Raw genomic sequence first — 144,179 nt, 5'->3', positions numbered from 1 at the left:
CCTTTTTATAATCCTTATGGACTTTGCCTAAGAAAGTCAATTCCACTAGATCGAGTAATATCCATCTCCCCCTCCCAAAAACACTGCGACCTGCCGATGATTCGGTTATAATTGACAATTTAGTCAGGGGTCTTCAGGTCACGGTAGATAAGTTAAATAGGTACTCCGCATGCATGGGTTTAAAAATCAATATTGCAAAAACTCATGTACTGTGTAATACTTCGTGCCTCGATGCTCAAAATTCCCTGACTGTCGAACCAAATTTTCGAAAGGGTGGAGAGTTTCAAATACCTGGGAGTATATGTTACAGAAAATGGCAGCTTTCAAAAGAACAGTATAAAGGCTGTCTATAGATCGGATATTTACTCAGTGAAAACCAAATGCCGCCTATATAACGCCTGCATAACACCTATTCTCCTCTACAGATGCAAATCGTATTACCTCACTAAGGCCCAAAACAGTAAAATTCCGAGATTTGAGAATAGGTGTCTAAGAAGAATCTTGGGTGTGCGGCGGTTTGACTTTGTGAGGAATGAGGTAATACGAGAACGGACGCAGCAAACTCCGGTGACAACTGTCGTCTAGCGGAGGCGATACGGTTGGCCAGGTCATATACTGCGAATGCCTCCTGAGAGCCTTAACCGCGCTTGCCTACTTTACAAGGCATCAGGTTCCCGACGTCCCGGACGTCCACTGCTGACAGTTCGTCGGCAGTTTATGCCAGAACTTCGCGACGAGAACCAGACTTGGGAGTGCGCAATGGAGTCGGCAGCCGATAGAGATGCATGGAGGCTCTCTGTGGATACCATATACTCAAACTAAGGAGTGGACATGGAATGGTTATTACATGCGTATTAACAATACATAAACAAAAACGATGGCAGATTCTAATCTTGTTCCAATGTGCAGGCTGTCATTTCACTTTTTTTTTTTTTGCTCGCTTAAAACACTATCTCAGACTTATCATATTATTCAACTTAATGTATAAAGGGACATGTTTACAAAATGTCGAGCAATGCACTGCCAGTGTTTTTGGTTATTTCGCTTTTAAAATAGAGCTCACACGTTTAACTTAAACAAATTGACCTATACTGCTTAAACAATTGTTTCTTGAACGATTTTTGTACACATATATCTTCTAAAGTGATAGGGGAATTATTAAAAAATGAAGACGTTAAGTGGTTTTTTTTATTTTTTTTTGTCTTAGTTTAAGATTATCAAACTAAACAAAAAAAAAAAAAATATGTAGCATATTATTATAAATATGAAGTTTTGAAATTTGGAATTACACCGACCACTACGTCACGAGTTCAAGTTCATACCAGTCAAAACATGCTAAACATGGCTACCCGAAAACTGCAAACCCATCGCAACAACGCCAAAATTGACTGTCACATGTTAACCTGAACTTGCAATGTTCCAAAGTAGTCTATTTTAAATATTTTTTTCTTACATTTTCAAGAAAGTTCCATGTATAATTACTCTAATTTTTACCGCATTTAAGAAAACATTTTTGTATCCGATTTCCCATAGCACTAAACTTCCTCATTGTCAATTGATCCATGAGGAAGTTCAGTGCTACGGGAAATTGGATACAATTTTTTTTCTCACATGTAAAAATTAGGGATTTTAATTGTACAGTCAAGTTTCCCAAAAATGTATTAAAAAATGGTTTTAATAAAAATAAACTACTTTCAATGACGTCACAAGTTCTTGTCAGTCAACTAATCAATGATAGTGTCGACATGTGCCGTGATAGATTTTCGGTTTCCGGGAAGCCATTTTGTTCATCATTTAGTATATTTTTTATATACTCGTATTTTATATAATTCTTTATGAATGTAAAAGCCTTATGGGCGTAAAAAAATAATAAAATAATATCAATATTTTGACAGTTACGGGGTTCTACCTTCAAATGTCAGGACAACTGACCAATGAGAACTCGTGATGTCACGGGCGGAGTAATTTATAAATTACAAAACTTAAAAATATCACGGCATTGAGAATCAGGTTGTGGTCCCGTGGCTAGTGTTGCGGACTCACGGATCAGAGGTCCGAGGTTCGAACCCCACTCTACCTCAACTTGATTTCCATTTTCTAAAAGTGAGTTATTTACAACTCTTTGAAAATGGTCACCAAAATTGAAATATTTAGGTAAATTATAAGAATGCTAATATTTCTTTTTTTTTTTAAATTTAAAAAAATATATAGAGTGGGGTTCGAACCTTGGACCTCTGATCCGTGAGTCCGCAACACTAGCCATGGGACCAGAACCCGATTAAACATATAAAAATAAAAATAAAATTTTGCTTAGTTTGAAAACAAATAAAATTATAAAAAAACCACTGAACTTCCTCATTAAACCCACCAATAACTGGTCATATACCCTGTAAATGACTTCCATCAACCCTTCCAAAAGAAAATATTTTTTCATGTCTGTTGAAAATTGTATTTAATTTAGTTTAAACGGAATCTTATGAAGAGAGATTTTATATTTGTAAATGAGTTTTTTTCATTTTAAGTAAAATTTTCATAAAACATACTAAAATTATTTATTGATTAATTTAAGAAATTATTTTTATGTATTTTTTTATAAAGCTTTTTTTACCAAATACTAATTTTAAGTTTATTGTATGCTTATATTTTAATCAAATATATATTTAAGAGCTTAAAACACATGTAGTTGCCATAAAAATAAATATTTATAATAAAAACATTCCTATTTTGAATTTAGTTTTTTTTTAATGAAAAATTTGAATATTGTTGACGATTCCGGAAATCAGTTTGTCGCCATAGAAGTTTTAAAAATGTAGATGTAGATCGTAGATCCATAGACAAAATCGAAGCAAAAATGGTTTACTCAGTGCCTACTTAAGCAAACAAAAAAAATACCTATAAATCACAGAAAAGTAATTTTTTAAGCAATGATTCTATCAAAATGTATTTTAAAAACATATTATGTAAATAATAATATAGATTTTGTAGGTATGATATTTTTAAAAAGTCAATTTATGTCTATGCAATAGTAGATTTGTAGGCAACGCACGTTTAATGTGGTTCGGTGTTTATTACGAATCGTGGCCGTTGCAATAATGTGCGATTTATAGGGTTGTATGAAACAAGCGCAACAATTAAGAGCGTTTAAATGTCATAAAAAAAAACAAAATGGCTACTATAAATATTGCATCCTATTTTAAAGTATTTAAGAAATTGTGTAATAAGATTTTTTTATTTGATTTTGACAATCTTAACAGTGAATCAATTTATTTGGTCTTTTTTGTAAAATAATTATTTAGTATACGAATATCACCTCCTAAATAATGAAGACTGCACTAATTATTTAAAAATGGCGGACATACAGTTATTTATTTTTGTTAAAATTTTATATCTTTTTTTTTTAATACAGTGTAGAGGACATCACCAACAAGCCGTGAAATTGACAGGGCCGAACACCACTTTGGCCCGCAACGCGTAATCCGATGCAATGTCAGCTCGGACAAGTTCGAAAGAATGTGCACATTTTATCTTGACTTTTTGCTACCCAACTACGTGGTTATTGAAAAAAAAAATATAGATTGTAAATTAAATGTTTAAAAGTGCAGATTTATAATTGTCTGGATTTGTATGGATGGGTGCGCGTAAATTGATTTGAGGTTAAATGAGAAAGATGGATTAAAAATTAAATTATTTATTGAGTAGATACACCCGAGTTCATCCTAATACCCGTATGCAGAGACAAAACTTAAGGTGAGGAAAGTACATTCTATTGTCTTCACCTTTGGGTTATTCTCCGCATTTGAGATTAGAATGTACTTTCCTCACCTTAAGTTTTGTCTCTGCATACGGGTATAACAATTTTATACAGAGGGAATTTATAATAGCAAAAACTGGCGAGGAGCTGGTGGACGGGCCACACGAAATCCCAAGATGAAATGTGCATATTCTTTCGATGCACGACGTTTAACAACTTGTCCGAGCTGACGTTGAATCGAATTACGCATTGCGGGCCAAAGCGGTGTTCGGCCCTGTCAACTTCACGGCTCGTTGGTGATGTCCTCCACAACAGTAAACAGTTTAGTATTTGAGCAATATTGTAAGAACCATACTTAATGTCTTAAATAAAAGACGCCGGTTGCGCCAAAAAAAGACATTTGCATTTTCGTGAAAACGTAAACAATGAGTTGCGTAAAAATTGAAATATAAGTGAGGAAGTTCAGTGGTTTTTTTGTGGTCATTGCATTATGAGCGCTATGATTTTTTAAAGTTTTGTATTTTTTAAGTTACTTCGTGTGTGATATCTTAAGCTCTCTTCCACTTCTTCTCTATGAGTTCTGCTAATTTGTCAGTCGACTCACCAGAAAACTCACCAGAAACAATCACAACTCCCATATCATTGGTTGGTTCGAAAGAACTAGTGATGTCATGCAAAGTAATTTGTTTTTATTGAAACCATTTTTAATATTTTTTTTGTACATTTTCAAGAAACTTCTTTGTACAATTTAATGCTCTAATTTTTACCGCGCGTAAGAATACTTTTTTATATCCAATTTCCCGTAGGGCTGAACTTCCTCATTATTTTGTCTGTTTTTACAAAATTGCAACCAATAAACTTGATTTTTTTTTAGCTTAATTTTTTGTTCTGCAACTGGCTCTTAATTGCTAAAAATGTTTTTTAAAAAGGGTCCTAGATCTCTTAACACAGCCCTGATACTCTGGTTGAGTGTTGCCCATCGTTGACGGAAACCCATCATCGCCTAAGACAAATTTGACCGCTTCAGAGGAGAGAGAAAAAAAGTTGTTTTTTAAACATTTTAATTGGCCTCTTGGTGTAGTAGTCAACGCGTTTGCCTATCATGGACGAGGTCTGAAGTTCGATTCCCGACATAGGAGACGTGAAATATTTATTTAAAACGTGTTTTACACTATAATATTTCATGGTCCCTGAAGTGTAAAATTGATCATCTTACTTTCATGTAACAAAATTATTATAGATTCGGTGCGATTGGTGTACCAATGCGGTGACCTATGCACCATTGACTGCTGAAAGGGAATGATAATGATGAAATCTTACTTTACAATTATGTGTTCTTTTATTTTTATTTAATATAAATAGTTACATAAAATGATACATAATTCTTTTTCTATTACATTCTACTTTTATGTATTTAGTTCATATCAAAACTGTAACTTTCCAAAAAAGAGACTAGCTCTTGTGCTTAGAGAGGGGCTTACACTGTCACAGTTATTTAGTAATTTTAAATTTAAAAAGTTATACGAAATAAAGAGAAAATCAGAAAATAATAATACAGTAATACTAATTAAAATAAAATGCTGTTTTTACTCGGGTTCAAAAAATTCTTGAAATTTAGTAACCCGAATGGCATAACTGGATGACTCAGGCGGCAATGTTGCAAACGCGGTGATGGATTTCCGCCGACAGCACTCACAGACTAATTTCAACAGAAAAACGTACCAAAATACAGCACGAACATTCATTTGAAAAATTATTTTTACACTATCTTGTTTAGTAGTCTATTCAAGCTCAAATTTTATTTCCCACTGTGAATTTTGTAATATTTAAGTTTGTCAAACTTAAATATGTACACGTTACATAAGTTTAAGTATGTTTTACAACAGTAACATAAGATATTTGATTTTTACATGTTTGCGGGACCATAAAGAAATCGCGCATTTTCAGCCAAATTTCCATTATATATATATATTGTTTAGATACGTTGTAAATGTGACTCTGCAGTTGACCATGGGGTTTCAAGTCTCTGCAATAAATCCTCAATAGTTAATTGAGGATCTGACTCAGCCGAGGATTTTAATATGTCATTTTAGTGTGTACATCTTTTAAATTTCGATTTAAACAATTGAAACCAAAATTGACATATACGTATACTGCGTACATATACTTAGCGATAATATAGATTTTATTACTCGTAAATAATGCAAAGCAATAGTTTAAAGCGAAAAAAATCACAGATGTGTTTACTAAAGTGAACCTTGTATCTGGACACAAACTGCACTCGAATGGCAGATCATAAAATACGCAATTTCTTAGTAATATAATTATAATTATTTTGACTAACTTTTCCGAAACAAATCTATTCCATTTATGAACCCATTGAGAGTACACGTTGAGACCAGCTCTTGTGGCAGCTTATTCTGACCATCACAACCCTTTTGCTCAGGAAATGCTTCCGTGGATCAAGATTGAATCTCGTTTTCTCCAGCCTGAGACTGGCCTCGAAGACGAGCATCTTATTAAAGCTTGAATGGGGATCCAAATTTGGGCACTTATAGTGACTGTTGATCTTATATATCTCTATCAGGTCACGCCTCGGTCATTCTCGCCGTTCCTGCAGAAACCGAGAATTTCCAGTCTCCACATATGGAAGCTGTTTCAGACTTTGTATAATATGGATTTTATTACTCGTAAATAATGCCAAGCAATTATTCAAAGCAACGGCAGGTCATGAAATACACTATTTCTTCATGGTCCTTTTTATTTATATATATATATTGTTCAATACTTAAAACCAATGTAATAATATGTATGTCCGAAACGTTTCTTTTTATCTGCGTTTAAAAATATTTTCATACGTAATTATGGGCCTAAAGATTGTATAAATAAAATTGGAATATAGCTCAATATGATGTAGAGATATTACATGTATAATACTTTAATTAATTATCGCAAAATGTACCTAACTTCCAATGTTTAGATGACCACTCTGCTTACATATATTTATGTATAAATTGTATGTAATCTACCGAGTGTTTCTCTTTGAAAGCATTATATTGAAACGGGCGGTTGAGGTCTCGAAATCGGCAAACAAAGTATATTGTGATAGTAATTACTGGCACATAGTAAAGTTTTGAATAAACTCAAAAGATTATCATCGTCGGTCTTCCAGGACGGCGTGAACCCGCAGGTTTAAAGAAGAGGCAACTTGGGCTTAGGTTCTTCCGAGGTATGCGCAGCACGTGTCCGAGCCACGTTCACCGCCGCATCCTCAAGACGCTCGTTATCAGAGGCTGCTGCGTCCGTTCTCGGACTTCAATATTAGTTATAAAATCGAACCACCTTATACCTAATATTCTTCTCAAGCACTTACTTTCAAGACTCGGAAGTTTGGTGTTTTGAGCTTTGGTAAGGTGCTAAGATTCGCACCCGTATAAGAGTACTGGCACTGTACAAGAATTGGGTAATTGGCATTTCGTTTTGACCAAGTGAGCTCCAGACAACACGCATCATGTTAAAAGTTGCTCCAGTAATTCCTAGGCGGATTGCGAGCTCTTTGTGCATGCTTCCATCCTTAGTTATGTGAACTTCCAAGTATTTAAAGCTGTCAACTTTCTCGATCCTCTGTCCATTATTATAGAGAGACTGATCAGGGTCAGTCTTTTTGTATTAATATTAAGACCCAGACGAGTTGAGTTTTCCTGAAGTTTGTCAGCAATTTCCTGAAAATCACCAACAAGTTGCACAACTTTAGGGGGAAGTTCACTTCTATGCCTCGATCAGGTGGTATTGATTTGCGTAAGATAAAATCTATCAGTATGATGAATAAGAACGGTGCAAGGACGCAGCTTTGCCTCACTTCATTATAGTCCTTAAAATATAGCTTGATTCGATTGACAGTTATCAGCAAAAGTGAGGACATAACTTTTTAGTAACTTCTAAGGAGTGATTTAAATTGACACACGAAAAATCATTCGTACCTGGCATGTTAATTTATTTTTTTAATACAATGCTTGACATATAAAATCAACATAAATATATAAAATCAGCTTTAAAACTAAAATAAACTTAATTATTAACGACGTTCTTACAAGGTTACATCATTTTGCAAAAACGTTAGAGATGGACAAATTGATTGAATAAAAAAATAATTCATTTGATGTGTTTATAAAAAAAAGTATAAATGTCTTAATTTTGGTGAATAGTTGTCTGAAATACACTATAATAGGCTTTTTTTTGCGTTTTTATATCAATTTTCAGAAACAGAGTTTTATGTTTGCATGAAAAAACTGATAAAACCTATTTGATCGGTACATGATCAGTGATCAGTGATCAGTAATTTCCCATCACTATTAACATTAGTTTGATAGCTGTTATTTTAATCAAGCTATATTTTAAGGACTATAGTGTATTGGATAGAGATTACCCAAATTCCACGTCAGCGATCGGCAATTGGCGGCCAGCGACGTGCTCCCTTCTGGCCCTTCGGCTTCCTGTTCAGGTCCTGAACGGACCACAGTAGCACATGCAGCCTGGCCGTCAACGATTTTGCTTTATTTTTTCATAAATTAAAATGTTCGGGGTAACGAGGGTTGCGGTGGGCATGTTTTGTATTAGATTTTAGTTTCAGATTGTATTTATTCATCACAGCAATTTTTAAATTCCACATTAGACACATTGTTTCAAGTCATTTGGTATTTGGCACGAGTGACGTCGACGCGACGGTCACACGGCTAAAATCAATTTGATAGTGAAGTTTCAAACTTCAAATGCTCATATTTCTGAACTGTGTTTTTTTTACTTAATACGCTCAAATTCCCTGGTGCGATATCTTCTACTGCCCCTTTAAATAAAATGCATTCAAATGGAAACCCCTGTATATAAAAAAATATATATAAATTTAAGAATAATATGTGACGCACATACAAATGATTTTCAAATGTTTTTGGGATTAAAAATTTCAAAAATTGATGAAATAATTCAGTCAGATGAATCTCACTTGCATCAATGAAGGTTTCAGCTCTTTAAATTCACAAAAATCAACATGTGGAAGAATCGGAGGAATATGGATGCTTAAACGTAGGCAGAATGCTGAATGTTACATAGTGTGTTAAGTAGCCGCTTAAACCACTCAGTGACGGGTTATGAGCCCTGTAAATTTATTTATTTATTTGACAATTTTAGTCTGCATTACTTTACGGGCTGTTTGACCCATCACGTAATGCAGACTGAAAATTTCAGTTAGAAGTTGATGAATAGAAAGCAGACAGCTGCTAAGCTGCCGATATGTACAGGAAAATAGATCCATATTATCTGCAGAAGCCGTACGCAGCAAGTAAATTGCCCTATTAATGGGTGAATTCTGCCTTGCATAAATGTGCGTGCTTCTGGGTGTGTAAAACAGTGCGTGAGATCTCGCTAGTATAATTATTGGGAACACACAAACTAATCTCTTTCAGTATATTCAGATTATATACGAGGTCTGATCAAAAAGTATCCGACTTGTATTAATAAAAACAACATTTATTGAGATATAATTAAATGACACTAATCCCCTTCAAAGTAGTCCCCTTGAGCTGCTACACACTTCTCCCAACGGCTCTGCCACTGCCAGAAGCAACGCTGGAAAGACTCTTGGTATGGCGCGCAGGTGGCCCGTTGCAATGTTCATAATGTCTTCCCTGGTCTGAAATCTGGTCCCTTTCAAAGGCATTTTCAGCTGGGGAAAAAGCTAGAAATCACAGAGAGCATCACAGTCTCCAGCATGTCCTGTGCGATCTCCACATGAAGTTGCTTCTGCTCAATTGTCAACAACTTTGGCACAAATTTTGCTGAGACCCTTATGAGGGCCAAATCTTCAGTTAAAATGTAATGAATGGATCCAACACTAATTCTCACTTCATCAGCAAGTTCTCTGATCGTTGTTCGACGAATCCTGCATGACCAGGGTCCTTACTTGATCAATGACAACATCAGTTTTATCCTGCTTCACTCTCCACTGATGAGCGACCATCTTTGAAGCGGCTTTACCACTCCTTTATCTGTGTGGTGCCCATTGCTTCGTCCCCAAACACTTTTAATTTTGCGGATAGTTTTCACTTGAGAATCCCCAAGCTTTAAACAAAATTTGATGCAGTAACGTTGTTCAACTTTTTCTGTCATTTTGTTAAAACTAAAATCCGACGACAATAGCGTACACATGCTCACTCTTCAACGGCGTGGCAGCGACTGAGTTGCGCTGTGGTAGTGAAAAAAATTAAGCGGTCATGTTCCGCCCTCAAAGCGTTATTTGTTTTGCCAATAAAAATTACGGTCGGATACTTATACTTCCAGAAATCAGCTTACAAAAATGTTTTCCGAGAATAAATTGACAACGAGATTCGAGATAATGATGTATACAAGATGTTACAATTATTATTTTCTTTGATATAAGAATTGCAAAAATCGCTTGAGAACTTTCTCTATTTCAATGGCTGGACTACCACATTCCTTTCTCGTAAATGTTATCCATCTCTGTTGTGATATGTGAATTGAAAGAAACTTGAATTTGTCTGAAAAGTATTTATTTTGATGAAGCTAATCTTTCCTACATAAATCCAATAGGACGCTTTTACCTCACCGTTTCCTATAAACAATTATCAAAGGTCTTTAGAACATATTGAAAATCTACAACGTAAGCTTAATATACGAAACATGATTATGTGTGTACGTTTTAGTTACCTGCATATAGAAATATTATTATAATACATATATTGAAATAATTAAGGTTATTAATTGTACTCTTAAGTTACAGTCAAAAATTCATAGGTGGAATCCGTGTTAAATATGCACTTTTACACATTTTATTATTTATGTTAAAATAAATGACAGTCAATGGTTCAGACATGACATTTTTATTAAGGTGATTCTAAACGAAAATATGAAACTAATTATTCATAGATTTTATCATTTTTTATTGAAAAAAATACATTTTTACGTTTATTTTCAATGGAAATTTTACAAAACTCAGTTTGCGGAAACTTTACACTATATTGATTGTAACAAATACCATAACAATATAATTTAGAACCTTTTCACGAAATGGTGTACAAAACAAAAAATAAAATAAGTTATTTTTAAGATAAGTTTCGTAAGTAAATAAACGTAAAATTGGCGTTATTTAATATAAAAGGGAAAAAGCGCTATCTATGAATAATTAGTTTTATATTTTCGTTTAGAACCACATTAATTAAAGACTAAGCAATTTGGACTGTCTCCTATTATTAATTTATTTAGTCCTAATTTTGAAAATGCTTATTATGTGTTTTATAATACTCTGGACCCTATCCAAAGAAATGGTAGTTTGGTATGCAATGGTGTTGGTCTATTTAATACAAATGTTTTTACGGTTTTAATAATTTTAGAAAAAAACCTAATATTTTTCATGATCTTTTTCTATACACGGTTTTCAGGGCCATACCACCTAACTTCAAAGGAGCATTTTTTTAAATGTACTTTCAAAAATATTCTAGTTATTTTTTTGTAAAATAGCCTTTTTTTCAAATTGAGATAAAAATGTATTTGGCCAATGAAGCAATATGCACCGAACGCAGACTACGAAACCGGCTCGGTAGCGGGGAGGAAAATGGGTTTGTGGAAAGGATGCTAGTCTGAGACTTTAAGGAATGTCTCCATTTTCAAATTTATTAATGTTTTTTTTTATTTTTATGTTTACCATGAGGAATGTTCCTCTGGAGTTTTGCAGTCTGGCCCAGAAACACACGGCATATAAAAAATAAATATATAATTTTGAATAATGCGACAATTTTTCGATAATGTCGGCCTCGGTGTAATGGTCAGCGCATTTGCCTACCATGCAAGAGGTCTCGCGTTTATTCCGACATGGATATGAAATATTTATTTAAAAGGGTGTTTTCACACCAGAATATTTCATAGTCCCTGAACTGGTACCTGAAGCGTAAGACTGATCATTTTACCTTCATGTAACAAAAAAAAACATGATCAAGATACGCTGCGATTGGTGTACCAATGCAGTGCCCTATGCACCATTCGGTGCGGGAAAGGAATGATTTTTAATAATTTCAAGAATATGAAATTTTAGATAAAATTTTGACTGTAACTTAAAAGTATAAAATGTCAATAAAAAGACTTGATATAATAAAATAAAATGTATTTAACCATAAAAATGTTTTTTTTATTTTTATTTTCTTTAAAAATATATCCTGTTATTTGTTTAAAATAATATAATCATGTAAAAAATGTTATATGATATGCTATGCAGATGACGCAGCTATAATAGCTGAATCCGAGGATGACATACCAAAAATGCTGCATAAGTTCTAACCAATTGTAATTATTGGCAATTTATCCTATGAAGGATGATTTCTGCCATTCACACAGACAAAAAAAAGGTTTTTTTAGTTTTATTTATTTACATACATTAGTTAATTGCACATTATTTGAATAAGTCCCAACTCCGTGGGACTTAAAGTCCTGTGTTGAGGTGGGATGAGCAATTAGTTGACACAGACACATGAGTATATCACCACAAATATAAGATCAGAAACAAAAAAAATTTTTTTTTTTAAACATATTTATGGCACATCAATATGATAAACAGGTGCCCAGTGTAATCCATCAATTCTTAATATATATTTCGAATCCATTTCCCTGTGTGCGTTTTTTGTTTATTTGTGAGGAATACAGCAATAATAGATATGAATAAGCTGCAGTGAGGCACTAAGTAAACGTACTTAGAGAAAAGTGGATTTCCTATCCTCAGATTGGAGATAGCACTGAACCTGAGATAAGATAAAAGTATTTATCACCGGCAAGTGTATTTCTGACTCAGATAACAATGTGTTCAAGTGCTGGTCTAACTGATTGAACAGAACAGGTGAGAAATCTACATAGTAAAAATTGATGAAAAATGTTCGCCAAGTTATTTATTAAACACTTAATATAATGAAGCTACCTAAGTAGGAAAAAAACTTTTTTTTTTCAAAAACCATTTATCTCTCAACATAGTCTCCTTTTATTTATTTATTTGTTCACACTCTTTATCAAAATACAATTCCATATTCACTTTGCCCAGCTAACAAGGGTACATACCCCGTTCCAAGCTAGGCAATTACATTTTAATATATTATAATACTTAACAAATTAATATAGAGCACAGACAAACAAAATATAAACTTATTCGGATACACATTTTGATTCATATACATACAGACATACACATATATACACACATGTATTTATAAATATACACATATATACACATGTACATACACACACACGTACATACACCCATGCGCATACACATACATACATTCATAAAAACATAGACAATTTATTTATGCGAAACTTCATGGTTGTCATCTATAAATATATATTTTTTAAATTATTCCTTATTTTTTATATTATATTTTTGACATCCAGTAAGGTTCTCCAATCCGTGGCATGCATCAACTTTTCTGAGTCCCTACGACCAATGTCATGAAAGAGCGAGTTCAACACCTTCCGTAACTTGACAACACTCCCGTCTTTCCACGATTCTGGCAAAAGTTTATGGACCTTTTTGCCTACGTTATAGTGTTGTCTCGATGCCAGAACAGTGTTGACCCCTTCACTTAGTATCAGATCCCTATTAGAGTATCTTGTATTATGGTTGTGGTTGACGCTTGGGTAAATGTCTCTCTTTATGTGTGTAACCACTACCGTTCTCAATATATACTGTTGAATAATATTCAGTACTCTGAATTCTTTGAAGAGCAAGTCACTTGGATAGCGAAATGTTTTTTTTAAGATGACTCGGATTAAAGATTTCTGTGCAATTGCTACAGGTTCAAGGGCGGTTTTTTTTTTTTACTTCGACACACTTAGTAAGGCGATATTCCAACTGTTTTATACCATCTAAATAATACGATTTTGGGAACCTCTCAAAATACGCATTAGTTTCGGTAATCACTTCTTCGTTTGAGCTGAATCTTTTTCCTGCGAGCCATTTTTTCAAGTTTGGAAACAGGAAAAAGTCACTAGGAGCTTAATATTTTTACATTTGAGAATAAACAATACAACTATCTCACGATATGAAACTGAACTATCAAATGCACGCAGTATACATATTTATATATTTTTTTTATATAAAAAAAATAATAAATTTAACTTTAATGTCTTACTTTATTTTATTTCATTTTTTTAAATTAATTCAGATAACAAATAGAAATACAATATTACAACTAAATACAATTTTTTTACATTAAATTAAATACGTTTCCCATTACGTAAATTCATTCTTTATTTCAATTCTTAACTTTTAATTACTCTTACAAATTTTCTTCATTTTTAATATTATTTCCATTTGTAAATACTCACTACAAACTACAAACTTTAAAATATATTTTTTTACTTAAATTATAATTTTTAAACAACTTTCATTTTTTTTCCTTCTCTTTTTTATACTTTCATAATTAACCTTACATATAATTGCTTTATAATATGGAAACTTCACTGGTCTATTAGAGTTAAGACTAATTGTGTAAAATATTAAACTTTGTAACTGTACTGTATGTTTCCTAAATAAAAGAAAATAAAAAATAAAAAGTAAAAGAAATAAACAATTCTTGTGTACATAATGGGGAGTGACGTCTTAAAATAGTTTATTTTATTTTAATTATCAATATTTTTAGGATAACATATATAAATTAAATTGCAAAAAAAATTATAAACTATATTTTAAATCAGTGTTATATATATATATATTAAACACCTAATATTATTATACATATAAGGGCGGGCATATTGCCTTAGGTCAATTTCTTCCTACCTACCCAAACTGTTCAGTTTGAGAAATTAAACAGTAGGTATATTTTTTATTTATTTTATTAACATATACGGCAAAATTGGTTTAATTATTTTTTGAAAAAACATACATTACTTTATACACAAGATTTAGAAACAAAAATTAAATCTAAAAATTATATAAGACATTCAGTACAAGTTTAAAACAATTAAAAATAAATGTAAAAATTAAATTAAATAAAATATGTTAAAGGATTTATATGACAAGGACATCATAAAATACTGTTTCATATAACAATTATACTAAAGGTTTAATTAACATTCACCATCTATAAAAAAGTTCAATATGTTTGATTCATAACAACAATACCCTACACTAAATATATCAGATACGTGGGAATAACTATTTACGAGTTCCTGGAGTCTATTTAATACAGCATTACAAGTGTATACTGTCCGTGAATTGTTGCTACAAAACGGTGGCACCTGTCTAGTCATTCTTCCAGGCACCCTGAAGTTGATGAGAGATAACAGTTCTAGCTATTCCAAAATTACAAATTAAACAAGCCTTTAATTTTTCTTCTATCGTTATTTTATGTTTTTAATAATTTTAAAAAGCGTAAATTAAAAATTCACGACAAATTCACTTATGACTTATGACTAATATGGACATATTCTAGGTATGTTAATATTTCTACACCTTTTTTATAGAATCAAAAGTTGACCAAAAATCTACACTATGAAGAGAGGAGAGTGAATAGGAAGGAAAGGAGGAGACAGGAAAACTCAAATTTTCAGGTAAAGACATTTCAATTTTGATTTAAATGACATTAGTGAGTAGATTATTCCACAATCGAGCAAGCTACTACTATGAAAGAGGAGTGATATTATAGATATAACTTTGATGGGGAAACATAAGAGTATAACTTCAATTTTGTCCATTTTGCGGTTTATATGTTCCTTGTGTATGCCTGCATCGATGGTATTAACAGTAAACTTATACGACTACTCAAAACTTAAATAAAGAACTTAGTGCATATTAAACTTTGGTTTTAATAAATTAAGTAAGCGCATTTGTTCCTCAAAATTTATAAAACATGTTCGTCCACTCCTGGAGTATGCCTATCAAATCTGGAGTCCCTATTTAAAAAAAGACATAGAGTTATTGGAGAAAGTCCAGAGAAGAGCAACTAAAATGGCAGTTTCTCTAAGGAATAAATCATACGAGGACCGCTTGAGGGAGCTCGGGTTAAGTTCACTGGAAGAGCGGAGGCAGCGTGGTGACTTGATCTTAACTGAGCAATATAATGTACCCAAGTTGAAATCCGCCATCTAGAGGTCATTCATTGAAACTCAACACTACCTCCTTCTCATCCAACTCGAGGAAGAACTTCCTGACAGACCGAGCTGTGGAGAAATGGAATGGCCTTCCCGAGAAAGTGATCGGTGCTAGTTCAGTGAATGTTAACTAGATGCACACAGCAATTTATAATGTTTAATAACCATGTACTTGTACACTTGATATACACGCATCAGCTTAATGGCTGCTAGTGTATTATTATTATTAATAATAAAAATGATAATTTGTGTCATATTTTCAGTGGCACAAATAGCACAAGGTGGTCTTAGTAATATGAGTAGACTCATTTATATCATTCATTGAGTGGTACAAATAGAATATGTTAGTTCTTGTAGTATAAGTTGATTCATTTATTTATTCATACAAAGATACATATTACAAAAAATAATAACGTATCCCTAAGTTGGGACACAACAAAATGGAAAGTGGAAGCATACATATTATTAAAGAATACCGAAATGAAAATTACATAAACGGCAATTTTAAGCAACAAATGGACCACACGATGATAGTATTAAACTAATTGTGGTCCCGTGGTTAGTGTTACGGACTCACGGATCAGAGATCTGAGGTTCGATCCTCACCCTAATCCAACTTGATTTCCATTTTCTAATTGTGAGTTTCTGATTTACAATTCGTTAAAAATGGCCACCAAAATTGAAATATTTGGGTTAGTGAAATCATCATCATCATTCCTTTTCCGTTGGTACACCAATCGCAGCGTATCTTGATCATTTTTGTGACATGAAGGTAAGGTTGATCAGTCTTACGCTTCAGTACCAGTCTAGGGAATGTCCGTATGAGAGGTACATTCATTTCCTAGTCTGTGTATACGCGGTATTGGTGAGTGGCAAAGATAGTTGATTTGAGAAGGGTGACAATAATATAGACTATGTTGTCTAGTTCTACATGTTGGTACATTAATATTTATTAAATCCAGGAGTTTGCAACAATCAAATTTAGAATTAATGATTTTATATAAAAAATACTAGGTCAGTTATTATCCTGCGATCCTCAAGGGTAGGTATTATTAAAAAAATTAACAAAGACAGGTAGTTAATTTGTTCTCTAGGAATATGCGGTTTGAAATTAATGAATCTTAAAAATTTTCCTTGGACTCTTTCAACATTGTTTATGTGAATTTTGTAAAAAGAGGACCATATAGTAGAGTTGTACTCTAATTGGCTTCTAACCAAGGATATATACAAGAGTTTCATTATTTTTACTGATTCAAAATCCTTTATGGTTCTAAGAATGAAACCCAAAGTTTTTATACTTTTAGAAGTAATGTGCGTGATGTGTCTTTTGAATCCAAGTTTTTTGTCAAATATAACTCCAAGATCTCGAATCTCTGTGACTTTTCGCAATTGGATATTGCTTATTCTTTTTCTAGACCCTTCAAAAACGTATACAAAGTCTTAATGTGTGTTTGTGCATAACATTGTTTTACATTGGCTGAATTTTTCACACACACTTCTAGGTACACATAATCAGTCAAATCACCAACACTTTAACACGGTTATCAACTATAATCTAACACAAATTTCTTCTATAAAACATTCATAAGTGTTTTTCCACCTGTAAAATACACGTCTGTGATATTTGCATCGTATTTAAAAACATCTGGTACATTTTGAAGTGTTTTTGATGTAAATTAATGCGTTACAAATTATGTTTGTAATGTACAAATTGCTTTACTAAAGTTACAGCGAGATGTGAGAAGGGTAAATTAAGTATCAAATAGTGACTTGTTCAAATATTGATTGGTGTATTAACATTTTTGCAGGTAAATGTGATAATTATTCATTCATTTATGATTTTATATGTTTACCTCTTATTAAAAAGGGATTAAAGTATGACTAATTGTGAAAAGAATTTGTGTATCTGGAAAGTATATATAATAGGGATGAAAATACAGAAAAATATGTTAAAAGGAGGGAGTGTCGAGAACAGGGTGACAAATCAAAATCAAACAGAATCCCAAAACTGTTTAATGCAACAATGGAATGAAAATGTACGATGATGTCTAAAATTACAAAGAGCGAAAATAATATATATGAATTTAAGAAGTGTTTACTGCAGTAATTTAGAAATGGGTAGTTTAATATATGTTTATTGTTTTGGTAACATTGAAAATGATTACGGCGCACCTTTGATTAATTTTAATAAAGAATCACTCCAAAAAAGGCGTCTTACATGTGATTTGATTTTTCTTTTCAAAATTCTAAATAATATGGTTTAAAATATATTGGTTTCCGTTGTCCTCTTCGCTACACCAGATTAAATTCTCCTTTTCATATACCAACTTGTAAAAACAACTATACCACGAATTCATTAATTAGACATACCTGTAGAAATTATAATGGACTCAGTGTTGATGTAGACATTTTTAACTGCACGTTGCATTTGTACAGAAAATTTCTTCATGGAGTCGATTATTTGGGATTGTTGCTGAATGTTGTGCTATGCACTCGTATATTATAAGCAAGGTAAAAAATAATGCAACTCCCATATAAAAAAAATGACATCACTAGTTCTCCAAAATCAACCAATACATAAAATATATACATATAATATATACATATATACACATATACATATATACATATAAAACATACACAAACATCTACATTACATGCGGTACATATACGAGGGCGGATTGAAAATGAAGCTACCTAAGTAGGTACTACTTCTTCGTTTGAGCTGAATCTTTTTCCTGCGAGCCATTTTTTCAAGTTTGGAAACAGGAAAAAGTCACTAGGAGCTAAATATTTTTACATTTGATGAAACTGAACTATGAAACTGAACTATCAAATGCACGCAGTATACATATTTATTTATTTTTTATATTAAAAAAAAAATAACTTTAATTTCTTAATTTTTTATTTTTTTTAAATTAATTCAGATAACAAATAGAAATACAATATTACAACTAAATACAATTTTTTACATTAAATTAAATACGTTTCCCATTACGTAAATTCATTCTTTATTTCAATTCTTAACTTTTAATTACTCTTACAAATTTTCTTCATTTTTAATATTATTTCCATTTGTAAATACTCACTACAAACTACAAACTTTAAAATATATTTTTTTACTTAAATTTTAATTTTTAAACAACTTTCTTTTTTTTTTCCTTCTCTTTTTTATACTTTCATAATTAACCTTACATATAATTGCTTTATAATATGGAAACTTCACTGGTCCATTAGAGTTAAGTCTAACTGTGTAAAATATTAAACTTTGTAACTGTACTGTATGTTTCCTAAATAAAAGAAAATAAAAAATAAAAAGTAAAAGAAATAAACAATTCTTGTGTACATAATGGGGAGTGACGTCTTAAAATAGTTTATTTTATTTTAATTATTAATATTTTTAGGATAACATACATAAATTAAATTGCAAAAAAAAATTATAAACTATATTTTAAATCAGTGTTATATATATATATATATATGATGATGATAATGATAATAATCAATCAATCTTATATTGACTTTTTCAATGTACAATAAAAAATTTAAAACTATAGAGTACACAAACATCACTCTGTCAGATTTAAAATTTACACTAAAAATGTATTATGTAACTTAGTAGACATTATAATAATAAATATGTACATCTCCCCTCCCCTCCTTATCCTCTCTTCAGGCATTTTTGTCCTTATCCCGCCCAATTTACAGTAACTTAATGTTATTAAAATAAATATTTAAAAAATCTTTGATTATTGAGTACATGAAAATAACATTTTTATATGTATAAATTGTGTGTATTTATTTGATATGTAATATATTTTCTTTACTAACTTTGTATACTATGTGGAAATCTGTTATTAGTTCTGAGTTTTTACACTATATCTGTTTGTTTACTAAAAATATGTATGTAGAACTGTTGATTTCCCAAATAAAATAAAATAAATAAATAAAACAATAAAATATCTGTCTAAAAATGGATCCAAATTAATAGATAATATTTAAACTCGTTTTATAATTCTTATCTAGTATAATCGCCGGTAAATTTTTTATTTTTTATACACATTTGTAACGTTTCTTGGAGAACACACCTCAGTTTATATCTAAAGATGGATTAATCATAGATAAACATAAATTATTCACCGATATTATAAATAATTTAGCGCTGAAATGCAGCAGTTTCCAAACTGTAAATTACTATGCCTTTTGATATATATTAAATAGACACATTCTCTTACCAGCCGCATTTTATGAAATAAATAAGAAATAATATGTTAAGCAAATACTTTTGAACTGCCTTAAGGCAACTGTAAAATAATTGTAAAATGATATTACAAATCCAAACAGAGATATTTGATGCATCAAGTTTATATTTCTGCGTAATTCGTTCCAATATCTACACTCAATGCCATCATCATTCCCTTTCCATACCAAATTATGCATAGGGCACTGTATCGGTACACCAATTGCAGCGTATCTTGATAATTTTTGTTACATAAAGGTAAGATAATCAGTCTTACGCTTCAGGTACCAGTCCAGAGACTATGAAACATCCTAGTGTAAAAACACCCTTTAAAATAAATATTTCATATCACCCATTTCGGGAATCAAAGTCGAGACCATGGTAGGCAAACACGCTGACCATTACACCACAGGGCCGACTTGCCATCAGAGTGATTAATTATGTGAATTATACTACAACAAAAAATGTTAAAAATATAAATAATTATTTATATTTTTTACGTTTTCCAAACACAATATATGAAAAATGAATCTGTTCTGCATTTTACATCTGCAGTGTAATTTAAGTCAATTTTTTTGAGAAATTACCATTTGGCAATAAAGTTGGCGAAACTTACATTTTATATTATGTACAAAAAGTTAAATAAATGAAAAAAAAATTTTGATGCTCGGTGTCTGTCTAAGAGACAGAATAAGAAATGAAGAAATTAGGCGCCGAACCGGAGTCGTAGTTATCATGGAATTGTACAGAATAATTACAATGACAAGACAAAATGATGACACTGTCGACACCCAGAATAATAAAGTGGAGGCCACGAGCAAACGAAAGAGGTGTTGGAAGGCCACAAAAAAGAAGGGGCGACGACATTGCCTTCAAGCTGGTCGAGCATAGATGAAAAAAGTTTTGGGGACAGATAGGAGTTGTAACGTTTGGAAAAGGTCTTTATCCAGCAGTGGAGAGAACAAGGCCGAAGAAGAAACTATTTATTTATTAATTTATACATGCATTTTTACAAAATGGCACAAAAAAACACTGGCAAATTCTGCTTGTACTAGGAGTAGACTCAGTATATGAAGGGTCGGCAAGCCAGAAATATTAGTATGCCTAATGTTGCAATCGGTTGCTATATGGGCAAATGCCTGTTCTAAGAAACCGATTTACTGCGGCAAATATGGTTAAGGCTGAGAAAGATATCGAAAGGAGGGTGAGCGCCGGGAACAGGGTGAACGGTGCAATCAAATCTACTTTGGCAAACAAATGTTTATCGCAGGAGGCTAAACTAGCAGTTCACAACGGAGTTCTAGTGCCAACTCTAATGTATGGGAGCGAAGTATGGAATTGGAAAAATGATGATGAAAGTAGGTTGAATGCTGTCGAAATGCGATCCCTCAGGCGAATGTGTGGTAAAACGATGTATGATAGGTGCACAAATGTCGAGATCCGTGAAGTGTGTAAGGCTGAGACATGCATTATTGACAGAATCAAGGGGTGCTGCGTTGGTTTGAACATGTAGAGCGAATGGACAGCGAAAGAACAGCTAAAAGGATCCACGATGCGAATGTTGATGGATGCAGAAAACGAGGAAGGCCGAGAAAGACATGGCACGATCAAGTCCATCAAATACTTGAAGATGGACATGTCAAAAGTAGGAATAATCGGCGTGCGTGCATGGGAAGATGTATGAATGTAGAGGAAGCGAGGTCTGTATGCCAAGATAGAGTGTTATGGTGTTCTATCCTCTCTGCCTACCCCTACGGAGAAACGGCGTGAAGGTTTGTTTGTTATATTGAAGAAATAGAAAAACAGTTATAGCCCAAAAGAGCAGAAAAAAAAGTACAGCTTACGTTAATGTAAAAATAAAATATAGTAATATTAATATATGTACTATGCGTCTCCCATTGCAATAGTCCGCGCCTCTTAGTTTAGAAAGCACTGCTGTAATGGAAGTACATTGGAAGTCCAAATAATCTATTTATCAGGGGTTTACTCATAAATGATTAATATTCAGTTTGATAAATTTATTTCCTGAATTCTCAAAATATTGCAATGTCCAATCATTAAATGCTTTTTTTTTAAATATTCATTCATCATCATCATAATCGGCCCATGTTAGTCCACAACACTTCCCCCGTCTCCTTCACTCCTCCTGGTTTTGTGCCGTCCTCAACCACTGTCTGAAAACCAAAACCAGTAAACCTTCGAATATCATCTGACCATAGGGTTACCAGACGTCCTTTATTTTAAAGGACGTCCTTTTTTTCAGACTCAAAAATGGATCTGGTCCCTTATTTTGAAATCGAGAATAAAGGACAGTACTTCTTCTTTTACTTTGGAAAAATGACAGCATACAGACGCCAAATAATCTATATTACCTTCTTCTATACTACCATCCATTCCTTGTCTACAAAAATTTGGACAAACTCAAGGTATTGTTGATAAATCCACCTGGTCCATGAAGACGTATAGAAATTGAAAAAATAACATTTTCAGGCGTTGCCTAGTATGCAGGTGAAATAATTCAATTAGATGAATCTCACCCGCATAAATAAAGGTTTTAGCTCATTAACTTCACAAACATCAACAGTTGAAAGAATGGAAGGAATATAGATGTTCAAATATGGGCAGAATGGTGAATGTTACACAGTGTGTAAAGTGGCCACTTAAACCAGCCATTGACAGGTCATAAGTCCTGTAGATGCCTAGACTTCTATATTACCTTCTCTTAAATGTTCTTCATCTCTGTTGTAATATGTTGTAATAATATTATGTTTGAAATGTGTCGGCGCTGCGGTTAAAAATAAAAAATATTACACGTCGGATATTTTGGAAGAAGCTGTGCGTCAACTTGAAGGCACAAATGTTCTTATGTGCGATGTATACAGAATTATGGATAGTTTGAAACGAAAGATATACCAACGAATTGAAGATGCCTTTTTTGTCTACTACTCGAGCTGAAAAATACACTGCTATATTTTTAGAGTGGTATCAAAATGTGCTGGCACACCTTGAATGGCGATTCGATTCGATTCAATTCGAAATATTGAAAAACTAAGTTAGTACTTTTTGTTGACCTAATTAACAATTGCTATTTGTTGCGTATTAAAATTGATATTTATTGTTATTAATGTTGCTACTGAAACCATAAAAGAAAGTAAATTGAAAAAGCCAAAATGGCCTTTTTTTTCATCCTTGGTCCTTTATTTTATCGTATCAAATCCACTAAATCACACAACGAGAGCTGGCAACCCTATCTGACCATCTCATGATGGGTGTCTTTGGAGCCTTGTATTCTTTGGTCTCCACTAAGGAACTTACCTTGCCCTCCTATCATCAGACATTCCAGCGATATGACCTGCCCATTTGTACTTCAATCAATCAATCCATTCCCAATCCTTTCTGTCTCATAATATTATTTCGAGCATAATTTGTTCCATATGAGAACTTTGCAACTTATAAGAATAATGCTTGGTCAGGGCATGGTTTCCACACTGTATTTTAGGATGGTGTTACAAAATCAGTGTCGCCAGGGATACTAAACCAGCGAAGCAGAAAGAAGGATAGGTCTCGCATGGGTGGTGTTTGGTAAATTAAATTCCACATTTCAATATTCCATTCCAGCCTCCCTAAATACCATATCCGATCTGTCTTAACTAATAATTCATTATCATGAAATTAAAGTGTAAAATATGAAAAGTGTGATCAACCACTTTTTAGCGGTTTGTTAATGAGTGATTTTCGAGAGTTTACAACCAGCGTAGGAATTACTGGAGCAATTTTTTATGTCTATTTTTTCTTTATTTGGATAACCAACAGCTATATTTATATTACATATAAAACAAAGCAAATTACAAATAAGCCAATTACAGGTCTTCACAAGTAGCATCACAGTAAGTTAAAAAATATTCTCGAACATAAAATGAACAGTAATCTAATGTAAATCAAAAAGAAAAGAAAAAACACTACAAATTATTTGGAAAGCAAACGCCGCACGTCATTATGATTGTTCGCAAATAAATCTATGTTTAATGATTTTGTTAGTACATTAAAACTATTAAAAGTTTGCCGTGAATATGAAATTTTGCCTATAATTAGTTGAAACAAGAGGTATATGAAGAAGATGGTTATTCCTTGGAACTTTGGAAGGAACATTAATAGAGAGTTTGCATAGTAGTTCAGGACAGTCAATTGAACCAGAGGCAATTTTTAGTAGATAAATTATATCAGCTATTTCAATAAGTGATGTTTTTTACATATTTGAATATATTGATCGGATTTAAACTCGAGTTTCAACCGGAAACACATGTACTAAACGAATTTCTTTTGAATATTTTCAATGCGTGATATCTGCACATTGTGCATAGGATTCCATATTTGTGATGCATATTCAAAGTTGCTTCGCACCAATGTGCAGTAAAGGATTTTGAGTGTCTTTGCCATGGTGAACGGCATAGAGCTACGCATGACAAAGCCAAAACATGATGCGTGCTGTTTGGAACCTAAGTCTAAACTCAGTCAAAATGAAACACCGATTAATTAACTCTCGTAAAATGCCAATATATGGGTGTGAATTTTAACGCCTTACCAAAACTAAACTTCTGAGAGTAAGTGCTTGAGGAGACTATTAGACATTCAGTGGTTCGATTTCATGATGAACATCGAACCGAGAATGGATGCAGCAGCCTCCGATAATGAGCGTTTTGAGGATACGGTGGTGGACTTGGTTTGGACAAGTGCCGCGCATGCCTCAGGAGAACCTAAACTCGAGTTGCCTCTTGGCTTCCACCAACCTGGAAGGCAGTCAATGACGATCTTTCAGCTTTATTCGACGGAACTAAGGGACGCGGAATTGACGTGGGAGGAGGCGAGTGCTGGCTGGCAATAGAGTCTCCTCGAGGCGTCGGTGATGTCTGCATGCTCCACCTAGAAGCAGACGTGGAAAATAAAAAAAAGGAGGAAGATTATTTTTAGCGTAAAAAAGGTTGTGAGTAAATTATTGGGACATAGATTTTAACAATTCTTTTATTTTTCAGGATTTTACAGAGCTTAAAAAATGGATAAAAATAAATTGGCAATAATTTTCTGCATTTTCTTGGGACTTGCCTTTGGACAAACTGCTGAAAAATCACCAGCAAAAACAGGTAAGTTTTTTTTATATCGTGTCTGGACGGATTAAAAATACAGTTCTGTGTATGAAATAGAACCTGAATCCTAGACGAGTCCTTTCAACTCGATGGTTACTTTCAGCTAAAAATTTTGAATAAGGAAATCGAGTGGATAATTCAGCCTCATAGTGTAGTGGTTGGTGCGTTTGCCTACCATATTCGGAGGACCCGGGTTCAATTCCTGGGAGGGTTGACATGAAATATTGATGACGAAATGCATGTTCCTGGACTGGCACCTAGAGCGTAAGGCTGATCACATAGCAACCTCCGTGGTGTAATGGCTAAGATACTTGACTAACACACGGAAGGCTTCTGGTTCGATGAGATAACATTTTTTTTTTTTTAAACTATTATTTAAGGCATAATATAACACAGATTTTTAGAAAAATTAAAATGCTTTTATTTTTTTTAAAAACCTTCCTGTTCAATTCTCAGTCTTTATACGAGTCTTAAGTCTTTATACCAGTCGGCCTCGTGGTGTAATGGTCAACGCGTTTTCCTGCCACGCAAAGAGGTTTCGGGTTTGATTCCTGACATGGTTCATGTGAAATATTCATTTAAAAGGGTGGTTTCACACTAGAATATTTCATAGTCCCCTGACTGGTACCTGAAGCGTAAGAATGATCATTTTACCTTCATGTAACAAAAATGATCAAGATACGCTGCGATTGGTGTACCAATGCAGTGCCCTATGCACCATTAGGTGCGGAAAGGGAATTATGAAGATTATACGAGTAGAACAATGAACCAAAGTTTAGTCTAAATTACAAGAGGCGTAATTTGCCTGTCAAAAAGTTATTAATTATATTTTGAAAAATAGAAGAACTTAGAAAATCACTGTTTTTTTCCGATGTTTATTTTTTTAAATGGCACGATTTTGTAAAAACAACATTTTAAAATGGCAAAATTGTATGATTTTTTTTTATATCAGACTACAGCCTTAATGGCCTTAGCCTGCTCCACAAATGTATTGCTTTTGTTATGTTTTTGTTCTTTCATTGTGCATTTTGTAATATAAATATTATAATAATTAATTATAAACATAAATACGTAGTGTTTGAAACTGTCTGAACATTTTGTTAATTATTTCTGTTTATTAAGTTAGTCTTCTTTGTTTATTTGCAAATGTAAAAATATTTTTAAAAAAGTAAACTGTTAAGTGTCCTCGGCACGGGTAATCCCAGTGAGGCCACATTATTTTTATTATTAATCATAGTTTATAATGGAAAAAATATGAATAAATAAAATAAATGTAAAGTTTCGTAACTAGACCTTGTAAATAACAACAGAAAAATCTAATTATTGATGAATGAAATCTTTCAGTGGCTGCGCCCAGCGGAAACACAACGGCTCCTCCCGTAGTTCCGACTGACGTTATATGCAAGACTTGTGATTGTAACAAATCCATCGTCAACTGTCAGGATAAAGGCATTGACAAATTCTTCACGATTGCAGATTGGACAGGTATGAATGAGAAAACAAGCAGTATAGCGAAATAATTCTAGATTTCAATTACAATTTATTTATTTTATAGACATTTATGTACATTACAAAATATTTCAATGCATACATAACACGAAAAAATTAATGCAAAAATTCAAATATACCAAGATGGTAAAATAAAAATATCCAGCAATTATAGAGAAAGAATGCTATCCTCTCTAAACTTTTTTTCACTAATATGAAAGATGTCGATATTCGAAGAGATACGGTTGAGTAAAGATATTGCTCTTCCTACTGGCATTACCATCGGCAGCAGGAAGATAAAACAGCTTAAGCTGTCTATGTCTAAGGTAGTCATTAGGAACATAAAGACAAATACTCTCCATTACACCTATGTTGATCGCAATACCACGGATTAATCGGAAAAAATACATAAGCAAGCATGCATTTCTTCTTTTCTCTAAACTATTGTAGCCAAGCATTTCCAGTATGGAGTCAGACGGGTACAACCACGGATAGCATCCGCATTTCCTTAAGTAAAGATACCTCAGAAATTTCTTCTGAACCATCTCCAGTATAAGAGAGTACTATCAGAGATCCACACTCAAGTCTGCTTCGCATCAATGAGTTATAAAGAAGCCTTAGAACACGAGTATTCAAGAACACCTTAGCTGTTCGAAGAACAAATCCCAACATTTTGCGCGCACTGTCACAGACAGTCCCTATGCGAGTATGAAATTTCAATGTGAAATCCTTCTTCGAATGTGTGGTGGAGCGATTCCGATGATTGGATATATCGGTGTTGGCTTGAGGCTTGTACTAAGTTATTCGTCTCAACTGAACACAAAACTTTTTCCCATGGAGTTGGGACCTGTGTCACAATCAATGTTAACAAAACAATTGTCTGTGAATGAATATTTGAAATGAAAATTGCAGGTTTGGTGAGCATAAAGCCAACCCACTTGGACATGAGCCTTAACAAGTTCACTGAAATAACTCCTTTTGCCGAGCTTCCGATAACTGCCCTGGATTTGTCACATGGAGCTATCGCCGCAATACAGAAAGGGAGCTTCAGGATGCTGCAGAGTATGGTCCGATTGGACCTAAGCCACAATAACATCAGCGCGGACGCTTTGAATCCGGATGTTTTCGAGGTAAGTTTTAACTCTTAAAGAACTGCTGAAAAACCACTCTGGAGACAATACATTTTTGATACAAATATTTAAATAAAAAATATAGACACTTTTTAAATTGAATTATTTTAATATTTAAAGCATTAACTTTGTGGTCAAACATTTTCCTAAATTTAATATATAAAAAATTAAATAGTTTTTAGGGTCTAAATAAAATACTTAAACTCATTAAAATAGCATTATATAAACTCATTAGTTGACCCGAATTTTTTTTGATAATGATCCTTAAGATAAAAATAACTTTGTTTAATTTACTTTCATATAATTTTGAATTATCTATCCTTACCTCTGTTTTGTATAAATACATTTATTTATTTGACACTTTATATACATACGCAATAAATATACATATAAGGGCGGGCATATTGCCTTAAAGCAATTTCTTCCTACCTACCCAGACCGTTCAGTTTGAGAAAATTATAAATACATGGACATATTGAATCTTACGTCGTGATAATAAATGTATTCCTCTTTCATTGATTTTTCATATTCTTAGGGTCTGTATATGCCCGAGGAGTACCTGCCCTTGAGGGCCATGCGCGTGCTTAAGTTATCCTACAACTCCCTTCACTCCTTGCACCAAGACGTGTTTGAGCACATGCCGCTGTTGGAAGAACTGCGACTCGATGGAAACCCACTCACAGTGCTAGACCATGTCACTGTAGTGGCCATCTCCAGCCTGGGTCAATTGAAGGTACGTAATATAAAATTATTTGCAACAATTTTAATTTATTTGACATAATCAGTGCTGTATATTTTCTCAATTTCTACTTTTCTCTTTTTGGTCTCACATAAATTCTATTATTAAAAAAGCTTACTAAATGCTGGGCTTCATTTCAAGAATTTCCAAACCCTTTAGAAAACCAAGCACTTTGAAAACTTTATACATTACTTTTGTACACAGTAACTTGGAGTTTGCATCCGTTGTGTGGAGCCCACAATACATAATAAACATAGAAAGGATTGAAAGTGTTCAACGGAAAAATTTTAAATACCTAGGTAATAATCTAGATTATAAAAAACAATAAAACGCTTCGCACTTACAGCAAATCTGCCAAACAATATGGATATTTTACCCTTGAAAATAGACGCACTATATCTTAATTATGCTATTTATATGAGTTATGAAATAATAAAGTAGACTCTTTTAACCTACTCTCCAAAATTAATCTGAATGCCCCCTTTCGCGCGACAAGAAATAAGTATTTACTCCATCTGCCAGTCTGTAGCACTAACTATGCACAACACTCTTTCCTCTATTGTTCTTGCTCTAACTATAATGCTTTTTTTTCATCTATAGATATTTTTAACACGCCCCTTTACTTATTTAAAAATAAATTAGGACTCATTTTTTTTGGCTGCGATACGATCCCACTTGCTATTTAATGATGCTCACACTTACACACACCTGGACACTTACTCCTACACAAATACACACAAACACATCACTACACTTACTCTCATACAAATACACATAAACACACCCTTTTGTTGTACCACAATTTAATATGGATGATTTTATTTAGAAACTTCGCTGGTCTGTCTTTAAACCATATTTTTTTAATGTTATTATATCATTATCAACTGTTTGTTTCTGTAAAATAAACAAATAAATAGATACTCTAAATGAGGAAGTTCAGTGGTTCTTTTATAAAAAAAATTGATAGATTATCAAACTATGTTAAAACCATATTTATGTATCGTATTATCAGCGCTATGATTTTTAAAAGGTCACAAATTCTCTTCAGTGAGGTCTGCTGATTGGTGAATTCATTTCACTCATCAATTATGATATTGTGTTTGAATTGTAAAAATTAACCAACGAACACCATTCGAGTGTTAGTAATTTCAGCTTACCAACTATTCTCCTGGGTGAATCTGTGAGAGATCTCGTAAAATGGTATGCATTTTTCTTCTTCTCCTTAACCTTCTCTTAAATGTTCTTCATCTCTGTTGTAATATGTTAATATAAATAGCTCCCTAGGGATTTGAATCCAGTCCTTGTCTGCAAAAATTTGGACAAACTCAAAATATTGTTTATTATTTTATTGGTTGGTTGGAAGAAATTGCCATTTGGCAATAAGCCCGCCAATATACAAATAACATTATGTACAAAAAGTTAAATAAAAAAAAATTAAAAAATCTCCACCAAAAAGGAAAAATTAGTCATTGATGCCAAAATAAACTATACATAAAAACCTACCTACCTAAATAATAGCGTAATTCAAAACCGTCTCTAAATCTTGCAAAAACAGATTTCAATGATACTACTTGACGCTGCAAACTTAGCATTCTCCATTGAGTTGGAATATATTGGATAATATATTGGAAATCTCACAATTCTTTTTCCAAAGTTTTTCGCAAATTTCTCAGTCTCTTCTAAGTTTTCTTCTAATAATAATGTCTCATTTCAGATACTGGACCTCAGTAACTGTCAACTAAAGGACCTTCCGGAAACTTCTCTCCACTCTCCGAGGAAGCTGGAATGGCTGGACCTGTCGGGGAACGCTTTTACTGTTGTTCCGTCAGCTCTGGAGGATGCCGTCACTCTCAAATATCTTTCCCTTTCGAAGAATCCAATTAAATACATTGAGAAAAATACTAATAGCAAGTAAGAATGAATTTTCGTTCTTTCTAACCAACCCTGCTTTTGAAGAATCTATCGAGTTGACCAAATATCTTCACATCTTCATTACATCTCTATACTTTCCATGTATGTACATACCATCTTTTGAGTGATTTTACGATAGTACTTAAAATATAGCTTGATTAGACTGACAATTGTCAGCAAAAGTGACGACATAACTTTGTAGTGACGTCTAAGGAGTGATTTATATTGACACACGAAAAATCATTCATATCTGGCAGGTTAATTTTATTTTCATTAATTTTTTTTTTGTTTTTTACAATAAACATAATAATAAAACAGAGTATTAAAAAAATAAAGCATAATTACATATCAATGAAATACATATTAATAGAAAAATAGTAAACAAAAAAATTCCACAAAGGCATGGCCTGTTCGTGGGTACACAAGAAAATGTAAATGAATTTTTGCTCCTATAGTAAATAATGGACAGTTATAATATTTTTGTATAACACAAGAAAGATAAAATAAAATATTCTGTAAAAGATAATGTTTTTTTAAATTTTTTATAGTAATTAAAAAAGGAAATAAAAATTAAAAAAAAAAAACACAAAAATATTCCTTATTATTAAAGGGCAACAAAATAAATCATAGAAAAAAAGAGTTCATATCTTTAGTTTGAATCCAGGAGAGTGCATGTTTTTAAAAGAAGGAAAATTTTGAAAGTTTGGAATCAATGAAATATTATCAGTAAAAAAAGAATAAAAAATTTTTGGGCCTATAAAATATGCATGTCTCTGTGCGAGCCTCGTTTTACAATGTGGTATTTCTAACACACAATTCCTTCTTTGACTTGATCTATTTGAAATACTTGTAAATAAATTTTGGTTCTTAAACATATATATTTAATACAATGCTTGACATATAATATAAATTCAACATAATTATATAAATTCAGCTTTAAAACTAAAAAAAAACTAAAATAAACCTAATTATTAACGACATTCTTACAAGGTTACATCATTTTGCAAAAACATTAGAGATGGGACAAATTAATCAATGTAAATTGATCGAATAAAAAAATAATTCATTTGATGTTGTTTGAGAAAAAGTATAAATGTCTTATTTTTGGTGAATAATTGTCTTAAACACACTATAATAGGCCTGTTTTTGCGTTTTTATATAAATTTTCGGAAACAGAGTTTCATGTTTGCATGAAAAAACTAATAAAATGTAAATAAATCTTAAATGTCAAAATGAAACAATCTAAAAAAAGGTTAAATTACGTTTTATCAACTATTTAAAATTAAAAGTGATATGTGATGTTATTTTATCGACTTTTTAGCTAAACTATTGTGTTATTATATATATTATCCCCTCATACCAGCACTTATGCTGATTGGGAATTTGTTTTTTTTTTTGTTTTTTTTTTTTTTTTTTTTTTTTTAAATTCTAAACAATTTTTTTAATTCCCGCCAAACTGCAAAAGCAGTTTTTTTGCAGGGATTTCTCTCTTTAAACATTTTTGTAACACAATATAATAATGTTTACATAAAATATTTTTTAAAAAATCTTAAAAATATCAATAAAATAAAAGTTTAAAAAAATTTAAATACAAGTAAATCAAGTCTTTTTTGATAACGAAATATATAAAAAATAATAAACCAACACTTTTTAAAACACTGTTTTAAATTGTTTGGTTTCCCCATTTTTTTATAATTTTTTTTTTTTTACACACTAAACTTAGAATATAAGAATAAGATTTTTGAAACCAATTTTACTTTGTTTTTATTCATATCACTATTCTTTATTGCGTCCGGGTTTCGTTGTTGCTTCAATTTCAAATAAAAAGATGGGAGTACATTGTTCAAATATTCTAAATTCTCTCATGAGCGTTGCCCACCTACGTGAGTACGTTCGATTCGACATCGAACAAAGTCTTGATGAAAGCTAAATGAATCTCATTATGTTCCAGACCGTTCCCTCGAATGGCCAGTCTGGAGGTGCTCCACCTCAGCCACATGCCCAAGCTGGCGTCCGTCAAGGGCCGCGCCATGGCGGGCCTGGAGAAGCTCGCAACGCTGCACATCAACTACAACCCGGCGCTCTCCTTCATCGACCCCGAGGCCTTCCAGAGGAAGGATTCCGAGGGAGAGGGGATAGACTGGCCGCCGATTACAGAGGTTCCCGTTTAAACATTCAATTGATGTTATTAAATTTATGTAAAAAAATCACGATGGAGGCAACGAAAGCCGTAGAGAGAAATTCAAATTTTTTAAAAGAGTAACTTGTTTAAATAGGTGCGAAGGTTTTCACGGTCACTGTTATCAATATTATGTATCTTTCTTGGGTGATACCGTGTATGTTGGATTTGATCCAACGTTTCGGCTACCATTGCAGGAGCCATCTTCAGGGAAAACTGTGTGTTTTATAGAGAAATGTATGTGTTTATGTACTAGTAATTTGTACCGTGTCACAGTCAGCAGTAGGCACATTTCTAGTTTTGTAGGAAAGAATAATTATGTTTATGTACTAGTAATTTGTACTGTGTCGCAGCCGGCATTAGGCACATTTCTATTCGTTTTTGTCATATGTAGTGCTGGGAACTGTATTAGTAACTTGTTTTAACTGATTTTTAGTATGAGCGAAACTTCTGAGTAATAATTTGCTCCCACTTATAGAGATGCTCTTTCTCTTCATTGCAGAGAGAAATGGCATTCCGAATTTTTAACATATTACAACAGAGATGAAGAACACTTTAGAGAAGGTAATATAGAAGTCTAGGCATTTACAGGGCTTATGACCTGTCATTGGCTGGTTTAAGTGGCCATTTTACACACTGTGTAACATTCACCATTCTGCCTATGTTTGAACATCCACATTTCCTCAACTTTTCCATCTGTTAACTTTTGTGAAGTAAAAGAGCTGAAACAAGTGAGATTCATCCGGCTGAACCAATTCACCTACTAAGCAACACCTGAAAACAATCTTCCCATTTTTATACTTCTTCTTTTACCAGGTAGTTAATTCAACAATGTTTTGAGTATGTCCAAATGCTTGCAGACTGGCTGGATTTTCTCCCTAGAGAGTTGTTCATATTTAAATTTGTTGCAACACTCAAACCAGCCAATGACAGGTCATAAGCCCTGTAAATGCCTAGACTCCCATATTCTCTTCTCAAAAGTGTTTTCCCTCTCTTTTCTCTGTTATTGGCTGGTTTAAGTGGCCACTTTACACACTGTGTAACATTCACCATTCTGCCCATGTTTGCTCTTTTACTTCACAAAAGTCAACCGATGGAAAAGTTGAGGAAATGTGGATGCTCAAACATGGGCAGAATGGTGAATGTTACACAGTGTGTAAAGTGGCCACTTAAACCAGCCAATGACAGGTCATAAGCCCTGCAAATGCCTAGACTTCCATATTCCCATCTCTGTTGAAATAAATTTAAATATGAATAACTCCCTAGGGAGGAAATCCAGCCAGTCTGCAAGCATTTGGACATACTCAAACATTGTTGAATTAAAAATTGAAATCACAATAACTAGAGCAGGCTAAACAATTAGTATTAAAGAGATCATCATAGATATTCTTTATAAATTCACAAATGTAAATAAACATCCAAATCTTTAAGGAATTAAAACTCATACTCATGTACATAAATGTACATCTACAAAAAAAATTAAATGTATGCAAACGCCTTTATCATATGTTTGTATTGCAGCTGTACATCGACCACAACAACTTGTCGGTGATCGACAGCTCCCTGGTCGGGCGCTGGGATCTGCTGAAGACCCTGGACATTCAAGAGAACCCGTATCTGTGTGACTGCAGTACGCAGTGGATGGTGGATACGCTGGCGGAGATCGTGCGCAGGACTACCTCCAACCTAACCTCCGACATAATGTAAGTTTTCATTGAGGTGTTTTTCTTCCATCATCTCGTTCAATTGCTGAGCGTCGCGGTCTTCGGGGATGTCAAACACAAGGTGTGCTGAGGAGTGGACGAGGTGTGCGGTTAGAACCTTTTTTCGAGATGTGTTGACCCTATGGACAACCTGGCCACGCCACACAGAGTTTATCATCGCCAGGCTGTCCACACTAACAAACTCAACACGCAAAAGTACATTCTAATCTAAAGTAATGGATAATGGACTTTGTCCGTAAATAAATAAATAAATAAATAAATAAAGTAATTTTAAAGAAACCCTTAACATTTAATACGGAAAGTCTATTTAAAATATTTAAGATTCATACAGTAGACACTCCTAATAAAATAAATTACATTATACAAATATATAAAAAAGAAAAAATAAAAGAATTTGAAATGAATAAGTCACTCAGATACCAACATAATATCAAAATTCCTAAATTCCATACAAGTCATGGTCAAAATAGCTTTGTCTTCAAAGGTGTAAAAAATTATAATAATCTTCCTAATGAACTAAAAACTATTAAAAATAATATATCAATAAATAAATTTAAAGTTAATCTAAAAAAATTTTTGAACTCGTGTTAAAACAACATTAAATTTTAATTAGCATGAATGTATTATCGTTTTATGTTTATTCTTTGTATATCCTATGTTTTTCTTTTTCTTTTCATGTACTCGTATTAAAATTATATAAACTCTTATAAATAAACAACTAAAACAGTGTAAGTCACTCTCCAAGCACAAGAGTTAGTCTCTTTTTTTGGAGAGTTACAGTGATAACATTCACTAGATGTGTAAAAGTAGTTATGTTTAGAATTTTACAAAAACTTGTACTTTTTATGAAATTTAAAATAAAAAATTTAAATCTCATATGCAGATAATATGAGGACGGTAGAATGTGCTTTGCTCAACTCGAGGTTGGTTTCTGAATACGACACAAATCAATAAAGTTTGTAAATATGTTTGTCGGCCTCGTGGTGTAATAGTCAGCGCGTAAGCCCGTCATGCAAGAGGTCTCAGGTTCGATTCCCGACATGGATGACATGAAATATTTATTTAAAAGGGTGTTTTCACACTAGAATATTTCATAGTACCTGGACTGGTACCCGAAGCGTAAGACTGATCATCTTACCTTCATGTAACAAAAATGATCGAGATACGCTGCGATTGGTGTACCAATGCAGTGCCCTATGCACCATTAGGTGCGGAAAGGGAATGATGATGAAATATGTTACGTATGTACTTACTATTAAGTATGATTTTAAGATTGAGAACGTAAGAAAGTACTCTAAATAATATATTATTATTTATATCTATTATATTATTTCTCTAAAATGCGACAAATGCAGGCCCATTTGACATTGCAGAACTACGCAAATAATGGTGACACGTATTCAAAAGGTCCATTTTTCGTATTATTTCTTCCAGTATTAGCTTTTATTTGCTAATTTCTGGTTTCTTATTTTCTCCGTAATGCGGCATCATCACTCGGGAGGAATTTAGGATTCAACCTACTCTACAAATAAAAGATTTTTAAAGATTCTCCCAGTGTTTATATAAACCCTTATAATGAATATTTTCATTCATTATTTTCGTTTCGAAAATAAGGTCTTTCGAAAACGATCGTTTCGTAAGTTGGTAATAAATTTTGTCACAGAAGTTCACGAGTAATGCATTCATTTTAATGTTGGTAATGCCACAGGCCACAGATAGAAATATAAGGAGAGTTTTCTATGCATATTATCTCAAGTCTCAAGCCCCCCTTACCCACTCCACACTCCAGTTCCAGGCACTGACAGATGAAAGTGAAAACGGATTACATCTTATATCTCGAATTTCTTTTGTTATTTTATGGTTTTCAATCTCTTCTAAATATTAATTCATTATGATAATGATAAATTGAATTATCAATTTATCATGAAAATTATAAATCACAACTCGTAATGTTTGATAAGTGACAGGACGCATAAATGTACGACAAACGACACAGAAAAAGGAAGCTATCTACAATGCTCTAAAAAATCCATAGACATTGATGAAAAAAAAAACGATGATGTCATAAAACATCCGAAGACGTCAACTTGATGACGTCATGAATCGTTTGTTTTTGGCACCATTCAATGACTAGAATTTAATCCTTTATATCTCCCTTATTTCTTAACAGATTTTAATAAGAATAGTACCGACCGGCTTGTGATTTTTCAGATAAATTTATTAGCTAATAAAAAAATTCCATGATAATTGCCCATTTGAGAGTGGTGTCGAAAAGTTTGAAAGAGTTGACCTTTTTTATTGATTATTAATTTTATGCAGGTGTCCGGTCTAAAATGTAACAAAAAAAAAATAATTATCTCTAGAGCCATTTTCGTAATACAATACCTCAAGGGCGCTTTACAAAGGGATTCACAAATATTAATTTTAATTCTAAAGATCAAAGAGTCGCTGTCTCCCTCCGCTGATATTTTGTGATTCTCATTATAATATTTTCAGCTGTCACGAACCAATAGAGATGAGAGGGAAGTCCCTGATTCACTTGGAAGACATCCACAGACACATGCGGTGTGTGGACCAGTACGGAGATCGGCCAGAAAGAGATGCTGCTATTCTTATAGGGACATTGATCGGTGAGTTATAAATATTTATGCCAGTGCTAAAAATTATTATTCCAATTATCATTGTTAACTCTCTCTTTCCGATGATGTGTGGCCAGTACACATTGCATCTAATAACTTTTATATCTCTGTAAATATAGTAAATACTGTGTTAGGATTTTCAGTATTCCTTTGTTATTTGAGAGATTTGAGATCTTAGATATAAGACAATTATATATATTTTTAGAATAATAATGTTTGTGAAAGCAAATTTTTCCCGGACCAGATACAATTAAATAAATTCGTAAAAAATTGGTTACTGGGTTTACGTAGAGAAAAATCGGAAAATTTAGCCAAAAACATTCTTAAATTATAAATGGTATAAATTAGTATTGTATAACTGAATAATACATTAACTAGTAGATAGTAATGTTATTGTTTATTTTGCATAAAAATGTCTGCCTTAAAACAGGTTGTACCTAGTTAGGCAGACTAGACATGATCCAGAGAAATCTCTTACCTAAGTGTGTATGTAGTAGATAATGAAATTGTTATTTTTGTTAATTATATATTTACGTATCGAATGAAATAATTTATTAAATAATAAATACTTATTGAGTACAAAAAGAGAGAGATAGAGTAATGTCACAGTGATGAAGTAAAAGAGTACCGAATATACGATTGTCTTAATCACTCTTTACGTCTCAATCTCGATGCTATTCACGCATGACACAGGCAAGCCTGCACGACTGCTGCAAAATGCTAGTTGCTCTCATTCGCTCTCGGAGCTCCATTAAGGGTAGTCTGTTTGCTCGCGCTGTGAGCGTTAGCAAATGGTTTTTTCACACCATTCAAGAGTTGACTCTTCCGTCTGTTGACTTTCGTGAAGGAAAAGAGCTAAAACCTTTATTGATGTGGGTGAGATTCACCTGGCTAAATCGAAAATACTTTTTAATTTTCATACTTCTTTACCAGCTAGTCGAATCAACAATATTCTGAGGGTTTTTAAATGTTTGTAGACAAGGTTGGATTTCACACCCTAGGGAGTTTGAGATTGAAATTTATCGCATTAGAGGGAAAACGTTAAAACGAAAAGGTAATAAAATAAATCAGCCAGATGAATCTCAGCTCTTTTACTTGGCAAAAGTCAACAGATGGCAGAGTGAAAGAACCATGGATGTTTAAACATAGGCAGAATGGAGAATTTTATCAGCCGATGACAGGTCATAAGCCTAGACTTCCATGTTTTCTCAAAAATGTTTTCCTTCTCAGCTCAGTTTGCAGCAGCAATTTTTTTTTTTAATAAGTCAATTTATATTGTTGAAATTTCTTCAGTATTGTTAACGGTATGTTATTTTTTCTAGGCGTTATGGTTACAATTCCTACAGTATTAGGACTACTCCTTCTCCACAAGAGAGGATACCTGGGGTGCACCGACGGGGGTCCAGCCGCATTCTCTAGAGCATTTTACAAGCGAGCGGGGACCGAAGAATTTATGTAAAACATTCAAACTTATCAATCATAAGGTCAAATCGTAAACATAGTTTCAATCACAGATCGCTGCCCCAGTTCTTGTATGTTCAATAGACCATTTTGCAAATTTTACAAGTGACATTTTTTGTTTTGTTTTTGACTCTCCCTTCCCAGTTATGTGTAGCAAGTACACATTGCATCTAATAATAATATTTCTATTGCCAATTTTTTAAACTTTCTTCATCGTAATTTATTGATGTAAAGACTTTATTCTTCCTAAACATGCGTCGAATGCATGTCACTGTTGAAAATTGACACAACCGAACATAAAATATATTTGAGCATGTCCAAATGTTAATGGTCAGACAGATCTAAATTTATTGAAACAGATATTAATATCATTTTTGACAAGGTGACGTGTAAGTCGGGCATTTACAGGGCTTCTACCTGTCATTGGCTGGTTTAAGTGGCCCTTTTACAGCCAACGACAGGTCATAAGCCGCGCGAATGCCTAGACTTATTGTGTAAACATTTATTTCTCTAAAACGTGTAGCGGCCACTTAAACCAGCCAACGGCAGGTCATATAGAGGATGAGATCTAGGCTTTTGTCTACAGACGTTTGGACAAACTCGAAATATTGTTAAAAGAACACTTTTACAATGTCTGATTTTTTTTATTTAAGAGAATATTAAAATTGTAAATATTATAATTATTTTAATATATGAAATAAAATTTTTACAAAAATTTAAGTATGTCTTTTATTCAACAAAATTTAAATGGCTTATGTTAACTGCTTCAGTAATGAATAAAAAATTATAATATATATATGAATTAAATTTATTTACTAAAAACGTTGTTTTCGGGAGTTAAATATGCCATTCGAAGCGTATAATTATGTTCTTTGAGAGGCAAATGTAGTTTTTTTTGTTTTTTTTTTTACTTATGTCCGAGCAATCAAAACTCTTTATTGCTCAAATGTTCGCCCTCTTCTAGAATATGCCTCCGTGGTCTAGTCTCCATTCTATGTGAATCGCATAAATCACATTGATTCAGTCCAACATCGCTCGCTTCAAAAAGAAGCGTGGATGCTTGGACTAGAGAGAGGTAACTATTCTTATACCAATATAGAGTCAATGTTAAATATTTCTAGTCTACAAAAACGTAGAACTAATACTGACTCCATATATATATTCGACATACTAAATGGTATAATCGATGTGCCATCATTACTGGGACTGGTAAAATTCCATATTCGGACTTGTAGGTAGAGAAACAACGAAGTACTGTTCATCGATCAGCATAGAACACACTATGGCCTTAATTCTCCAATGACCCGTCTTTGTCGTGTTGTTAACTCGAGACAAGATCTGGACTTTTTTGGTTTAAGTTTACAGCGATTTAAAAGAGCACTATATAAATAGTCAATGCTTTTAAAAATAAAAATAAATGTTTTTATCTCTTCTTATATTGTAATAAATTGTATAAATGGACATAATATTAATAAATAAATACCGTATTTGATTTTGATCTTACCAATGAATTTGTTTTATATCAGTGATTTCAGAGATTTTTTTTAAAAGAAAAAAGAGTAATACTACAGATCTTTTTTTTACTCAAATATTTAAATTTTCAGACCGTTTACTAAAAGTCGTAAATAACTTGTGCTTGAAAAATGGAAATCGAGTTGTGCTAGAGTGCGATTTGAACCTGAGACCTTTGGTTCGTGAGTCCACAACACTACCATAAGACCACAACACGGCTGTGGTCCTGTGGTAGGTAGCATTGCGATCATTTTGCTGTTTCTTTTACGTAATTGCATCGTCTTCAAGAACGCCATGGACTCGGGTTTATACAATTGAATCGGGTCGTGGTCCCGTGGCTAGTGTCTCGGACTCACAGCTCAAAGGTCTGTGGTTCAAATCCCCCTCGACCCCAACTCAATTCCCATTTTCTAATAGTGAGTTATTTACAACTCGTTGAAAATGCCCCTCATAATTAAATATTTGGGTCAATCATAAGAACGCAAATATTTAATTTGAATAAAAAATCATGTTTAACTTAAACCACTTTTAAATATAATTAGATGAAATTTGTCATTTTAGCACGCCATAGAGCTTTATTTATTTATTAAAGTAGAAAAACACAATGGTATATAGTAGACTTGGTGGGAGTAGAGGTGGGAGACAGGTGTTTATAATTTAATTTGATTCAGAGATCGTTTGAAAGAAGACAACTTGTTATCAAAGAAATCAAGACTGGTATGTTTGTTGGCAGACCTAAGAATTCTGGGCACAGGGGAATGCAAACCGTAGTTAGTTCTATGGTTATCGGTATGAAAAAGTAAGCTTTGTCTGAGGTTTCTAGTTGGGATATTTAATTTTATTGAGCCCAGTAGTTCAGGCGCATCAAAGAGTGAGTTGAGAATTTTAAACAGGACTAGGAAGTCGGATTTATTACGATGGTCTTGAAGAGAAGATATATTTAAGCTGTTTCTAACTCGTTATACGTATATTGGTCTCTGGATAAGCCCAACCTCCGGCCTATCTTTCTTAAAAATCAAAGTTGAACTGATTACTCACCGTAAACTGGGAGTCATTTATCCCGGGTTAAATAAAGTGGTTTCTGAAAATTCGACGGTCAAATCAACACGTGGGCGTATTTTTTGCATTAATTCACAAGTGTTGAAACCCTCAGACCCCTTAACTGTAAAATCACAGATTTTTCCGAATTGTGTAAGTTTTATAAACAATGCTAATAAACCTACTTGTTTCGGATTGCTCTTGAGAAGTTGACACTGAGCCACCACTCCTGGGGCAGCTTTGGTAAAGTGGTGGGTAATCGGTCGCTTGTCCTGACCATATATTTCTCCCGAGTTCGATTACTTGTCTTGTCCAAATAATTGTGAATAAAGTATGATGTGTTTTTAAAAATAAATTGAAATAAATAAATTTTACTAATATAACGAAGCATTTTTCATACATCAATTCAATTTAAAAATGGCAAAAATGGTATTAAATACTTACACCAACCCACATTGTGAAAAAATAATACGAATAAATTCAATTTTAAGTAGTTTTAACGCAATTAAACTTTTTTTTAGAACGTTTCATTTTGACATTTGAGATTTTATTTTTGAGTTTTTTTTTTTTTGATTTATGGCTGTCGAGTTTATGTGTTTTTTTTTTTTTTTTGACATACATTAGAGGGAGATAGTGCGAAAAGATAAGAAATAAAGTCAGAGAAAAAATATTTTCATACAATGAGTGTAATTTGTGGTCAGTTTATCTCGAAAATTCGATCGCGTAGCACGCGTGTAAAAATACTGTATTTTGCAAAGGTTTTAACAAAAAGTTGGTGATTTCGCGAATATTTTTTTTTTTTTAAATCCTTTAATAATAATAAACATCTGGTTGCTGATGTTCATTTAAAAAGTGGTGTACTGGGGTGGCAATTTTTCTCTTTAAAAATAAATTGTTCAAATTTTACTATTAAAATCCAGTGTAACAATCCTGTTTTAAAAATGTTTTTTTTTGTGTTAGTCAGTGAAGTGTGAAGTGTTGTGTTAGGCTGTTTTAAAGGATCGGGAATCGAACCCCGAATACACAAACGTGAATGAGGCATCGTCTTAGCCGTTAGACCACGTTATCCGCCAAATCGGCGATTTTGTTATTTTATTTATATACATAAGTATATTGTACATTATTTGAGACATAAGTCCCAACTCCATGAGACTAAAAGTCCTGTGTTGAGATGGGCCGCATTGGAACTTGTCCAATGTCGAAGTGTTAAAAAGTGTGTGTTCAATTAATAGTAAAACAAACTTAAATCGGTTTAATCAGTAAAAATAAAAATAATTGCCCCCTCGCGTTTTCTAAAACTGTGGTTTTAAAAATAAAGTACATTCATTTTCGGGAGCGTTTGTAAATGCTAACACCCAGGCTTTAGAGAATGTAATTGTGACCTGGCTGGAAATCGAACCCGAAAATTCAGTACGTTAAGCAAACGTCTTAGCCATTCACCACATGGCCTGCCAAAGATAATTCAGGCGTTTTTTAAAAAATATTTTTGCACAATAATAATTATTGTTAAATCTCGGGAGTGTTCAAAGTGAGTGTTCGTTTGATTTGATTGAAATTAAAAATCGTAATGTCGGTTAAATAAAATTGAAATTAAAAATAATTACCTTTTGCTATTTTTGATAAATTTGTGTTAAAAATAATTATTAATTTATTCCGGGCGCGATTTATTAAAAATAGTTACTAAAGAAAGTGAGTGTGTGCACCATCAGGGATGGCGAAATCCATTGGAATCAAGAAGAAGACAGCAGTATGTCAAAACTTTAAATTATTATTAGATTTAAGGGATTATTGATGTTTTTTGTGCTTTTCTTGTTTTTTTTATATTGTGAATATTTTAAACAGAAATCACACGTTTTTAATAAATGCTTCATTTGATTCAACAATATACATCGTAAATCACTGATTAATTTGTTTTTTTTCCATAGATTATTTATTATCAAAAATATTGAAAACTTGTAAAATAATTAATTTAGCAATATTTTAATTATATTCATAAATTAACTATAATATTAACTAACTATTTCACAACTCCGCGCAAGTATTTAATACCCATTTAAAAGCAAGTTTGGGGTAAAAGACCGCGTTTATTTTATTGCCACGATTATAAAAAAACTCATATCACAGCAACATGAATATTTGAACGCATTGAATATTCCAGGCAGAACTTACTTAAATATCAGAACCTAAATTAAGTTAAATAAATTTATTCAAGATTGCTAAGTTTATGATATATGTAATAAATAAAATTATTTAGTGCTACTGCACTAGTGATAATACAGGATAGTTTCATAAAAAAACAATGTCTTGTATGTTGATTGTGTTTGTGTATATATATTATTCTATACCATTATTTTATTGCCCTTGTTTGTCTTTGCTACATAATTTAATGTTATTTTGGTTCAGTTTCTTGTATGCATGTTTCTTCATGTAAGTATTGTAATCGGCCCAGGCCAAATACATAATATTTGTGGTGATATACTCGTATATCTGTGTTAACTAATTACTCGTCCCAACTCAACACAGCACTAACTTTTAGTCGCTCGGAGTTGGACCTATGTCTCAAATAAACTGTTACACATTTTTCGAGACAATAAATAAATAATAAAACTGCCCATGGATATGGCGGCCTCCGTGGTTAGTGGTCGAGACGCTTGACTCATACACGGAAGGTTCTGGGTTCGATTCCCGGTGAGAACGCAAAAATTAAATGTGATTTTTCTCAAACCTGGGTGTTCTGTGATGTAATTCACCAATGTAATTGGGCCCCTGGCCTGTTGTGGTGCAAAAAATAAAAATACATACTGTAGCTCAATCACAAATAACTATCGACGTGCTTAAAACATGCTAAGCATTTGAGCGATCACAAAATGAACAATGGTGAACATGCTTAAGTTATCGCAGTCATAAGTCAACGCTCGTGTCGGTTTGTTTTTTGTTTTCCTCGTAAATAAACACAGTCCATTGGCGAAAAATCGGCGTTTACTATAAAAAATAATGCAATATATATTGAATTTGCAAAATAGTGAGGAGTATCTAATACAAAAAAGTGAAAATTAAATTACAATTACTATGGCGACTGCTTTTCTTGACATTTGGCTTGCCAACCACCAGCTAAATGCAATAAATTGCATGGTTATTTAAATAGCAGTTTTGTAATATTTTCCATATTTACACCGGTGACATTCAAATATGTGACTGATCAGTAGGATTATATATACGTCGCGAAACGTAAATATTTTGACATTGAATATTAGATGTTCATAGATGTTCCATTGTGATCGCGAATACGATAAACAACCATGGAGAGAAATTTTTATCTTGTCGCTTATTAGCACGCCGATAGTTATTTGTGATCGAGCTGCATTATGTTTATGTTAATACTAAAAGAATTTATTTACTGGAATAATAATAATCGTTTATTTTTTATTCATTTATGTGTTAATTTTTTTTTTTACAAAGCATAAAATTACTAATGGTTTGTACATACATAATTAATAATATCGTTTCTACCTCTAATAGAGTGAAAACTCGTGTTTAGAAATGGAAAGTTCGTTTTACCTTTATTTTTATATATTATTATATTTAATTTTTACTTAAACAGGTTCCTTAAAATTAGATATTATATCCTAAAATAAAAGAGACAATTTTCTACTGAATTGATTTTGGGATAGGGCGAGTCTCATGTGGTTTTTTTTTATTTAGATTGAAATGATTTAATATTTCCTATTGATTTTAAGATTTCTGAAAGATTATTAAAGTTTTTTTTTTCTTTATTTTTCAACAAGAGCGTATATTGTGACGCGTTTTGTCTTGTTAGGACATTTTCAAACTAACTTAAACATTTACAAAGTTTCCTTATATACTATACCTAGTCCTTAAAATATAGCTTGATTAGAATGCCATTTGTTAGAAAAAGTGACGTTATAACTTTGTAGTAACGTCTAAGTAGTTATTTATATTGACACACGAAAAATCATTCGTATCTGGCGTGTTAATATTTTTTTTTGATACAATGCTTGACACATAAATCAACATAAATATATAAAATCAGCTTTAAAACTAAAAAAACTCAAATAAACCTAATTATTAACGACGTTCTAAGGTTACATCATTTTTCAAAAACGTTAGAGATGGGACAAATGGATCGAATAAAAAATAATTCATTTGAGGTTGTTCATGAAAAAAGTATAAATGTCTTATTTTTTTGGTGAATAATTGTGTTAAACACACTATAATAGGCTTATTTTTTCGTTTTTAAATTAATTTTTCGAGACAGAGTTTCATGTTTGCATGAAAAAACTGATAAAATCGATTCGATCAGCGATCAGTAATTTCCAATCACCAATAACATTAGTTTGACAGCTGTCAATTTAATAAAGCTATATTTTAAGGTCTATAAAAATAATTGCTGTTAATGATTGAGGATTTCTATACAAGCCAAGATCATATTTGTGACAATGTATGTAAATTTAGGCCAAAAATTATAGAATTTTTGGGAGAAGCGGACATTTAACTTTATTATTGTTATTATTATATAAATATATTTTTCATTTCGTTTCTTTTACATTTATTATATTGAACATAATTTAAATTATTGTATTAAGTGTAAACAATATTTTTGGTGTGTGCATGAGTTTCTCACACTAATATACAAAGAATTTGGCAATATATGTGTACATACTGTTTGTTTACCTAATAAAATAAATAAATAAATAAATATTTCATTTATTTTTATTTAAGAAGGTAAACATGAACAAAAAAATAAAAATAAGAAACCCACTAAAAAAACCAGCTTGTCAGCAGGTTTCTTATTTTTCCTTTACAAAGAAAAAGCCTCCTATTATTAAAAAATATTTATAAGGGTACGACTTTAAAATTAATATAATTATTATTGGTTGATTGATTTCATATTTACAGATTATTTTTTAAAAATAAATTATAGTTGAAACTCTATATTGGTGTTTTACACAGGTTTCATGATTTATTTATTTATTATCATATTATATTACATACACAAAATTATAATTTATACAAAGTTGCTTTGACTGCCTAACTAGGGTTATTTACCCTGTTCTAAGACAGTAAAAAAACAGTAATTAATATATAGAAACAGTTATAAAGATAGTGGACAAAGTGAAAAACAAAGTAAAAAATTAACTAAAAAACATGGTAAAACATTTAGTGAAAACATAGTAAAAATGTAGTTAAAAAAATGAAGCAAAAACATAGTAAAAACAAAGCAATAAATGTAGTGAAAACATAGTAAAAAAACAATAAAAATATATAAATATGTACATAAAAATATTTTAAAACTCAGTAATTGATCTGTCTTTCTTCTTCAAAATTTTAAACAATTTTATCGATAGTCCATATCTCTTGGAGCGTATTTCAATCAATTGTCCCGTAAAGTCAACACGATAAGTTCATTTTTTTATAATTCATTGCCCAAAAAAAATATGCTCAAAACTCGATTATTTATCGTAGCTGCTCCAAATTTAATTTACTTTGTCCCCATTTAGATATTTTTAATACAAAATTTTGTGACTTCAAAAAAAAACTTTTTGAAACACTGTAAAATGAAACATTTGTCAGTGTGTAATAAGTTAATGTTCCTTTAATTATGTTTATTTTATTATAATATCAAAACTTTGAATTGGTCAACTATATTATGAAAACCCCTCTCCTCCACTCCTCCACTCTATTTCCTCATCCCTTAACCTTCTTACGAGCTCTTTTTTTTCTCATGTCTTATATAATATATTATTTTTCTCTTTACTGTGTAACATGTGCTCTCATTATATTTGTGAAAAACTTTTAACTGGATGTATGTACTATTTCTTATATTTTGTATTCTTATATAACAACTGTTGTTTTTCGTTAATAAATAATAATAACTAAGATTTATAAAAAAAAAATCATCTTTTTAATTAAATTATTGGAAACATGACAAGTTTTTTTTCATATATATAGAGTAGTTATATAATAATACGTTTATTATACATAAAATAAAATTACAAAATTACAATGAGGAACTTCAGCCCTACGGGAAATTGGATACAAAAAATGTTTTCTTACGCGGGGTAAAAATTAGAGCATTAAATTGTGCGGCAAAGTTTCTTGAAAATGTACAGAAAAAATAATAAAAAATGTTTTGATAAAAACGCACTACTTTAAATGACGTCACTGGTTCATGTGAATCGACCTATGATCTGAGAGCTATGGAAGATTTCCGGTCTGCTTGTCGCTTCTGGACCAATGGGAAGAACTGAATGAGAAGAAGCGGAAATGAACCTCTGACGTCACACGCGGAGTTATTTCAGAAATACAAAACTTTAAAAAATCGTAGCGCCGATAATACGATATGTAAAAATTTAAAAAAATATTTTTTGACTTAGTTTAACAGTCTATTAACAAATAAAAAATTTGAAAAAAACCACTGAACTTCCTCATTATAAAATTACGATTACAAATAATGAAGTTTTTAATATTTTGAAAATATTAAGCAGAGGTGAATTGACTAGGTTGAACTGTTAAATAAAAAATTTCAGGCGTTGCCTAGTATGTAAGTGAAAAAATTCAATCACATGAATCTCACCCGCATAAATAAAGGTTTCAGCTCTTTAACTTCACAAACATCAACAGATGAGTGAATAGAAGGAATATAGATGTTAAAATATGGGCAGAATGGTGAATGTTACACAGTGTGTAAAGTGGCCACTCAAACCAGCCAATGACAGGTCATAAGCCCTGTAGATGCCTAGACTTCTATATTACCTTTTCTCAAATGTTTTTCATCTCTGTTGTAATATCTTATTATATTACAACAGAGATGAAGTATCTTATTAACTTCAAAATACCGAATCGTACGGAGTTGTTTGCAACTACGAGTACAAACGTAGGTCCTAACTATGCACGTAACTCTCCGATTCCGCGTTTACATTCCTTAGCCAACAAATTTACTTGTGATTCAGACATTTTAAAACCACAATTATTCATTTTAAAACGTTCTTAAATGCATTGTTTAAAACTAATTATTAAAGTCGTAATAAAACTTTATTTTTCATGCATTTTTTTCTCTGTTTTTGATGTGTATTATTATTATCTTATTTCTTTCTGAAACTAATTTATCAAATATTTTTGTGTATTATTATCTTATTTAAACTTACTGTAAACTAATTTTTATTATTTATTTTAAACATTAATTTGTTTATACCATTTTTTTGTTGAATTCTTTGCAAGTAATTTACAATTTGCTTTTTAATTCTAACATTTTTCTTATATCCATATTTTTATTTTTCCCTTTTTACTATGCGAAGTTTCACTTTTTATTTTGCATTGCAGCATACTTTTTTTGTTTCTACATGTTTACAAAAAAAAGGGTTGTTTATTTTTTAAACTATTACTTACTATGTTTGTACTTACCTGTATATGTTTTGTAAATGCCCCTTGGGCGTATTGTAAAATTAAATAAATAAAAAAATAAAAAATGTATTTGTTAATAATATCTATATTTATTTAACTTTTTGTAAATAATGTTTTTTGTACATTGGTGGGCTTATTGCCAAAAGGCAATTTCTTCCAACCAACCAATAAAATAAAAGTTATATTTTTATAATTCAAGTTACAGAACATATTGAATAGAAAAAATATTTAAAAGCTAAAGATATATTAAAATAGAAATAAACGTAATAAATTACCATAAATCAGAACTATAACTCAATGGGAAAAGTGAAAAAAAGAGGAAAGAGGAAAGGAGGAAAGATTAAGGAAGAGAAGTGAGATGTTTCTTCAGACGTGATTTAAACAGAGCTAATGTAGTAACATCTTTGATGGTGGATGGAGGATGATTCAACAGTCGAGCCGCATGTACACTATATGAGTTAGAGAAGAAAGAGGAATTGTGGATGGGTATTAAGAGAGTGCATTGAGAATTAGAACGAAGAGGTAAACCATGAACTGATAAGTATTGAAATTTTTCACGCAGGTATATAGGACCGTTAGGACTATGAAGTACATTGAACAGGAGTGAGAGGGAGTGATAGTCTCTCCGCTGTCTAATTTTGAGCCATTTCAGTTCTATACGCGGTTCGTCGAAATTATTTTGATTTTTAAAAACTCAATTCCGGTAAATTTTATCAAAGGTGAACGATATTCGCTTTTTTTATTCAACGGCACAAATGTACTACAAGAAATAATATTGCTGAGCGCAATAGGACAGATATAGATCGAAGAATATTTCTTTAAATACTGAATTTGTCGAGGAAACCGCAAGGTAAGCTTTTTTATTTAATACTGATATACATTAATTCCCGATATGACAAATAAATAAAAGGACACATAATAAAGTTACCGAGTAAGTACCTATGTATATTCTGAAACAAAAATAATACAAGAATCAATATTTTAAAGCAAGTAAAATGTAGATTTTTAAATATTATTTTTTACATTAAGATAACATACAGTAAAACACAGCCAGATACTCGAAAACCGTTTGAAAGACCATGGCTTTTTCGATCGGCTTTCCACATTTTAACACACAGTACATATAACAGAGTTATGCTTAAAAAAATGCGTTTAATAAATCGCGAATAATTAGTTACATTTGATTCAACTATTTACATATCCCACTAAACTGTCGATGAAGAAAATTGAACAAAGGGCTTATATATCAGATATTGTCATTCATTCTCAATTTTACCTGTATTAAATTCAGTTATGAAAATCTATTTACACTGTAGTTTTTTATACATTTATTAAAATAAATTTATGTAAACAAAACTCTAACGCGCTTCATATAAGTCACTGAATAATTGAATCCATAGTCATGCAATCAAAGCCGACATTAAGTGATGACTTTCTAAAATCGTTTAGCAGCAATTGACAGCAGATAGCCGATAGAGACGTCTTGAGGATGTTTGAGAAAGCCATATGTTCAAACTATGGATGTTTGTCGAATATTGTTGAGTTTGATTCCCAACAAGATATTTTATAATTGCAATGAACAGCAGATAGCCGATAGAAACGTCTTGAGACTGTTTGTAAAAGCCATATGCTCCAACTATAGATGTTTGTTGAATATTGTTGAGTTTGATTCCCAACAAGATATTTTATAATTGCAATAAATTGCAGATAGCCGATAGAGACGTCTTGAAGCTGTTTGTGAAAGCCATTTGCTCCAACTATTGATGTTTGTTGAATATTGTTGAGTTTGATTCCCAACAAGATGTTTTATAATTGCAATGAACTGCAGATAGCCGATAGAGACTTCTTGAAGCTGTGTGTGAAAGCCATATGCTCCAATTTAGGATCTTTGTTAAATATTGTTCGGTTCGATTCCCAAAAATATTTTTTTTTGATTGCATTGAACAGCCGATAGCCGATAGAGACGTCTTGAGGCTGTTTGTGAAAGCCATATGCTCCAACTATGGATGTTTGTTGAATATTGTTGAGTTCGATACCCAACAAGATTTTTTAAATTGCAATGAACTGCAGATAGCCGATAGAGACGTCTTGAAGCTGTGTGTGAAAGCCATATGGTCCAACTATGGATGTTTGTTGAGTATTGTTGAGTTTGATTCCCAACAAGATATTTTATAATTGCAATGAACAGCCGATAGAGACGTCTAGAGGCTGTTTGTGAAAGCCATATGCTCCAACTATGGATGTTTGTTGATAATTCTTCGGTTCGATTCCCAGCAAGACTTTCTTAAATCTCAATGAACACCAGATAGCCGATAGAGACGTCCAGAGGGCCTTTGTGAAAACCAATTGCTCCAACTATGGAAGTTTGTTGAATATTGTCGAGTTCGATTCCCAATAAGACTTTGTCTCGTCAGTAAAGCCTCGATATTATAAATATACATTTTATGTTAGCTACAGAAGGAAGCGTTTCTTTAATTTGTCGTTTTCTTAATTGTTTCAGAAACAATGCAACAATATCGCTGATTAAGATGTTCATAAAAACACATTTCAATTTCTATTGTCACTTAGTTTTTGTATGGAAAAAATCGGACTTTTTGTCGATTTAACACTATGATACAAGACGAATAGTATTGTTTTTTTTTGTACCAGAACAGAAACGATGAGGTGCAATCTGCTATTGTCAGTACTTTACTTTTTATTTATTTGAATCAAAATTTAATATTTGTGTTGTTTTGATTTACCCAATTATTTTGGGAGCCTTTTCTACGAGCTCGTAGCTCACAATCATAAAATGGGAATCAGGTTGTGGTAGAGCGGGGTTCAAACGTCGTGAGCCTGCGACGCTATCCTCATCTAGTTTTATTTATTTTTTTTATATGGGAGTTGCTTTATTATTTACCTTGCTTATGATAAACAAGGTTTACATTTCAAATAAGTGGATTTTTCTGAAATTCTTTTACTTTAAATTTAGCGAACTTTTGGGGATTAGGAAGGATGTACTAAAGAGAGGCAATCAGAAACTTCTCAGCATTTGCTCATGTGGAAAGGAAACCACTCAAAACTCTTCAGGAGAAGCCGGCCTGTTGGCAGCAGTCAACAGGCCTTCCGTTCCACTAGAGGAGTGTTCGGCATTTCTTTCCCTACTTTGGTTTATTTTACCAATTGCCTGCACTATCTTGACCATGTACGATACTACCTCTTGTGTGAGTTCTTTATTACCTATAGCCGATAGGATGTTGCATAGTTCTTCACCGAGGCTTTAGCATCGCGCCTCCAGCTTTTGTCTCTGAAAGCTGAAAAAGGAGCCATGCTTCAACAGGTGAGGGACTCTTGAGGAGTTTCATCGTCGCATGGGCAGCTGTCGATCTCGGAGAGCTTGAAGCGATGCAGGTAGCTCATAAACCCACCGTGACCCGTAAGAATCTGGGTGAGCTCGTAGCCAGCGTTCTGCATTTTCCTGAAATCATAGGCATGGAAAATGGCAGGGAAAAACATTTTAGTAATATGTCCGGTAGTTTTACTTAAATAACGATCGTTCCAGAGTTGAAGGGTTCTGCTTCTTATTTTCCTTTTGGCAAAGCTGAGCTGAGCTAAAAGCCTTTGAAATGTGGTGCTACAGGAGGATATTAAAAATCTCTTGGGTCGATAGAGTCCGAAACGATGATGTTCTCCGACGGATGGAAAAAGATAAAGGTACTGAATACCATAAAGATAAGAAATCTTGAGTACTTTGGGCATGTGATGAGAGGCGAAAAATATGAAATTTTACAAGTCATCATACAGGAAAGGATTGAAGGAAGACGAAGTGCAGGTAGAAGGCGCATCTCTCGGCTTAAGAACTTGCGCGACTGGTTCCATTGCAGCACTCGGTCCTTGGTCAGGGCAGCTGCCAACAAAGTAAGAATCGCAACGATGATTTCCAACCTCCATCGGGGAGAGGAACTATAAGAAGAAGAGCTGAGCTGGGAAATCGGTAAAATTGGGAGCTGTCTTTTCGAGCATAGCCTCCCGAGCCTGATTAGTTGACTTTTTACTTTTTTGACACTCCAGGGGATAAAAAGCTAAAACGCCACAGTCCGTGACCACTGCGTTTGAGAAAATTAGCAAAACAAATAGCGAAAGACTAAGGTGGGTGTTATAGTAATTGGACATGCTACAATAATTGAACGCCCTGAATGCAATCGTCACAAATAAGTAAACATAACATTGACTCCATATTTAGGTTTAATTTACTAAATGGCATAATCAATGCTACTGGAACAATTGGCAATCAATGTAGTAATTGGATGAGGAGGAGCCTATAATAAACATATTAAGCCTTTAGAAACCGTACAAAAACTAATTATTAAAATTATATCATAAAAGTTCAACTTTTTCCCCAACCGATTATTTCAGGAAGCTGAACTTTTCAAGCTACGAGAAATTTACTGGCAGGTCTCAAATATGTTTTCATGCGCTACTTTTATTTCCTAAAAATTTGAATAGATCTAGTCAAAGATTGAATAGTTTACTTGAAATCCTTTATTGTAAATCCAGACTCGGGTAAAGACATTCATTTTTCATAGCTCCAAAACTGTTTGATGCATTTCATAAGAACAATATTATTATTTATTTATTTTATTAAGTTCTATGATTAACATAGTCTAACATATATTTACAACACAATATTTACATCTATACTTATTCTAACATTATTTATCACTATTATACACTTAATATCCTAATTTATAATATTCACTGTTTCATATGTACATTTTCATTAATAATATTCACTATTTACACTATGATAGAGATTCATTATTTGAATATGTTTCAAGTTAAATTTTTTTTGAAGTTATAGATAAAAAAAACAGATTTTAATAGCTTCTTTTCTTAATGAATAGAATATAATTTTCTCATCTTTAGTGATATTTTTTCAATTTAAAATAAAATGTATACCCACACATAGGCTATGCCTTTGTGTTAATGTAATAGTTTTTGTTTGTAGTTGTAGCTTATTGTAAAATGCAAAGAAAAAATATAATAAGAGTTGACAGGAGAAATTGTGGAAGGTTTTATCGGAGTATGGAATGAATGGTAACCTGACAAGGGCTATTGCGTCACTGTACAAGGACAGCACAACATCTGCGAAGGTGAATGGGTCATTCACATCGTGGTTTAACATTCCTAAAGGAGTCAAACAGGGATGTGTAATGTCACCATGGTTGTTCAACATATACATCGATAACTGTATGAAAGAAATGAAAGATTAAATAATGGCAGCAAAAATTAGTGGTATAATTGTTTACTGTTTTCAGTATGCTGATGATGCCGTGCTTCTTGCTAGCAGCAAAGGAGACCCGCAATTTTTGGTTACAAAAGTCTACGATGTATGCAAGAAAAGCCATTTGCTTATGAATGTTGATAAATCCAAAGTGATGGTTTTTGAAAGGGATGAAAATATAACTAAATGTGAGATCAGTGAAAACGGAGATATTCTGAATCAGGTAGAAGAATTTGTATATCTGGGAAGTATGTTTACTAGGGATGGAAAGACCAAAAAAGATATCAAAAGGAGAGTGAGTGCCGGGAACAGGATGAACGGTGCACAAAAATCTACTTTGGCCAACAAATGTTCATCGCAGGAGGCTAAACTAGCAGTTCACAATGGAGTTCTAGTGCCAACTCTAATGTATGGGAGCGAAGTATGGAATTGGAAAAATAATAATGAAAGTAGGTTAAATGCTGTTGAAATGCGATCCCTCAGGCGAGTATGCGGTAAAACGATGTATGATAGGTGCACAAATGTCGAGATCTGTGAACTGTGTAAGGCTGAGACATGCATTATCGACAGGATCAAGACAGGGGTGCCGCGTTGATTTGGACATGCAGAGCGAATGGATAGCGAAAGAACGGCTAAAAGGATCTACAATGCGAATGTTGATGGATGCAGAAAACGAGGAAGACCGAAAAAGACATGGCACAATCAAGTCCATCAAATACTTGAAGATGTATCAAGAGTAGGAATGATCGGTGTGCGTGCATGAGAAGATGTATGAATGTAGAGGAAGCGAGGTCTGTTTACAAAGATAGTGATATGGCGTTGTATCCTCTCTGCCTACCGGAGAAACGGCATAATGATTTGTTTAAAAAAAAAAATGTTCCGATCCGTCGGTTGTCAAATAATAATGTACTATTCCTTGATCAGCAAAGCACAAACTATGGTGCCATAAAATCATAGCGCTGATAGTAAATACGTTACATAAAATCACCGAATTTCCTCATTCCCTTCTAAAAATGTACATATTTCATCTTCCTTGAACAACAAAGCTTATGGATTATGCCTCTAAAAGATGAAAAATAGTATCGGAATAAAACTCAGCAGATTTATCAATAATTTTATTTCTCATTTCATTTTCACATCAGAACATTTATAGTTAGCATCGAAGAATACAGGGGAAATGAAATTTATTACCCGGATTTGTTTTCACATTCAGGTAAGTGATATTTGGAAATTGTTTTTTTGAAAAATATATGTAGATCAAAAATGTAGTACTTTATACAGGGCTTTCCAATAAGAGGTTTCATTTTGGATAGCCCTCTAATTTAGGCAGCTGTCACTTTTGAAGCTGTTATCTTTTGACATTTGACAATTAAAAACTACGCCATTACTAAAAATGGAACAATACACGCTTCAACAACGCATTGAAATTGTTAAAATTCACTACAAAAATGGTGGAAATTTTGCAGTCACAGTTCGCAAAACAAAAGCACTTTGGGTCGTCGTGAAGCATCCTCTAGGCCGGCAATGGTGGAACCATAGAATTCACTACAACATTTGAAGATATTCAAAACACTGTTTATGTGTTTTATTGTGTTTTATACGTATTTGAGATTCTGATTTCATTATGTTTAATAAGGCTTTTTTCAAAATAATATTTAATGTCACCAAGGCCGGTTTGAGCACCACCACCCCAGGGCAGGATTTCTACGGCGTCCCCTATCTTTCACCCCTTTAAACCCATATGAAAAAAAGGCAAGGTTTATACTGAAATAACTGATTATTTAAAATAATGTAATGCAATCCGTTGAATGAACTGAGCGTTCCAATTCGTCAAAAATATCGCCAACTCAGTTTCTAACTTCAATGTAAAAAAAAAGATAGATCATGTGTTTTGTCTATGGTCGGGGATTCCCAGTAAAACGAACAGCAGACACTACGCGTTTTGAGACATTATGTGTTTTATTTTATTTTATTTTATTTGGGAAATCAACAGTTCTACATACATATTTATAGTAAACAAACAGATATCCACATAGTATACAAAGTTAGTAAAGAAAATATATTACATATCAAATAAATACACACAATTTATACATATGTATTTTTATATAAAAATGTTATTTTCATGTACTCAATAATCAAATAATTTTTCAATATTTATTTTAAGAACATTAAGTTACTGTAAATTGGGCGGGATTAGGACAAGAAAGCTTGAAGAGAGGATAAGGAGGGGAAGGGAGATGTACATATTTATTATTATAATGTGTACTAAGTTACATAATGCATTTTTAGTGTAAATTTTAAATATGACAGAGTGATGTTTGTGTAATCTATATTTTTTAATTTTGTATTGTACACTGAAAAAGTCCTACGAAAAAAAGCATTTTTTAACATACGATGTTTTACTTATTGGTACATGAAATAGGTGGTACCGTCTACAAATCCTGGCTGGCACATGTATTGTGTTGCTACTATAATGAGTCTGTTGCTCGATTTAGGAAATTTACGAGTAAGTTAGACTCGCTCAATGAGCGAGAAGATAAAATGGGGCGCCTGCAGCGCCCCTTTATATGTGGCGCCCGATGGTCCTTAAAATATAGCTTGATTAGAATGACAGCTGTCAATCTAATTTCATTAGTGATGGGAAATTACGGATCACCGATCAAATCTATTTTACCAGTTATTTCATGCAATCATGAAACTCTGTTTCTGAAAATTGATATAAAAAACGCAAAAACACGCCTATTATAGTGTGTTTAACACAATTATTCGCCAAAAAATGAGACATTTATACTTTTATCATGAACAACATCAAATGAATAATTTTTTTATTCAACCAATTCGTCCATCTCTAACGTTTTTGCAAAATGATGCAACCTTGTAAGAACGTCGTTAATAATTAGGTTTATTTTAGTTTTAAAGCTGATTTTATATATTAATGTTGATTTATGTTCCAAGCATTGTATTAAAAATAAATTAACACGCCAGATATAAATGATTTTTCGTGTGTCAAAATAAATAACTTTTTCGACGTTACTACAAAGTTTTGTCGTCACTTTTTCTGACAACTGTCATTCTAATCATGTTACATTTTAAGGACTACAGGCGGTCGCCCGACCGCGCACTACCCCAACGCCGCTACTGAATGTCACCCTCGGCATGGGACACCCAGTGTACATTTTTTACATTATCTTTAATAAATAAAATAATCAAATGACCACTTAGATTTTTATTTTAATTTCAGTTGTTGGTGCTTATATCTGCTGAAAATGACGAGGGAACTAAAGATATGGCATTCGTACCCGGAACGGAAAGGACAGGAGTCACTGGGGATGTTGCTAGTTTTAAATTGAAAAAACATGTGGAAGATGGTACGGAAGATTCCTTAGACACACTCATACGGGAGTTTTACAATGCGACACAAAAAGATTTTAAATTGATGTCCAATGAAACGCACAGTCGAAAATTTGATGCAGATGCGTCAAAATCAAATTTCAAACAAACGTCAAATGAAACGCAGCTGCGAAAATTTAGTAATGAAAACCAAGGGACATCGATGAAGAAAACGTGGAAACCTGAACGTGTTGTCAAGTCTCTGCAAGGGATATTGGCCTCTATGATCGGTAGTCAACTGAGCACAATTTTGTTTAACGTTTTAAGTGAAGTTGAAGCGTCTGACGAAAGTGTGACGGATATTTATGATGACGCCACTCTGACGACTGATTTCGATTTAAGCACGATTCGTAATGATTTTTATGTTACAGAATCGACAGAGTCATACGCTTTTGAATCGACTATAGGTTCTACGGCGTTTGAAGGTGTTTTTGATAGGTTTGGAGAAGAAAAAAATGATAATTTTGAGGCTAGGAATAATTTAAATAAAAAGCCCGATGTTAACCTCGTTGTTCTGGAGAGAAAAAATAATTATGGGTCGGAGATTGGTTATAATCCTTGTCAGAATGATTGGAAGAGTGGGAAATTAGATGTTGCGATTGCTTCTAGTACTACGGAGAGTTGCGGCCATTTCGTGACGACAGGTCGGCCATTTTGTGTGCAGGCGAACTGTCAAAATAACTACTATTGCGAAAAGCATGGCTATTACAGTTATTACTGGTGCCTTTACGCATATTTATTTGATATGGAAAAATATAAACAATACTGTGTAAATTATTAGTTTAAAAAATACATATTTGCATTCATGATTTGCTTACCTAAAATTTGAAAATATTTTTTGTACGTTCAAACCTTTGTAGATTAATGCTAGAATTTAACTTTCTTACAACTACATCTAGTCCAGCTACGTCACCTTAAGTATTATTGGGGATGTGAAAATCAAGGCATTTACTGGGCGTATGACCTGTAATCAATCGCTTTACACACGTAACTATCACTACTCTGTCTAACTTTTGAAATAGTTTTTTTTCCAATAGTATTTTATTTAATTTAAGTACTTTGGTGGACTTATTGTCAAAAGCAATATCTTCCAGCCAACCAAAAAACAGACTGGCCAAAAGAAGAGATTGGTCAAAATTTTGTACTAAAAAACCATAAATATATATTGAAAGACATACACATGTTAAAATAAAAAAAAGGTAATAATTTTAAACTAACAGCTGTTCTTTTATTGGGAGATAAGGCTTGCACATATTTACTTTAAAAAAGTACATTATGACATACATATTAAAGGGTGGGGAATGTGGAATTAAATAATGAGTTTGGAATGAGAGATAAACAGTAAAATACAAAGAGTTCAGGATTCTGGGGATACATAATAATGTTTCAGGCGTTTTTTGAAGGTGGCCAGGGTGCATTTTTTATATGAAGAGGTAGCTCATTCCAAAGTCTAGCGGCTTGAATAGAAAAGGAATGGCTGAAAAATGATGTGCTAAGTCGAGGAATGGAAAGTGTTCTTTCCTGAAAAAGACCATGATCAGAAAGGTGAATAAAATTCACAGCAATATATTTTGGAGCGCAAGAATTGTGAAGAATATTATAAAGAAGTGAGAGAGATTGAAAGAATTTTAATGTTAGACTATGTGCCCAAAGCAACTAAATGTGCCCTGTAGCCGCAAGACGTCTGGTAATCTAGCTTCCTTACGCAAATTTTATCAACTAATTAGGGAAAACTTAAGGATAAATTAAATGCATAGTGCAAATAAATAATGTTTTTGTAATATCAGAATATGTTAATATGGTTTTTGTTTTTATTTTTCTTTTCTTATCCATATCTTACCATTTAAATGCTATAAACTTTTTAATAATTTAAAAAGTCTTTGTGGGAATTTTTTCCAATTTATGTTATAGCTTAATTTTAAGATGTATTTTTCTAAAGTGTATTTTTGTAATTATATTTCTATGTAAATAATACATGTATGGAAAAATAAACAAATAAAAATTTTTAAAAAAGAAAATATTCCTGACATAATTAACATTAACAGTATTTTGAAAATAAAGATGCGTGTATAATATGTGCCTGTGTATAATATGTGCCTGTGTATAATATGTACCCGTGTATATAAATTTTGTGTTTTTATTTATTAGTGTTAAATTTTCTCAATTTTTAAAATTGTTTAATTTTTTTATTTATTGTATTATTTTGTTTTGTATTTTTTGTTTATTTTTTGTATTATTTTGTAAACTTGCCAAACACAAGAGCCAGACTCTTTTTTGGCAAGTTCAATCTTAAGTGTTCTATTTTTTTTACCGTATGTATATATAACTACATAACTTTTTGATCTGAGAGTCCGCTACACCAGCGCAAGACCACAGCCCGGTTCATTTTAATAAATAGATTTAATTCAAAATTGTGTTTTTTTTATTACTAACCCTTGCATATCTCTTCATGGAGAAAAAAACATGGACTTCTCATAAATCCAACAAAAACCCAAATTGTACTTGTTGGCAGTAAACAAATGTATTCAAAAGTGAATTTTTCCACACTTCCTCTTTTCAAAATAAATGACACAGAAATTCCATTCATGACTTCAGTCAAAAACTTAGGTGTTATCATTCATGAGCATTTAGGGTGGCACGATCAGGTTAACGAAGTTAGTCGTAAACTTTATAGCAGTTTGCACTCACTTAAAAGATTACAGAATTTCTTGCCAATTAATGCTAAGCAAACGATAGTCCAGAGCTTACTTCTTCCACTCCTTGACTATGCAGATGTATGTTATCCAGATGCTAACTCTGAATTACATGATAAGTTAGAACGATTGCAGAATATTTGTATTAGTTATATCTTTGATCTTCGCAAATTTGACCACATAACCGAGTATCGCACGCAACTACACTGGCTCAGTATCAGGCATAGAAGAAACATTCACATTCTATCACTTCTTGACAATATTTTAAATAATCCCACTTCGCCTGTTTATCTGAGAGAGCTCATCCAACCTCTTTCACAACACGGACTATCTCTTCGTTCTAGTAAAGAACCCTTTTAATACCTTGTCATAGCTCTAATTTTCTTGCCTCCTCTTTCACAGTAGTAGCCGCTCGATTGTGGAATAATCTACCCACTAATGTTAGAGACGCCCCTTCTTTATTTACATTTAAGTCAAGATTGAAATGTCACTATCTAAATATTTAAAATGTTCCTTTATCCTTCTTATTTCCTTTCCATCCCCTCTCCTCTCTTCATAGTATAGTGTATTTTTTTTTATTATATATTTTTATTTTGTTAATATTTGTTTTTAATTTTTGTATAAAATTGTAAGATTCAATATGTCCATGTATTTATAATTTTCTCAAACTGAACGGTTTAGGTAGGAAGAAATGGCCTTAAGGCAATATGCTCGCCCTTATATGTATATAAAGTATCAAATAAATAAAATAAACCCTTTATTATTTGTGTGTAAGATTTTGACTCCTGTATCTTTTTTAAAGTCATGATTAAAATTGATTAGGTGATTTGCAATTCGGAAAAATTTATAAAAGTCGCTTAGTGTTATATACAAATATTTAATAACATTTAGTATAATGTTTGACCACAAAGTTAATGCTTTAAATATGAATTTAAAAAAATTGTTTAAAATTTATGTGTCGTATTATATATATATTATCGCACTATGGCTTTTTTCAAGTTTTGTAATTACTCTGCTGGGGTGGCGATTATAATTTGCGTGTATATTATTTGATCGAATCAATTGATCCGTGTTAAAATATGCGGGGAAATAAGAGGATGCGTTGCGCAGAGATAGAAATGCGGAAAAGAACAGTATGCGGCCAAACAAACTTTAGCAGACAAAAATCCTACCTTTAGGAAGAGAGGAAAGGGAATCAGGGACAGGAATCCGGACGATATCTCCAAGTCCTGGCTTCTGGGTAGTTTTGTTCCTTTTTGGTGAACACGGCACTTTCACTATAGTTATTTGCAAAATATAAAGATGAATGTGGTGGAGCGGCGGTCAGATGATGTAAAGATGTTCAGATGCGGGCAGATGATTATAGGACGAGCAGATGCGGGCAGATAAAATTATATGCATGCGGTAATTGGCAGAAGTTATTAAGCCAAAAAAAAATGTGTGTTTGTTGATGTTGGTTGCTATGGATATAAAAAATTGTTCCCATAGCAGCCGTAGCTACCCATGGCCATAGAAACGAGGAGAATAACAAACATTGAAAGTTGGGAGATCACAGGACGGGTAGGATAGGTGGACCTTCGTCCACCGGCGGTCCATCCAGCCACAAACCATCAATCCCACCAACCACTCGCGCAACCACTGCCTGTAATGTCACAACTTCTCTTCGGTGAGTTCTGCTGATCGGTGAACTGGCTCCATGTAAACCGGAAATATATCACAACACTACCATTGGTTGATTGAAGTTGAAGCAGTTTATTTTTATTAAAATCATTTTTATTATTTTTTTCATACATTCTCAAGAAACTTTGCAGTACAATTTAAGGATCTTATTTTTACTGCACGCAAGAAAACATTTTTTACATCCTTCTTCTTCGTTTTTTCATGGCCTTTTCACATCTCAACTCGGGTGTTCTGGCCAATTTTTTACATCCAATTTTCCCTAACAATGAACTTCCTTATTTATAAACACAGCTCAGGTATTACCGTATTTTGCCGATGATAAGATGCATCGGACCATAAGACGCATCAGATCATAAGACGCATCGGACCATAAGACGCATCGGACCATAAGACGCATCGGACCATAAGACGCATCCCAATTTTTGGTTGAATTTTCAGAGCAAAAACGTGCATCTTTTGGCCCGAATACTACGGTAATCTTTTCATGGTGAAATGGCAAACAACACTCCACACAAAACAGCAGTCAAGTTTCACAGTGAGACTATATTGAAAAAAACACTCATTAACAATATGTGACCAGTTTTTCATAAATTTTTTTACTCTGTCAATTGTTTGACACAATAGTCATTCAATTTCTCCGTCGTTGCATCTGTGTGTAATCTTTTGACATGCGCCTTCAGATCGTTACTTTGCGTGTACGTGCGCTCGCAGTACTTGCACGCGTAGGGTCGGGCTTGCGTGTGAGTGAGACGATGGCGCATCAGGGCGTACCTACGGGAGAAGAGACGCAAGCAAATGTTGCACAGGTGTTGCTGCTCCCCTTTATGAGCTCGCATGTGTTCACGCAGGGTAGACGCGTAACCGAATCGCTTGGAACACTGTTCGCATTGAAATGGTTTGTCCTGAAATCCAATACATAACATTATACATATATTACAGAGTATTAATATTGTGGTAAAAAAGTAATGTTAACAAATATTAGTATTTATTTATACATTTAATTTTATTTAGAAAAACATAGTCATTCATATTTTATACCAAAAGATATATTTTTAAATATAAAAAGACCAATTAAGTTTTTGTAAAATGCCGGCTATAGGCCATCAAAACTGTGTCTCTTTTAAGGAAATGACTAACGAATAGGTAAAGAATATTTTACAATACGATGATATTTGTGTATTGATTATTAATTTTTAAAAAACACGGAATTTAGGAGAAAAAAAAATCAATATCAACATGAACATGATCACAATACCAGAAAAAAGGTAAAAATCGGACTCCCGTTTAGAAAAAAGGCAAAGTTACAAAATTCAATTTTTAGATATAAAAAATAATATATTATTTAGAGTACTTTCTTACGTTCTCAATCTTAAAATCATACTTTATAGTAAGTACATACGTAACATATTTCATCATCATCATCATCATTCCCTTTCCGCACCTAATGGTGCATAGGGCGCTGCATTGGTATGCCAATCGCAGTGTATCTTGATCATTTTTGTAACATGAAGGTAAGACAGGGGCGAACTGTCCATATAATCGATTATTCGCAGCTACCATTATATTTTACTACCAATAATAATGTTTTATAGTAGTTTTAATTACAGAAGAATAAATAAAATAATCTATATTTATTATAAATTAACTTCACTGTTCATATCTTCCTCAAAAAATAAATATAAGCTTCTAAATGCGCACCCAGCGCATTGCCCGGTTCAGATTATTGCAGCATATTTTTCAATACAAAATGTATACTGTATTTTAACATTCAAAAACCCAGTACGTTTATATTCCTTGCTGAGTTCATTCGCAGATTACAGATATTATTTAAAGCTTCTCTATTTGGAGAGTAGCATTTCGAGCATTTTTTCTTAAAGACCATTTTCGTTTGATAGTATTCTGTTGACATATGACGCCAGTTTTTTAGTCCGCGCGTTTTAGCTAGTGGCGCCTCGCTCGGTGTCGTCAATTTCTTGCATTATTCATTCTCAGTTTAGAAGGAAACGAAGCTGACAACTCGGCGCGGTGGTCACGACGGTGACATTTTTGATGCAATATTATTGCGAATATTTCTAATGAATGTTATTGTTATGTTATGTTATGTTATGTAATGTAATATGTAAAGTTAAATTTATGTATTTTGGCATAAATAAATTAATTTAAATCTAATCTTATTGTTTTTTTAAAAGTTTTTCTGAAAAAAATATATTACGTAAAAGAAAAAAATATTTTTTGTGTCCATAATGGGAGTGACATCTTACAACAAAATGTTTACTTTATTTTTAATTAGTAAATATTTGCAGTATAAAATGTAAACTACAAAAAAATATATGGTCATAAACAAAAAGGAATTTTGAATATACTTATTTTATTATCCATATTTTTAACATATTTAATTTTTCAAAACTTTTGCATACATGTACTGTATTAAAATAATGGAGAATATACCTACATATTTCGCAAAGTTATTAATTGTTGTTTATTTGTTGGGTTATTGGTTATAATTATTTTTATTAAAAATAAGTAGGTATTGCGTCTTCTGTTGCCAGCAGGTGAAACTGGAGCTGGAGAGATGAAGTTGTTTTTACACAAAACCATAGGAAAAGAATCCGTGTACCTGTATATACTTTTTTTTTGTACGCCTCCACTCATTTGCGAGATTACTTATATGTATGTATGTACATGCAGGTACAAATTATGAAAAAAATTAAAGCTTACCTATAAAAAAAGTCACCGTTCGCCACTGAGGTAAGACTAACTATGGCCAAGTATGAATAAAAATATAAAATTCACCGTTCACAGAACCTAATGATTGCATTTATTAAAAAAGTTATAGTTTCAAATATAGATAGGAAAATCGCTTTCCTGAACTAAAGTCCAAATGTGACTTCCGTAGTTTATCCTTTAAGGTACAGAAATACATTATACATTACCTCAAAATTTATAAAACATATGTTCGTCCATATGTTACGTTAGTCCAGAGAAGAGCAATTAAAATGGTAGTTTCTCTAAGAAATAAATCATATGATGACCGCTTACGGGAGCGTGGCTTAAGTTCACTGGAAGAGCGGAGGCAGCGTGGTGACTCGATTGAAACATTCAAAATCTACTGAGCGATATAATGTACCCAAGTTGAAATCAATGTTCACTATGAATGAAAACCGCCATCTCAGAGGTCAGCGGTCAGAGGTCACATCTGACCCCGGGAAGAACTTCCCGACTAACCGAGTCGTGGAGAAATGGAATGGCCTTCCCGAGAAAGTGATTGGTGCTAGTTCAGTTAATGTGTTCAAAAACCGCCTAGATGCACACATCAATTTAAAAACCATGTACACTTGATATACACACATCGGCTTAATAGCTGCTAGTATATTATTATTAATAATAATAACAATAATAATTAATAGTACAAAAGTTCATAATAATTGAGCTGTATTCTAACTTGAAATGTAAATAAATTCTAACCTTTCTGTGCCTTGCGGATATGTGTCTCTCCATATTACTCTGTTGTGTGAAGCCCTGTCCACAAACATTGCATGTAAATGGCCGATCACCTATATAAAATAAAAACAGTAAAATTATTATTATAATAGAAAAAAAATGACTTATCATTAAAACCTATATTATTTTTATTTCCCTATCCACGCATAGGGCACTGAATTTTTAAACAAAATGCACACTTGGATGGAGAAAAGAGGGAAGTGAATTCTTCAATATTAAAACACATCACAATAGAGGGTGGCATGTTTTTATATACCTGTGTGAGATCTTTTGTGCATGCGTAATCCATACGGGTCGTAAAAAGTGTTACCACACACGTCGCACATAAATTCCTTTGCTCGGGCAAACCTGAAAATATTTTTAAAATAAGTAAAATAATTGCCATTTAAATTTGGTAATATATCCAAAATAAAACACGTTTATTGGGTTTCGAGAATCGGAGGAATATAGATGTTCAAATATAGGCAGAATAGTGAATGTTACACAGTGTGTAAAGTGGCCACTTAAACCAGCAAATTCCAATTTAATTATTCATATATTTGTACATTACAAAATGGAATATCTTAATTCATACATACAGAAAAAATTAAAATAATAAGGTAAAATTAGGTATATAAAAATAACACATAATTATACATAATATCCAAAGGATAATGTGTTGAAAAATTAAGAGAATCTTATAACGAAAAACTCCCTCAGAGGCGTGAAAAATGTCAATGTCTAAAGTAATATTTTTCAACATAGAGATAGCCCTTCCAACGGGCATAACCATTGGCAGGTTGGTTCTGTTTATTGGAATGTGAAACAGTCTATGCTGACGCTGTCTAAGGTAATTATCCGGAACATAAAAGCTAATGCTCCGCATAGTTTCAGGGTTGTCAATAATACCAGTTGACAGGTACCAATGACAGGTCGTAAGCCCTGTAGATGCCTAGACTTCTATATTACCTTCTCTAAAATGTTCTTCATCTCTGTTGTAATATGTTAATATTAACAGCTCACGAGGGAGTTGAATTCAGTCCTTGTCTTCAAAAATTTGGACAAACACAAAATATTGACAATAAATCTGTGAAAAAATTAAGTTAGAAACATCCATGTGGATTGACAGCGTTCGGCATTTTTCACTTCAAATTATTTTCATGCTTAAAAATGTTTCGGAAAAAAATCAACCCCTCAAAATACTGTTTAATCATATTAGATTTTAGTGGACGATTTCAATATTTCTTTTCTCGCTGTCTTAAAACTAGCAATTTTGAGACGTCTGTGTAATCATCCGAACAGTGGACTTGTCTTTGCCGTGGAAAGACAAAATTTCGAAAAATACTTACTTTGTGATTTGATGTTTTACTCTCATGTGTTTTTGGAACAAACTTCTGTGCCTATAAACCTCGTTACACAGTGTACAATCATAAGTTTGCCTTTTCCTGGCGTTTAAATTACCCAATCTTTTATCGAGCTTTTTCATAAGTAGTTTCTCCGCGCCATATTCTATCAACATAACTTCATCGTCACAATTCGACGGTTCTTCTTTGAATTCCACACAATCGTCAATTGCTTCGTTTAATTCGTCGCCTTCGTTTTCATTATCGTTAGCATCGACCCATTCGTTTTCATTATCGTTTTCTATTTTAACGTTTGACATATCTACTGACAGATTTAAATTTGTGATAATTTTTTCAGTCTTTAGTTTCTTAATTTTGGCGCGTCTCGGTAGTTTCAATCGCTCTTTTTTTATTTCAGAATCTAAACACGTTTCCAACAAGTTTTTGATATGTTTTTTTTTCTTCTTATATGTTTTTGTAAATGGTATTTCAATGCCAGGCTCATCTTTGATTGCGATTAAATCTTCAGCTTTATAATCTGGTTCTGAAACAATTTTAATATCAACATATTAAATTAGAATTTACTTATTTTTTTATTCAGAAAGGCCAACGAGCAAAGTTATCTTTATATATAATATTCCTCTGTACGTGTGATGTCACCATACTCCTCCTAAACGGCTTAACCGATTTACGTGCGGTTTTCAGAGAAAAATAGATCTTCGCGCTGTGCGTGTTCGTAGATATTAAAATTTTCAATCTAATATGTAAAAAAGAAGTTAGGAGCATAAATGTTTTATTCATCGATCTACCAGGGTTGGATTTTTGGTGACACCAAAATAATATTAAATTCAATACATTTTTAAAAATCGTATTCCTACATAAGTACACCCCTTTGTTGGTGAGACGACCCGAGTTTGATGTTTGCAAAAAGAATGCCAGATTAAAAAAAATATTTATATTATGTTTTGGAATTCAACCCTAAACAAGTACCTACTTAAATTCAATACTTTTTGAAAATCAACTATTTTTTGTTTTGGAATTTAATAACAAACAAGTACCTAGATGAAAAGTATTTTTCCAAGATAATAGCAGGCAAGCCAACGTTCGGGCAGGACAACGTCTGTCGGGTCCGCTAGTTTATAAATAAAATATTACATAATAAAATAACAGATAATAGAACATGGCTTTTTTGGAAAACTTAACCTTTTCAGCCCGGGTGTTCATTCGAATCGTTTTATGCATAAAATGCATGCGTATGTATGTTATAAAATTATGCGAATAATTTTTTTTTCTTCGTGTTTTTAAGGTAACCTACATAAAATTTGACGAATTGTCAAACAGGTGTGTTTTTTTTATACAGTTCAGTCGAAAGGGCCAGGTAGGGTAAGTTGTATGCTAGTTTAATTATTTAATTTTGTTGTCTTTGTATCTTTGTAATGTCTCATCTCGTTACCGGTTCTGTCTTGTTTAAAGCTTTATATTTAATAATATTGATTACTAACCTTCAATAGACAATATATCAGTTTCATTACAGCATTCATCTTCTATAAATTGGTTTTGACTGTCTTTCATCCAAGGTTCAAAATGGCATTCTGCATTTTTGTAATCTGAAATTTTGTAATTTTTAGATAGCTCCGCTGCAGAGTTTAAAACACTGTATTTTGCTTATTTAATCTTTTGAAGGCAATTAAATTTTAATCAAATTATTATACAAAATACCGGGCAAATAATCGAATCGGGTTGTGGTCCTGTGCTAGTGTCTCGGACTCACGGACCAAAGGTCAGTGGTTCGAATCCTACTCTACCCCAACTTGATTCCCATTTTTTAATAGTGAGTTATTTACAACTCGTTGAAAATGGCCCTCAAAATTAAATATTTGGGTAAATCATAAGAACGCAAATATTTCTTTTTTGCAAAAAAAAAAAAATACTTATAGGTCAAAGATGTTAAAAATTGCTGAAGACATTAAATATAAATAAGTTACCCATGCAAGCATCAACACCTTTTCAGACTGCTGTTATTACTAGTGAATAATAATAAAGATTGCTTTTCGTATCGAATATATATATTTTTTAATCGCATTGTTTTGATATACGACTTTCTAAAGTATAATAAGGACGTAGCTATGAAAACATGTATTTTTATTTAAAAAAAATGATTTTCAAATTTATGTAACTTTTTATTAGCATAAAAACAATACATAAAATAAAAAATATTACACTTAAGGTTGAATTAGCTAAAAAAGAGTCTGGCTCTTGTGTTTGGCAAGTATACAAAACAATATAATTTATACTTGATTTTACTTTAATTCTGCTTATTTGTATATTTTATACCTTCTTACTGATTTGCAAGCAGTTCATAATAATACGATGCTTCACAATAAATGCCGATTTATTCAGCACTGAACTGAATATTAAAAAGAAACAAAAATGCATAACAAAATAAAATATAATACAATGTTTTGAATTTGTCCAAATTTTTGTAGACAAGGACTGGATTCAACCCCCTAGGGGGCTTTTAGTATTAACATAATACAACAGAGATGAAGAACACTTTAGAGAAGGCAATATGGAAGTCTAGGCATCCACAGGGCTTATGAACCGTCATTGGCTGGTTTAAGTGGCCACTTTACACAATGTGTCGGCCGTTCCCCTGCAGGGGTAGGCGGAAAGGATAGAACGCCGTATTACTCTGTCTGTGCATACGGACCTGGCTTTTTCTTCTTTCATATGCTTTATCTTCGCAGTCAACATCTAGGCCCTGTTTGTAACTGTTGTACATTTAAATTTGTGAGTGGAATAAAGTTAAGTTTATTCAAAAGTATTTTTCTACATTTCGATTAACAAGACTGCCAAGTTCGAGTACCATTAAGACGATACAGCGCTCGTTGGTCAATATAATAAAAAAGTAAAACTAAACCAAGAAGTTTAAATGATAACTTTATTTATAATTTTATCAAAATTATTAACCAAAGAATTTTATTAAGATTTTTTTCAAAATCATTACTATTCTTGAGGTCCGGGTTCAATTCCTGGCAGGAAGAACACGAAATACCGATTTTAAGGGTAGGACCTGTAGCGTAGGACTGACCACCTTACATTTATGTAACAGATGATCAAAATACGCAGCATTTGATTTACAAATACAATTCCCTATGCACCACTCGGTGCGGAAAGGGAAATGATGAAACTTTTACCTATTGTATGTAATCCGTATTTCTTCCGCAATATATTATCACTTTTTTGTGCAAGATCCCTCAACTGCTGGGCTTTATCGAGTTCTGATGCGCAAATATCACATATCTTTTTTGGAAGCAAATCGTCGGACGAAGTCTGGAAAACCAACGAAAAGATAAGCGATATGATATGATGTTTAATTCATAAAATTAATATATACAAGTTTTTAAGTAAATTTCAACAAAATTCAGTTCTTTCAAAGCGAAGTATAACTTACGTAAACTGAGGTGCACGAAAAGAATTTATAGTGTAATTTGGTTTTAATATTTTCCTTGCGCGTATCATAACCTAACAGTGATATTAAAGCGTCAGAATTCAAACATATTCTGCATATTTCTTCTGAATTTTCCATTTTGCAAGTGTTTTATGAATACCAAAAAAGGTAAACAAAACGCAGGTGACGTTTACCATAAATATTTTCATCTGACATCTGACAAAGATTCGCAGGAAAAAACAAGCACCGTCTATGGTATTAGTTTCTACTCTCGGTCGTCTAGGTTAGAATGTTTTTTTCTACAATTTCCCTTATAATATGAATATGATACTTTTAAACTATATAACAAAGGAACATTTTTTAATAATTACGGCAAGAAAAACATAACACTGGAAACATCATTTTAGACACAATATTAGGTAAAATGTATGTGAGCATATTACACTTAAGTGTTCTATTTTTTTAACGACAAAGTTATTCGGGTTGTAGTTTGGGAAGAACGAAAATATTTACGAAAAAATAAACTATTAAAACTGCATTGTCAAAAATATTATTTTTTTAGTACTTAGAAGCACATGGTAAAAATTAATAATAATATTATGATCCGCAATTTACTTACTTACTTTACCTATCAAACTACATTTCTATTAACAAAACTAAACTAAGTTTTGTAAGAGGAAGAATGGAAAAAGAAAGTTCAACGAATTTATGAAAATAGTTGTCTTAAGAAGTATAAGAATTTTGACCATTTTCATGATAACCGTCAGTTTTTAATGAAATTAGTTTTGTGGTAAATATAACCTCGTTTACTAATTGTAAAAAATAAATTACGCATTTATTTTCTATAAACAAATGAATAATGGGTGCTACATTAAAACAATTACATTGTGAAAAAATAATTCTCTATAAAATACATTGAACGTCGATTTATTAATCAAAAATGAAAATAGAGATATTCCACGTTTTTTAAAAAAATTTAAAGCAATAAGGGTCTATAAATATTGTAGAGTAAATAATTTTTTCATATAACTTAGTAGCTTAAAATATATTTTAAATTCCTGTGAAAACGGTTCATTACATTGGCCTAGTCCCTTATACGTCACGATTTGGCTAACGTTTTACCGTTTGGATTGAATTTAAATAGATCATCATCAAGAATTTTGGTGTCAGAATTTTCAAGGCCAAACGTGTTGCGTTTTTGTGGAAACATAATAAAAAAATTATGTTTGAAAACATTTCATCACATCTATACTGATTCTGAAAACATATTCATTTTTCTAAATCCACTTCACATATTTTTGTGGGTATTCGTAGAATATGATAATTCCCTAGTAGCTATTTCCGTCCATAAATTTTGAACACTCAAATTTCGGAATCGGATATCGTGGACAAAAGTTTTTATACTTGCACGTAAAAATGATTATAAATAATTTATTTATGCCGTATTAATAACTTACCTACGCACCAATAAATATTTTTTCATACAAGCAACACGAAAGACGCCTATATTTGCTTGGCAATATAGCCCTTAAATATATTTGCACAAGGCTTATATTGCCGTGTCATATTTCGAGGCATCGTAAAATTCGGCGTCTCGTTCGTCAAAAAATGTGCAAAATGGCGCCGACGCTTCGCGATGCGTGCCGCTCCGTTTTGCTTTGATATTATTTTATTCATTACGAGTGCCGGTTATAAGTTATGAAGGAAAAATTTTCGTAATATTAAAAGTGCACGGAAAGCGGTAAGTAAGATATACGTTTCTCGTTTGATTGTAGACGCCTGGGAAAAGTGAAAAATTCAACCCCCGCTGCGATTTATTTATGAATGTCTTGTTCTGACATTATTTACAATGCACGTCATACGGTCGTCCCGCTCGCACTCATGGGCGCCTTGCGGGGATTTTTCTGATTAAAGTCGGCGATGAGATAGCGCAGTTATCCAGAGAAAAATTATAACAATTCGTCGACCCCAGTCTTAAATTTATTGATTTTCCATCGTAAAAAAATGTTAGTTGCGAACGCTCGACTAATTACGTGACTCTAATATTCCGTAAGCCGCGCCGTCGGCCAACAGATCGAGATTTGGCGGCGTATCGGAATGTTACATTAGTTTGTTACTAACAATATTATTTTTAGAACTTTTACATCACCTCTGGTAAACATTTCCTTCTTTTAAACTTTTATTTGTTTAACTTTTAAGGGTGGCGTTGCAAATGGCGTCAGTTTTGTTGAATTATTTTCCCTTCGACCCACCCTCGCGTTTGTCCCAATGTTTACATATTTTTATAATATTTTTTTACCGTTTTATGCCGTCTATTTTTGTCGTTCGGGATATGTGAACATTTATAAATATGCCCGACGCTTTTTTTGTATGTTTTAAACATCGCTACATCTCAACTATTTCCAGATGTGAAGACAAACGCATCTTTTGTTTTTATTTAATGTCTATATCGGCTTTCAAATTCAATCTTAAATTTTCTCTCATAAACTTTGAGAACAACAATAATTATTGTAACGCAAATAACGACCGCAATGTAATACAATCCCTGTGACTCATATTTTTCACGAGTGAAAATTACCATATTTTTGTTTTTCCATATAATTAAAGCAAAATTAAATTCAAAAAGATTAAATAAATGCTATTAGATTCTAGTTCAATCCTGTTAAAATATTTGCCACATTTTTCATTAAATAAAGATTGGGCCCGTGTTACAATGTGAAGATAAAAGAGTTTTCGAAATCTATTGCAACAGAGAGGGAAAACATTTTTGCGAAGGGATTACGGAAGCCTAGGCATATACAGGGCTTATGACCGGTCATTGGCTGGTTTAAGTGACGACTTTACACTGTGTAACATTCACCATTCTGTCTATGTTTAAAAATCCACATTTCTTCAAGCCTTCTATCTGTTGACTTTCGTGAAGTAAAAGAGCTGAAGCTTTTATTGATGTGGGTGTGATTGTGGATTCATCTGTCTAAATATGTAGGTCTAGGCATTTATAGGGCTTATGAATTGTCATCATATAATTAAGTACTGTTCATCGATCAGCATAGAACAAACTATGACCTTAATTCTCCAATGACCCGACTTTCTCATATTGTTAACTCAAGACAAAATCTGGAATTTTTTGGTTTAAGTTTACAGCGATTTAAACGAGCACTAAATAAATAGTCCAGATCTTGTCTCGATGTCCCTTATGTTTGTCAATGCTTCTTTTCTTTTTAAAAATGTTTTTAACAATTCTTTTATTGTAATATTTATACCTTATAAATTGTATAAATGGACAAGTCTGTTAATAAATAAATTATAAGATCCCAACAATATTTTGAGTTTGTCCAAATTTCTGTAGACAAGGACTGGATTCAACTACCTGGGGAGCTGCTTATATCAGTATGTAGGTGAAATAATTCAATTAGATGAATCTCACCCGCATAAATAAAGGTTTCAGCTCTTTAACTTCACAAACATCAACGAGAAAGAATTGAAGGAATATAGATGTTCAAATATAGGCAGAATGGTGAATGTTACACAGTGTGTAAAGTGGCCACTTAAACCAGCCATTGACAGGTCATAAGCCCTGTAGATGCCTAGAATTCTATATTACCTTCTCTTAAATGTTCTTCATCTCTGTTGTAATATGTTGATATAAGATCCCAGGTATTTATTTCTTATTTAAAAAAAAATTTAAGTTTATTTATAAATTAAGCCATTTTCTGTGTAAATAAATTTATTTTTAAAGCATGTTTTAATTACAGATTACTGGTGAAGATTCTGAAAATTTTATTTATGTTTTTTTTTCTTTCAGGTTACATTCATTATTGAGATAATGTAAAGTTCTAATGCCATAAAAATTTCTAGTCAAATTGAAATTAAAATCGTAAAAATAAAATTGATTCGACCCCCCCTTCTGCATTTAAAATGTAACGAGTGTTGCACAGATGTCGAGTACTTTACCCTAGTTTTTCAATGAACATTTATTTTTATCTATGAGTGAGGAAAAATATATGAACTTAAAAGTGCCACATTAAAAAAAAACAATGTGACAAAAACACAGCAGTACTTAAATAAAAATAATAACTTGCGCAATCTATGTATTTTTAGTATTGAAAATAGACTGATTTAATTAAGTGTGTACAAGTATACCCGGCAAGATTGACTTAAACTTAAGTATTACTTAAAAAACCTGTACTTAAAACTAGTCTTTATAATTTGCCTTAAATATTAAATCTTTTGATAATAAAATAAAGCTATCAGATGTCTTTAGAATGTCGTTCTGCCTTAAAAATGATAATCTCGCTATAAACTATTTCTCATTACTTGGAAGTGAGCCAATGAAATTGTCATAAAAGATCTTTTCCATTAATCTGCGTCAAAAGGCGGTAAAAAATCTCTTTAAAATATAATTACGCGTAAAACACAAAAGAACCGTGGTCTCGATTTAAAATTTCGGCGATAATTCAAGATGTCGCAGATGCCGCAGCAGTTTTGCGTGCGGTGGAATTCCTACCACACGAATCTCCAGACGGTGTTTCCGAAGCTGCTGACAACCGAGAACTTCGTGGACGTTACGCTCGCCTGCGAGAATCGGCAGATAAAATGCCACAAAGTTGTGCTGAGCGCCTGTTCCACGTACTTCGAGAGATTACTAATTCAGAACCCCTGCAAACATCCCATCATTTTTATGAAAGACATGAGGTAAGATATTTTTTGAATTCAGAATATTGTGTATGTTCTAACAATAAAAAAATATTATTCCGTCATCTTAAGTGATGAATAATTTGTCGTAATATCATGATTTTGGTAAAAATGAGTTTTTTTATAAAAAAGATACATCTTTTTGTGGTAACGCTGACTTTTCTTCAGCTAAGTTAACTCGTTCACCGGCACTTTCGCTCATTCTCGGTGTCAAGTAAGGTTTTGCCGCGACCAATGTTTATGTCCCCTCGAGGGCCCCATGTGCAAAAACTATAAGGATTACAGAATATCTAAAACTGTGCCTGTTTCGTCGACTTCCGAAAATAAGTCTCGCTGCGGCATTCAATACAGATTGTAGGCGAGACATTTTGTTCATTGGTAGACCTGCATAGATACCATTATAATAATCGACTCTGGACACTACAAACGCATTTATTAATTGACGGGCGGCATCAACCGGCAAATTTTCGCATATGCATTTAATTTGTCTCAGCTGATAGAAGCATGAACTTATCGTTCTACTAATTTGAGCGCCAAGAGAAAGGTCGGAATTGAGTAAAACTCCCAGTAGTTTAACGGTGGGTAAAGCGGTACTCCCTACATTGGGTAGAGCCGTATCCTGGATCAAATTCTCTCGTCTGGCTGAAGCCACCCACAGTTGTTCAGTTTTTGATGGGTTTAATGTTAGTCTGTTTTCAGCCATCCAGTTTCCTATTTTCTTGATGCATCCATCAATTAAATTGACAAGCACACTTCTCTCGCCTGGTTTGCAATAAAAATAAATCTGCGTATCATCTGCATGGAATGCTCTCCCAGCAGAGGTGCGAGGCTGTGAAAGTGAAGTGATGTTTCGGAAAAAACTTTAAACCCACTTATTCTCTAAATCATTTGAATAAATCCGTAGCATGTGACAACAAAATAAATTGTTTTAATTAAATTACAAATTTAAAAGCTTCAATTAAATTAATTTAACAATAGAATCACTATGTAAAGCGCCCTTGAGGTATTTTATTACGAAAATGGCGCTATATAAGTTATCCATAATAAAAATAATAATAATCCCGAATGGGGCATCCGAATAACGCGTGGTCTATGCATTCCTCGTCAAGCCGGCACTCACACCGAGGACTGTCCACTAGCTTGATTTTAAACAAATGTAGGGATATGTATCCCAACATAATAAAAAAATGTACAATCAGACTCTCCGAACCAGCGATATTTAAAAATTCCCATTATTTTCTAAATACACCTCGTGTATCTATGATTTTAGAGAATTGTTATTGTACAATTCGATGTTATTTTTAAAAAAATATATATTTAGGGTCGCACTGATCTTCATTAAGTTCCTCGGCAAGGCGAGAGTTGAGTATCCCGCCAGATCCTCAATGCATGAGCTAATAGCGTGTTGTTTCTTGAACAGGTTCTCAGAGATGCAGTCTTTAGTAGACTTCATGTACAAAGGGGAAGTCAATGTCTCCCAAGATGATCTCCCTAGCCTACTAAAGTCTGCCGAAGCTCTCCAAATTAGAGGTTAGTGTGACAAATTAATGGTAATTTATTTATTTATTTCGACAGCTTACGCCCTTGACAAAGTATAAAATAATACTGAAAAACAATTATAATAAAACAAAACACCCGAACATAGTATAAAAAATATAGATACATGAAATAAAATCAGCAGAAAATAAGGAAATAATAAAGGAAAATTAAATACGAAATTTTAACTTAGGTATGCAGCAAATAAACAATAAATAAAGAGTTTAAATATAAAAGTATTGAAGTAACAGAGGCGATGTATCATAGCATAAACAGTAAAACAAGTATAACACTTAGTACATTTTTATAATTTAGAAAAGAAGTGATTAAAAAGTCGTGATTTTAATTGGTATAAAGATAAATTAAATAAATCTAAGTTTCCATGTTTGTTTGCTAACATGTGGAACCATGGGAAAGGTGAGTATTTGGCATAGTTTGAACTATGCAAATCAACAACAAAAGAAGTATTTTGTCGCGTCCCACGCTGTCTCGCATAAAAATTCACACAATTCAAAAGTTCGGGACTGTCAAGAACATTATTGAATAACTTGAAAAGCAGCACTAAATCTGAAATGTCCCTTCTATCACTAATACATATTTATTTTAACTGCTTCTTTACACATTTATAGTTAAGCTCTTCAATTGGAATGTTTAATTTGAAATTCATAAATCTTAAAAACTTGTCAACAATATTTTGAGTTTGTCCAAATTTTTGTAGACAAGGACTGGATTCAACTCCCTGGGGAGCTGTTTATATTAACATATTATAACAGAGATGAAGAACATTTAAGATAAGGTAATATAGAAGTATAGGCATCTACAGGGCTTGTGACCTGTCAATGGCTGGTTTAAGTGGCCACTTTGCACACTGTGTAACATTCACCATTCTGCCTATATTTGAGCATCTATATTCCTTCAATTCTTTCATCTGTTGATGTTCGTGAAGTTAAAGAGCTGAAACCTTTATTTATGCGGTTTTAAACCTTTATTTATGCGGTTTATATATATAATATATTTATGAAACCTTTATTATGTCTACGAAAATTTGGACAAACTCAAAATATTGTTGATAAATAACCTGGTCCATGAAGAAGTATAGAAATTGAAAAAACAACATTTTCAGGCGTTGCCTAGTATGTAGGTGAAATAATCCAATTAGATGAATCTCACCCGCATAAATGAAGGTTTCAGCTCTTTACCTTCACAAACATCAACAGATGAAAGAATTGACGGAATATAGATGTTTAAATATGGGCAGAATGGTGAATGTTACACAGTGTGTAAAGTGGCCACTTAAACCAGCCATTGACAGGTCATAAGCCCTGTAGATGCATAGACTTCTATATTACCTTCTCTTTAATGTTCTTCATCTCTGTTGTAATATGTTAATTAAAAACTTGTGTTGGACCTTCTCCACACTGTGACATAATGAGGAGACCAAACTGAGGACCCATATTCTAACTGACTTCTTACTGGGGTCATGTATAATATTTTTAATGCATCAACAGACTTAAACTCTCTTGTTGTTCTGATAACAAGTATTCATTTATTAGTACAAATTTAGTATTTCTCGTTGAATTTATAAAATGACTTAACAAATTGGTTTTTTGCAATGTGTTGTTATTTTTTCTCCAGGACTATGTGGATCGGAAAGTGCGGGCAATCCTCCTCCAATGGATCAGCCTGTTGCGCCAGCTCCGCAAATAGCCATTCCCCTGCCAACCAACAACATAATTTCCTCTTCGCTCGACAATATCAACAATTGTAAGTCAATCTTTGTACCTCAGAGGCAGACGGATGCAAATCCAGAATTTGATGAAATGACATTTTTATTTTCGTATCCAGTTTATGATCGTGTCCATTGATTTGGAACAAATGTAAGTCTTATAATGAAAGAACCAATGTATTAAGATACAGAAAATACAAATTAATGCTATAAAATTTATAGAAACCATTAAGAGAATGTAGATTATTTAGGCTTTTTTTGAACATTTGACGTTGAGATTTGCATCCGTCTGCCTCTGAGGTACAGATCTATCATAGTTTGATTTTATTCTTCGAAAAGTCAATAAATTTGTCTTCTTATTATTATGGCTAACTTATATAGCGTCATTTTCGTAGTATAATACCTCAAGGGCGCTTTATAAAGTGATCATATAATAATATAAATTTAATTTTAACTTTTTTATTTTTTAATTAAAAAAAAACAATGTACTTTGTCACCACATGCCAAGGATTTATTCAAATGATTTAGAGAACAAGTGGGTTTTAAGTTTTTTCCGAAACATCACTTCACTTTCACAGCCTCGCACCTCTGCTGGGAGAGCATTCCATGCCGTAGGGCCTGCGACCGCAAATCAGCACATACTGTTTTACCTCCCGGTTTCCAGAACCAACCTGCCTCTGGTCATGCCGATTGGAAGAGCAGTCAAGCAGCTGAACATTATCACTTTGGAGATCGACATCTGTCACATTAGTGAAACTATGTTTAAGAGGCAAATACTCTTGCTATTAGAGAGTATTATACCTTAATAATGTCGAACCATTGCTCAAGGGTTCTTGGTTTGATATAAAGTTCCAATTTAACGTCTTAAATCCTTTGTTATTTGTTATGTTACTTTGTGAATAAAAAGAGTTCCCTTAGATATTTTGGAGCACAGTTGTGCGGTGACTTATACATAAGCCAACAGAGTTTGTATTCCACCCTCCGTGGAAAATGTAGCCAGTGTAATTCCCGAAGTAGTGGAGTGATATGACTGAACTTAAAGATTCCAAAAATAAGTTTCCCTGCGGCATTCAATACAGACTGTAGGCGAGTCATTTTATTCATTGGTAGACCTGCGTAGATACCATTACAATAATCGACTCTAGACACTACAAACGCATTTATTTATTGACGGGCGGCATCAATGGGAAAATTTTTGCATACGCATCTGTCTTAGCTGGTAAAAGCGTGAACTTATCCCATAGATAAAAAACTTAATATGAGGAAGTTCAGTGGTTTTATTTTATTTGTTGATAGACTATTAAACTAAACCAAAATTTTTTAAAAAAATTTTATGTATCGTATTATCAGGGATAATTTAAAAAAATTTTTTTTTTTGACCTCTCGTGTTCTCTTCCCCTTCTTCTCGGCCAGTTCTGCCGATTTGTCAGTTGACTCACCGTAAACGAGAAATTCGTCACAACTCTCTTATCATTGGTTGATTCATAAGAACTAGTGTCGTCGTTCAAAGTAGTTTATTTAAAAAAATATATTTTTTCATTCAACTTTGCCATTCAATTTAATGCTGAAATTTTTTCCGCGCAATAAGAAAACTTTTTTTATGGCAGTGTCTTCAAAATGTATGAAAAAAAAATGAACTACTTTAAATTACGTCACAAGGTCTTCCAAATCAACCAATGATAGAGTGTTGTGATGCATTTCTGGTTTCCGGGAAGCCACTCACCCATCAGGCGAACTCACCGACTAGAACTTGACGTCACTAGCGGAGTAATTTCAAAATTAAAGAACTTAAAAAAATCATTGGGCTAATAATATGTTACATCATTTTTTTTTTTAAATGAATCAAGTTGTGTTCAGGTGGCTAGTGTCTCGGACTCATGAACCAAAGGTCCGTGGTTCGAATCCCACTCTACCCCAACTCGATTCCATTTTCTAATAGTGAGTTATTTGCAACTCGTTGAAAATGGCCATCAAAATGAAATATTTGGGGAAATCATAAGACCGCAAATATTTATTTTTAAAAAAAGTATTGGATAAGTTTTATAGGATATTAACAAATAAAAAAATATTTAAAAACCACTAAACTTCCTCACTCACCAATCAGCAGAACTCACCGACTAGAACTTGACGTCACTGGCGGAAAAAATTTTAAATTATAAATCTTTAAAAAATATATATTTGGCTTTGTTTGGTAGTGCGTTACCAATAAAAAATATTTAAAAACCACTGAACTTCCTCATCCTGTTTTGTTGTCAGGTGCTGCGGTCAAGTCGCCTCCGTCCCCCAACGCGTCGTCCAACTCGTCTGGCTCCCCGCGCTCCAGCCGAGCCAAGCGGAGGGCCGAGGGGGAGGGCCCCGAGCCGGGCGCGCGCAGCCCCGGAGCTCGGCCCAAGGCCCTGAAGCAGGAGACGGTGGAGGAGGACGGCCTGTACTACGGGGACATAGACCTCGGGGAAATGGAGAGCAACCATCAGGTAGATAGTGCGGTATTTTAATATTCATTCAAACATCAGGCTGAGTTATTCAAGGTGCTCGACGTCAGACCAATTTCTATCAAAGAAACATTGACAAAATGTTTTGAGTATGTCCGCATGTTTGCAATATTTCCATCTCTAAAATGTTTTCCCTCTTTGTTGCAATAAATTTCGAAAATAACTCTTTTAACTGGATGAAAAATTAGCGTGGACAAAACATATCAAAGCAGTTATAATAAAACTGGGTCCAATTATTGGAATAATGAGAAGAACAGAAGTCTTTGATAAAAGTACAAAATTAATGATATACAATGCTTTTATACTTCTACACTTTGTATTTGGATTAATAATATGGTCGCAATGTAGTAAACATATGCAATAATCAATACAAAGAACAATGAATAAAGCACTTAAAGTAACATTTAATTTTAATAAATATATTAGAACCTCAGATTTATATAGAATAACGAAAATGCTCAATCTAGAGGAATTAATTTACTCAGAAAAAATAAAAATGATATTTAAGATGAAAAATAATAAAATAAAGACAAATGTAAAATTTAATTTTTACTAAAACATATACAAAATAAATACTAGAGCGTCAAATAATTTAACTTGCGAACAACCTAGGACCAACAGAAAAAGAAACAGTTTTGTGTATACAGCGATAAATTTTTACAATTCACTTTCTAATGACCTAAACAATATACAAAACATATACGTACTTAAAAAATATACAAAACATATATGTACTTAAAAAATATACAAAACATAAATGTACTTAAAAAATATACAAAATATATACGTACTTAAAAAATATACAAAACATATACCGTACTTAAAAAATATACAAAATATATACGTACTTAGAAAATATACAAAACATATACGTACTTTAAAAATATACAAAACATATACGTACTTTAAATATATACAAAACATCGTACTTAAAAAATACCTACAGAAAACAGTTCTTACAGTCCTTGTTACGAGTGATACGTGATGTTATTTTATCGACTCTTTATTTAAACTATTGTGTTATTATATATAATATCCCCTCATACCAGCACTTTTGCTGATTGGGAATATTTTGTACAAATACTAGACTAATATTACCTTCTCTTAAAATGTTCTTCATCTCTGTTGTAAAATGTTAATATAAACAGCTCCCCAGGGAGTTGAATCCAGTCCTTGTCTACAAAAATTTGGACAAACTTAAAATATTGTTGATAAATTACCTGGTCAATGAAGAAGTATAGAAATTGAAAAAATAATATTTTCAGGCGTTGCCTAGTATGTAGGTGAAATAATTCAATTAGATAAATCTCACGCGCATAAATAAAGGTTTCACCTCTTTAACTTCACAAACATCAACAGATGAAAGAATTGAAGGAATATAGATGTTCAAATATAGGCAGAATGGCGAATGTTACACAGTGTGTAAAGTGGCCACTTAAACCAGCCATTGACAGGTCATAAGCCCTGTAGATGCCTAGACTTCTATATTACCTTATCTTAAATGTTTTTCATCTCTGTTGTAAAATGTCAAATAAAATATGTAATATGTTAAGTTGAAAACACCTTGTAAAATAAATAAATCTAAACCTAAACTTCCTGCTATATATGCCCACCATTTTAAAAAAATAAAAAATGCAATATGTATTTAGACAGGATTGAAATTAGAACCTAATAGCATTTATTTAATAGTTTTTTTTTTAAAAGAAATATTTGCGTTCTTATGATTTACCCAAATATTTAATTTTGAGGGTCATTTTCAACGAGTTGTAAATAACTCACTATTAGAAAATGGAATCGAGCTGGGGTAGAGTGGGATTCGAACCGCGGACCTTCGGTCCGTGAGTCCGAGACACTAGCCACAGTACCACAACCCGAGTTTAGAAAATAGTTTTACTTAAATTATATGGAAAAACAAAAATACGGATATTTTCTTTCTTTAAAATGTTCTCGAACGAATGGCCGACGAGAGAATGGTAAAACAAGTATATATGGCAAAAATGAACGGCAACGTTAGACGAGGACGACCAAGGAAGACGTGGCATGATTAGATAAACCAAAATCTTAAGTCTGGTCATGTCAAAAGCAGGCAGAACCGAAGGGCATGTATGACAAGATGTATGAATGTGGAAGAGGCTAGGAGTGTATGCCAGGATAGACGTGTGTGGCGGTCCATTCTCTCTGCCTACCCCTACGGGGAAATGGCGCGATGGTAGTAGTAGTAGTAGTAGTAAAATGTTCTCTGTCTCTATTGTAATATGTTGATATTAATTATCTTTTTTTACTTTTAGGCAGATGATGATATTCTACACACGGGCAACTCGGGAGGGCCGCCTTCCGCCGGTGAGTTATATTTCTGTTTTACCAACCGTTTTCTTTATCCATCAAACATTTTACAAACCGAATCAAACAATATTTCTTTTATTAAATACTTTCATTTTTATCTCACAAAGTGTCACAGAAAATCCCAATTTTCAATGAACTACAATTCTCTTGTTAGATATTTAAATTTTGACTGGAAAGAATGTCAAAGATAATTCAAATTTTCAATGAGCTGTATTTATTTCGTTAAGATGTTTAAATTTTGACCAGAAAGAATGTCATAGATGATTCCAATTTTCATCATCATTACATTTCCGCACCCAATGGTGCATAGGGCACTGCATTGATACACCAATCACTGCGTATCTTGATCGTCTTTGTTACACGAAGGTCAGATGATCAGTCTCACGCTTCAGGTGCCAGTCCATGGACTGAAATATTCTAGTGTAAAAACACCATTTTAATTAAATATATCATGTCAACCATGTCGGGAATCGAAGCCGAGACTTTAAGCATTGTAGGCAAATGCGCTTACCACTACACTAATTTTCAATAAGCAATAATTATTTTGTTAATTACTGAAATTTTGGCAAGAAAAAATGTTAAAGAAAATTAAGTATTTTGTTCATTTAAATTTAGTTTTAATAGCCAAAAAATATGTCTTGCTATAGATTTCCAGTTTCCAGGAAGCCATGTTTAGCATGTTTTCATACGTACGGGATTCTTCTTTTTAATGTCAGCTCAACTTACCGATGACAACTCGTGATGTCACAAGCGGAATAATTTCAAATTACACAACATCGCAATGATAATACGACACTTAAAAATAAAAAATATGATTTTTGGCTTAGTTCAATAGTCTATTAACAAATAGTAAAAAACGCCAAACTTCCTCATTTTTGTATGTACTTCTACTCTGGAGCAGTGGGTTTAGTCATAAATATTTAGAGTGTGCTCAAATCTTTGTAGAAGAGTTTGATGTATATAGGAAAAATATTTTTTACACTGTATGTTTATGTTCCCCATATTGGCTTTTTTTCTCATTCAGACATTGTGTAAAATATATTATGTATTTTGTAATGTTGTTCACCATTTTGCTTAGAACTTTATGTAAATTTATTTTTAAAATCGGCATTAGAATTTGCTTTCACTCTTATATACAGTACACAGTTAGAAAAAAAAAAAGATTTTGTTCATATTTAAAAAAACCTTTATTTATTCCTCAATACTAATATTGTCTCCTTCAAAGTAATCACTATTGGATATAATAATAATTTTAAATTTTCATATTTACATTGAATGCCTGCGTTTTTTCCAATTTTCAAAACATTCTTGGATTGCACTTTTCGGTTTGGCCTTCAGTTCTGTCGGCGATTCGGTCTCCATCTCCTGTACAATAGCGAAACGTTGTCCTTTCATAGTCCTCTTCATCTCTGCCAAGTCTGGTGAATACGGTGGCTGGGCATCATGGAGTCTGGTTTTATGTCAACGAGTCACGAACAAGCCCTTTCGCTCTGGAACAATTTTGAGAATTCGCCAATCACATTAAAACGTGTCTCGCTAGTTTGTCTGTCAAAAATTAACTGTGTGTCTGAAATGGCTGAAAATTGACGGATTAATTGTAAACATGTGTACCAATCTAGGAAAATAAAAATAGGCTCTTACAATTACGTATTTAAATATGAAATTAAAATATTCTGTTTATTTTTTAGCAATCCTTGTGTTGTACTATATTTAGTGTCTCTAATGACTTGTATTTTAAAGCTAATTAAAGATTCTATTTAAAACATTACCATACTATCTAAAATCAACGCGTTCCTTTGAAACCCTCAGAAGGCAAAACAAATTTTATAGTGCAGTAAAAAATCAGTCGGCCTCGTGGTTTAGTGGTCAGCGCGCTTGCCTACCATTCAAGAGGTCTCGGGTTCGAGTCCCGACATGGTTAGCATGAAATACTTATTGAAAAAGGTGTTTTTTTAAATAATTTTATAAAATTTTATTCGTTCTAAAAATTTATTTTAATGTGCCAATATGTCTTCTTCCTCATACTGATCATCGTGGTTTCGGATGTGACAGGGTTTAAAGAACACCCTGTATAATTTTAAATATACGAGTACATGAGAAAAAAAAAAAAAAAACATAGGATATATAAAGAAAAAAACATAAAACAATAATACATTCATACTAATAAAAATTTAATGAAGTTTTTACTTAAAATTAATTTATTGATATATTATTTTTAATAGTTTTTAGTTTTTAAATGATTTCATTAACTGTTATTTATTTACCTGTTTTTTTTTTTTGGTTTTGTGTGAGTGAAATTGCATGATTCTGGTGTTGGCAATAAATTTTCATTATTTTTGTTTGTACGTAATATTTTACGCAATGTCTCGAGTGAAATGTTTATTTGCAGTGTTTCTTCCTCTCGCTTATTACGGCCATTCCGCGATGTATTTATTATTTTTCCAAGCCCAAGATGCATACTTTTTCATAACACCTGGCTTTGTCAGTGCGTTAACGAGTCGTGTAATCTGTGATTCACAATGTGCGTTCACATTGCGAAGGTTCACAATGTGCGTGAAATAATTGCGCAGTGAGTGGAGAACATATTGTGAATGGACGTTTCAAATTTCTTAACAAGGTAGGTAGCTCGTTACTACTATTGTATATACGCTAGATAAATTATCAATGAAGTAATCTCTTAAATTTTTATGTCAATTTAAACATATCACGATTGTTAAATTTTTTTGCAGGTAAGAATGCGACGATTCGTGTCAAATTGCCCGCAGAATTGAGCGTCACGACGAACAACAATTTGTTTGAAAAAAATCTCATCAATAGACTTCAGTTGTGTCCTCAGATTTCCTTTAAGATGTATCAAAAAAATCTTCTCAAAGACGGCGTTCCTTCGCGAGAAGCTTCGAAAATTTCCGTCAATTCTGACGTCGAAAATGTCGTTTGCAAGCCGTCCATCCCTCAGTATTATACGCACGAAAGCAGCGTGGAAAGCGCTGTGAATGTCGACGATCAAATGTACGAAAACGAGGAATATTTAAGAATGTGGCTTTTGCAAAATCAACAGCTGGAAGTCTCCCTTTTAAACGAAAACATCGATTGCAAAGCTGATTGCAATCAATTAAATATACCGAAAAATAACAACAGCGTAAAAGATTTCGATAAAAAATACCTCCATTATTATAGGCAAAATTTTAAGAGCACTCAAAATGATGATAAAATCTCTGACAAAAGGGTGGAGAAACCGGCTAAGAAAAAGGTGAAGCAGTCCATCGACTGTTTGAATTTACTGGATTTCTTGAATCCGTCGGATTTGGATCAGTTTCTAGCGGGAAAAGAAGTGAGTTCTTCGGGAATAAGCAGAAACGCCATTGAGCAGGCAATGCTGGGAAAGTACAATCCTAACAGGAGATATTCTAACGAAGCCATGTGGGCTGCCTTGATGGATGTCAAAAAGGGCGGCAGTATATACAGGTAAATAAATTTGTATTTTTTAAGTATTTCCAGGTCGCAAAGTTGTCCACTGCAAATATGCAATTCGTCAGCAGATTCTTATAAAACAATTTCCTGTCTTATAATGAACTTACATTCAAAAGTTATTTAACAAAAATTTTCTCCATCGATCATAATTTGATTATAAGTCACACTTTTGCATTCAACACAATAGCCTTAATATCGTTTGGTAACATGTTACATGTTTTCGGTACCTAAATTATATTGCCGTGCATTGTGCCATATTTATTAGAATATAATATTTATCACGAAGTTAGCTACAGTTTACAGCAAAACAATGGGCTATAGTACTCGGGTTTAGGATTGCAACCGCATACGCTTGTTGTTAAACCGACGCTTTTGTTCTATACAATAGAGCGAAATGCCGTCTCTACAATTTCATCACAATTTTTGCATAAATTAATGCCAAATGTTTTTATAAAAATATCCAACTTTGCCGTTTGTGGTTATTTTCTAACTATTACTTTTTTCAGTAAAAATGCTAAAATTGCAGAGCCAACCAAATAAAATAAAATACAACGTGTTCCTGGACATTTTTTTCTAATAGAATCCACTCAACAGACACTTCTTTCTCATAGGGTTCACCCAGCAGACCCTTTTTCTCATAGGATCTACTCATATGGACACACAGCATAGCTTTATTTTATATTTGAGATATTTTACTTGTGGTTGGACCGTGGTTGATGGTTTGAAGTAAATCTTATTTGACTAATATACTGCGACACTTTTGTTGCCGACTGTTTTTTTATGCTGATATGAGTTGTGGCTCTGTGGTAGTGTTGCAGATTCTGAATTAGAGATCTAAGACTTGCTTCCCATTTTGATTATCTTGCACAGTTATTTACGACTATAGTCCTTAAAATATAGCTTGATTAGAATGACATTTGTCAGAAAAAGTGACAACATAACTTTGCAGTAACATCTAAGGAGTTATTTATATTGACACACGAAAAATCATTAGTATCTGGTATGTTAATTTTTTTTTTTTAATACAAAGCTTGACATATTAATAATATATATATATATACACAAATAAAATCAGCTTTAAAACTAATTATTAACGACGTTCTTACAAGGTTACATCATTTTGCAAAAGCGTTAGAGATGGGACAAATTGATCAATGTAAATTGATCTAATAAAAAAATAATTCATTTGATGATGTTCATGAAAAAAGTATAAATATCTTATTTTTTGGTGAATAATTGTATTAAACACACTATAATAGGCTTGTTTTTGCATTTTTATACCAATTTTCGGAAACAGAGTTTCATGTTTGCATGAAAAAACTGATAAAATCGATTTGATCGGTACATGATCAGTGATCAGTAATTTTCCATCACTATTGAAATTAGTTTGACAGCTGTCATTTTAATCAAGCTATATTTTAAAGACTATAGTTGAAGATGGTTTCAAAATTGTAGTAAATCATAAGAATGTACAAATTTACTTCTGATTTGTATATTTTTCGGTAATTCTATGCATTTTCCTCTATAATGATTGAGTTTTGTTTTTCAACAGGGCGGCGCAGACTCACAAGGTACCCAGAAAGTCCCTTCGCAACTGGATGAAACGCTGGCATATCAAATCGTCCTTTCCAATGCCGCAGCAACTGAAACAGTTTGTCGAGAACAACAAGAAACACAAGACCGAACTGCACAGCGAACTCGCAAACACCCTGCTGTCCTTAGAAAGCCGAACGAAAAAGTCGGGAAACTTCGACGAGTCCGCGAAAGGTATCAAAAGCGAAGACCTGCTGGATTCGGACGTGTTCAACCATTTCATGGACATGTCGCAAGACTATTTGCAAAACCGCGAAAGCGACGACAACGCCGATTTTAAAAATGACGACGCCCAACAATTCGACAGCGGATACACGCAAATAACCGACATGTCGGGAAATATTCTATTCGACGAGAGTGTCGCCGTAAATAACGAAGCTTCTCCGATTAAAAACGACAATGCAGCTTGTCAGAAAGTCAACGCAGTCAAGAAGATATCATTTTCAAATGTCGAACAACTGGCAGGACTTGAAAGTGGAAATCCGGTAATAGAAAATGCCAAATCCTAATTTTAGGTTTTTGTAATTATTTTACTATTTATTAAATTAATGATTAATTATCATAATTTCATATTACAGAAAAGATTTTAATAAAATTATTGGATTTATGGTAAAGTTTGGGATGAATATTATGCACAGTGGAACTCCAATATTTGACATCAATTTGTTCCCGGGGGTCTGACGAATAAAAGGTTAATGTTAAGGACAAGAGTTGCTGTCCATCAAAACAGCTAATAGTAATTCCAATTCTGATCATAGGGTCTGTTTTGCAGATAATTCAGTATATATATATATATATATTTGGATAATTTATATAGCGCTGTTTTGATGAAAATCACCTCGAAGGCGCTGTACAGTATATAAATATTCTTGCAGCTACAGAGCGCATGGACGGTAGGGGTTCTAGTTCCTCGCCTCCAATTATGATATATAGGAGCTAGATTACAGCACGTCTTGCAGCTACAGAGTGCACGGACAATCAGAAATCTAGCCCCCATTTACATTTTGAATTTTTTTATTCGACAATGAAGTTAAGAGTTTGAGTGATATTTTAAAAAATGAAATAAAAAACAAATTTATAAAAATAGTTAGATTAAGTTAGATTACAACAAGTCTTGCAGCTACTGAGCGCATGGACGGTTAGAATTCTAGACCCCGTTTACAAAATTAGGATATTTGATAGTTGATAACATTTACCTATTGAAGCTAGATTACTAATCGTCTTGCAGCTACAAAGTGCATCGACGAGTGAAATTCTAGCAAATCAAAATTACAATAACACTAGATTTATCAAGGAACTTGTCCAATGTTGCCTGTTTTTATCTGCACTGTAAAACCTTTCCTACTATGAATACAAAAATGATAAAAATTATAAATCATCAACTTAGCCTTTTTACCGTTGAAATATCGAATGCAGTATATTCGCAATATATGGTTCATAATAACAGCTCGAGCTACAGAATAATACTACATACGTTATACATATGTTTTTTAAAAGAAGCATAATATGCTAATTTCCAAAAAAAGTATTTAATAAGTTTATTTAAAAAAATATTTATTTTATATTGCAATAATATTATATATATATTTTTTCGTGTTTTCAAGCAATCACGTTGTAATGTTAGGTTTTAAATACAGTAAAACCTCGTTATTACGTTCCTCGATTTTACGTTTTTACGCTTTTTACACTTTTTAAGCTTTTTACACCGAAATGTTCGGGACCCATTTTTCTTCATAATCACTGTGAATGGAGTTATACTAAAACAAGTAGAGGAATTTGCGTATCTGGGAAGTATGTTCACTAGGGATGGGATGACTGAGAAAGATATTGAAAGGAGGGTGAGTGCCGGGAACAGAGTGAACGGTGCACTTAAATCGACCTTGGCAAATAAATCCTTGCCACAAGAGGCAAAATTGGCAGTTCACAACGGAGTCCTGGTCCCGTCCCTGATGTATGGGAGCGAAGTATGGACTTGGAAAAACAGGGATGAAAGTAGGCTGAATGCTGTCGAAATGCGATCTCTCAGGCGAATGTGTGGTAAAACTATGTACGATAGATGCACAAATGTTGAGATCCGTACATTATGTAAGGCTGAGACAAGCATTATCGACAAAATCAAGAAAGGAGCTCTGCGCTGGTTTGGACATGTAGAACGAATGGACAGCGAGAGAACGGCTAAGAATATTTACAATGCGAATGTTGATGGGTGCAGAAATAGAGGAAGACCGAGAAAGACATGGCATGACCAAATCCAACAAATACTTAAAGATGGACATGTCAAAAGCCGGAATAATCGGCGCGCATGCATGCATGACAAGATGTATGAATGTAGAGGAAGCGAGATCTGTATGCAAAGATAGAGTGTTGTGGCGTTCTATCCTCTGCCTACCCTTACGGGGAAACGGCGTGATGGTTTTTTTTTTTTGTTTTGTTCATACAAATATTCCCCCCAATTAACGTTTTTTACATTTTTCATAACCCCGGTTTTACGCTTAAAAAATTTCGGAATTCATTTGATGTGTCAAAAAATCAAAAATTATGTCGTAATAATGACGCCGCGGCCCGCGCGCCACCGCGCGTGCCACGCGAATGTAGAATAAAAACATGTAAACAACTAATAAAAGATAAATTATTGTCTTAACCTAAATTCAAAGCAGTTGCAGTGTAATTGACCTTTTTGTTCAAGTGTCTTCCTTTAGGGTTAGTCTTTGTTTTCATTTGAACGAAAACGTCATATTGACTTGTACAAATCATGATACGCAGTTGACAAACGTTTAAAAACAGTAAAGTTTTAATATCATTAAATTGCGATGTTTAAAACATAACAATAGAAATATTTAAAGTTATAAAAAAGATGGTTTAAAAAGCCGCGATCTATATGACAGTTGTTTTTAGTGATGCCATAGAAAAAAAAGTGATACCGTATAAATAAAATTTCCCAACATTTAGGGGAAAAATTATTTCATGCAAATTCAAAATTCTATTTTCATTTTTTTTTATTTACACATAAAATAACTTTAACACGCTATTTTTAAATCAAATAAAAAAACAGAATACAAAATATTGTATGAAACAATGTAAAAATATTTTTAGTGAAATCATTGAAAATAGGTTATAAAAATATTGTCAATTTTCACTTATCACCGTTTTTAGAATTTTTCTGGAAGTATATGTACCTTATAGTGTAGTAAAATTTTTATTTTTATGTAATTCATATTTTTTCCATACATTTTACATTTCCTCACTTTAGCGTTTTCCTCAGTGTTACACTTTTTTTTCTTGCTTCCTTGAAAAACGTTAAAAGGGGGTTTTACTGTATTGTATTACATATTCCTTGTATTTTTATACAAATTAGTGTGTTTAATTTTTTTTTTAATGCTTGCATTAAAAAAATATGTGCCAGTGTGTTAGTACCTACATTATATAAATATTATCGTCAGGTTCATTAAAAAGTCGCAAATCTGCCAAAAGTCAACTTTGGAGGAGAGCATTTTGTGGTCATCTGTGTAGGAATCAACAATATAATCCTTTTTCTATAGATCTTGCGATCCGTTTAGACAGGATGCAGCCAATGACAGGTCGTAAGCCCTGTAAATGCCTAGACTTCCATATTCTCTTCTCAAAAATGTTTTCCCTCTCTGTTGCAACAAATTTATATGTAAGATTTACTTCAGACCTTCAACTGCGGTCCAATCGGATGTGAAATATTCAATAAAATAAGAAAGTTATGTCATGTGTCCAAATGAGTGATCCTTTAAGAAACGGGTGTCGACGAACATGATAATTTTTCAACAATGTTTGATTATGTCCAAATGCTTGCAGACTTGTTGGATTTCGTCTCAAGGGAGTTGTTCATATCTAAATTTATTTCAACAGAGAGGGAAAACATTTTTGAGAAGGGAATATGGAAGTCTAGGCATCTACAGGACTTATGACCTGTCATTGGCTGGTTTAAGTGGCCACTTTACACACTGTGTATCATTCACCATTCTGCCCATGCTTGAACATCCACATTTCCTCAACTCTTCCATCTGTTGACTTTTGTGAAATAAAAGAGCTGAAACCTTTATCACGCGGGTGAGATTCATCCGGCTGAACCAAATCACCCATTAGGCAACGCCCGAAAACAATTTTCCAATTTTTATACTTCTTCTTTTACCAGGTAGTAATTCAACAATGTTTGATTATGTCCAAATGCTTGCAGACTGGCTGGATTTCCTCCCTAGGGAGTTGTTCATATTTAAATTTATTTAAACAGAGAGGGAAAACATTTTTGAGAAGGGAATATGGAAGAATGCTCTGTAAAGAAGAATGCTGGAATGGAAGAATGCTCTGTATGCTCTGAATGCTCTGTAAATGCCTAGACTTCCATCTTCCCTTCTCAAAAATGTTTTCACTCTCTGTTGAAATAAATTTAAATATGATAATTTTTTATTATTTTTGTAATAATGCAGATTTGTAACTTTTGCATGGACCGTCGACGTAGCAATATCTTTTAATTCTAATGTTAAATACTTTCTTAATTTTATAAGCCACTTTTGTCCACTATTATATTATGTATAGAGATTAAGTTGGAAAGCGCGTGAAAACGATTGTATTTTGAGAGACATATTTACGAATAAATTATTGGAATTTGATGTTGAAAAAACCAAAGATGGGTTACCAATGCTATTTTTAGTAAGACTGAGTAATTTATATGTATAGAAAGAGTGGAAAATTAAAAAAATATATATATATATATCTATAAGTTGCCGTTTGAACGTATTATAATTTGATTATAATTTGCGAAACCAACAGTCCTGCATACGAGGTACGCAGAACTGTCCAGAAGGCGAGTTCCGTTTGACAGGTTATGGAAAACAAGTATGTACATGTTCAGAAAAAAAAAAAAAAAAAAATTTTTTAGACTTTAAACTATTTTCCTACACAACTAACATAATAAAGAATTTTAAATTATTAGTAATTTAATTATTTTGTCAGATGGACATTTTTATAAAGTGTTACGAGGTAAATAGAAGAGTTTATAAACTCTTCGAGTAACACTTTGTAAAAGAGTGTCCTCTAGAATTAATTACTCCTCAATTAAATTACTATTATATAATTTTGAATTTTTTAAAATAAAGATGCCGGTTGCAAAGATGTTGCGAATGTGATGAAACTGGTATTTTATTACCTGGAATTTTCATTAGCAAACTTGAATGATTAAAATATTTATTATATTTTCAAGTTAAAGCCAAAGAATAAAATGTAAAAATCAACTCTTTATATTTGCCAAAGAAAAAAAAAATACATATATATATATAGTTACAGGCTTAAGACATAAGCATATATTTTTTAGCTGTATGAAAAATCGATGAGTCATTGAATGTTTAATTATATGAGATACGAGGTATATCCAGAATGTACATTACGTTTGTATTTCTTGCCACCATTGTGGTGCGTAGTACTCATCATGACCTATGAGAAAGAGTTGACACCGATATGAGTTACATGTTGAACAGCCATGGTGACATCACACATCCCTGCTTCACTCCTTTATGAATATCAAACCACGATGTGTATGATCCGTTTACCCTAACACACTTTAAAAAAGAAATTATAAAAAAATACATCCCTAGAAAAATGCAAAATTGATAAGTGTCACGTCAAGATATGTGACGATGTTCTATAAAAATTTGAACGGCTACAAACAAAGTTCAAAATTAACATGAATCGTGACGTATTAGGGGCGTGGCCAATGCAATGACCGTTTGTGCGGAAATTCAAAATTACAAATTTAAAATTTTTTTTTACTCGACAGTAATTCGTGGCCCCTTATTATTTTAAAAATGCAAAAAAAAAAACGTAATATTTCCCTTTGTGTCAACTCTTTCTCAATAGGTCTGAGTGCCAAATTGCGATCGTAGCACTGTGATGGTAAGAAAAACAAGAAAAAAGTTAGGATTTTAAGAAGATTGATTTGCAAATGAATTTGCGTTTTCTGAGAAGATATTAAATGTAATTTTGTGAAAAAACTGTGGTACTGATATTATGGTATATTTATTACCTTGAATAATATGGTACGCAGATCCATGTCTCAACTGGGATGATGGAATGGAGGGAAGGAAAAACGGAAGTCTGATTTCATCATCGTTGTCATGCGTTCGGCTTCCGAAAACACGCATTAGCTACATATTTGGTCTTAGATAATACGACCACAAATCTGATTTTCATTGACGACTGAAATGGCTTAAAATTCAATGTCTACTGAGTCTATTTACTGTTTACTAGTCCTAACGCTCTACTTTTGCGAAAGTTTTGACGCTTCTTGTTTTCAAATCAAAAAGTGTCCATGCGAGCCCACTGTGGAATCAAATCGCATCCACTATCAAAGATGCTTCTCAGTAGCTTTGTTTAAATCATGTCTGAAGAAACATCTCCTTTCTCTTCCTTAATATCTCCTTTTTTCCTCTCTAGTATTGATATTAATTTATTTATGTACTCATATTGCTAGTTCTATTTTAAGTAGCTAATTTATTTTGCTTTATTTCACATACATATTGAAACTAAAAAAATAAACATCCTTTATTTTATCGGTCGGTTGGAAGAAATTGCCATTTGGCATTAAACCTGCCATTGTACAATATTGTATATTTTTTTTTAAATCTCCATTTCCGTTAAGATATCAATTGAAGTTTAAAGTTTGGCGTGGAATATTATGTAACTAAGGTGCTTTGTGTGGAACTGTATGAAAACGAATATAATAAATAATATAGAGGAACAATTAGTTATTATATATATTATAATCATATAAAATTGCTATTTACAGATTATAATAGGTTAAAATTATTATTTCATTATTATATATCTGTTCCATAGAATTAAGAATAGTCCAGAAGGAGCGTAGAATCATATTTGAATGCATCGGACTGTGTCCGAAAATCCCCCCACTATGCCCCACTTTCGCCGCGCGCATTCGTGATGTCGCCGCGTAATGTTGCATGATGGGAAAAAATATAACCATAACACTAATGTAAGGTTAAAAAAAGCAATCTGTTATTTTCTCTAAAATTTTATTGTGCACGCAGAAATATTGATTGACACAACAGAGTAGATAAGTAAAGGGTCATTTAATAAGAGTAATAAAATAATTAACTTTTAACTTAAAATATAAAACAAATTTTATTTTACATAAAATTGAAATTTTTATATCATGTCAAATAATATTTATTAATATTTATTTTTAAAGATAATGTAGGTCAAATGTCCACCACAGAGTTCCAATTTTCATTTGTTCTCTCATTAGATGAGCAAAGAAGGGTAAAAAAATTTACTACCCTGGCAACACTAACAAAATGTCAATTTCGTTTCTTCGAAAATCTGAAAGATGGAAAAATAATTCCATTTTTAAATCATGCATTTGCTATTTACACGTTCATTTGCTAATTACACATGAAATGTGATCCCATCCTGTTTCTTTAAGATTCAAGCAGTATTTCTACACTTTAAAAGGACACAACACGGCATAGTTTAATTCAAATCAGGAGTTGCGTACTGAGCGACGTCTACAAATAAACTAATGGGTCAAAACTTAAAACTACTCATTTATGCGTAGTTTAGTCGCCTTCTGTGTGATGTGCGTATGCGGTTTCTGGACTATTCTTAATTCTATGATCTGTACCTTAAAGCTGAAATGCTGGAAGTCACATTTGGTCAATTTTTCAGGAGAGCGGTTTGAAGTTGTAAAACTGTTTCAAATGTATCTCTCCAAGTAAAAACACAATTTATTGCTGTTCTTTTTGGATTTATAGTATAAGAATATTTAAGAAAAAAACATTTAAAATATGGACTGTCAAAAAACTATGGGACTTAGATGTTTTTTGTTCTAACTGCCCGGTCCACGCCTTAATTCCTCCTCGGAGTCATGTAAAATATTGAATGAAAAACAATGTATTTATAAATCTTTCTTTAGGCAAAAACATTAAATTACGTGGCATTAATTTATGAAAATAACATGTAAAAATAAATTTAATTACATGATATTAATAGCGATAAAACTGTAATTGAAAGTAAACAGTATGTGAAAAAAAGCAAAGTAAAATTATGAAATGAACGGCAAAAGAAATGACATAATGGTTAAGTATGGCTGATTATGACAATAAGATTTAATCTGCTGCGTCAGAGGTAGTTTGTTATAAAAATTGTGTAATTTATTCGGTATCCACTGCTTTAATACCGGCAGAGTATTATTACTGCCCCTATGCGGGTCTACCAATGAACAAAATGACTCGACTACAATCTGTATTGAATGCCGCAGCGAGACTTATTTTCGGCATCTCCAAGTTCAGTCATATCACTCCACTACTTCGGGAACTACACTGGCTACGTTTTCCACAGAGGGTCGAATACAAACTCTGTTGGCTTATGTATAAGTCACTGCACAACTCTGCTCCGGAATATCTAAGGGAACTATGCATTCCAGATGAACTAGCTGACAGGCGTCTCACGCTTAGATCAGCTACGTCTACGACGAGAGGAAAAGTTATTATACCTCTACGCAAACAGCGCAGGCCCTATGGCATGGAACGCTCTCCCAGCAGAGGTGCGAGGCTGTGAAAGTGAAGTGATGTTTCGGAAAAAACTTAAAACCCACTTGTTCTCTAAATCATTTGAATAAATCCGTAGCATGTGACAAAAAAATAAATGTTTTTAATTAAATTACAAATTTAAAAGCTTCAATTAAATTCATTTATCAATAGAATCACTATGTAAAGCGCCCTTGAGGTATTTTATTACGAAAATGGCGCTGTATAAGTTATCCATAATAATAATAATACAGTAGTACTGGTGTTTTAGAACAAGCTATTTCAGTTGCCGAAGGACTCCGATGTTTTTAGCATTAATAGAATCTGAATATATGAATAAAATGACATTTATAACTCAATTTTGCAAAAAATGTCACTTCCAGCCTTTCAGCTTTAAGGTAGAGATATTATATTAAGTCATCTTTCCACTTGGACGTTTGATTTATATTATGCCTTAGACTTCTAAACGTTTTAAACATAACACATGCAAAAAAAATAATTACTTTTCAAATAACAATGCGTTACAGTAATACTAAGTATCGGTTTTTTAACTTTCTTACACCCCTTGGATGCGCTTACTAATTAGTGACTGACTAGTTTTTGCAGATCATTTGGCTTACGAACATTCGGCTTCAGAATATTCGCTATTCGGCCGAATTTCAATTCGTTTCATCTCTAATGTAGGGCATTCCAATGATCAATTGCGTAATTATTGTATTACTTTTACGCATTAATGTTAATTATTACAAATAAAATTTTTGGACAGTGTAAAAATAAGCCATGTAAAATGTGGTTATAGTGCCCGGTATGTTTGCTTATTTGACTGTTAAAGTATGAGAAGAACACTGTAGTAACATATTTACTGCAGTTTTCTTTCTGATATTTGACTCAATTGATAAGAATACTAAAGTTTGTGATATTTCTCGGTAATTTTTTTTGTAGAGATACATGAGTTCTCTCCTAAAGAAGATTTAAAAAACATGTGGTTAAATTTCATTTATTACTCAAAACAGCCAAATTAAGACTTACGATGGTGTACTTCTGCGGTTCGAAATGAATCATAAAGTTACAACCCAGCAGGCTTATTCTGTCACAATTGCCTTTCGTAAGTTCGTCATAAATTCGTCTCACTCTGACGCAATCAAAATTGTATTTCACTCTCGTTCCCTCATTCGATCTGTCAAATACGTCAAGCCGCGCGCTGCCACGTTTTCCCAAAATGGTTATTAGTAAAATCAAGGTAAATAAAAACATGTGTAAATTGCTGTCTCTACTAAATTCAAAGTAGGTTCGGTGTAATTGACCATTTTGTTTAAGAGTCTAATTTTGACATTTTACTAAATTGCGACATGCGGTTGACGCATGTTTAGGAAGAATCAAGTCTTTACATCAATAAATTACGATGCAGAAAGTTTGAAAATTCGGTAATAGAAATATTATTTGAGGTTATGAACATAATTTTGAAAGAAAATTGTTTAAACAGTTATCAAAAGTGTGAAACAGTTTTGCTGCGATTTAAATGACAGTTGTAATTCTGTGGTGCCATGCTAAAAAAAGTGATACCAAATAAATAAAATTTCCCAATATTTAGAGAAAAAATCATTAATTTTCATTTTAAGGTTAAGTACCCACATAAAACTGTTTAAACGTGTTTTTTTAAATTCAATTAAAACAAAATACATTGATTGAAAAAATAGAAAATATTTTTAATGAAATCATAGGTAAATACAATCCAATTATTACAGTTTTTACCATTTTTCTGCAGTTTTTCACTTCCTCATTTTAGCGTTTTCCTCAGTTTAACACTTTTTTGTTGCTCCCTTGAAAAACGTAAAACAAGAGTTTTACTGTAGTAACAGAATAAGGCCACTGCTTTAAAAAGAAAAAAAAATCACCGCCCGATTTCCTTTCTTCTGGATTTTTACCTGGGCGGAAAACACTCGTCTAGGATTCTGGTTTTATTTTACACACAGTATTCTTTATTTTATTTTTTACACTGAAAAATCGTACTGATTTTGTCATCAATCACTAATTATTTTGCCAATTAAATTCACCGAGAGAACTTAAAGGCGCCTAAGTTAATATTAAAATATTTCCATTTAAAATTATTTATTATTGTACTTATGTTAAGTGGTTTTTTTTTTAGATTAAGTTGTCCTATTGATATGTTTAAATTATTTCTTTTTAAAGTGTACTTTATTTAATACATCCGTGTGAAGTTTGACAAATAAAAAGATAATAAAAACAATATGACTTTTATTAAGTCTGTGGACTTCATCGGAGGTAGGATAGCTCTTCGCTATTATTATTTACAGCAGTCTCCACTCCAGTCGTCCGGATTGCCAAATATCCGGATCGTCATCAGGAAATAAAAAATAAATGAGATTTTATAATAACAAATGTCGATGCTGTAATTACAAGATTTGTACGGTGATCACTCCCTACTGGAGGCGAAATCTGTATTCGGTTCCATCGTTCTTTTTTTCTAGCGCGATTTTAGCCAGTAACCAAACCAGTACGCGCACGACTGCGCAGGTGAATGGATGTGTGTGGGGAGAGCATCGCCGTATTTAGATTTTTTTGTATGGCGGCGATTTTAAAACTTCGCAGTTTATCGCGGTTATTAAGGCTGTAGTCGGGTAAAACGAATGCAAAATTAGGAAATCATACGATTTTGCCATTTTAAAACAAATGTTTTTTTTTATCGGGCAATAATAAAAAAAACAAAAATACAAAAATTAGATAAATACAATATTTTTTAAGGGTATTTCTGTTAAAAAATATATTTAAAAGTTTTATTTAACTAAAATATAATTACTTTTAGACCTGCAGATTACGCCATTTCAAATTTAGACTAAACTTAGGTATCTGGGATCTTAACAAAGACTAAATATTGAACAAAAATTTGTTGTAATAATTTGAAGATAATACATTTAGGATAAAAGTGGCCGCGGCCAAATTTTAATTATTTGTTTTTTTTTTAAATACAAGCATTTTAAATCACATGCAGTTTAGTCGCATTTTCTTTTATTTCTACTTAAAATTATGCCTTCGGTAATACTTAAAAAAAAAAAAATCGAAATACTTTAGTTGAAACCTTTTTTTTATAGGATTGTATTCTCTTTTTTTGGAAAAAGAAGATAATTCTGGTTGTAATATTCAATTTAAAACAATATCTTATTGACTTTTAGACTGACCTTCAGACCAGCCCTAATTGCTTTCGAAAGGGCTGGTCGGAAGGTCACAATATGAATTTTTGTTTTTTTTATTATTATTGCCGATTAAAAAAAAACATTAGGTTTAAAATGGCAAAATCGTATGATTTCCTAATTTTGCGTTCGTTTTACCCGACTACAGCCTTTACAACATTATTGTATTCTTTGTTTATAGTAATTTGTGTGTTAAGTATTGTGGCTGATAATTAATTTATTAAATTTATTTATTTATTCGCGTTGACTTTGTGGTCGAACATTTCAACTAATGTTGGTAAATATTTGTATATAAACCCTTACTGACTGTTTGATGTAGTTCGTCGTCGATATGTAGCTCGTCATCATTCCGTTTCCACACTGGATCGGTACACCAATCGAAGCGTGTCTTGATCATTCTTGTGCTATTTCAGTCGACCAGGTCAAAAACTGTTTGGATGCTTTTTTGAAGGAAGACAAACTTGGACACAAATTGGTACATGAGATATAGGCGCATCAGCAAAGACTAATAATAATAATCTAGGTAAGATGGCCAGTCTTACGCTTCAAGTGCCAGTCCAGGGACTATGAAATATTCTCATGTAAAATCTAGTGTCATCATCGTGGTGTAGTGGTCAGCGCGTTTGCTTACCGTGCTAAAGGTCTCAGGTTCGATTCCCGACATGATATTATTATTGTGTTTTTTTAAAAATTATTATTTTTTATTGTTAACTTTTTAAAATCATTCTTATGTTGTTAAAATTCCACTCGTCAATGCGTTTTGAAGCTGCAAGACTTTTTGTGATGTTAACTATCATATTATGTAAATGTTACCAACTATCAAATATCTAAATTTAGTAAATGGGGTCTAGAATTTCAACCGTCCATGCGCTCAGTAGCTGCAAGACTTGTGGCTGTCTAACTTCTATTTTTATAAATTTGCTTTTTATTTCATTTTTTAAAATATCACTTAAACTCTAAACTTCACTGGCAAATAAAATAAATAAAAAAATGTAAACAGGGGCTAGATTTCTTACTGTCCATGCGCTCTGTAGCTGCAAGACGTGCTGTTATCTAGCTCCTTTATATCATAATTGGAGACGAGGAACTAGAATCCCAACCGTCCATGCGCTCTGTAGCCGAAAGACGTGCTGGGATATTGATTTATTTTACAACGCCCTTGAGGTGATTTTCACAAAAATGGCGCTATATAAATTATCCAAACATATATATATATGTATATTAAAGACAGTTTATTATACATTATTTGAGACATAAGTCCCAACTCCATGGGATTAAAAGTCATGCGTTGAGTTGGGACGAGCAATTAGTTAGTTGACACAGACACAAGAGTATATCATCACAAATATTACATAGGATCAGAAACACGACAATAATAATAATAAAAACAAATATATGGCACATCAATATGGTAAACAGTAAAATCAAACATTGGGAAAATCATTAAGGAGTTTCCCACTCAAATCCCTCCCACTAAGGAAAATCCAGTCATCAACTCCTCTCTTGAAAATGTTTTTTGTCCTCGAGAGCTTAATACGCTCTTCCAAAATATTGAACACTCTCGGTGCGATAAAGGAGAGATGTCTGAGCAAAATTCGTACGGGTTTTGGGTATGACATAATTGAACGTAATAATAATAATTATGTATAACTTATACAGCGCCATTTTCGTCATATAATACCTCAAGGGCGCTTTACAAAGTGATTATATAGAGATTCTAATTTAATTTTAACTTTAACTTTTTAATTTAAGAAAAATAATGTACTTTTTCATATTACTTTTCCACCACATGCTAAGAATTTATTCAAATGATTTAGGGAACAAGTGGGTTTTAAGTTTCTTCCGAAACATCACTTTACTCTCACAGCCTCTAACCTCCGCTGGGAGAGCATTCCATGCCGTAGGGCCTGCGACCGCAAACGCACGTTCGCCGAATTTAGTGCGCTGTTTGCGTAGAGGTATAATAACTTTTCCTCTCGATGTAGATGTAGCTGATCTAAGCGTAAGACGTCTGTCAGCTAGTTCATCTGGAATGCAGAGTTCCCTTAGATATTCTGGAGCAGAGTTGTGCAGTGACTTATACATAAGCCAACAGAGTTTGTATTCCACCCTCTGTGGAAAACGTAGCCAGTGCAATTCCCGAAGTAGTGGAGTGATATGACTGAATTTAGAGATTCCAAAAATAAGTCTCACTGCGGCATTTAATACGGCCTGTAGGCGAGTCATTTAGGTATGCAGAAAGCAGCCAGCCATAGAAAAGTGAAACGGAGATAATAGCACTTTTGTGAATAAAGTGAGTAATCAAATCTACACAACAATTGGAATGTTTTTTACTTTGCCAAATGAGGAAGCGGTCACCAAATTCCTCCACGGACTGGCGGCGGACTTCTTTGAAGCTGGATTCCAAAAGTGGATTAGTCGTCGACAAAAATGCGTTGAAAAATCTGGTGATTATGTTGAAAAATAGTTAAGAAATTAAGCTTTCCAATGATGCATTTATCAGTTCAAATAAAAAATGCCTTAAACCTGAAAAAAAATTGAGAATCTAATTTTTTACAAAACCCGCGTAGATTGAAATAAAATACAAAAAATAAGAGAACTATTATTTAAATTTGGTTTGTTTATTCTTTTTTTGTTTGGGAATTCCTGTAATAATGAACAGATTTAGGTACTTGACCTTTGTGACCTATTCTATGGGTCGGGTCTATAGTCTTTGAGAACCTTATTTTTTACACAACCCTCGTATAAGAGTATTGATAAATGGCCGGTGTGGAATCTATCAGAAAAGCCCCTTTATGATCTTTATATAAATGATGATTTTGACCGATGTTTTATTCATGTCCACTCGAGGTAATTGCACTGTAAACTTGCTGGAAATAAAATCTAAATGACCGCGTTAAGACTCTTTGATTTCGCTCTCTGGGAATCGTCACCCGTGTATCTCGTCCGCTTGAAATGAAAATGAAACTAAATGGATTTGTTTCCGGCTTGTTACAGTTGCATTCAACAGGCTTCAGAAAGAGGCCGACGCCGAGTCCCTCATACGGCAAGCATTATTAAGACACCTGGGGCTGTTCGACTCCGGGGAAGCGTCCCACGAACTCCCGGACGCCTTCATGACGTCGCAGGAAGCCTTCAAAAACTTCTTCCTAAACCCCACCAACCGCCCGCACCCGGGCGACATTAACGAGACTCTCCTCTCCCACGAGATCTCCGTCGACCTGCAAAACTCCAAGTCCTACAAGCGCTACACCTCGCTCAACCTCAAGGAGGCGCTCATCGCGGTGAAGAACGGCGCCTCCGTCTACGGCGCCGCGAAAAAATACGGAATACCGAAAAAAACCCTGCGGAATTGGATGCAGAAGTACAATATCAAAAGCCAGTTTTCTCGGGAAAAAAAAGACGTGAGGATGCGAGATTTAATGAGCGACACTGATTTAGTTAATTTATCTAATTGATTGATGTTCCAATACGCAAATGCGTTTTATACCCATTTATTGAGGATACATACATCGGAGTCCTATAATACCAAATATTGATTACTTAAAAAAGATATTACTATTTTCGTTTCTTGAAAGATTTGTTTATTAAAATTTACGTTTGCTGTCGGTGCATTTCAGTCTATACAGTAAATTTGCCACCATCAATATAATTTTCTCGATAGAACTCGAGCCGTCGCTACTCCAAATTTCCTATAAAAACTTTAATTCCTTCATAAGTACAACTTTTTATACCAAAGATTATTCTTAAATATCTCTAAAACCACTGTTTATATATCTAGCTATTTAATTACTAAGAATTATCAAATTGGGTCTTTTTCTCTGAATGTTTTTCATTATATTAAAACAATGAAATCATTGAGGAGACAACTCTTTCACACCTAAATGTATGCCTATGGATATGGAAAAAAAAAATATTCTGATTATTTGATTTTTTCGTTGTTTCTCTATGAAACATGATTTAAAAAGTTGCCAAGAAAAATAGAAACGTAGTAAATACTCAACAAAACTGCTCACAAATTTCACTAGCGGATGTTGTAAATATTCGCAAAACAATGGAAGTTTTCAGTAATGAATTTTCAAATATTTTTTTGCAAAATTTAATCTTTATTTGATCGGGTTGTGGTCCTGTGGCTAGTGTCTCGGACTCGCGGACCAAAAGTCTGTGGTTCGAATCCCACTCTACCCCAACTTGATTCCATTTTCTAATAGTGAGTTATTTACAACTCTTTGAAAATGGCCTTCAAAATGAAATATTTAGGTAAATCATAAGAATGCCAATATTTCTTTTTTTATCAAAAAAAAAAAAAAAACTGTTAATTATTTCAATTTCAAAATATTCGCCTTTCTTGTCCATGACTGCGCCATCTGTGTGAAAAGAAAGTTGGCGGTTTTAATGCAATTAAATCATCGACCCATTTTTACATCTCTTAAATTCGGAAGCGTTTACCAGTCGAGGTGTTTTGTATCGATCAGAAAAAGTGGGACCAATCTTCCTTCCCTTTGAAATTTTCCCATGCCTCGTAAACGATTAGAAATGGTTTTTTGGGACACTCGCAGCTGGCCAGCTAGTTTTTTTGCGTTTGTGCCAAAATTTTTGGCAATCATTGTCGCACTTTTAGGGCCTCCTCGGTAGTGTTTGTAGACCGAAGAGAAATCACCGTCTTTGAAACGTTTAAACCAATAGTTGCACAAATCACACGATACAACGATGTCACAAGAATCGTACAAAATGCAGTGTCGGATATGCTCTATAGTTGGTGCTAACGGCATGGGATACATAATATGGCTTGATTAGAATGACAGTTGTCAGCAAAAGTGACGACATAACTTTGTAGTAACGTCTAAGGAGTGATTTATATTGACACACGAAAAATCATTCGTGTCTGGCATGTTAATTTATTTTTTTAATACAATGCTTGACATATAAATCAACATAAATATATAAAATCAGCTATAAAACTAAAAATAAACCTAATTATTAACGACGTTCTTACAAGGTTACATCATTTTTCAAAAACGTTAAGAGATGAGAAAAATTGATCAACGTAAATTGATCGAATAAAAAAAAAAAAAATAATTTGATGTCAACAATATTTTGAGTTTGTCCAAATTTTTGTAGACAAGGACTGGATTCAACTCCCTGGGGAGCGGTTTATATTAACATAATATAACAGAGATGAAGAACATTAAGAGAAGGTAATATAGAAGTCTAGGCATCTGCAGGGCTTATGACCTGGGCTGGTTTAAGTGGCCACTTTACACACTGTGTAACATTCACCATTCTGCCCATATTTAAACATCTAGTATAAATATAAATAAATAAAGGTTTCAGCTTTTTAACTTCACAACCATCAACAGATGAAAGAATTTAATGAATGTAGATGTTAAAATATGGGCAGAATGGTGAATGTTACACAGTGTGTAAAGTGGCCACTTAAACCAGCCATTGACAGGTCATAAGCCCTGTAGATGCCTAGACTTCTATATTACCTTCTCTTGAATGTTCTTCATCTCTGTTGTAATATGTTAATTTGATGTTGTTCATGAAAGAAGTATGAATGTCTTATTTTTTAGTGAATAATTGTCTTAAACACATTATAACCCTTTCGCTCCTGAGGTATTTTTCCAAATTTCCTTTGCTCTTTTTTTTGGACCATCTTTCCACTTCGGATACTGTTAATCATATAAAAAATATGTTATGTTCTAAGTGGCCAGTAACATGAACAACCATGGCCAGGATCTAACAGAATATGGAAGGCAATTAGAAGTTTTGTTTGTACCCACACAAACGTGTTGGCCGGGAGCGAAAGGGATAATAGGCTTGTTTTTGCGTTTTTATACCAATGAATGAAAAATTGATATAAATCGACTTGATCGGTACATGATCAGTGATCAGTAATTTCCCATCACTATTGACATTAGTTTGGCAGCTGTAATTTTAATCATTTAGATTTATTTCAACAGAGAGGGAAAAAGTTTTCGAGAAGAAATTTGGAAGTCTAGGCATTTACAGGGCTTATGACCTGTCATTGGCTGGTTTAAGTGGCCACTTTACACACTGTGTAACATTCACCATTCTGCCCATGTTTGAACATCCACATTTCCTCAACTCTTCCATCTGTTGACTTTTGTGAAGTGAAAGAGCTGAAACCTTTATCACGTGGGTGAGATTCATCCGGCTGAACCAAATCACCTACTAGGCAACGCCTGGAAACAATTTTCCAATTTTTATACTTCTTCTTTTACCAGGTAGTAATTCAACAATGTTTGATTATGTCCAAATGCTTGCAGACTGGCTGGATTACCTCCCTAGGGTGTTGTTTATATTTAGATTTATTTCAACAGAGAGGGAAAACGTTTTCGAGAATCACCATTCACCATTCTGCCCATGTTTGTAAAGTGGCCACTTAAACCAGCCAATGACAGGTCATAAGCCCTGTAAATGCCTAGACTTCCAAATTTCTTCTCGAAAACTTTTTCCCTCTCTGTTGAAATAAATCTAAATATGAACAACTCCCTAGGGAGGAAATCCAGCCAGTCTGCAAGCATTTGGACATAATCAAACATTGTTGTAATTTTAATGAAGCTATATTTTAAGTACTATAGTAAATATTGGGCGTTTGTCGATTCAAGCTATTGAACCAAATATTCTTTCCGCTGAGCATAATAATATCGCCTAGTGCGGTTCTGGCAAGCATTGTGTACGTGCTGTTTGTCCAATAGAGCTCGAAACATTCCATTTTCAGCTAATTCAAAATATGCAAATTTATCCGACATTGCGCAGAAAAATAATATAATTCATTTAAAAAGAAATTCCCTTTATATGCATAGTGAAAAACAATTGAAAATGTTTCTTTCGATATGTAATAATTTATTAAAGTTAAAGCTACGTTAATCTGAATCCGCAACCGACATTTTGTGAATAGGTTATTTGGTAGGTGGGGTTGTTTTTCTTTACTTGAAGATTCTTAAAATTTTCATTAAGGCCGTAGTCTGATAAAAAGTAAGAAGTTGAAGGTTGAAGTACAGTTTAGCCATTTTGAAACGCCGTTATTTAAAGTAGATAAAAATTAGATGAAAACAATAATTTTCTTTGGTTTATTTCTGATAAAAAATACACTTAAAAGCTTTATGTAACTAAAATATAATTACTTTTCTACTGGCAGATTGTACCTTTCGAAATTCAGACTAAATTTATGTATATATTGAGTTTTTCTACTGACATTTCTTGGTGGAACTGCATTTTAATTATAATAATAAAAATACTTTACAGTTTTATTCCACTTTTATTTATAATTATTTTATAAATAAAAGTGGAATAAAACTATAAAGTATTTTTATTATTATAATTTAAATTTAGGTACATTGGTACTCATATAGAGACGAAGTATTCAAGTAAATTCTAATGTTTTTTTTATTTTTTTTTTTATCAATATTCCTACAGAGATGAGGTAGAATTTTTTCCAAATTCAGGATTATCTTATACTTAACTTCAATATCAATACATAGATGGTGCTCCAACACGCTAGTGAATGGTTTCTCATTTAATAAGATATATACAAGAATCAAAATGGTACCTGTGTCGATATTCGCTAATAAGCGGAATGGGGAATGTTGTAAAACGTAAAGTGGCCACTCAACCCAGCCAATGACAGGTCATAAGCCCTGTAAACGCTCGAATATCGATAATCCTGAATTTGAAAAAAATTCTACCTCATCTCTGTAGGAATATTGATAAAAAAATATATACCTACTCCCCCTCGGGAGAAATCCAGATTTGTGTATGTACAAAAATACACATACCAAAAAATAATGTTAAATTCTAATGATTTACACAAAAATCAAATGCGTGAACAAATTTGCTTAAGTTTAGTTTTCAAATTCAATTGAAATATGTATAAAATATTCTCAATATAGCTTTATTTTTCATTAATTGTCAACAAAACTAAGCCAATCCGTCACAAATACTAGTCAAAACGTGTCAAATAATGTATTTACTAACTTAATTTTATACCAAAAACTATTTTTAATACCATAATATTGTAACTACCTACATACGATGTGTGATAACTTAAGGAATCATTTATATTGTAATTAATATGTGTAAGTAAAGTATAGTGTCAAAGAAAGTGTTTTAAAAAATTCCAAAGAGCTTTTAAAAAATAACAATTATTACTTAAAAAACAATTATTTTCAATATAAAACTGTTTATGCTTGTAACAATGAGGTATTTTCACAAATCGGGAATTACGTTGATATTTACAAAATATTTAGAGCAGATTTTTACGATTCTAATGATGTAACTATCAAGGTATAAAAAATAAGTTTTTATTTATAATTTTTGGCTTTAAAAACGAGCATGCAAAAGGGTTCGCAGTTGGCGTCTCGTCACTTTGATGTCACACGTCATGCCCGCCGATTACGCTTCTAACAAACATCGCGTACAAGTATGGCGTGGTAATGTAACACATGCCATTTGTCATCGGGTAATTAAAAATTTTCGTATTTTAAACCATTGTAGAAAATTTATTCTATTTCGCACGGAAAAATTAATAATTTCATTACCATTGAAATTTTTTTGTTTATTTAAAAATAGTAATTTTAACAACTGCAAAAAGATCGTATTCATTTGGAGATTACTTTGTTTACACCAAAGAATTATTATTTACCCATTTATACGGCAAATGTCTCAGCCGAAATCACTGAGGATTATCACCAGAGCCTTTCTTTAGAAGGCACTGCATATTGAATAAACACCTTGCTATAATGAACCTTCTAAAACTTCTAGATGTAGGTTCTGCAGTGCGGATGAGAAAACACCTATACGCATTCTATTTATTTATTTATTTATTAACGGACATTGTCCATGTATACAATTTATAAGGTTTAAATATTACAATGAAAGAATAGTTTAAAACATTAAAAAAAAAAAGAAAAGAAGCATTGACAAACATAAGGGACATCGAGACAAGATCTGGACTATTTATTTAGTGCTCGTTTAAATCGTTGTAAACTTAAAACAAAAAAGTCCAGATCTTGTCTTGAGTTAACAATACGACAAAGGCGGGTCGGGTCATTGGAGAATTTAGGCCATAGTTTGTTATATGCTGATCGATGAACAGTACATCATTGTTTCTCAATCTACGAGTCGGAATATTGAATTTTACTTGTCCCAGTAATGATGGAACATCGATTATTCTGATGCCTTATATCATAAAAGAAGCCGCATCCTCGGGGACCGCCGGTTAAACCCGAGGATATTAAGAGCTCTTGATACATTTGCTGCTTACACAGGAAATGTGATCCCAGCCTGTTTCTTTAAGATCCCAGCAGTATTTCTACACTTTAAAATGACACAATACGGCATAGTTGAATTCAAATCGGGAGTTGCGTACTGAGCGAGGTCTACAAAGAAAATAATGGGACAAAACGTAAAACTACTCCTTTAAGAGTAGTTTAGTCGCCTTCTGTTTTATAGCCTATGCGGTTTCTGGACTTTTCTTAATTCTATTCTCTAGATGCTGTGTTATTACTTAGAATTACTACTGTTTTTTATACTGAAATATTTTTTTACTGCTTTTGCCTTTATGTCAAATGGTTCAAAATTTCTTATAGAACACATTACCTCATATTTAATTGTAATTTTGGTAAAAAAAAACCTGCCTTTAAACTGATGAGGTCAGTTAGCACTGACCCCCATTTCAAAGAATAAGCATAATACTTTAAATGTGAATTTTGCTGGAGGGTCAATTAAAGATTTAAAAAAATTAAGAATAAGCGTAAATTTCAAATCAATTCCAAAAAAATGTAGGTAAGATGGGTGTTATTTAAAACTATTAGGGTTATGTAGGATAAATACCAAAAAAAGAGATTTTAATGTAAATCTAAATGGCATTTTGTAAAAATAAGTCCAATTTTGTGTGATATCAATCTGTTGATTTTATGAACGTCGTACAAGAGAGTTTTTTATGTAAACGCAAAAGTTGACTTTAGCGTAGATTTTCACAGTCGCTGTTATTGATGTTTATCATATTTTTTGGGTTGGATTCGTTCCGATGTTTCGTCCACCGTTACAGTGGCCATCTTCAGGATTATGTGAAGATGGTTCAAGCAAAGGTAGTCAAAATTAATCCTATATCCGTGAGTGTTGGCCCGTACAAAGCAGCTTAACATTCTGAGTAAAGTGGTGTATATTTCTCCGCCAAATAGTTAAATCAGCCACTTCACAGAGCTGCTAGGCTGTTCATTAAATGCCGGCATTCACCTGAATGGCTAGGCCGTTCGATGAATGGATTATGATAACTCAACGTTCAACGTGTTGGCTAGTCCTTCGGAAAGGGCAATTATCATGGATTTTTTTATTAGCTAATAAATTAATCTAAAAAATCACCAGCCGATCAGTACTGTTTTCATTAAAATCTGCTAAAAAAGATGGGAGATATAAAGGATTAAATTCTAGTAATTTGAATGATGCCAAAAACAAACAATTTGTGACGTCTTCGGATGTTTTGTGAGGTCATCGGATTTTTTTTCATCAATGTCTATGGATTTTATAGAGCATTGTAGATAGCTTCCTTTTTCTATGTGTCGTTTGTTTACATTTACGGCGTCCTGTCACTTATCAAACTCTACGAGTTGTGATTTATAATTTTCATCGTTTGGTCCCCCCGTTCGGATCATGTGTAATTTTTGGATGCTTAGTGAGGGAAAATTTCAAGCTTAATCATCATTCCCTTTCCGCACCTAATGGTGCATATAACATCTTGTTCATTTTTGTTACACGAAGGTAAGATGATCAGTCTTACGCTTCAGGTACCAGTCCAGTGGCCTTATGCTGTAGCTATGGATATATGGCGAACTTACGAAACGAAATTGTGACAGAATAAGCCCTCTTAGGCTATGAAATATTCTACTGTAAAAACATCCTTTAAAATAAATATTTCATAAAAACCATGTTGGGAATTGAAAAAGAGGTTATAAATATTTATTATGTTAAATTAAGGATTATATATATTTTTTTTGAAATCTTAAAATTAGCCCAACCTCTCCTAACCTAACCTAACTTCACATAACAAAATAAAATTTAAAAAGTAAAGATTATTATTGTTTATGTTCAACGAACGACCTAGCCGTTCAGCTGAATGCCGGCATTTAATGAACAGCCTAACCGCTCAGTTCAGTGGCCTGATTTACTTACTTGGGGGACATATATAACTCAATTTCGGTTATGGTGACGCACAGTAGTCACTTGAAAAACGTAAATATAGAAATTTAACAAATATTTAAGATGTTTAACATTTTGAAGGCAATGAATATCGAAAAGAAAGAATGAAAGTACTATTGTTTAGGGATGTTTGAATAATGAACTACATTTGTATTCTATCAAGATGTTAATTATAATGTTATTTAATATGATTTATTGTATGTGAATGAGATTATAAAATTTAAAAAATGTAGTTTCATTATTCAAACCATCCCCTAAAATAGATCACTTCTTCTTTTCGATAATTGAAGCCTTCCCACTGTTTTAAAACAGTCTAAATATTTGTTAATTATCTTCGTTTTTTTAAGCTAGTCTTCTTTGTGTATTCTCAAATGTAATTAAAAAAAAGTATATTGTCAAGTGTCCTCGGCACGGGAAACCCCAGTGAGGTCACATTATTTTTATTATTAATTATAGTTTGTAAGCAAAAAATATGAATAAATAAATTAATTATAGTTGGATAATTTATATAGCGCCATTTTTGTGAAAATCACCTCAAGGGCGCTGTACAATTAATAAATATCCCAGTACGCCTTGCAGCTACATAGCGCATGGACGGTTGAGATTCTAGTTCCTCGTTTTCAATTAATATCAAAAATTATAACAGATAGGAGCTAAATTACAGGACGTCTTGCAGCTACAGAGCCCATAGGCAGTTAGAAATTTAGTTATGAATATCTTCACATTATCCACATTTCCAGTTAAAAAAAATATATACAGCAGTCCTGAATAATAATAATTTGCATTTTTATGTTGACTTCCCTGCTTACTGATCTATGTAAATTAAAAATGAGCGACAATCTCAGCTATTTACGTCGTGACATAAATCATTAATGCGTGGAATTTAACTATTTTTCTCTTATATCTTAAAAAAATTTCAATGGTTTTTTTTTCCACTTTTATTTTGTTGTGAGTATTTTGAAAAAAAAAGTATATTAAGCTTGAGATAATGTTTTATTTGATTATCTCAAAACACCAAATTGTTACACAGATCACTAATGGTGGGAAGGCTTTAATTCTTGTTTAAATTTTAAAAATATAGTATTTTGAAATAAATATAAAACAACTTTGTTTTTAACCACTTTTTTTTCTACTTACCGGTTTCAAAGGTTAATTAATACCGTGATTAAGAATCTTGCATAGCTTTAAAACCGGTCGGTAGAAAAAATAAGTGGTTGGTGAAGTTTCCAATTCGCCATGGTCAGGAATCCGTAGGGAGAGAGGTCCAAAACCCAAGTCCAGGGTGAAGCGAAGGTGCCAAGCGAAGTGAAGTGAAGCGAGTAGAAAGCCGGGTCGGGGGGTAGAGAGTAGAGATGAGCAAAAGCTAAACGTCAAAAAGAAGTGATGAACGGTGTGGAAAAAGCCACCCCCGAAAGTGACAAATACGAGTCTTTATTGGAGGGGTAGCACATTTTCTAACACATACCGAGGTCCCTAATTCTAGTACATAATCTAGCCCGGTGGCGGTCTCTATAAGGGCCGCTTTCCCGTATTGACGTCCATAACAATATTTTCACAAACTCTCAAATTGTCCCACTGTTCTGTCATGCGCCGTTGAAGCTGTTAACGGATCTGGGACAGGACGGTATTGTCTGTCTACTGTATTGTCATGGTGCGAACCCAGCCTAAAGCTAGGGTTTCCTAGGACAGCGGTGCCCGTATTTTAACGGCCGTAGTGAACGGTGATGCAGTGGACAGCCGTCGTAAAGGTGACTAGAGTGTGGTTTTCTAGGAAAACGGTGTTATCAACACCATTTAACACCGTTTTCCTAGGAAACCACTCTCTAATCACCTTTACGACGGCTGTCCACTGCATCACCGTTCACTACGGCCGTTAAAATACGGGCACCGCTGTCCTAGGAAACCCTAGCTTTACCGATGTAATCAAAACAATATGTGAGTCATTGTTAATTTTCTCTTTCAGAGTACGCCATAGCCAATGTTATGTGCGAATACGACACTTCAAGGTCCCCTTCTCCGACGGGAGGCCCGATCACATCCAGTAACGCCCAAACAGAAGATCACAACTACAACGCACAGAACCTGCACGCAATGGACAACTCGGAGCCCCCCGCATTCATCATCAAACAGGTAAATTTAGGAACGAATGAATGAAGAAAAAATACAGTGTTATAATGTACATTTATTAACTTTTTAAAAATGTTTCCCATTACATAAAAGAAAATAAGATTCTAGTATGCAATAATGTGGAGTGACGTCTTACAATGATGTTTTTTCTATTTTTTAATAAATACGAGGTGTGTTCAGAAAATAACGGGAATTTTTTAATTTCGCGGGTTCGGAGAGTCCGATTGTCAATTTTTTTTTCATTATGTTGGTATACTTTCATCACTCTGTCAGATTTAAAATTTACACTAAAAATGCATTATGTAACTTCCCCCCCCCCCTCCTTATCCTCTCTTCAAGCATCCTTGTCCTAATCCCGCCCAATTTACAATAAACAATAACTTACTGATTTAAAAAGTAAAAATAAAATTCTTTGATTGTTAAAATTTTTTACAAGTACATGAAAATAACATTTTTTATATGCATAAACTTGCATGTATTTATTTAATATGTAATATATTTTCTTTACTAACTTTGTATACTTTGTGGAAATCTGTTATTAGTTCTGAGTTTATACTCTCTATCTGTTTGTTTACTACAAATATGTATGTAGAATAGTTGATTTCCCAAATAAAATAAAATAAATAAATACTTGCCCCAGAAGTATGCTAAAATTTTCAACTGTATTCACTGTTTACTTTTTCTGTGGCAGCCACTTAGGTTAGACATGTTTTTATGAGCTCGGCGATTTTCGTTTGTTAAAAAAAATTGATCAAAGAATTTGTATTATATTTTGTGTAAAAAATTAAATAAAGTGTAACAAAGTGTGTGAAGTGTTAACAAAGGCCCATGGTTAGTCTGTTATGAGTAAAACAAGAGTTTACGAGTGCTATAAGCGTTTCATTTTATTTATTTTTACATAAACGGCATAAATTGCCTTTAACATATATTGAACATAAATATGAAAAAAAAAATACATAACAAAAAATTATAAAATTACATAACTATAACAAGTAGGTAAATACACGTAAGCAATCAAAAATATTAATGAAATAAATACAAAAATATGAAAAAACAAAAAAAAAAACATTTTTTAAATATAAAGAAAAGTTTAAGAATAACATTGCGAGAGAAAAAAAGAAATCAGACTCGTTTTATAACTATCAAGTCCAGAACCAAATATTTCAGCCTTGTCCTCATACTGATTGCCATATCTGTGGAGCCTGGGGATAGGCGAGTGCATGCGATAGTTGGTCCTAGAACTTGCCTAGGTCCTAGAAATTTCTTCTAGACGCGCTCGAGTGAGTCAGAATGTACACGATAATGGGGCGACCAGACTGGAGAAATACATCCTAAACGACTTCTAACCAGGGAGCAATAAAGTGACTTGATTGGTGTGATACTTTAAAATTTGTTAGTAACCCTTCAAATAAAATTCAAATGCAAAATTTTATGACGTCATAATGAATCGTTTGACGTCTTTGATAACAAATATTAATAAAAAACATTTATTTTATTTTATCTTGTTTACTTAAAGGCAGTAATAAATCCCAATAAGTCCCAACTCCATGGGACTAAAAGTCCTGTGTTGAGATGGGACGAGCAATTAGTTGAGTATATCATCACAAATATAGGATCAGAAACACATTAAATAATTTTAATAAACATATTTATCAATATGGTAAACAGTAAACTCAAACATGGTTTTTGGTTTTCGATTTTTTTTTAAATCCGAATTTGGGCAACTATAGTGACTTCAATTTCAAAATGTTATGTCTTGTTCAGGACGACCCGCACGCCATACTCAGCCCGAACAACGCGCACCTAAACCAGCAGCTGCTGGCCATGAGCCAGAAGCTGCTGGCGGCCGGCAAGCTGCCCTCCCCCGTCCCCCAGCCGCAGCAGCCCCAGCCGCACCCCCACTACTACAGCACCGCAGACCTGGGCAACACCAAGCGGATCCGGCGCTCGGAGGTGCTACTGAAGCAGGCGGCGGACTGCGTCAGCCGCGGACAGACGTTCCAGACTGTGTCCGACCAGTTCAACATACCCATATCGACCATCAGGTGAACCAACGCTAACCAATTTGTTTTGAATTTATGTTATCCATTGTTGTTTACCCATTTAAAACTTTTGCAAATGTGTGGTAAAACTATGCATCATATGAGTACAAATGTCAACATTCTGGAGATTGAATATTTATATATCTTTATATATATAATTCCTCTGTACGTGTGACGTCACTAAACTCCTCCTAAACGGCTTAACCGATTTACGTGCGGTTTTAATTTAAATCTTAAGTAGGGCACACATATCATACATATTGTTATGTGTGTTCTAATAATAACATTGCAAATATATTTAATTTATAAATTGTTTATCACATATGTCTTGACCATTATTTTAAATTTTGATATGTTTTTTTCTTCATAAATATTTTTTTCCATTTCGTAATACTTTTTAATTGCTTTAAATAAAATTTAATTTTGTGACTTTGCCTTTTTCCTAAATGGAAGTCTAATTTTGTTCTTTTCTCTAGTATTGTGATCGTGTTCATGCTGGTTCCGATCAATTTTTTTTCCAAAATTCTGTTTTTTTATTAGAGTTTATAATTTAATGAACAAATATCATTGTATTGTAAAATATTCTTTGTTTTTATGTTGATAATTTCATTTCATTTACCATCGACTTTACCCTCGTGTATCTGTTTTTTTTCAAAATGATTCTAAACGCTTTATTTTGTAATACAGTTAGTTTATCTATGTTTTCTTTGTTTGATAAAAATAAAATGCTACTACAGTAGTTAACGTGTGGTTCAATAATTGCTTTGTAAATAGTTTTGCAAGAGTCCTTATCAATAAATCTTAGAGAAATATAGATCTTTGTGCTGTGCGTGTTCGTAGATATTAAAATTTTCAATATAATATGTAAAGAAGAAGAAAGGCGCATAAATGTTTTATTCATCGTTCTACCTGAGTTGCATTCGAGGAGAATGCATTTACAAAAAAATGGAAAGATGTTGTTTTTTTATGTTTAAAAAAAGTTTGTTTTTGAATGTTTACAAACAGCATTTGTTTTTTGTGGATCTCAATCAGATTCTTTCCTTAAATTCCTTATAATTTTTACCTATTTATTTATTTATACCGGATTTTTGGTAATATTAAAATAATATTAAATTCAGTACATTTTAAAAGATCGTATTCCTAGATAAGTACACCCCTCTGTTGGTGAGAAGACCGGAGTTGACGTTTCCAAAAAGAATGCCATATTTGAAAAAATATTTATTTTATGATTAGGAATTCAACCAGAAGCAAGTACCTAGCTACCTACTTAAATTCAATGTTTGAATATGAACAATTTTTAGTTTTGGAATTTAATCACAAACAAGTACCTATAGTCCTTAAAATATAGCTTGATTAGAATGACAGCTGTCAAACTAATTTCATTAGTGATGGGAAATTACTGATCACTGATCAAATCGATTTTATCAGATATTTCATGAAATCATGAAACTCTGTTTCCGAAAATTGATATAAAAAACGCAAAAACAAGCCTATTATAGTGTGTTTAACACAATTATTCACCAAAGAATGAGATATTTATACTTTTTTCATGAACAACATCAAATTGATTATTTTTTTATTTGATCAATTTACATTCATCAATTAGTCCCATCTCTAACGTTTTTGCAAAATGATGTAACCTTGTAAGAACGTCGTTAATAATAAGGTTTATTTTAGTTTTTTAGCTGATTTTATATATTAACGTTGATTTATGTTTCAAGTATTGTATTTAAAAAATAAATTAACACGCCAGATACAAATGATTTTTCGTGTGTCAATATAAATAAGTCCTTTGACGTTACTACAAAGTTATGTCGTCACTTTTTCTGCCAACTGTCATTCTAATCATGTTACATTTTAAGGACTATAAGTACTTACTTATCAATGAATTGTATTATTTCAAGGTAATAGTAAAATGTATATGTATATAAAGTGTTTAAATAAATATGTACATTTTTATTAATATAATTTCACCTTTAAAATACTTTGGCATAAGATTAATACACCAATCGATAATTTTCAAACTTCAATACCAAATTTTATCTGGCTTGTATTATTTTTCAGATTTTTCATGGCTCGAAAAGGCATCCTACCGCGCAGGAAGCGAGGGCGCAGCTCGGCGGCTCCGCCCCCCTCCCCCGGCGACGGCCCCGCGCATTCCGCGCCCCACGGCCAGCCCCCCGCCAGCCCCACACAGCCCCCGTACCACATGGCCACGTACAAACTGCCCGACTTCGACCTGGGCCGAGTCTCCTAATAGAGACTTGTCAATTCAGTCGGCGGGGAAACTGATAATAATTTGAACGGGTACCTGCTCAGTCCGGCTTCGTATGTCTTGTCCCCTGTGTTCGTGCCGACGTACGTGTACGTGCCGGAGACCTCGTCCATTATAGCGTTGCAATAGAAACAATCAAATGTAGCTGACTGAGTTTGGATGTTACCGACGCGAGTTTTACCGACAGGGATGTTACAGACATGAATTTTACCGATACGAAATAATAATTACATTAATATTTATATTAATAACTCATTGTTGAACAAATAGATTAAAATATCGTATGCTTTGATATTAAGTAAAATTCTGTAAACAGAACAGCAAAGAGCAAGAGGCAATCTTATAGAAACTTGCAAAATTCTGCATGGGTGTTTATACCTGACCATTACATGGAACTTGAGGACATTCAAGAAAATTAGATACTAAGTAAAAAATCAACATTTCTTCAATAGTAGATTTATGCATTAAAAAAATGGACTTATACGAGGTGTGTACAGAAAATAACGGGAATGTTTTAATTTTGCTTGTTCGGAGAGTCCGATTGTCATTTTTTTTTTCGTTAGTTGGTATACATCCACTACTTCGGGAACTACACTGGCTACGTTTTCCACAGAGGGTCGAATACAAACTCTGTTGGCTTATGTATAAGTCACTGCACAACTCGGCTCCGGAATATCTAAGGGAACTATGCATTCCAGATGAACTAGCTGACAGGCGTCTCACGCTTAGATCAGCTACGTCTACGGCGAGAGGAAAAGTTATGATACCTCTACGCAAACAGCGCACTAAATTTGGTGAACGCGCATTTGCGGTCGCAGGCCCTATGGCACGGAAAGCTCTCCCAGCAGAGGTGCGAGGCTGTGAAAGTGAAGTGATGTTTCGGAAAAAACTTAAAACCCACTTGTTCTCTAAATCATTTGAATAAATCCGTAGCACGTGACAACAAAATAAATTATTTTAATTAAATTACAAATTTAAAAGCTTCAATTAAATTAACTTAACAATAGAATCACCACGTAAAGCGCCCTTGAGGTATTTTATTACGAAAATGGCGCTATATAAGTTATCCATAATTAACTTTTAATTAATTAATACATGCCCCTGAAGTATGCTTAAATATTCAGCTGTATATTAATACAATTAACAATTATGTTTACTTTGTGGCAGCCGCTAAGGTTAGTAGACGTGTTCGATGTGCTCGGCGATTTTCGTCTTGGCTATCCAGAATGCCTCACTGGGACGATTGAGCCTTAGTTTCGTCGTCATATCCGTAAACCCATGTTTCGTCACCTGTTATAACACATTTCAGTAATTCTGCATCGTCGTTGACTTCTTTTAGTGACACCTGAGCAACTTCCATTCGCCGCTGTTTTTGTTCGAAATTAAAACATTTTGAAACGAATTTTGCTGCCACGCGTTTCATACCCAAAACATCCTAAAAAAAAACATGGCATGAACCAATCGATATGGCAATATCATCATTGAGGGGATATCCTTAAGCCCACCATCCACCCGCAGCTGTTATACGAGTCCCGGGGGACTCTCTTTCAGCTGCGCATAGAGGAAAGTTATTATAAATATTCCTGAGGAATACAAACTCTATGCAGATTAAGGAGGGGGAGGAGGACGTATGGACAAAGGCCAACACGTCGTCCCCACCCCTCAGGATCCCCTCAATGCCTATGTTTTTTTTTATTCAAAAAAGTGTACACAAACAATTTACATAAATAAACGTATCCAAATGTATAAAAACAATTTCTTAAAACTATAGAAACATAACAAACATAACTTGCACAAAAACATAAGTAAAAACACGGATATTTACAATAAGAGAACGGCTTTGGATAAAGAAGGACTCCCTGGGTGGTCAGAGGCAGAGGATCCGAATACCACCCCCGTAACGGGAGGATAAAACAAAAGAACATGTGCGTTCCGCTCGGAAGGAAGCACAGTCCCAACTGAATGAGCATCCCACAGGAACAGTTGCCTGTCCCACCATATTTTACCCACCTAGGCGTCCGCGCATCTGAGGAGCTCCCAACGCGATACCCAAGTCCGGACAAACTGACGCAAGAGTGCAAAATTCGTACTGTTGGCCATCAGATCCTCATTCCCTGATGGTCGCATGACCCCTGTCAGACCATTCAGCATCTCATCTCTGGCATCATCCAATAGCACACAGTGCCACAGGATGTGTTCGGCCGATTGATGGTTATCTCCGCAAGCACAGCTCGAGACAGGGGCAAGTCCAAGTTTATGAAGCTTGTCTCTAAACTCCCCATGTCTCGAAACCATTTGTGCAGTATGATGGTCAAACACCAAGAACTTACTACACATCCTGTGTCTGATGGAAGGTAAAAAAGACCACGTCCAATATCATCAGCGACTTCTCTGACTGTGATTCGGCGATCATTCAAAACCATTTCATTCACTTTTTCATTGGTTGTTGATGTGCTGGGCATCCGGGCCGTTCGTCAAATTCAACGTCTTCACGGCCATCTTAGAAACCTTAGCTTATACCACTCGTAAACTCTTGTTTTACTCATAGCAGACTCACTATAGGCTATTGTTAATATTTCACACACTTTGTTTCATTTTAATATAATTTTTTACACAAAATTTGATACAAAATCTTAGATCCATTTTTTTTAATAAACGAAAATCACCAAGCTCATAAAAACACATCTAACCTTAGTGGCTGCCACAGGCAAAGAAAACAATGAATACAGTTGAAAATTTTAGCATACTTTAGGGGCACGTATGCCAACATAACAGAAGGAAAAAAATGACAATCGGACTCTCCAAACCCGCAAAATTAAAAAAATCCCGTTATTTTATGAACACACCTCGTATTGTGTAATAAGTGAACATACCAGATAGATAGCATAGAGGTATGTTAGCTAATATTTTTCTTCCCGTGAATTTCAAACAAATGTTACTCCCGCTCGATAAATATTAAATATTCTTAAAATTAAGTAGAAATGTTTGTTATAATAATTAACTATATATTTTTAATAAGGCAGCCATATTTTCATTACTTAATAATAATTCAGATTAAATATTAAGCCGAAGTACTCGAGCATGTATCATGTGCAAGACGCGCCCCTGAGACCTCATCATGACCTCCGTTTGCATCTTAGCATCGGACCAATGCCAACGTAGACGTCTGTAACATCCCTGATTTTCAAGTAAAGTGCTCCCCTAACACGAGTGTCGACTAAATCGCCAGTTCACCGATTAATAACTGTGCCAGCGTTGACCGGATCACCGGCTAATAACTGTGCCAGCATAATCCAGATTCGCCCATAAATAACTGTGCCAGAGTCACATTTTCACTCGTCGAATCGTTATATTATATCCACATTGAAATAATCTATAAAAGATAATCGGTCTCATAAATAATCTGTAACAAAAATAATCACAATTGAATTTGTTTTATGAATCAAAATCTCATGAAGTGTGAAATAAACTGAACTATTCAAAAATGGAACACCAGTAAAAAGACTACTAAAAAGTGACACGAGTTTTTTGACAGCAAAAGCAATGGAACTACTTAATTCAAAAGTTTTGGCAAGAACTTACATCTAGGTACCTATTCATATTAAAAGTTAAAAGTACCCAACTGTGTAATAATTTATTTTCATTAAGGTCAGAACACACGGCTTTGTTTAGGATGCTTTAATTGTGAACAATTAATGATTAATGAGAAGGCGTAGAATCAATACCAATGTATATACCGCACCTGTATCTAGTGAAATAGGCTTAGAAATTCATTTATTAATGCATGACAATTATCAGACTTAAAAAAATCATTTTTAAAATATGTATACAGCTGTTCTGCCGTCATAAGAAAGAAGGACGTTTCTACATAAAACAAAAAACGGAAAAATAAATATTTTGTAACTCGGAGATTGAAAAATTCGCCGTGTGAAAAATACTACAAAAATTAAGTATATTATTATGCGAGAGTATGTATTATGGTTTGCCCTAACGGAATATATATAGTAATTTTAATAAATTTTACGTTATATATTTAAAAATTAACATTTTCATCCACTTTTTAGTCAAAAAAGACTAGAAAATATGTTATACTGCAATGAAAAAACGTTTCTAGCTAGCAAACAGCATTTTTATTTAGTAATTAAGTAAATGTATTTCTTTCTTAGTGTTAATATGCCAATGGATTCTACTCAACTAAATAAAATAGACGTTACTGGCCATTTACTGCTTTTCAAACTATTAACGCCGACCTAATAATGAATTAACTTCGAAATTACCAGCAGATCTTAAATTTATTTGAATACGAGTAGGTACATTCATTTCAGATGTTTTTAAAAACGGAATAGAAGAAAAAATAAGTATTTTAATCAGTCTTTTATAATTACATAAGTCAGAACAGCCTTTTATATTTAGTAATCTTCAAGACTTTGCAGTTTAGTCTCATTTATTAGTGAAAATAAAAGGGTTGTGGTTATTTTACAAAGATAGATGTATTTTTAGTAGGTGCGTATTTTTTTCGAAAAAAATGTTAGATGCGTCCTTCTTTCTTATGACAGCAGTGTCAAGGTTCGAATGCATTATTCTTCGAACGCTCCGTTGGCCTGGACACAGAAAGTTTTTAAAAATAATACTTTTAATACGATGCATTCAAACGAAGATACTTTATATTTTTTTTTATTGGTTCGGTACATTTTAATTCATAAGGCAATATAACATATATTTGTATGGCCTTCTCTGTCGGACATCTTTTTTATCTGTGCAGGCCCGTTTGTGAATTGGTGTTGCTAGAACTCCCTAAAAAGTACATACTAATTTGTTAAAGAAAATCTTCTTAATTTAGGGACTTGACTAATGAATTATAAATGATCTTATTTGTGTGACATTCTCAATTTTCATTGTTGTTTGTTTAAGGTTCAGTGTAAAACTTCCAGAATTTAATAATGTCATTTTCAAATTTGGGTCGTTGTGTCTGTACATATTGTCGAAGAAAATTTGTGATGGATGTACTTAATTATTTTTTTAATGTTTTTTTTCAATGCTTATATTGAAACTGTTTGAATTTGTCAGTATGTATTTTGTTATTAAAAATTTATATTTTCACTGTACAATTTCAAACCGTAGCTCTGGGTGTTTTTTTAAGCGTGATCCAACTTAAAATTGAACTAAAATAAGAATATATTCATTGGAATGAGATTGTTTTTATTGTGTTCGAAAGTATAAAAATACACGTTTATTTTTAGAAAATGATATTCTTCAAATGTCTTATGCGACTTTTGTGGAACATTCTGTCGTTCTATTTTTCCAAGCAGTCCGGCGTTATTTCTGAAATGCTTCAGAAGTTGTTGGCGTATTTTCAAAGAACAAGGCTTTAACATAGCCCTTTAGGAAATAATCCGATGGCGTCAGAACACAGGATCAAGGAGGCCAATTAAAGGACCATTTCTGGAAATAATGTTGTCGCCAAGCTTGTCACGCAGTAAATTTATGGTAGAGCCATATGCGTTTGGCGAACTGAACACTGATTTTGAAATTAAATTTCTGAAATTTGCAGTTCTGCTCGAGTGTAAGGCGCTCCATTATTCATTTGAGTATTGTTACGGATCACAAATGAAAAAAAAGCCTATTGTCGTTAGTTTGACAAGAGACAATATCAATTGAAAGATCACTCTAAAAAAAACACCTCTATAGTCCTTAAAATATAGCTTGATTAGATGACAGTTGTCAGCAAAAGTGACGACATAACTTTGTAGTAACGTCTAAGGAGTGATTTATATTGACACACGAAAAATCATTAGTATCTGGCATGTTAATTTATTTTTGTAATACAATGCTTGACGTATAAATCAACATAAATGCATAAAATCAGCTTTAAAACTCAAATAAACCTAATTATTAACAAAGTTCTTACAAGTTTACATCATTTTGCAAAAATGTTAGAGATGGGACAAATTGTAAATCGATCGAATAAAAAATAATTCATTTTATGTTGTTCATGAAAAAAGTATAAATGTCTTATTTTTTGGTGAACAATTCTCTTCAACACACTATAATAGGCTTGTTTTGGCATTTTTATATCAATTTTCGGAAACAGAGTTTCATGTTTGCACGAAAAAACTGATAAAATCGATTTGATCAGTAATTTTCCGTCACTAATGACATTAGTTTGACAGCTGTCATTTTAATTAAGCTATATTTTAAGGACTATAGTTATCTTTTTAAACCGTTGGTTTTATACGAAGAACATTGTTTTAGTTATTTTATAGATGAAACACGCAACTTTATATTTTATTTGTTGCTTTACTGTGAGAAATATGTAATCATAGTTTGACAAACTTCATTTGTACGCAGTTTAAATTTTTTCTTCATTATTTTATAATGTCATAAGTGTATCATTGTAAAAAATATAAATGATTTTAAAACAATATACATATAGTTAAGGAAAACTGTATTTCGCCGCGCTGGCAACATTGTATTGAAGAGTTTTAAGATTTAATATTAACGTACATTTTAAGATAAAATCCTTGTTATATTAATAAAAAGGATAAATTATGCAATCATACAATATAATATTTATAGTACGTGCTTTATTACGTGTAATATTAGGACTTAGTAACGCGTGTATAAACTTAGCGCTTATTTAATGCATGTGAACCGTCTCTTTGTATGTTTTTCTTTAAAACCATTTACAAATAATTTTAAACCTTTCAAACCCGTATGTACTGAAGAAATTATTTGAAGATGAAAAAAATAATATTTTCTTACTTATTTTTAATTCATTTTTAATGAACACTGTGTCTTGAACTGATAAGGAATCGACAAAATTCATGAAACATGTTTTGTTATCTTACAATATGTGTTTACTCAATCAAATTAGTTTAATTTTAGTGAAAATATATATGTCGCAGCCAAACTGTCCGATACCAACACGAGCAGAAAAAAATACTTAGGGATGCCAGTAAATAAAAAACAAACTCGCTGCTTTTCAATTTCTATTGGTATGTGCGTAAACAAATCTTAAATTTTGTTTATGTATATTTTAATACACACACGGGTTGAAAGGGAATCAAATTTAATTTTAAGTTTTCCTCACTAAAATAACATTTTTTAGGACTGTACGGTATTCAGTTCAGTATTCATTCATATGACTATTTCGATTCCTTCAAATTTGTTAACACATTGTATGCATTTATAATAGTATTTTTAAGCATATGAGGGTACACGTGTAAAACGGATTAATTGCATTTTTTGATTTTCGAGATATTAAACTCCTGGAGTATGTTTAGGGGTAGTTTCTCTAAGAAATAAATCATACGAGGACCGCTTAAGGGAGCTCGGGTTAAGTTCACTGGGAGAGCGGAGGCAGCGTGGTGACTCCATCTTAGCTGAGCAATATAATGTACCCAAGTTGAAATCAATGTTCACTATGAATGAAAACCGCCATCTCAGAGGTCATTCATTGAAACTCAACACTGCCTCCTTCTCATCCGACCCCACATAAAACTATTTAAACATGTTTTTTTTTTGATTCAATAAAAAAAATAGTTTGTGGTATTAATTGAAAAAATACAAAATATTTTTAATGAAATCATAGGTAAATATGAATAATCCCCAATTATGACAGTTTTTACGATTTTCCTGCAGTTTTTCATTTCCTCATTTTCCTCAATTTAACACTTTTTTGCTGCTTCCTTGAAAAAAGTAAAACGGGGGTTTTACTGTAATATTATTATTGAAAAAAAACATCATTTTACATTGTAAGTTCTTTGATTTGATTTGGTTCAAAAGTTATGATGTTTTGGAAATCGCACAATCACAAAATCTTGTTTCCTGAACATGTCGTTCAATGTGACTCCCGTGGTTTATCCTTTAAGGTACAGACATTTATTACATTAATTGAAAAACTATTTTATCTAATACACGAACCCATTGTCCTGTTAAATTCGTTACTTGCTGAGGAGTCCGTTCTCGCAGTGTACCCTTCATATCTGATTTGCCAGTTATTTTGTGATTTTATGCCAGTGTTTTTTTATTACTTGTTAATTTGTATTAATTTTACTTTTTACTGTAATAATTTTTGTTATGTTGAATATTTTTAACGAAATTTGAGTGTTATATTCGAAAACATAGTCAGAATCATGTGCGATCTATAATGTATTTTTTTAAAACCAAGTGATTTAGTGTCTAGTATCAACTGAATAGAAAAGTTATGGCTTGTAACTTCAAAATAAAAATAAATTTGTCAGGATATCTGACATATGAAAAACACTTTTGAAACTGATACTTTAGGGTACCAGAAGCAAACTTAGAAATCTCCATTGAAGGAGTTACTGAGATTTATGTGAAAAACTTTGAAAAAAGAATTGCGAGGTTTCTAATTATGCTTCACCAACTCAATGGAGAATGCTAAGTTTGCGGTGTCGAGTAGTATAATTGAAATCTGTTTTTGCAAGATTTAGAGACGGTTTTGAATTACGCTATTATTTAGGTAGGTAGGTTTTTATGTATAGTTTATTTTGGCTTCAATAACTAATTTTCCGTTTTTGGTGGAGATTTCTAAGTTTTTTTGTAATACCCTCACTTACAGGAATCAAAGTATCAGCTTTTTTTATTGAAAGAATAAAGGAAGAGAGGATACCCGATAGAGACATCATCACCCCCCTCTCCGCACCCGTTGGTGCATAGGGTACTACACTGGAACGCCAAGTCCAGCGTACCTTGGCCATCTGTCACATAAAGATAAGGTGATCAGTCTTAAGCTTCAAGTACCAGTCGAGGGACAGTGAAATATTAGTGTTAATCCACATTTAAAAGCAATATTTCACGTCGACCCTGCCAAGAATCGAACCCAGGACCTCAAGAATGGTAGGCGAAAGCGCCAACCACTAGCGCGATTTTTACCTCAGAGTATTTATTGAGTTGAAAACATTTGTTCTGGGTTCTGATTCTTTTTCTCACTCAGAACTGTATTCTTTACCAGCCCGGACATAGAATTATGTATTTATAAATTGCCTTTATATAATATAATAAATGTAATTCATTTGATACTAGATACAAAAAACTTGATTTTCATAGTCAATAATTTGTGCCATATTGAGTTTTCACTTAAGCGATGTTAAGTTGTGATTTTACAGATCTTTTTTTACAAGTGTTTATTTTAACTCGTTTTTTAAATTATGTTTGATTTTTTAAAACGTAAGCTTTTTTGTGTATGTACATATTTGATTTCAAATATTAGGTCAGTATTATAATTATGAGATAAGCATCAATTGAGATGATCAAGGAATAATCCTGTAATTACAGCTTTGTAATTCTGTCATCTGCAGTATTGTTACTCACTAATTTCATTTTATTTCGAACGAGAATTGCATATTTTTTATGAATATGTTTGAGAACAAAGCAATGATTGATAAAAATGATTACATTGAAATAGCCAAAGGTTTTTTAATCAACGGTATCTATAAAATTTTATGTAGATCTGGTTGGCTGAGCCGCACGCTGCGGATGCCTCCCGAGAGCTTTAACCACGCTTGCCTACTTTACAAGGCATCAGGTTCTCAAGACCCGGACGTCCACTGCTGTAGTTCTTTTGTTTAAATGGCAAAACGCGCACTCGTGAGGAAGCATATGACCTGGCAGCCGATAGAGAAGCCTAGAGGCTATTTATCGAATCCATATCCATATTTTTAAGAGTAGACATAAAGAATATAATCAGGTTCTTGCGAAAGATGTGAACTTTAACATTTTTTTAATTTATCTTATGGTTGAATCAATTATGAAAAATATTTGAATAAATTCACTCTGGGTTTACATTACCGCAAAAAGCTGCATCTTCAGAGGATCACTAGTAAAACCTGAGGACGTTAGAGCGCTCGTCCTCCACCTAATAGCCCAATACTTTAAGGACCTGGGCTTAGAGGATCAATTTTAGCAACAGACATGAGAGCACTCTCTCTCAATCAATAGCCCAGGTCTCTAAAGACCTAGGCTTGAATCAACTTACGGGGACCCGTCACAATAGAACTACACGGTTTGCAGTGACGTCAGGATCTTATTTAGAACTGATCCTCATGATTAAGAATGTCTTTGTAATTATTGGAGATATAAATTATACGGTGGATATGTTCTACGCAGTACCTTGTATAAAAATCAATTCAGGATTTCAAAATAATAAAATACGGTCTTCTCACATTTTTTTATTTTTAAATAAGCAAAAAATTACGACGGTAATGATATTACTACCGAGGATTAATCTAAAGGCTCGAGAGTCTGAAGTTAGTTTCTATCATATAAATTTGTTTTAGAAATTTGTAATTTTAAAAACACTTTAGTGTGTATAGCGAACATTTGTTGCTGCCATTTTCGTGTTTTTGACAACTCAAATGTCTGAAGTTAGTCTCTAATCATTATCGCAACTTGTTGGTCGGAAAAAATTGCAATCCCCACTGAAAACTGACAGCACAAGTCTGAAGTTAGTCTCTATCATTATACCAACTTGTTGGTAAGTTAAATCGATAATTGAAATTATTGCCGCCATTTTTGTGTTTTTTTTATTGTAATTTTGCAAACAGTTTACTGTGTTTTACGAACATTTATTGCAGTCATTTTCATGTTTTAGTTGTGATTATAAAGATGGCTTATTGTGTTTTACAGACATTTATTATTTATGAATATGATATTCAAAAAGTTGCAATGAAAAAATGGTTCAAACATTGCTGCATAATTTTTTTAATAAACAATAATTTGCTGATTAAATTTTTTTCACTACCCACCATTTACAGTGTTTTTTGTTGGTCCCTCAAAAAAACTTAATTTAGGGGTTTTACTGTATTATGCATTAAGTAAAAAAAAAATAATTTGATTTTTGTATCGTGTTATTTTGAAACCGTGTAGAAAGAGGTTGCGGTGTATAAATATTTTTATATGTTCTCCACAAAAAATACATTTGAAAACATGGCGTATTCATGTTCGCCTGATAATTTATTAATACCAGAAAAAAGTCAATAAAATAATGTGTAATCTTTTTCCCAAATGAATAGAATGATACTGTTTTAACTGCCAAAATGTTTTCATTTCTACCCCACAGAAAATATTGTAACTCAATCCATATTTTATACGTAGACATCTTGTAGAAGCATAGTTCCTATATTGTGACATTTCGCACACTCCAATAAAATATTAAATAATTTTTATAACATGTATTCAATCATTGAAAATAATATCTCAAACTAATGTTAACTTGGTTATGTTTAAGTATTTGTTAATGGTATTTTGAAAATGATGATTTCAGTACATTTTAGTTTACAAGTTTAAAATATTTCATTATTATGTAAATGTAAATCTTGCTAAGACAATATAATATCTGTTTTCAAAACAGCTTGGTGTCACTAAAATTCAAAGTCCAATATAGCACTTTGAAAAAAGCATAATTCTAAAATTTTGTTTGTAAACGAGTGAGTTAAAAGCAACAATGCCATTGTTTATATGGCGGCCTCCGTGGTGTAGTGGTCAAGACGCTTGACTCACGCACGGAAGGTTCCGGGTTCGATTCCCGGTGAGAACACAAAAATTAAAAATGTGATTTTTCTCAAGCCTGGGTGCTCTGTGATGTAATTCACCACTGTAATTAGGCCTCCTGGCCTGTTGTGGTGCAAAAAAAAAATGTAAATGTAAAAAAATATATATTTATAATAATAATAGTATTTTCACTATTTGTTATACCACACACAAGTTGCACATTGAATTTAAAGCAATAGTCTTTTCAATACTGGATTTGTTGGTGTTCCCAAAAACAGTGATGGTGGACAGTAGCATTTTTGCTTTTAACCCTCTCAAAATAATATCAAGTTTCGACTTAGTTTTTATCTGTCGAAACGGTTTTGTTGTGGCGTTAAAATACCTTTACTTTTATGGTGAATATGCGTAAAGTTATTTTTAATTGATTTTGAAAGTAAATTTGATAATAAAATAAAAACAAATTTATAGATTTTACGAAATCTATTTTGTATTTTGCCACAAAATATGCTTCTTTTGGTATATTATTCGCAAAGGTATGTCAACATTTTTAGTCTATTCACATACATATGCTAATTAATATTTTTGCAATTAATTTAATGATAAATTATGCTTCAAAATTTAAAATTATTTGCTTGAAGTGTCGAAATTGTAACATTTATTGTATAAATGTCAAAAATAATTATTTTAAATAAATAAAATACACGAATGTGTTATAGTGGGCATTGAAAATTAGTGACTCAAAATTTCAAACTGTTTTAGTTTTTTTTTAAACATATCATTTGTACGTCGATGTAATTTCCAAATGACTGTAGGACGCACGTCTAGTGTACTTAGTAAACTAAACATGACTTTAAATAACATATACTTTGGCACCAAGATATGAGGCCCTTATAAAATATATTCTAGCGGTAGATAGCTTTGAGTGTGACATATTGACATTACATATATAAAATATAATATGGAGTAGATTTGCCAGCTGAATATAATGTGCATTTAATTATCTGAAATTTATCATAAATCTGCCAAATGTAATGTCATAATGTTTACGACATAACGTCTAATGGGATGTCATAATACTGTCAAATGGGATGTCATAATACTGTCAAATGAGATGTCATAATACTGTCAAATGCGATGTCATAAAACTGTCAAATCTTCAATTGATCAAATTAATCTCGATATAATATGCATCCAAGATCTAACATGCAGATAAGATAATCAGTCTTATGCCTCAAGTAACGAATTTTTTATTCGGTTTTGATTGAATTTTGTATGAATTTAAGGCTAAAATCGGTTGTAAGATATTAAACTTTTTTGTTCGGCGTATATTATATTCGGTCGGCAAATGTTAATATATTAAGTGAATGTGGTATTAAATGACTAGTGCAGAAATGTTAATATTAGAATCACCTGTAATAATGCGTAATCACTAACATTTAGTTTAGGGAATATAGACGATTGTATTTTGCCATATTTTTATATAGACAAACCAAAGACAGAAATATGTCAGATATTTTGTAGTGACATTTAGTACGTATTTATTATTATGGTGAAAAAATGGGTATTGTGTACGTTCATTTGTGTAATAATTGCCATTCAAATATAATTTATTTTGTGTCACTTTGTGTTTTATTTCTCTTGTTTATTACTCGTTCAATTGGCGCTATTCTGAGAGTTGAAATAATGACTGAACAAGTGAGAGCCGATACCGACAAGGCATCAGGTTCTCGACTTCCTGGACGTCTACTGGTGACTGTCCGTCGGCAGTTCATGTCAGAACTACGGGACGTGAACCTGACTTGCGAGGATGCACAGAAGCTGGCAGCCGACAGAGTTGCCTGGAGGATCTTCGTGGACACCATATAAAACAATTTTTCAACCCAATTTCCCATAGCACTGAACTTCCTCATTGCAAGAAAGAAAATCCAAGAAAGTGTAGTGTATTTTTTATAACTTCCTTTCATATTCTCTCTTTCCCATCTGCTGACAAGCCTTAAATATATTATTTTTAAAAAAAATACATATTAAAGTATGCGGTTGAAAATCATAGAGATGAGCATTTCCAGATTTCAATTTTGAAAAAAAAAATGTAAATGTTAAAATCATTTTAATTCTATGGTTAAAATGTTACATTAAATTTATATTTATGTAGTAGTGATCTGATATCTGACAGGTGTCAAAGTGATACAGTACCTGTTAAAAGTGATCAAAGGTTTTTGTGTTTTTGCATATGTTTTTGTGAAGTTTTTTGTAAAACTTGTGTTTTGGATCATTCTTCATTATTTTTTACAATTACCTAGTTTATTATATTCACAAAGTTTTATCTCAAATGAAAAAAATCAGTTTTAAATTATTATAGTATCAGTTTGCAACAATAATCAAAATTGAAATATTTTTTTTGTTTTCTTTTATCAAATTTAATTTGCAGATAAATTCCCATTTTAGAAATATAGAGAACGGGGAGAAACCTCCTGATCCACCAGATGAGAATAGAATAGAAAAGTTTTAGAGAAGAACAGTTGCAACTTGGAGAGTTCTATTTAGCAGTCCACCAGAATGAGAGGCAAAAGGCCTCTTAAGTCGGACTCTTGAGGAGGATCTCCCGCCTGCAAAAGCAGTAAGTTTGACCCAAAAAAGAATTCGGAAAAAACTATTAATTACGTTTATACTGATAAAGATGCGGGTCCATTTATGTGCATGTACAAAAAGACGTTCACAATTCTTCCTTATATATTAACTGTCTAGGGTTAGGTAAAAATCTAAATTTTAACAATGTTCAAAATATTGTTCCTCGAGGAGGAATAAAAGCCATAGGTCATATTGGGTGTCAGTTTTTTTTTTTTTTAAAAAAAGAGAAATACTTAAGTTCTTATTATTTACTCAAATATTTAAATTTTCTAAGACTAAATATATGTTTGCAAGAAAGTCACAAATAAACTATGTACAACAGGCAATTGACGTTGGGTCACACCACATAGACAATGTCAATTCCTTTAAATATTTAGGCACTGAAATGACTAATGATAACAATTATAGTACCGAGATTAGAGCACAGCTATCGGCAGCAAACAGATGTTATTATGGCTTGTTTAAACATCTGGGATCCAAATTGCTCACTAGAAAAACTAAGACCATTATTTACAAAACTCTCCTCAGACCGGTCATTACATATGGTCTTGAATGCTGGGTTATGATTAAGAGATGAAAATATGGTATTAGTATTCGAAAGAAAAATATTTAGGAAGATATTTGGTGCTGTCAACCAACACGGAGTGTGGAGGAGACGGTTTAATCATGAATTAGAGGCACTGTATGGCGAACCCAACATTGCACAATTCATCAATATAAGAAGATTACAATGGTTGGGCCATGTGCACAGAATGAATGATAACCGCACCCCAAAAAAGATTATTTATACCACCCCGGAAGGCAGACAAAGCAGAGGCAGACCAAAATTAAGATGGCTGGATAATGTGGAAAGCGATTGGCCTGACGAACTGGAGAAGAGCCGCGGGTGCAGGGACGAATGGAGACAAATTCTGGAGGAGGCCAGGGCCCACAACGGGCTGTAGCGCCACTGATGATGGTTGAAATTTTTAGAGCATTTCCTTAGTCGTAAATAACTTGTGCTGGAAAAATGGAAATCGAGTTGTGGTAGAGTAGGATTTGAGCTTGGAACCTTAGGTCCGTGAGTCCACAACACTACCACGGGACCACAACCCAATTTTGAATTGAATTCAATTCTTTTTCAGGGGCAAATTTGTTTACTGAAAATAAACTTATTCTCAATAAAATGAATTATAAGGCATTTTATACCTTTCCTTATGGTTTCTCAGATGGATCTTAGGAGGGCGTTCCTATTGAATGGTCTCTCGGTGATATTTTGGAGAATGTGACTCTCCCTGAGAATTGTGGAAAAATTATAAAGTCTCAGTGTATTTCGCGTGAAGTCTCCTCTCGGACACACCGAGCCATGCATGGGTCCCGACCCGAACTGCGGTTCTAACATTTCAAGGCCAAATACTCCCATACAACCTCTTCTTTCATTCCGCCATCGAGGTGGAACATTACACTTGGTCACATTTGATTGATTTGGTCACTCTAAACCTGTATGCAGATCTCGGCTCAATGTTTTAAATGTAGATCTAGCCATTTAGGAGAGGCATGTTCCACTTTTAAAAGATGCCTACTTAGACCAAAGCCCTGTTGGTCAAAGTAAAACTTAACTAAGGAATTTTTATCAAAATCATTAACTATGATAATGTGTTTAGCCAAGTAAACAAACAAATTTTGTGTATGTTAGTAAGCAGACTAGAATATTCTAAAGGTTTGTTAAAGATTTTATTGGATTGTATTGGGGGTAGTAAAAACAAATTGAATTCAAACACATTTTATATTTTTAAATATATTATACAGGTTGGTAATATTTTTCATAAATAATAATCCTATTAAAATAAATAAAAACACAACAATACTATACATGGATACACTAAAACAATTATGATAGTGACTCTGGTTAATGATTTATGCGATATATTATGTACAAAAACAAATTAAATGGCAAAAATGACTTAAAATATGTTTTTAGTATTTTTCAAAATACAAGACAAGTCATCGGTGTAATTTAAAATGCTTAAGGGACCAAGCGTGAATTGTTTAAAAAAGGGGAAAGAAATTAAAAATAAATACCAAAATTTGCGGTGCAATAATCTATGTAACGGAAACAACAAATACGATTTATTTTTAACTTTCTTTCCTTTCCTAAACTTGAGTCCTCTAGAGCATTTTAAATTTACGCTGACCAAGTATATAATATCAATTTTTGTATAGTATTTTCAATTCATAAGACAGATTCAGTAATGTTTCTCCAGAATTTCGGAGTCAATAGTTTTTCTGGTAATAGAACGGAACGAGAAAAAAAATTGACAGATGGGACATTGCACGATTCGAAATGACAAATTCATTTTATACAATTACGATTAATTTATATACATTCCACATAAGGTGGAATCCAATAGTAGATCGTGGCGTCATATAAAATAAATGTGATGTTTTCATGAGGTATTTCACAAGATTTTACTGCATGTAATGCTCGGAGTAGTGCGGTGCCAGTTATAGACCCGCCTACACAGACAGAAATCATTCGAGGATTACAATCGCCAAATTAGCTACAGTTTACAGAAAAACAATGGGCCGTAGGTCCTCAGGTCGAAAAATGCAACGCATTTCTATGCAATAGAGCGAAATGCCGTCTCTACCGCTGTAGCCTTATTACTCTGAGGTGTAAAATAACTGATTCTTTTCAAACAGTCAATTTCTTGGTCCAAATTAATAAAAAGGGTATCTAACCTGGGCCCCGATTACAATGGGAAGTTAACAGAGTTATCTTCGACTGTCTATAAAGATAAACCGATATTTGTGTACCAAAATGAGTATATTTGCAAGAACATTTCAATCATCTTCGTCGGTAAGCTATAATTAAACATGTTTAGATGAAAAAAATGTATGCATATTCTGCTGTTCAAACAGAAAACTTAATTTTACTTTGTAGATAAAATTGAAGATAAATCATTGTAATTGGGGTCCTGAAAACTGTCATTTTACAATAGAAGATATATCTGTGGCTTGGATCTATAACAGCCAACGTCAGATTTCATATTTTTCTTGCTACTATTTTGTAGAGGGTCGATGTCAATTAAAAACCTTTTATATGTAACTATTTTAAACACACGTGATATATGTGGTGCAATTTTTCCCAGAACACGAGTTATGTCATACCCAAAGCTCGTACGACTTTTGCTTAGAGAAATCTCTCAATATAATATTTTGGAAGAGCGTATATTAAGCTCTCAAGGACAAAAACTATTTTCAAGAGAGGAGTTAAGAACTGGATTTTCCTCAGTGGGAGGGATTTGAGTGGGAAACTCCTTGATGATTTTCCGAATGTTTGAGTTTACTGTTTACCATATTCATGTGCCATATATTTGTTTTTTCATTATTATTGTTGTGTTTCTGATCCTATATAATATTTGTGACGATATACTCATGTGTTTGTGTCAAGTAATTGCTCGTCTCAACTCGACAGGACTTTTAGTCCCATGGAATTGGGACTTATTACAGCCTTTATGTAAATAAATAAATAAAATAAATAATGTTTTTTATTGATATTTGTTATCACAGAGTCAAACAATTCATTACGACCGCACAAAATGGCTAAATAATTCCTCTCCAGTAATTTACAACGATTTACAACGTTAGCCCTTATAAATCCAAGTCACAGATGTAGAATAATGTATTTATTATTCTGTAGATATGGCAAAGAAAAAATATGAACTGATGGTTTTTTATTTGCATTTCAAGAGCTTTCAGATAATTAGGTTAGTTTTAAAAAATACACAGCTCCCAAAAATGGGCTGGCTGCCTAAATTAAATGCAAAATAATATAATGGAACACAAAAAGTGAGAATTTTTTTGTGAGACGTATGATGATAATTTCAAATACATGCAAATTAGCAAAAAAAACATGCAATGTAATAAATGTGGAGAAATTGTTTAATTGAATTTTGATTGAAGTGAAATTAAAACTCACACGATGTAATATTTTTAGTTTGTCAAAAAATCTGTAGACATGTAAGGGATTTAATTTTCTAATTAATGTAATTTCATCAATGAAGAATGAAAGTACATATTTAAGAAATTTGTATGTTCAAACATATAAAATGGTGAATACTACATATAATGATCAGTTGTATAAAATAATACCCAGTTAAATATCTGTCAACGACTTTTCTCCGTGTCCAGGTGGACTGAGAATACAGTTCTGTTTGTGAAATAGAACCAGAACCCTGAACGAATGTTTTTGACCCGATGCCTGCTCTCAGGTAAACGTCCTGAATAAGGAAATCGAGTGGAGATTAATCCGCCTCGTTGCGAGGTGGTTGGCGCGTTCGCCTACCATGCTCGAGGTCCTGGGTTCGATTCCTCGCAGGGTGGACATGAAATATTGATTTTGAAGGTTTTTTGAACTGCGATATTTTATTAGATCGGCGTCTGAAGCGTAAGTCTGATCACCTTACCTTCATGTAACTGATCCTCCCTAATGCGTGCGGAGAGGCGGGATAATGATGAACTTTATGGTTTTACGTGGTTGGACCATCGAATTGAGCGTGTCAAAAATACATCATAAAAAAACAGTAAATTTTTATTTGACATTCTTCAAGTAAAATATTATCACTGCCATATTTATAATGGTTAATTTGGCTTATACAAAAAGTGCACTGAAATCAGCTCAAATGTTATCAAACGAAGCATCCGAGTGAGAGAATATTTTAGTTCTTAATTTCAATGCACATATTTAAACCGCTGGAAGAAATTCTTACATCAATATTAAAATATTTCAAGTACCATCCCATCATTGCCATTTTTTTTACTAGAGTTTAAAAATAATAAAATCACGTGGAATATCCCTATTCAAGGTGCGGCGAAATACACAAGTAATTCATTAATATATACCTCTAATAAGCATTGGACACAATATTTGTATGAACACATTTTGTTTTGCGATCACATTTTCATTTTATGCGTCGTGAAATTGACTAAACATTTTTCTTTTATACAAATTTCATTATATTTTTAATAAAACAAATACAATTTGGTACGATAATAATCTCTCTCTGATTTACATTTAGGATAAAAAAAAACTGAAATATAAAAAAAAATTAAGACAACATTTTTACATCAGATCACAAGAAAATTTTAAGTTAATCTTTTGAATATATTAATAGGTGTAGAAAATGGCACTGAACATTATAATAAAAATACACTTTATATGAAATGGCTTTGTTTAGTTAAAATGTAATTTAAAAAGAAATATTGATAAATATGAAACATTATTTTGTCGCAGTTCATTAGCCATAATATTCATAGATTTTAAATAACTCGCCGCCTATTTAAGACATTCCAGGGGTGATATCCTGAACCAGTCTCGTGGCACAAGAAAACAGTTTTTCTCGTGTTTTGTATGTAAACACAAAAACTGTCTTCTCGTGCCACGAGAGTGGTTCAGGATACCACCCCAGGCCATGCCCGAATTCTATTCAGTTTGCATATCTCGTCCAGTTTCCGGTTGGCTGGCAATTTACGCGCCTTCTATCCTCGTCCAGCCGAGCACGGGCTCGGTTTATGTTGACATTGTCGGCAATCGACAATTCGACCGAGCCTGAACTGTGTTCCAGTTCGGTTTGCGTATTTTTCCAATCAAAACCACATGTCCCGTTTGTGATGTAAAAGTTTAGAGTTATAGAAATATGACTTTATAAATATATGTCAAAAAGCCATATAAAGAGAACCGGCCAGTTGGGCGATAATTGCGTCACAAACTGCATTCCGGCGCGGCCGAATAAGCTTAGCGCTCTTGCAAATTTGTGCCTGGAAAGTGTTAGTGGCCTGTTTGTGATTTAGACTCGAACGGGGAGATTTAGCAATATGAGAACACTCGTCCTCCAAATCCAGCTTTTTTAAGACTCCGGTTTGGTATGCGAGAACTAATTTATGGAGACCCGTCACAGTGCTTAGGCCTAAAACCCTTACAAAATAATAAAATACGCTTCCGGTAGGTTGCAAAGTAATGTTCGCAGGTTTGGGGACCTTCTATCATTAATGTGGTATTGTTTAACATTCTAAAGGATATTTTTAAATATCCTCAGGAATCGAAACTAAAAATATTCTAAATTTTAGTGATATAAATAATTTAGAATAATCTTTGACCAAATTTCAGAAATTATCTTGCCTTAATTATTTTTTTACAAGAACTTCAAAGTGCTAAGAAATAATTTTGTTTTGCATTAGGCCAACGATATAAGTGTAAAAAATAAAACATGTATACAAGACTAGAAATATTTATTCATACTGTTAAATAATATAAAACAAAATAAAACTAACAAAGTATACAATTTGAGGGAGTCTGTGACTTGTGATGGATGATTGAAAGATTGTTTAAGCCCGTTTGTTTGATCATTAATCATTAGTAATAGACAAAAATCAAAAGTAATACCATATTTCCTTGATTATAAGACATATTTTAGTGTCTGTGAATCGGAGGTGTATCTTACAATCGATGGCGTCTTACAACCGTAAAATTGTCCCTAATTACCGTTTAAAATGTCGCCAAGAATACAACACTACGATGCTGATTGAAAAGAGAAGTTATTGTGTATGAAAAAGCACGGAAACAGAGCTGCAGGACGTAAATTTGACATAAGTGAAATGAACATTTGATGACATTTTGTGGGAAGACGCAGACAATGATTTGTCAAAAAGTGATACAGAAAAAACATTGAGTCAAGAAATTTCAGACACTGATGGTGATCTTCCATACCTGATGGTGCATAGGTCACTGCATTGGTACACAGACTCCATGAACTCTGCAATAGTTATTCTCACGTATCGGATATATTTAATGTAGGGCATTGTTTCTATAGAACAAACCTTTTGAACTTTTTCAAAGATGGTGAATGGTAATTAAACCTTGAATATAATTATTATATGAAACAGTACCTTTATGATTTTCTCGTTATTTTAATCCTTTAAAATATTATATTTTATTTAATTTTTAAATTGTTTTAATCTTCTACTGAATGTGTTTTATTGATTTTAGTTTCTAAATCTTGGGTAAAAAGAAATGCATGTATTTTAAAAATAATTAAACCAAATATGGTTCATATTATAAGTTTCGTAAAAGGCGATTTCGCCATATATAAAATAATTAAAAAAAATAATCAAGGAAATATAGTGGTTAAAACGTTGAAAGTTAGTTACTTAAGATTTTTAATTATTACCTAATGATCAAACAACAAGGCGTGAGTAGGATTATATGATATACACAGAAGTAATAATTGTTATCTGAACAGATGAAGAATCAAGTTATGTGCTAAATAGAACTGGAATCCTGGACGAGCGTTTATGACTCGATGGCTACTCTCAGGAAAAATCCTGAAAAAGGCAATTGAGTGGAGGTAAATGTAGTGGGTAGTGAGTCTGTCGCTTGAGGTCCCGGGTTTGATTTCTGGATTTAAAGGTGGTTTCTACACTGCAATATTTCACCTCTTTTCCTCAATTCAACGAAATACATATATATGGCTAGCCTGGAAATAAACTGGGCCGCGATTACAAACGCTATCTTCATCGATACATATCGAGATGGCATAAAATAAAATCGATATTTATGTAAGAATATGTGTGTATTTGTATGAAAATTTCGAGTATTTTCGTCTGTAACCTATGAGGAACTTCAGCCCTACGGGAAATTGGATACAATAAATGTTTTTTGCACGCGGTAAAAATTGGAGCATTCAATTGTACGGCAAAGTTTTGATTTTGATTTGATTTTGCCAAAAATGTTACATAAACCAGTTAAGTTCCAGGTTAGCCATATTACGTATTTCACTATTACCTTCGTGCTACCAAATTACAGAGCGCTTCCTCATTTTTTCACTATACGCGGGCACCGCTGATGAGACTCAGTGGGCGAGCTACAATATTATACTGTCTCTAGACGGGTGTTTGAAGCATAAAACTGATCACCGTATTTTCTGTAGTGTAAAAGTGATCTTGATATGCTGCGATTGGAGTACCAATGCAGTGCTCTATGCACCACCGGGTGCATATAGAGAAATGACAATGGTGATGAAAATTTAACAACTAATTTGTGACAAAATTTTTGCATTTGAAAATTGAATTCTAAGTATTTAAGAAAAGATTCAATCCATCGACTCTTTTTTTACATTTCAAAACTAGGGTTGTGGAAAAATGCTTAAGTTTCAACGAAATAAAGACAGACTGATAAATAAAGAGAGAAGCAGAAATTCTCCGAGAAGGTAATATGGGAGTTCGGGCATTTACATAGCTTATAATTTTCTGTATCCAGGCGGATGAAGAGTACAGTTCTGTGAGTGAAATAGAATCAGAATTCAAGTGTTTTAGACTCGATGGCTGCTTTCAGATAAAAATTGTGAACAAGAAAATCGAGTGGAGATAAGTCCATCTCATTGCGTAGCAGTTAGTGCGTTCGAGGTCCTAAGTTCAATTCCCGGCAGGGTCGACGTTTAATATAGATTTCAAAGATTGTTTTAACTGCAATATTTGTTCCTGGACTACAAGTAAAGAGTAGAACTGATCACCCACCTTCATGTAACGCATTTGGTTTACAAATGCAGCGCTCTATGCACCAATGGGTGCGGGAAGGGGAATGACTATGATTTTGAGTCTTGTGTAAAACCGGAGTCAGGCGTATTTTGAGTAGGCTATTAAACATGGATATTATGCAGAACTAAAATTAAATTTAATATAAAACAATAAAGGCGTAAAACAAATTTGACACTATAAATACAGTTAATAAATAACATTTCGCGGGGTAATTACTTAAACTGGGTCATTTCAAAATCAGCGTTTGTGAGTTGCCTATTAAAACACAATTTTTTTTAGCCTCCTACATAAATGCTGAAAATAGACAAGTCCTGCATTCAAATAACCATAATACGATTTGAATTAATCAAGACTTATCCATTTGTAGCATTCATGGAGGATGATATAAAAATGTGTTTTTAGTGGGCAACTCGAAAATGCTGACCGTAAAGTTACCTAGTCGTACTAATTACGCCACGATTTTTAAAAATACAATTTAATAAATAAATAAATAATGTAAAAATTATGCATTTTTAAGGACTTGTAAATGCAAACATCTTTTAAAATCGATAACAGCGAGTATAATATTAATAATTAAGTATTTCATTTTTTATACAAAAATTGCATTTGAGATTCACAACGTTATTAAGGTATTAAAATCATATTATGTAACAGTAAGGGGACCGTTAAGAAATCGCGCATTTTTGTACAAACTTCCATTCTAGTCACGTTGCCGATGCGTTGGAAATGTAACTGTACTGATGACCATGGGGATTTGAGACTCTGCGATAATTCCTCAATGGTTAATCGAGGATCTGACTCGACCAGGGATTTTAATATGTCACTAGCAAACGTTAGACGCCGCCCAGATTTAAGAGTATCTATTACACGATTTGAATGCTTAAGACCAAAATTCATCTATGTGCTGTTAGCAGTTCACCATAAACTTCTTTAAAGGCGATAGTGGCCTTGCCCCTGGTAAACATATAGTGCCCGATGCGTCCTTTACCAGTTTCAGGCTGGGACATATTATTACCCTTAACAATAATAAAGATATTATTACTCCTAAATAATGCCAAATTGTAGTTCGAAGCAAAATTAAACTCACCGACGTGCTTATTTCACCGTGTCTGGACACAAACTGCATTTAAATGGCAGGTCATAAAATGCGTGATTTCTTTCATGGTCCTCCTAATATTTTGTATTATGCTTTATACATATATTTGATAACAGACAAATTAAGGCGAATATGTAAACTATATAATTGATTATGTTCCTATTCATTGTATCCGCAGTGGTGCATGGGGTACTGCATCAGAAAACTGATTACAGCTGTTCCGGATGCGTAATATAGAACGATAGGAAATATAAATATATAATCAAATAACTAGATAGAATCCCCGGTAAATGTACAGAACTGAGTGCTAGGCTCTAAATAAAGATAAAGTAGTCACTTTCGAGCCTGGCCTCAGTATTACCGGGGTAAAATATAGCTAGTAAAATATAAATAATGTAATATAAAATAAAAATTATGATCATAATGTTGTGCGCGTCGCGGCTGCCGACGAAATGGCCCGTACGGGCGTTAAGCGCCCGTATTTACGCCACCTGCGGCCGGCGGCATGTAGTGAGTGGCGGGGGAGAACTACCCCCACCACTCCAGGGCAGCCGGCGCGGGTGGGACGGCTGACTCACGGGGCCCGACGCGCATCGCTTTATAAGGCGTGTAACCGACCAAATAAAGTTAGTTGAGTTCCTAACTCTGAACAGTTCAGACGTGTTTTATTCCGTTCTCCGCCCTGTTCGCCCTCCTGCACTTCGCTCTTCGCTCCGCTCTGCCTGCTGACTGCCTTCGCCTCTCTGCACCACTTGGACCGGGTGGAAAGTCCTTTTCAGGGCTATTGAGGTTGACTTGCGGTCGGCGCAGCTGTGCTCCTACCTTCCGACTTTGTCTTTGACTCTGTCTGGGAGGGCGCAGCTTCCCACTTACGCCGGGAAGCTTGACTGCGGCAGACGCGGGTGACGAACCAGCGCACAAAAATGTGGTAACGCCTACGTTACAACAGCATTGCCTCGATTGCAAGTTACAATAGAACAAGATGACTGAATTGTGAATTGTGTCCTATCCTAGTGTTGTGAACTCACACATCATCACATACATTTTCGAACAAATTTATTTGGATAATTAAAAAGAATGCAAAGACTTTAATTTGTGTGATGTGGTTGATAGTGTGTTGAGCTACTAAATGCCCTTGCATTAAAGGACCTTTCCTGTGTTAAATTCTCTGCAAGTCGACGTGAATTAGTGAAAAAATATTTTTTTAAAAATGAGTTTTAACAATACTAATTTTTCCGTGTCATCCCCTATCTAATACCCCGATACTTTAAGTATCTGGACTTGGAGCAAGAGATTTAGGAATAGACATGAGAGCACTCGCCCTACACTCTCTAAAGACCTAGGTCTTTAGATCCCTAGGGATGGAGGGTGAAAATTAAGTTAAGGGGACAAGTCACAATAAACTGACATAGGTCACAGTGACATCAGGAGCTTTTTAGCACTGACAACAAGAATAATATACCAAATAATTCTGGGATAACTTGTTCTGAGAATGGACTTTATGCACGGTATAATTTCTTTTTTTAAGAAACAATGTGAATTATATAAGTTACAATTCGCCTTAAATTAATAATTAAAAATAAATATTTATTATATTTTGGTCGTATGACTATTGGTAAAAATAAATACATACAATGGTAACGATAAATTCTTTGAATAACTGTATTGATGGTAAAAAGGCTAAGTGATTTTTAAAATTAAAAATTTGCATGGCTTATTTTATTTTGAATCAATTCCATAACAATACAGGTAGACAGGTGTGTTATGTAGAACTATTAAGGTTATGTAGAATTAATACAGATTTTAATTACGTAAACCTAAATGAAAATTCATGAAAATAAGTTAATTTCACGTGATGTAAATCCGTTCATTCTATGAACGTTGTACAAGAGGGTTTTTGATGTAAACATCAAAATTTACATCCCGATATCTATCGGAGTTTGCTCATACAACGCAGCTTAAAATTCTGAGCAAAGTGGTTGACATAAGTCAATTTTAGCCACGGGCAAAAATGCAGCCATTTGTAAAAGCCATATTTTTAGATATGACACTTTTTAGTAAACACAGTAGGTCAATAATTGTTTCTTAGCACAAAACCTGTATGTGTCATATATCTACGAGGTATTTTTGCTTACGAATCTATAGAAACTGTATACTGTGTTATTACTTAAAAACCTTTATTCAGGGTGTTCTTTAAACGCTGTCACATCCGAAACCACGATGATCAGCATGACCGAGAAGACACATTGAAACAAATTTTTAGAACGAATAAAATTTACAAAAATAAAATATTCAAAAAAACAAACGGTTGCTTACTTCTGCAAGGGTGAAGCGAGGAGAGGGGAGGGGGGAGTTTGATACACCGTCAACCACATGGCCACGCCCCCCTCGCTTCTCCCCTGCGGAAGTAAGCAACCATTTGTTTTTTTTAATATTTTGTTTTTAAAAAAATCTGCGCTCTAAATATTGTTTTGAATATGCTAATGTGTCTTCATTACCATTACCTCATATTTAATTAATTTTGTGATTTTTATCAAAAAGCTGCATTTTGTTTACGAGGGCAGCATAGTGGTGGATCAGTTATTTAGCTTTTTTACCGTCGATATATTTGACCGAAAATGATAAAAAGATCATACAAAAACATTAAAAAAGAATAATTTTTCATATTAAAGTCTTCTAATAAAACCTCTGGTCTGAACCAAACGGTGTAAGGGGCACCGCGGGAGACAAGTGCATCTTAGCACGGGGCAGAATATTCAGTCGTGGAATCAAATGACAACGAGGAAGTTCAGTGCTATGGGAAATTAGATGTAAAATATGTTTTCTTGCACGCGATAAAAATTAGAGCATTTAATTTCTTTAATTTCTTAGAGCATAAATTTCTCAAAAATGTACAAAAACATTGACAAATTACAACAGAGATGAAGAACAATTTAGAGAAGGTAATATAGAAGTCTAGGCATGTACACGGCTTATGACCTGTCATTGGCTGGTTTAAGTGGCCCTTCACCATTCTGCCCATGTTTGAACATCCTCATTTCAACTCTTCCATCTGTTGACTTGTGAAGTATCTTTATTTGGTAATAGTTATTTATTTTGCGACAGAGAGGGAAAACATAAAGTGGCCACTTAAACAAGCTGATGACATGTCATAAGCCCTGTACATGCCTAGACTTCTATATATTGTTCTTCATCTCTGTTGTAATATGTTAATATTGACAGCTCCGTAGAAAGTTGAATCCAGTCTTG

At 33.0% G+C, this 144,179-nt stretch overlaps 3 protein-coding genes across 5 annotated transcripts; 2 read left to right on the top strand and 1 right to left on the bottom strand.

The window, feature by feature from the left end:
• Positions 1 to 17,410: 17,410 nt before the first annotated feature.
• Positions 17,411 to 39,194, top strand: LOC148278889 (tsukushi-like). The gene is made up of 10 exons (XM_088230736.1): positions 17,411 to 17,700; positions 25,163 to 25,270; positions 26,618 to 26,758; positions 27,674 to 27,891; positions 28,427 to 28,624; positions 30,345 to 30,541; positions 32,493 to 32,700; positions 34,242 to 34,423; positions 36,941 to 37,074; positions 38,406 to 39,194. The coding sequence occupies exons 2-10, from the start codon at positions 25,183 to 25,185 to the stop codon at positions 38,540 to 38,542; spliced, it is 1,503 nt and encodes a 500-aa protein (XP_088086862.1). The 5' UTR covers positions 17,411 to 17,700; positions 25,163 to 25,182; the 3' UTR covers positions 38,543 to 39,194.
• Positions 39,195 to 61,635: 22,441 nt separating this feature from the next.
• Positions 61,636 to 70,046, bottom strand: LOC148278888 (uncharacterized). The gene is made up of 7 exons (XM_088230737.1): positions 69,823 to 70,046; positions 69,566 to 69,701; positions 67,871 to 67,975; positions 66,375 to 66,912; positions 65,303 to 65,394; positions 65,011 to 65,099; positions 61,636 to 62,447 (listed from the first exon to the last, which is right to left on the bottom strand). The coding sequence occupies exons 1-7, from the start codon at positions 69,955 to 69,957 to the stop codon at positions 62,142 to 62,144; spliced, it is 1,401 nt and encodes a 466-aa protein (XP_088086863.1). The 5' UTR covers positions 69,958 to 70,046; the 3' UTR covers positions 61,636 to 62,141.
• Positions 70,047 to 71,431: 1,385 nt separating this feature from the next.
• Positions 71,432 to 118,833, top strand: LOC148278887 (uncharacterized). Of its 3 annotated transcripts, XM_088230739.1 has the most exons (9): positions 71,432 to 71,560; positions 73,625 to 74,514; positions 75,935 to 76,044; positions 77,686 to 77,814; positions 80,033 to 80,250; positions 82,557 to 82,608; positions 112,638 to 112,804; positions 114,566 to 114,846; positions 116,908 to 118,833. In XM_088230739.1, the coding sequence occupies exons 2-9, from the start codon at positions 74,282 to 74,284 to the stop codon at positions 117,098 to 117,100; spliced, it is 1,383 nt and encodes a 460-aa protein (XP_088086865.1). In that variant the 5' UTR covers positions 71,432 to 71,560; positions 73,625 to 74,281; the 3' UTR covers positions 117,101 to 118,833. The 3 variants fall into 3 exon arrangements, with proteins under 3 accessions (XP_088086865.1, XP_088086866.1, XP_088086867.1); XM_088230740.1 differs by lacking the exons at positions 112,638 to 112,804; positions 114,566 to 114,846; positions 116,908 to 118,833 and adding an exon at positions 102,446 to 104,486; XM_088230741.1 differs by lacking the exons at positions 71,432 to 71,560; positions 112,638 to 112,804; positions 114,566 to 114,846; positions 116,908 to 118,833 and adding exons at positions 71,756 to 71,973; positions 102,446 to 104,486.
• Positions 118,834 to 144,179: the final 25,346 nt, after the last annotated feature.

Source organism: Micrasema longulum, unplaced genomic scaffold (assembly GCF_059751315.1).
Source record: "Micrasema longulum isolate JH-2025_06_02 unplaced genomic scaffold, ASM5975131v1 h1tg000812l, whole genome shotgun sequence".
NCBI lineage: Eukaryota > Metazoa > Arthropoda > Insecta > Trichoptera > Brachycentridae > Micrasema > Micrasema longulum.
The sequence above is the reverse complement of the archived record's forward strand: the minus strand, read 5'-3'. Positions and strand labels throughout refer to the sequence as shown.

Coding starts and splice junctions, on each gene's coding strand:
- LOC148278887 (XM_088230739.1), top strand. CDS start 74,282: ATGTCGCAGATGCCGCAGCAGTTTTGCGTGCGGTGGAATTCCTACCAC. Junction 74,515..75,934: donor ATTTTTATGAAAGACATGAG/GTAAGATATTTT, acceptor TTTCTTGAACAG/GTTCTCAGAGATGCAGTCTT. Junction 82,609..112,637: donor GGGAGGGCCGCCTTCCGCCG/GTGAGTTATATT, acceptor TTTCTCTTTCAG/AGTACGCCATAGCCAATGTT.
- LOC148278888 (XM_088230737.1), bottom strand. CDS start 69,957: ATGGAAAATTCAGAAGAAATATGCAGAATATGTTTGAATTCTGACGCT. Junction 67,976..69,565: donor ATACGGATTACATACAATAG/GTAAAAGTTTCA, acceptor ACAAAATTTCAG/ATTACAAAAATGCAGAATGC. Junction 66,913..67,870: donor TGATATATTGTCTATTGAAG/GTTAGTAATCAA, acceptor AAATTGTTTCAG/AACCAGATTATAAAGCTGAA.
- LOC148278889 (XM_088230736.1), top strand. CDS start 25,183: ATGGATAAAAATAAATTGGCAATAATTTTCTGCATTTTCTTGGGACTT. Junction 28,625..30,344: donor CCAGCCTGGGTCAATTGAAG/GTACGTAATATA, acceptor GTCTCATTTCAG/ATACTGGACCTCAGTAACTG. Junction 32,701..34,241: donor ACTGGCCGCCGATTACAGAG/GTTCCCGTTTAA, acceptor TTTGTATTGCAG/CTGTACATCGACCACAACAA.